This window comes from Salvelinus fontinalis, chromosome 32, assembly GCF_029448725.1.
Source record: "Salvelinus fontinalis isolate EN_2023a chromosome 32, ASM2944872v1, whole genome shotgun sequence".
In the NCBI taxonomy this organism is placed as follows: domain Eukaryota; kingdom Metazoa; phylum Chordata; class Actinopteri; order Salmoniformes; family Salmonidae; genus Salvelinus; species Salvelinus fontinalis.
The window spans coordinates 34800114-34930710 of NC_074696.1; the positions used below are offsets into that span (position 1 = coordinate 34800114).

A 130597-nucleotide genomic window follows, 5' to 3' on the forward strand; every position below is an offset into this window, starting at 1 on the left:
TAACTAAGTATGTCATGCCTATGAAGGATGCTATATTCTGAATCAGGGGTGGATGGAGAAAAATCCACGCTTTTTGTTGTTGTGTGTGTATATATATATATTTTTTGTGTGAGTTTCAATCTTCAATAGCTCTTACACAAAGCATGCCATGACTATGATAGTTATGTATTCTGAATCAGGGGAGGATGGAGAATTTTTGTTGTTTTTGTTCCATAACATTTTTCATTGTATTTTTTTTTGGGGGGGGGGGGTAATTTCCTCCATCTTCCCCTGATTCAGAATATATCATTGTTCTAATCATGGCATGTTTTGTGTAAGAGCTACTGACTGAATAGTCACAGATTTTTCAATATACGGTGCATTCGGAAATCTATTATTATTATTAGTAGGAGTATTTCTTTTTAAGGTGTGAATTGTTCTCCATCCACCCCTGTTTCAGAATATACCATACTCATAGTCATGGCATGCTTGGTTCAAAAGCTATTGACTGAATAGTCACAGAATTTCCAATATACAGTGCATTCGGAAAGTATTCGTACTGCTTCATCTTTTCCGTATTGTGTTACATTACAGCCTTATTCTAAAATTGATTAAATGTGTTTTTCTCATCAATCTACACATATTACCCCATAATGACAAAGCAAAAACAGGTTTTTAGAATTTTTTGCACATTTCTTTTTCTTTCATAAATAAAAACAGAAATAAAAACAGAAATATCTTATTTACAGTACATAGGTATCCAGACCCCAGTACATAGGTATCCAAAATCACTGTGGTGCCGATGCCTAAGTAGATCGGCTGGCTATACAGTGCATTCAGAAATTATTGGGACCCCTTCCCTTTTTCCACATTTTGTTACATTACAGCCTTATTCTAAAATGGATAAAATACAAATTCTCATCAATCTACACACAATACCCCTTAATAATGACAAAGCGAAAACAGGTTTTTCAGAATGTTTGCAAATTTATTAAACAAATATAAAAAGTAATACCTTTACATAACTATTCAGACCCTTTGCTATGAGACTCGAAATTGAGCTTCGGTGCATCCTGTTTCCATTGATCAGCCTTGAGATGTTTCTACAACTTGATTTGAGTCCACCTGTGGTAAATTCAATTGATTGGACATGATTTGGAAAGGCACACACCTGTCTAAATGAGGTCCCACACTTAACAGTGCATGTCAGAGCAAAAACCAAGCCATGAGGTCGAAGGAATTGTCCGTAGAGCTCTGAGATAGAATTGTGTCGAGGCAAAGATCTGGGGAAGGGTAGCAAAACAATTCTGCCGCATTGAAGGTCTCCAAGATACAGTGGCCTCCATCATTCTTAATTGGAAGAAGTTTGGACCACCAAGACTTCCTAGAGTTTGCCGCCCGGCCAAACTGAGCAATTGGGGGAGAAGGGCTTTGGTGAGGAAGGTAACCAAGAACCCAATGGTCACTCTGACAGAGCTCCAGCGTTCCTCTGTGGAGATGGGAGAACCTTCCAGAAGGACAACCATCTCTGCAACACTCCACCAATCAGGCCTTTATGGTAAAGTGGCCAGACAGAAGCCACTCCTCAGTAAAAGGCACATGACAGCCCACTCAGGAAACAAGATTCTCTGATCTGATGAAAACAACTCTTTGGCCTGAATGAGCGTAACGTCTGGAGGAAACCTGGCACCATCCCTACAGTGAAGCATGGTGGTGGCAGCATCATGCTGTGGGGATATTTTTCAGCAGCAGGGACTGGAAGACTAGTCAGGATCGAGGGATAGATGAACAGAGCAAAGTACAGAGAGATCCTTGGTGAAAACCTGCTCCAGAGCGCTTAGGTCCTCCGCCTGGGGGCGAAGGTTCACCTTCCAACAGGACAACAGACAAAACAACGCAGGAGTGGTTTCGGGACAAGTCTCTGAATGTCCTTGTGGCCCAGCCAGAGCCCGGACTTGAACATCTCTGGAGAGACCTGAAAATAGCTGTGCAGCAACGCTCCCCATCCAACCTGACAGAGCTTGAGAGGATCTGCGGAGAATCATGGGAGAAACTCCCCAAATACAGGTGGGAAAATCAGATTTTAGGCTCAGCAGCTACCTCGGAACAGCCCTTTGTGTGCATGGCAATGTTTCAAACTTTTGCAGGTCTTTGCACCTTTTCTAAATATGCAAAATTGAGGGGTACGTGTATTGACAGCTCCTGCAGATATTGGTCCATAGCCTACACTTTATCTGACATGGTAAATAAACGGTACATGTTGCCATAACACATTATTCAATAGGCCTGCAAATCCAAACAATTGTTACAATCTTAAAGTAAATACCTTCAAGTAAATACCCTGTTATTAATGTAGCTGAGTAGGCTGTTGATTTATACGTTTATAATTTGTCTTTGATAGGATATAAGCCATGGTAGTGTCTTCCGACTGTCTGCGACTCGAGAGACCAGGTAAATGGTGGCCTAACCACAGTGCGTAAATGTTTAGCAAAAGAGGGCGCGCGGGCATTGGCATTTGAACGCGCTTGTTTGTGCCAATTGTGGGTCTATAATGCATTAGATCCATACACCAGGCTGTATCACACCCAGCTGTGATTTGGAGTACCATAGGGCAGCGCACAAGTGGGCCAGCGTCATTGTAAATAAGAATTTGCTCTTAACTGACTTGCCTAGTTAAATAAAGGTAAAAAACATGTATTTTTAAATAGATTGAAATATCTTCAAGTTCACCCCCAATCATTGTAAGTCCAAATGTTTTTTATTTTAATCTAATTCCTAACAACTAGAAGCATCTATGTGAATGTTATGGGGAAATTATTGGAGTTTACAGTTCAGCATCAGATTTAGTTTAGTTTATTCATTTGACCATAATTTCTTTCTTTTTTAAACAAGCACGAGGATAACACAAAGTCTGGGACTTATTTCCTTTGTGGTCCTCTTGATCATTCATTCATCCGTCCAACACACTGCATTAAAGACTTGATGCAAAATATTAACTCTTGAAAGCCACAAACTCATAGCATAGTTGTGTTGTAAATGCTGACATTTTTCACCAAGACTGAGAACGTTTTTTTTACGCATGATTGCAGCATCAACGCATTTAGCTCCATCGCCATGCCGTCTTTGCCTTTACCGTGAAGACAACATTCTCCGTTAGACATATTTTCAGTTTTACTTAGGTAATTTCCATTAATCTCTTATGTTTAAGCCTAAAACATTTTATTGTAATTTCATCAAACTCCTTTGGCGATTTCCGGACATATGTTCAGACTGACATGTTCAGCAATGAAAGCATTGTCATGCACACTCAGAGTTTCCATGAGCTTGGTGGTCTAGAAACCACAATGGTAAACAGGTAGTTTGTGTAGGCGCCGCGACAAGCAATTTTTCCTCGCTGGGTTGCAACATCCCTTGCGCCCTTTGTGGTTAGATCAAGGCAAGCAACGTTAGAAATAAATGGCAGGAGTTTACGAACATAAGCATAAACACGGCTGAATATAATGTCACTCCGGCCATTCGATCTGTATGTAGCTCTTCGTTTTTTTGAATGATAGGCAAGGCCTATTCAATACAATGTTGTTTTTCCCCACTTGAATATGAACTATAGCCGATTTAGTGTGTTCAAATTAAACATTGCAACTGTTGTTTTGTTATATAAGACAAAAATAAGCATTATGAAGAACGTAACTGTCTGTATTTGAATGTAGGCTATGTAATGTTTCTCTTAAACTTTTTTTGTTCTACTTTTTTCTCTATTCCCGTCTGGAAATAAAACAGCCTGTAATGCAAGTTTGTAAATTGGATTTGGCTTGGAATCATCATTAGTTGCATGCAGAGCCATGAATAAAGCTAATTATATTAAGTTCAGATAATTAGGCAATGTTAACAATTATAATAACTATATTATTATTATGTAACAATACTATATAGGCATACAGGCCTATACTAACGTTTTTAGTGATGCACTAACGTTTTTAGTGATGCATTGTTTAAAAACGAGGATCATTGATAAGATAAAATATAATGATGATGAAATAGCCTAATATTAATATTGAATTAAGACCATATCAAATAAAATTCACAAAAGGTAGTTCCCGGCCTGTACTACTTTACAGAAAACTAGGCCTATAATATGTTCTTAGAGTGAGAAAAAAAGGTAGGTCGGTGCAATCTTCTCAATCTTCTCGCATTCATTCGAAAAACATGTTTTGTTGTTGTCTTTGCTGCAATCTGACCTATCTTTTCTTGCTCACAGTTTGAGTTATAACGCAGGACTTTTCATGTGTTCATTTCCGGTGAGATGTTGTCACGGCGGTCTCGCTGTTTGAGATGTAGGCTAGGACTAGGGGCAAGACATCTTCATCTCGTAAAGGTTGCTCAACGGACTCAAAGTGATGATGCCCTTCAAATTTAGTGAACCTAAAATGCCAGGCCCCCTGCTACTTCTGCTGTGCTGGAGCTATGTCTTGAAAGGCAAGTATGACACTATATTCTGCACACATTGACAATGTGTCGATAATTAATGTAGAAAAGGTACATTCAGCTAGGCTAACGCTAACTCATGATGACAGTGAGGACTTTAGACTGTTTCATCATTACTCTGAATAGGCCTACATTCATTTATTTCAAGAAATATCCACAGTATTCTAGTCGGCCTAGGTTATAACATTTTCATGAACTTACTTACCTGTATGTGAGATGAAACAGTGATCTGAAATACAGTATGTCATTAAATCTATAACCTGTTTATAATGTAGTTTTGTTCATGTTATAATCAAGCAATTTCAACATAATTAACATATTAGGTTAGACAAAGCAGGCCTATAAGATTCAATTTCGAAATATTTTTACAAGTGGACAGTGATTTAAGCTTTTTTTCTGTTCAGCATCCATGCTTGGTATATTCATGAAAAAAAGTTAACAAAGTTATGAAAACGCACCAAACATGCTAAACAGTAATTAGATTAAATATATGTTATATTCTTGTTATTCCTAATTCTGTTTTTAGCTACACACACATCAGTTATAACCCAGACACCTGGAGTGGTGATGGTGAACGCTGGTGATACAGTGACCTTGAAATGCCATTTGAGTGAGATTATCACCTACTGCTTCTATGTGAGTTGGATGAAAGTGGACCCCAGGACTGGAACACACAGCATGAGTACAGACTTAAAGGTTGATAACATTTCAAAGGACCAGGAACAGGACAACCTATGTTCTGTTACATTCACCAATGCAAAAGTGAGCGACTCTGGCATGTACTACTGTTCGGCTGTTCACTCCAAAATGGTGTACTCTGGCAATGGTTCTAAGGTTATTGTTTTGACAGGTAATTTAATGTCTTGTATGTTCATATTTATTTACAAAGTTTACTAAACTAGAAAAAGATATTGTGCTAAAAAACTAAAATGTATATAATGATATAAACCTTTAAAAAATAAACACAAAACGGAATGTTAAATCTAAATTAAACAATATATATATAGTAGCAGACAAAAGTTTAGACACCTACTCTTTCCAGGGTTTTTCTTTATTTTGTGAAGATATCAAAACTATGAAGTAACACCTATGGAATCACGTATTAACCAAAAAAGTGTTAAACAAATCAAAATATATATTTGAGATTCTTCAAAGTAGCCACCCTTTGCCTTGATGACAGCTTTGCACACTCTTGGCATTCTCTCAGCCAGCTTAATGAGGTAGTCACCTGGAATGCACTTCAATTAACAGGTGTGCCTTGTTAAAAGTTTATTTGTGGAATTTCTTTCCTTTATGCGTTTGAGCCAATCAGTTGTCTTGAGACAAGGTAGGGGTGATATACAGAAGATAGCCCTATTTGGTAAAAGATCAAGTCCATATTATGGCAAGAACAGCTCAAATAAGCAAACAGAAACGATACACCATTACTTTAAGACATGAAGAACTTTGAAAGTTTCTTCAATTGCAGTCACAAAAACCATCAAGCGCTATGATGAAACTGGCTGTCATGAGGACCGCCACAGGAAAGGAAGACCCAGAGTTACCTCTGCTGCAGAGGATAAGTTCATTAGAGTTAACTGCACCTTAGATTGCAGCCCAAATAAATGCTTTGCAGAGTTCAAGGAAGAGACCCATCTCAACATCAATTGTTCAGAGGAGACTGCATGAATCAGCGATACGCCATCCCATCTGGTTAGCGCCATTTGTTTTTCAACAGGACAATGACCCAAAACACACCTCTCGGCTGTGTAAGTGCAATTTGACCAAGAAGGAGAGGGATGGTGCTGTATCAGATGACCTGGCCTCCACAATCACCTGCCCTCAACCCAATTGAGATGGTTTGGGATGAGTTGGACCGCAGAGTGAAGGAAAAGCAGCCAACAAGTGCTCAGCATGTGTGGGAACTCCTTCAAGACTGTTTGAAAAGCATTCCTCATGAAACTAGTTGAGAGATGCCAAGAGTGTACAAAGCTGTCATCAAGGCAAAGGGTGGCTACTTTGAAGAATTTCAAATATAAAATATATTTTGATTTGTTTAACACTTTTTTGGTTACTACTTGATTCCATATGTGTAATTTCACAGTTGATTTCTTCTCTATTATTATAGATGTAGAAGGAAAAAAGAAAGAAAGAAAAACACTTGAATGAGTAGCTGTGTCCAAACTTTTGATTGATGCTATATACACTGCTCAAAAAAATAAAGGGAACACTAAAATAACACATCCTAGATCTGAATGAATGAAATATTCTTATTAAATACTTTTTTCATTACATAGTTGAATGTGCTGACAACAAAATCACACAAAAATTATCAATGGAAATCAAATTTATCAACCCATGGAGGTCTGGATTTGGAGTCACACTCAAAATTAAAGTGGAAAACCACACTACAGGCTGATCCAACTTTGATGTAATGTCCTTAAAACAAGTCAAAATGAGGCTCAGTAGTGTGTGTGGCCTCCACGTGCCTGTATGACCTCCCTACAACGCCTGGGCTTGCTCCTGATGAGGTGGCGGATGGTCTCCTGAGGCATCTCCTCCCAGACCTGGACTAAAGCATACACCAACTCCTGGACAGTCTGTGGTGCAACGTGGGGTTGGTGGATGGAGCGAGACATGATGTTCCAGATGTGCACAATTGGATTCAGGTCTGGGGAACGGGCGGGCCAGTCCATAGCATCAATGCCTTCCTCTTGCAGGAACTGCTGACACACTCCAGCCGCATGAGGTCTAGCATTGACTTGCATTAGGAGGAACCCAGGGCCAACCACAACAGCATATGGTCTCACAAGGGGTCTGAGGATCTCATCTCGGTACCTAATGGCAGACAGGCTACCTCTGGCGAGCACATGGAGGGCTGTGCGGCCCCCCAAAGAAATGCCACCCCACACCATGACTGACCCACCACCAAACCGGTCATGCTGGAGGATGTTGCAGGCAGCAGAACGTTCTCCACGGCGTCTCCAGACTCTGTCACGTCTGCCACGTGCTCAGTGTGAACCTGCTTTCATCTGTGAAGAGCACAGGGCGCCAGTGGCGAATTTGCCAATCTTGGTGTTCTCTGGCAAATGCGTTCTCTGGCAAACCCCCACCTGTGGACGTCGGGCCCTCATACCACCCTCATGGAGTCTGTTTCTGACCGTTTGAGCAGACACATGCACATTTGTGGCCTGCTGGAGGTCATTTTGCAGGGGTCTGGCAGTGCTCCTCCTTGCACAAAGGCGGAGGTAGCGGTCCTGCTGCTGGGTTGTTGCCCTCCTACGGCCTCCTCCACGTCTCCTGATGTACTGGCCTGTCTCCTGGTAGCGCCTCCATGCTCTGGACACTACGCTGACAGACACAGCAAACCTTCTTACCACAGCTTGCATTGATGTGCCATCCTGGATGAGCTGCACTACCTGAGCCACTTGTGTGGGTTGTAGACTCCGTCTCATGCTACCACTAGAGTGAAAGCACCGCCAGCATTCAAAAGTGACCAAACATCAGCCAGGAAGCATAGGAACTGAGAAGTGGTCTGTGGTCACCACCTGCAGAACCACTCCTTTATTGGGGGTGTCTTGCTAATTGCCTATAATTTCCACCTGTTGTCTATTCCATTTGCACAACAGCATGTGCAATTTATTGTCAATCAGTGTTGCTTCCTAAGTGGACAATTTGATTTCACAGAAGTGTGATTGACTTGGAGTTACATCGTGTTGTTTAAGTGTTCCCTTTATTTTTTTGAGCAGTGTATATCAGTTTTTCACCATTCTTGACATTTAATCCAAGTAAAAATTCCCTGTCTTAGGTCAATTAGGGTCACCACTTTATTTTAAGAATGTGAAATGTCAGAATAATAGTTGAAAATTATTTATTTCAGCTTTTATTTCTTTCATCACATTCCCAGTGGGTCAGAAGTTTACATACACTCAATTAGTATTTGGTAGTATTGCCTTTAAATTGTTTAACGTTTCGGGTAGCCTGCCACAAGCTTCCCACAATAAGTTGGGTTAATTTTGGCCCATTCCTCCTGACAGAGCTGGTGTAACTGAGTCAGGTTTGTAGGCCTCTTTGCTTGCACACGCTTTTTCAGTTCTGCTCACAAATGTTCTATAGGGTTGAGGTCAGGGCTTTGTGATGGCCACTCCAATACTTTAACTTTATTGTCCTTGTGCCATTTTGCCACAATTTTGGAAATATGTTTGATGTCATTGTCTCTGCAGACGACTTCGTCAACCATTTTGAAAAGAAGGTCGACGACATCCGATCCTCGTTTGCTAAGTCAAACGACACCGCTGGTTCTGCTCACACTGCCCTACCCTGTGCTTTGACCTCTTTCTCCCCTCTCTCTCCAGATGAAATCTCGCGTCTTGTGATGGCCGGCCGCCCAACAACCTGCCCGCTTGACCCTATCCCCTCCTCTCTTCTCCAGACCATTTCCGGAGACCTTCTCCCTTACCTCACCTCGCTCATCAACTCATCCCTGACCGCTGGCTACGTCCCTTCCGTCTTCAAGAGAGCGAGAGTTGCACCCCTTCTGAAAAAACCTACACTCGATCCCTCCGATGTCAACAACTACAGACCAGTATCCCTTCTTTCTTTTCTCTCCAAAACTCTTGAACGTGCCGTCCTTGGCCAGCTCTCCTGCTATCTCTCTCAGAATGACCTTCTTGATCCAAATCAGTCAGGTTTCAAGACTAGTCACTCAACTGAGACTGCTCTTCTCTGTATCACGGAGACGCTCCGCACTGCTAAAGCTAACTCTCTCTCCTCTGCTCTCATCCTTCTAGACCTATCGGCTGCCTTCGATACTGTGAACCATCAGATCCTCCTCTCCACCCTCTCCGAGTTGGGCATCTCCGGCGCGGCCCACGCTTGGATTGCGTCCTACCTGACAGGTCGCTCCTACCAGGTGGCGTGGCGAGAATCTGTCTCCTCACCACGCGCTCTCACCACTGGTGTCCCCCAGGGCTCTGTTCTAGGCCCTCTCCTATTCTCGCTATACACCAAGTCACTTGGCTCTGTCATAACCTCACATGGTCTCTCCTATCATTGCTATGCAGACGACACACAATTAATCTTCTCCTTTCCCCCTTCTGATGACCAGGTGGCGAATCGCATCTCTGCATGTCTGGCAGACATATCAGTGTGGATGACGGATCACCACCTCAAGCTGAACCTCGGCAAGACGGAGCTGCTCTTCCTCCCGGGGAAGGACTGCCCGTTCCATGATCTCGCCATCACGGTTGACAACTCCATTGTGTCCTCCTCTCAGAGCGCTAAGAACCTTAGCGTGATCCTGGACAACACCCTGTCGTTCTCAACTAACATCAAGGCGGTGGCCCGTTCCTGTAGGTTCATGCTCTACAACATCCGCAGAGTACGACCCTGCCTCACACAGGAAGCGGCGCAGGTCCTAATCCAGGCACTTGTCATCTCCCGTCTGGATTACTGCAACTCGCTGTTGGCTGGGCTCCCTGCCTGTGCCATCAAACCCCTACAACTCATCCAGAACGCCGCAGCCCGTCTGGTGTTCAACCTTCCCAAGTTCTCTCACGTCACCCCGCTCCTCCGCTCTCTCCACTGGCTTCCAGTTGAAGCTCGCATCCGCTACAAGACCATGGTGCTTGCCTACGGAGCTGTGAGGGGAACGGCACCTCAGTACCTTCAGGCTCTGATCAGGCCCTACACCCAAACAAGGGCACTGCGTTCATCCACCTCTGGCCTGCTCGCCTCCCTACCACTGAGGAAGTACAGTTCCCGCTCAGCCCAGTCAAAACTGTTCGCTGCTCTGGCACCCCAATGGTGGAACAAACTCCCTCACGACGCCAGGACAGCGGAGTCAATCACCACCTTCCGGAGACACCTGAAACCCCACCTCTTCAAGGAATACCTAGGATAGGATAAAGCAATCCTTCTGCCCCCCCCCCCCCTTAAAAGATTTAGATGCACTATTGTAAAGTGGCTGTTCCACTGGATGTCATTAGGTGAATGCACCAATTTGTAAGTCGCTCTGGATAAGAGCGTCTGCTAAATGACTTAAATGTAATGTAAATGTAAAATTGTCCATTTGGATGACCCATTTGCGACCACGCTTTAACTTCCTGACTGATGTCTTGATGATGTCAATATATCCACATAATTTTCCTACCTCATGATGCCATCTATTTTGTGAAGTGCACCAGTCCCTCCTGCAGCAAAGCACCCCCAAAACATGATGCTGCCACCCCCGTGCTTCACGGTTGGGATGGTGTTCTTCGGGCCTGCAAGCCTCCCCCTTGTCCTCCAAACATAACGATGGTCATTCTGGCCAAACAGTTCTATTTTTGTTTCATCAGACCAAAGGACATTTCTCCAAAAAGTACGATCTTTGTCCCCATGTGCAGTTGCAAACCGTAGTGTGGCTTTTTTATGGAGGTTTTGGAGCAGTTGCTTCTTCCTTGCTGAGCGGCCTTTCAGGTTATGTCGATATAGGACTCATTTTACAGTGGATGTAGATACTTTTGTACCTGTTTCCTCCAGCATCTTCACAAGGTCCTTTGCTGTTGTTCTGGGATTGATTTGCACTTTTCGCACCAAAGTACGTTCATCTCTAGGAGACAGAACGCAACTCCTTTCTGAGCGATATGACGGCTGTGTGGTCCCATGGTGTTTATACTTGCGTACTATTGTTTGTTTCTGATGAACGTGGTACCTTCAGGCATTTGGAAATTGCCCAAGGATGAACCAGATTCCTGGAGGTCTTGACTGATTTTCTTTAGATTCTCCCAGGATATCAAGCAAAGAGGCACTGAGTTTGAAGGTAGGCCTTGAAATACATCCACAGGTACACCTCCAATTGACTCAAATGATGTCAATTAGCCTATCAGAAGCTTCTAAAGCCATGACATCACTTTCTGGAATTTTCCAAGCTGTTTAAAGGCACAGTCAATTTAGTGTATGTAAACTTCTGACCCACTGGAATTGTGATTAAGTGAAATAATCTGTCTGTAAACAATTGTTGGAAATATTACTTGTGTCATGCACAAAGTATGAACACAACAAATGTGTTGTTTTTGAAAGAAAACCACTTTTCTGTCCTTTAAAATAACATCAAATTGATCAGAAATACAGTGTAGACACGTCAACAGTGAAGAGGCGTCTCCGGGGATGCTAGCCTTCTAGGCAGAGTTCCTCTGTCCAGAGTCTGTGTTTTTTTGCCCATCTTAACTTTTATTTTTATTGGCCAGTCTGAGATATGGCTTTTTCTTTGCAACTCTGCCTAGAAGGCCAACATCCCTGAGTTGCCTCTTCACTGTTGACGTTGAGACTGGTGTTTTGCGGGTACTATTTAATGAAGCTGCCAATTGAGGAGTTGTGAGTTGTCTGTTTCTCAAACTAGATACTCTAATGTACTTGTCCTCTTGATCAGTTGTGCACCGGGGCCTCCCACTCCTGTTTCTATTCTGGTTAGCGCCAGTTTGCGCTGTTCTGTGAAGGGACTAATACACAGCGTTATACGAAATCTTCAGTTTCTTGGCAATTTCTCACGTGGAACAGTCTTCATTTCTCAGAACAAGAATAGACTGACGAGTTTCAGAAGGAAGTACTTTGTTTCTGGGCATTTTGAGCCTGTAATCAAACCCACAAATGCTGATGCTCTAGATACTCAACTAGTCTAAAGAAGGCCAATTTTTTTTCTTCTTCTTTTCTTTCTACAACAGTTTTCAACTGTGCTAACATAATTGCAAAAGTGTTTTCTGATGATCAATTAGCCTTTTTAAAATGATAAACTTGTATTAGCTAACACAACGTGCCATTGGAACACAGGAGTGATGGTTGCTGATTGTGGGCCTCTGTACGCCATGTAGATATTCCATTTAAAAAATCAGCCCTTTCCAGCTACAAAAGTCATTTACAACATTAACAATGTCTACACTGTATTTCTGATCAATTTGATGTTATTTTAATGGACTAAACATATGCTTTTCTTTTAAAAAACAAGACATTTCGAAGTGACCCCAAACTTTTGAACTGTAGTGTACTGTATGTTCTTTGATAATAAATCCCGTCATAGTTTTATTTTAAATAACCAGTTTACCAGGAGGAAAACCAAGTTGGTATTTCTTAATAATGTAATCATTTAAAATGATGACCATTTTGTCCTTAGAGAGAGAAAGGGTAGGGAACAGCACTAAAGCCCCAACCCTCCAAATCGTCTCTTCGCCAGAGGGTGACAGCTCCTTCATCCCTCTGCTGTGTTTGGTGTTGGAAGTGGTCCCGTCTCAGGTCCGTGTGTTCTGGCTCATAGACGGGAGAGAAGAGAGTGGACTCACTGACTCCACCTGGACAGACAACAGTGAATCAGCCACAGAGTTCACTAGGAACCAGATTCTTGTCCAGGCAGAGGAGTGGAACAGACGAACAGAGTTTACATGTGTGGTGGAGTTTGAGGGGAAAAATCTCACCAAAACACTGCTGCAACACAATGGTAATTGCATGAGACCCAGATTTACTAAGCTTTTGCACCCGTTCTTTCAGTAAGGGATTTAACACTGAAAACAAAGATGAAACTATCTGTATTTAAACTTCTTTGTCTTTATTTTCACCATAGATTCCAATGCCATGTGCACAATGCTGATGTATGGGGCCTCTGCAGCTGCTCTCCTCGCCATAATAGTTGCTGTCACTACTGCTGTGTGTCTGCACCGTGGTAAGATCAAATCAATGAATAATGGGCCAATACTGTATGAAACAAATACCAAATGATCTTGCGCAAGACAATTTATACCATAGTACTCAGCAAAGGATGTTATGACCATTGTAATTTAGGGGACACACGCCCCATCAATTGGATACATTTGAAGGATATAAATGTACAAAGTGTAGTTTTTTTTATAACTTACTAGTGCCCACTGAAAAACACTAAGGGCATGTTGTGATGCCTATGGTCATGGGTAGTCATGTAGGTAAGCCAGTTCAGTGGTCAGACCTATATGGGTCAAGTTTTTTTGTTTTGTTACACCATAGAATACGTGGCTAAACATGGGAGAAATATTTTATTCCATTAGGCCATTTTGTGTGCAAATGGAATAAAAACGGATTTCGTAGGCCTGTATTTTCTCTTGCACAGGAACGTTGAGAATGAAAATCTGTTGCTAATTCTTGCCGTTGTCCCTCTTTCACACAAGTCAGGCTCTCTGTAGTGGTTACAGTGACCTTTATGGCAAGTGTCTGCTACATTTAGACCGTTCTTTTGCAGTCTGCTCCACCTGCTTTTGAGATCAGAGAGTCAATATTAACAAATGGCCATGGACAAAGAACATTATCACTGAATCATGAGGCTTTCTTCAACCTGGATATTAAATGTGTTATTTTTTATTGTTTTTTCCTATAGGGCATCCTGTGGTTATCGATGCAGATACAAGGTTTGTGTCTGACATTCAATCCAAAATTGGATTATAGAAAAGCCTGTGACTGCTTGAGTGTGAAATCCTCTGTTTTAATTTCAGACAAAGAGGCACAGACACTGAGAACAGACAGGATCAATCTGGTAATTATTATCCTTTTTTTCAATTTTAGGATTGATCAATTACAACAGCCAACTACTTTAGAAGGATTTCAAGATGGCTTTTATCAACTTGGAGTTATTTAGTGACGGAAATGTTTTAGCGTTTTCATGATCTTTTGAACTATTCAGTTGAAATAGATTGAACGAATGAGCTTTAATTAAATATGATTTGTTCCCCAAATTGCTCAAAAGAAATGATAGAGAAACACATTGTGTACCATTGTAGCACTTTGAGACACCCTTAGTTTTCACAGCGTCTCTTGATGGAGTATGCAGGATTGGTTGATTCCAAGTCTTTTTGAAGTAGTTTGTCGGTGGATGTCATGGCTGCATTGGTGTTTATGTTCTGAGTTTTGACATTTGCAGGGAGACGCGGAGAAGCAAGAAGGGCAGTTAGATCATCGTTCTCGGTAAAGTAGCTTGTATTTGGTTTCAACTATCATTTTTGGTCGTGCTAAAAAAAATATGTTGCATCATTTTATAATCCATTGTCATGCTATCAGATTCTCTCACATAGTAAAGGTGGTGGAACTCATTTTTCATCTCCATTTCGGCCCAATTTAACTCTTGGGGCCGGTTTACTGGGAATAGATTAAGCCAATAGTCCTTGACTAAAAAAAAACATGTTATATGGACATTTTCCATTGAAAATGGTTTTTAGTTCATATTTTAATATTTTTTCAGGAAACGGACCCATAGTGTATTCATGTTGAAAACACACGAATGCTATGATCCAAACATACTGCTCTGAAATGTCTCGTACTGGTGTATTACTTGTTAAGTATAGTGTAATTACAGTACTTATAGGTGATATACCTGGTTGTGTAAATACACACTGACATTTGTACATGGATTATATTTGTATACAAACTCAAATGAATTGAGGCTAAACCTACCTTCACCCCTAGAATGATTGTTTTAGATTACTCCGTTATCTCAATTGTGAATGTATTGATTGACTGACGTAATATCACTTCTATAGTATGAATACTCACATATGAGAGCCTGGTTTACATTTGCAGTATTGCTGCCCCAATTCAGTCCACATAAAGTATTAAAGCAGTTTTGTATACTTGAATATAAAGCATCAACTATACTGTACCTATTTCTGAACCCTTGAATTAACTCCCTGGTGTTGATCGTTCCACAGGAGGTCCAGTATGCGACTTTGGACCATATCAATTTTGGGAGACGCACAAATACAGTTCTCCAATCAGATTTTGACAAAGAAATTGCATAAAAGTTCCATGTATTTTTTCATGATGTAGATGCTTATGAACTGCCACTGAAAACATGTTCAGATTATTATGTATGTATTTGTGTATAAAGCAAGAGCCAGTGTCCGCAATCGCAAAGTGCCCAGAGCCAACGATGCGACACAGAGCTCTTTCTTTTATATTGGAATTCAACTGTGGAATAGACTCCCAGTAGTCATTAAGCTGTCCCAGTCCAGAAAGGTTTTCAGAGGTCAGGTTAGATCCCTTCCGTCAGAAAAAGTGTACAGGTCTAAATAGGAAAAGAACTGAAATAGTCTTGAATGTTGTATTGATTGTGTATTTATTATGGTGTAGGCTAGTTAGCTACTTATCATAGGCCCATGTCACAGGAGGTTGGTGGCACCTTAATTGGGGAGGATAGGCTCGTGGTATTGGCTGGAGTGGAATAGTATCAAATACATCAAACACATGGATTGATGCCATTCTATTTGCTCCGTTCCAGACAATATTATCAGCCGTTCTCCCCTCAGCAGCCTCCACGGCCCATGTATTTTCTTGTGTTGTGTCCTGTTTTTGTCTTACAAAGAAAACCACATTAGAAATAAGTGTTCTTACACTATTGTGTGTCATCCTCTGGGATTCTTTGTACTTTTAAAATTGTAAGAGTTGTATTATCCAAAATCAATCAATCAATATGGCTTGTAAATTAATGCTTTTGTTTTTCTTTGATTTCATTTTATTACCTCTTTCATTACCTCTTATCTAATTTACTATTTCCCTGGAACTCTTAGTGCCAACCATGCCTCTGTTTTTAAACAGATATCTAAAACATATGTTTAAAAACTTTGCTTGAATACAAAAAAAATATGATGTTAAAATTCTCAATCTCAAACGCCATTTGACAAACTGTACGTCTTATTTCTCTGACCAAAATGAGAAGGCTCGCTGTTTTTGAAACATGAGTTGTTTGATCCTGCACAAACTGCAGATTGTGTAACATGAGAAAGTGTCACAGGTGTAGGACTGTAGCCTTCGCAACAGAAGCTGACCACAGATCACAGTAGTTTAAGCTTTAGCTGCCGATCTCTCTCTCTCTCTCTCTCTCTCTCTCTCTCTCTCTCTCTCTCTCTCTCTCTCTCTCTCTCTCTCTCTCTCTCTCTCTCTCTCTCTGTCTCTGTCTCTGTCTCTGTCTCTGTCTCTGTCTCTGTCTCTGTCTCTGTCTCTCTCTCTGTCTCTGTCTCTCTGTGTGTGTGGTGTGGTATTCTGAGCATGATATGCTTTTGGACAGACACCGCTTTGCTTCACAAACCACGAGCAGATTCTATATTCAGGCTTTTTCACCCAATAGTGCATGATGCTAGATAGCATATCACGAAAGTAAAAAGGTTATCAGCTCCCATCCTATCACCTAACCTCAGCAGCTTTCACCATATGAATTCAAACTCAGACAATAGATGGAATGTGCTGTTATTATTGTAACAGTTCATTTTCTACAACAACAGTATTTTAAAGGATTGGAAAATAGTTATGCTCCCACTTAGATCTGAATGGGAAATAAAGCACCCTGGCTGATGAGTGACAAGGATGTGTATTCCATCCAATTCACACATGATTTAATAAAAGGTTTAGTAGTTTTCAATTAAGTGTAGCTGGATTCAGTCATGGTGAAATCTAGTAAGTAATGGCAAGACAGAACAAAAGTATTACAACGAAATGTTAATGTACTCTTAATACAAAGGACAGTAGTCATTTTTGGTAAGTAAAAAGTTCAGACTTTAGTGAACTGAAAACCCCCCACAATTAGACACTTCTACAGTATGATACAAAATGAGGCAATGTAGACCCATCACAAAAATAATCATTTTGTAAAATATGACGGCTACTTTTTAAAACGTCGATACAGATAACTTGGTTAATGGAGTTTCCTACCTCATGTGTTTGAATAGTTAACTCCAGCCTACCTGATGTTTGAATAGTAAAAAAAACGACAGACTATCTGAGTGACAGGACAGGTAGATTTGAAGTAAACACTCACATCTACTGGATGTTTGGAGACAGTGACACAAGATGACTGCCACTAGATGAGAAAGAAGAGCATTTCATCATGACAGTACTGGAAGGATAGATAGCACTGTATGGAAGCACTAGGCTCCTCTAACACATTGTATGTGTTATGCATAAAATGTAATGAAATCAAAAAGTTAATGAATAAGAAGATTAGTCACACTAAGATATCCTATAGCCTTTCAACACCCAGTTGGCCAGCCGCAAGAGAGAAAATGTACTACATACTTAACATCGTCCTAGTTGGTATGAAGCACTCCGGTTCTCTCAAAGCACTTTTATTCTGAATGTTGGTTTACTGCAGTTTTCACAATGAAAGCCTCCTTTTCTGTTTCTTTAGTTTGGGGATTTTCTGTTGCTTTTCAAAAAAATTGGTTTTACATTTTTCTTTTGACTATGATTCAAGTACACACGTAACTACAGTGAACAAAAATATAAACGCTACATGCAATTGTTTAAAAGATTTTACTGAGTTATAGTTCATATGTATAAGGAAATCAGTCAATTTCAATAAATTAATCGGCCCTGACCTATGGATTTCACATGACTGGGAATACAGATATGCATCTGTTGGTCACAGATACGTTATGGATCAGAAAACCAGTCAGTATCTGGTGTGACCACCATTTGCCTCCTGCAGCGCGACACATCTCCTTCACATAGAGTTGATCTGTAGAATGTTGTCCCACTCCTCTTCAATGGTTGTGCGAAGTAGCTGGATATTGGCGGGAACTGAAACATGCTGTCGTACACGTTGATCCAGAGCATCTCAGAAATTCTCAATGGGTGACATGTCTGGTGAGTATTCAGGCCATGGGGACATTTTCAGCTTCTAGGAATTGTGTACAGATCCTTGCGAGAAGTTGCCATGCAATATCATGCTGAAACATGAGATGATGGCGGCGGATGAATGGCATGACAATGGGCCTCAGGATCTCATCATGGTGTCTCTGTGCATTCAAATTGCAATCGATAAAATTTAATTGTGTTCGTTGTCCGTAGCTTATGCCTGCCCATACCATAACCCCACTGCCACCATGGGTCACTCTGTTTACAATGTTGACATCAACAAACTGCTATCCCACACGACACCATCTGCTCGGTACAGCCAAACTGCAGTTAGGTCAAGACCCTGGTGAGGACGACAAGGACGCAGATGAGCTTCCCTGAGATGGTTTCTGTCAGTTTGTGCAGAAATTCTTCAGTTGTGCAAACCCACAGTTTCATCAGCTGTCTGGGTGGCTGGTTTCAGATGTGGAGGTCCTGGGCTGGCATGGTTTCACGTGGTCTGCGGTTGTGAGGCCGTTTGAAAGTACTGCCAAATTCTCTAAAACGACGTTGGAAGTGGCTTATGGTATACAAATTAACATTAAATGCTCTGGCAACACCTCTGACATTCCTGCAGTCAGCATGCCAAAATGCACTCTCCCTCAAAACTTGAGACATCTGTGGCATTGTGTTGTGTGACAAAACTGCACATTTTAGAGTGGCCAGCACAAAGTGCACCTGTGTAATGATCCTGCTGTTTAATCAGCTTCTTGATAAGCCACACCTGTCAGGTGGATGGATTATCTTGGCAAAGGAGAAATGCTCACTAGCAGAGATGTAAACAAATTTGTGCAAAACATTTGAGATAAATAAAAAATTACCCGCATTAGAGCCATGCGTCCTCCGAAACACAACCCTACCAAGCCGCACTGCTTCTTAACACAGCGTGCATCCAACCCGGAAGCCAGCCGCACCAATGTGTCAGAGGAACCACTGTACAACTAGCAACCTGGTCGGTGTGCACTGCGCCCGGCCCGACACAGGAGTCCCTAGTGCGCGAAGAGACAAGGATATCCCTACCGGCCAAACCCTCACTAACCCAGACGGCGCTATGCCAATTGTGCGTTGCCCCATGGACCTCCCGATCCTGGGCTCGAACCTAGAGTCTCTGGTGGCACAGCTAGCACTGCGAGTGCCTTAGACCACTGCACCACCCGGGAGGCCAGAAATTAACTTTTTGTGCATTTGTAACATTTCTGAGATCTTTTATTTCAACTCATGAAACATGGGACCAACACTGTACATGTTGCGTTTATATTTTTGTTCAGTGTTTAATGAACTACAATATCATACAGAAATACATCTTACCTGAATTGTTGCTCTTGACTGATAGTTGTGCCCATGCAGTCAGTGTAATGAGAAGAAGAAGAGCGGAGACAATTCCCAGCACCCTGTAGAGACTCACTATGGTGTAACACTGTGGACAAGTCTGACAGGGCACACAATAACATCTCATCAAATGGAATAGTACAGTTTAATACAAAAGTTTTTCAATATCTTCATATTCACTGAATTTATTGTCAAATTAACACGACTACTTACTACATTAACATACTGTCAATATTATTACAGTAGTACAAACTATGATATTAAGGGAAGAGGAGTTCCCTTTTTGTTGCAGGGTTTTGGTGAAGGAAATTAAAATGCTATTAGATCATTTGGAAACTGATTATGTAATTATTATTATTTATTTTTTTACAAATACATGCCTGTGACTATTACTGAATAGAAGTTCAAGTAAAACTTGAGATACAACAAAACAATATAATGCAAAATCAGGTTACATTAATGTTTCAATCGTTAAAATGCTATAGGACTAACCTTTAAAAAATCACTGTGGTGCCGATGCCTAAGTAGATCGGCTGGCTATACAGTGCATTCAGAAATTATTGGGACCCCTTCCCTTTTTCCACATTTTGTTACATTACAGCCTTATTCTAAAATGGATAAAATACAAATTCTCATCAATCTACACACAATACCCCTTAATAATGACAAAGCGAAAACAGGTTTTTCAGAATGTTTGCAAATTTATTAAACAAATATAAAAAGTAATACCTTTACATAAGTATTCAGACCCTTTGCTATGAGACTCGAAATTGAGCTCAGGTGCATCCTGTTTCCATTGATCAGCCTTGAGATGTTTCTACAACTTGATTTGAGTCCACCTGTGGTAAATTCAATTGATTGGACATGATTTGGAATGGCACATCCCTGTCTATATAAGGTCCCACACTTGACTGTGCGTGTCAGAGCAAAAACCAAGCCATGAGGTCAAAGGAATTGTCTGTAGAGCTTCGAGACAGGATTGTGTCCAGGCACAGATCTGGGGAAGGGTACCAAATAATGTCTGAAGCACCCGAGAAGACAGTGGCCTCCATTATTCTTAAATGAAAGAGGTTTGGAACTACCAAGACTCATCCTAGAGGTTGCCGCCCGGCCAAACTGAGCAATCGGGGGAGAAGGGCCTTGCTCAGAGAGGTGACCAAGAACCCAATGGTCACTCTGACAGAGCTTCAGAGTTCCTCTGTGGAGATGGGAGAACCTTCCAGAACAATAACCATCTCTGCAACCCTCCACCAATCAGGCCTTTATGGTAGAGTGGCCAGAGGGGAGCCACTCCTCAGTAAAAGGCACATGACAGCCCGCATGGAGTTTGCCAAAAGGCACTTAAAGGTCTCTGACCATGAGAAACAAGATTTTCTGATCTGATGAAACGTAGATTGAACTCGTTGGCCTGACTGCCAAGTGTCACGTCTGGAAGAAACCTGGCACCATCCCTACGGTGAAGCATGGTGGTGGCAGCATCATGCTGTGGGGATGTTTTTCAGTGGTAGGCACTGGGAGACTAGTCAGGATCGAGGGAAAGATGAACAGAGCAAAGTACAGAGAGATCCTTGATGAAAACCTGCTCCAGAGCGCTCAGGACCTTAGACTGGTGCGAAAGTTCACCTTCCAACAGGACAATGCCCCTAAGCACATAGCCAAGAAGATCCAGGAGTAGCTTCGGGACAATTCTTTGAATGTCCTTGAGTAGCCCAGCCATAGCCCGGACTTGAACCCGATCGAACATCTCTAGAGAAACCTGAACAAAGCTGTGCAATGACGCTCCACATCCAACCTGATAGTGCTTGAGAGGATCTGCAGAGAAGAATGGGAGAAATTCCCCAGATACAGGTGTGCCAAGATTGTAGCGTCATACCCAAGAAGACTTGATGCTGTAATCGCTGCCAAAGGTGCTTCAACAAAGTACTGAGTAAAGGGTCTGAATACTTATGTAAATGTGATATTTCAGTTTTTCTTTTATTTTGTAAATTTGCAAAGATTTCAAAAAACTGTTTTTACTTTGTCATTATGCGGTATTGTGTGAAAATTGATGAGGGGGAAAAAACTATTGAATCAATTTTAGATTAAGGCTGTAACAAAATGTGGAAAAAGTCAAAGGGTCTGAGTAATTCCCGAATGACGGCGCCTGTATATGACAGCACAGTAGTAAATCCCAGAGACGGTGACAGCTGCGATGTAGATGAACACAGGGCACATCTTCTTGAAGATGTCATACTGAGACCTGATGTTGATAATGGTGTTCTTGGGGACTCACAGCACCCCGGGTTGTGTGGGCAGTCTCATCCAGGCAACAGTATAGCAGTAAGATGTCAACCCCTCCAGAACGCAGTTCATGGTGATGTTGCTGCCGACCACGTCCTCAACAAAAGATCGAAACTGGGTCACTGTTGAGTCCTCCAACATGATGGACCCTGCAACTGAATATAGAAACATGGTAATTAACCAAATGCTTTGCATAGATTGATATGGGGTTAAAGTGATAGTTCACTTTTATTGAAGTGATACTGAAAATGTTTTTATTTTATAGCTCAATGGGGAATCACTATGATAAAAGAGCTGTAGTGAAACACATATCATTACGTATCTCACGCCATCTTGAATTGTGTAGAATCAAAGAATGAATGACAATAAAGGCGCTTTTAATTTCAAAACAATTTCTGCAACATATTACAGTGACATTTATGTCGTTTTTTAGAGAACTGTCTCTCGATGCAGTCCGTGGCAGATTCAGGAGAATGTTCTATTTTGAGTCATGTGAGTACATTTTTCAGTCCAAGTAATTATAAGTTATATATGGTCTGTTCACATCAGTTTATCTTTACAAGACACATCTTTACATGTTATGCAAGCCACTCTTCTTGAGCTAATTCAAAAGTAGCCTTATTCATGTGGCATGTCAGCAAGGGTTGAATCAAACTTGGACACAGACTGAAATGTTTTCCAACCTAAATGTGCAATATGGTGGTCTTGTCTTTCATCTGGTTAAGGTTGTGAGGCCATGTCAGTGAGTAAAAATAGACTGCAGACAATTGATGCTACCATTCTGGTTAGCAACCTCAGACAAACTAACATCTTTTAAAGAGAAGAAGTAATTGCACAACATAGTGGACTCCGTTATGTTTCAATGGGAGTCAGCGAAGCATGCAAAGTTACATTTGTTTTATTGAATTGGAATAGAATTTACACATATGATGATGTTGATGATGATCAGTATGACAATATGTTTATCATAATTAATAAAAGGTTTATAAAACACCATTAGTGACAAATTATTCAGAAAGACACAGAAGGTCACAACAGTTGCAATGGGGAGTTTTTTGTCATGAGTGCATTCTTCAGAAGTCAACCTATGAGCTTTACCTTGAAAGCCCACCGCAGTTGATGCCTCCTCTTCAAACCACACGACAAAGAGGTAGAGGTGGGAAAAGCACTCAATTGTCATACTTGAGTAAAAGTAAAGATGCCTAAATATAAATGACTCAAGTAAAAGTTAAAGTAACCCAGTAAAATATTACTTGAGTAAAAGTATAAAAGTATAACATTTTAAATGTACTTAAGTACAGTGGTGGAAAAAGTCCTCAATTGTCATACTTGAGTAAAAGTAAAAGTAAATATTATACATCAAATTCATTATATTCATCAAACTAGACTGCACAATTTCCCTTTTATAACTTTTGACAGCCAGGGGCATACTCCAACACTCAGACATAATTTACAAAGGAAGCATTTATGTTTAGTGAGTCCACCAGATCAGAGGCAGTAAGGATGACCAGGGACGTTCTCTTGATAAGTGTGTGAATTGGACCTTTTTCATGTACTGCTAAGCGTTCAAATTGTAACAAGTACTTTTGGGTGTCAGGGAAAATGTATGGAGTAAAAAGTACATCATTTTCTTTAGGAATGTAGTGAAGTAAAAGTAGTCAAAAATATAAATAGTAAAGTACAGACCACCAAAAACTACTTAAGTAGTACTTTAAATATTTTTACTTAAGTACTTTACACCAGTGCAAAGAGGACTCAAGAATGGTCCAACACCCAAATGACGTCCTGCCAACTTGACACAACTGTGAGAAGCATTGGAGTCAACATGGGCCAGCTTCCCTTTGGAACCGTTTGACACCTTGTAGAGTCCATGCCCCGACGAATTGAGGTTATACTGAGGGCTAAAGGGGGCTGGGGGTTCTTGATGTTTTTTTACAATTCTTGTATGTTTGTTGTTGTCAATATTTGCTCATATTGACCAGTCTTACTTTAACCCGCTTTTCATTAAGACATTGTGAGCAACTAAAACAAGACAAGAGCTGCCATTTAATAGTAGCTTGTTGTAGCTGAAATGTGAGATGAGATGATTCTACAGAGGTGTTTCCTTGTATTGTTATAGTCCGTGTTTACGCTGCTTTAAACAGACAAGTGGACAGGGAACACAGGCCCATGCAGAGAACACAGCAATGTTTTTGATGAGACGTCGTGTGGTTAGAGGTGGAGAGAGACTCTGTGCTAACACTGTGAGCGCCTCGGTATACGGCTGTATGGTTTTACAAACACATACAAAATATGTGATGATTATCAAAATATCCATGACTAAACATTATACCATATTTTGATGAATGTGTATACTGTACTTTACGTCCCTTCTTTGAATTGTAAGGCCTTGCTGTGTCCTTTAGGGGTGTATGATGTTGAATGTTGAGCATTTTAATCATTTTGGAGTTATGCCAACTACAGGAAATTGCATTATTTTGGTGTATTGTATTGTATATTCTATTGGGCCGAACAATTAATGCATTTATATCCAACTGCAATAAACAACCACTATGCATGTTTGTTTTTATTCGTAGTATTGCAGTGCTTCTAAGTCCATTGCTCTCTAAACCCCAAGGTGCGCACATTTTGGTTCTGTCCCAGCACTATTATCACATCCGATTCAACTCATTAAGAGTTGGGTGACTAGCAAAAGACAAGCACGCTTCTTGACACGTCAGAGGATAAACTGAATAAAAGCTTTTCAACAGTGCATCTACAGCTAACCTATGGTCTAGGTGTCCCGGAAATGTTTTTTATTTTAGATCCTCAAGAGTTATTGACAAGACAAGAGAGGAAACTTTACACCAAGGCTAAAAATGTACATAGAACATACAAGATCACAATCATTTTTTCAATATTTGAACATTCTTCCTATTCTTTATTTTAGAAACCTTTTAGGGCCAGACTAGTCCAATTGTTGGGAATATTTTGACAGAGAGTCCAAAGTGTGCACATTAGTCATGGTAGATAATCCTCAACACTTGCCTAATTAAACTATGGTACTGGGGTAAACGGGTATTTCAGTGATTTACATTTGTCTGCATGTTCAGTAGGTAATGGTTGACCTGTTTGTGTATTACATATACAGTAAAATGTTACAGTACTTTTCATTTTTCTTCTCACATGTCATATTATGATGAATTAACTCTTTAGCAGTTCCTGGTTGGAACAGGACTGATGATTGCCTCGATGCCATCAATAATGACTACTGGTACTCTTTCTTAAAGGCAGTTTAATGTTGACTTGCCTGGTGTTTGGTAGTATATACCTCATTACTGTGCCACTTGTCTATTGAGGGCCTCATAGTGTTTGTGAGAACAGACTCCGTCTCTCTCCACTTCTAACCACACAACCTCACTTCAAAAACACTGCTCAGCTCTCTGCAAAGGCCTGTGTTTCCTGTCCACTAGTTTGTTTGACTATTACAACATTAAGAAATACCTCAACAGAACCATTTTGTAGTGTCTTTGCTCTTATTACGTATTTATATAATAAGAAAGACTCTGAATACAAGAAATGGAACTGGAGCTTCACATTTACTGGAATCAGTTAGTACCAGAATAACATAGAACAACACTGCGCATGACCAAGGGTGCTCCATTCTTAAAGGGGACATCAGTAATTAACAGAACATAACATTCCATCACTTAATTACAGTTACAACTACTAATATTTGACAGCTCTTTTCTTGGAAATGTAGCTGATCATTACATGTATAGCAGAAGAGCTAGTTATTGATGTGTGGTCAATGTGGAATGTTATTATATTATTATATAATATTCAACTAAAATATGACTCACTTTTGCAGATCTACAGTAATTAACCAATTTGTTAATACTATTTACGGCGTTGAAAATGCAATTGTAAGGACCGCAGTGTCTGACAGGTTTTGTTAATTTCTTTGAATCATTCTCTGGGGAATGAATGACATGAATCAATGAATAGCAAGGGGAAAATGAAAAACAGCAGGATTGCAGCCCCTGGGGATTGGAGTTGATCACATTTAGATTACAGTGATAATGCTGCTGGTTTCACATTTAAGTTGTACTACCTACTATACCCTGTAGGGTGCGTGATGTTTCTTCAAGGGTAGAGGTCTAGAGCAGTGGTTCCCAAACTTTTTATAGTCCCGTACTCTTTCAAACATTCAACTTCCAGCTGTGTACCCCATCTAGAACCAGGGTCAGTTCACTCTCGAATGTTGTTTTTTGCCATCATTGTAAGCATGCCACACACACAATATACCATACATTTATTAAATATAAGAATGAGTGTCAGTTTATGTCACAACCCGGCTCGTGGGAAGTGACAAAGAGCACAAATAATAATAATCAATAAGTGGCCGAGAATCCACTCTCACATAGGTACGTGGTTGCAAAGGGCATCAGTGTCTTAACAGCGTGATTTTCCAAGGCAGGATACTCTGAGCGCAGCCCAATCCAGAAATCTGGCAGTGGCTTCTGATTAAATTCAATTGCTTTAACAAAGTTAACCATTTTCACTGTAGTGTCCAAAACATCTTTCAAGCTGTCAGGCATTCCCTTGGGAGAAAGAGCCTCTCGGTGGATGCTGCAGTGTACCCAAGTGGTGTTGGGAGCAACTGCTTGCACACGCGTTACCACTCCACTATGTCTCCCTGTCATGGCTTTTGCGCCATCAACACATCTTGACCACCAAAGTCCATTTGATATCACAAAGCTGTCCAGTACTTTAAAAATATCCTCTCCTGCTGTCCTGGTTTCCAGTCGTTTGCAGAAGAGAATGTCTTCCTTAATTGACCCCCCATAAATGTAACGGACATATACCAGGAGCTGTGCCAGGCCCACCACGTCTGTTGACTCATCCAGCTGTAACGCATAGAATTCACTGGCTTGTATGCAAAGCAGTAATTGTTTCAAAACATCTCCTGCCATGTCACTGATGCATCGTGAAATAGTGTTGTTTGATGAAGGCATTGGCTGTATAGTTTTTTTGGCCTTTACCCCCAGCATTGTGCCAGCCATATCCGTGGCAGCAGGAAGAATTAAGTCCTCCACAATAGTATTGAGCTTGCCTGTCCTAGCCACTCGGTAGCTCACCATATAAGACGCTTCTAGCACCTTCTTATTAAATCAAGTCAAATCAAACGCATGTCTTACTACTTGAAAGTAATCTTAATTCTCTCTCATAAAACTCCTGTGGGTTATTTTTCAATTTGCCATGTTTTGTTTCTAAATGTCTGCGCAAGAGTGAAGGTTTCATCGAGTTGTGAGATAGTACTTTTACACATATAACACACTGTGGCTGAGGAAAGGCACTACTCCCAATATAAGTGAACCCCAAATCAATGTAGTTCTCATCATATTTGCACCTCTTCGATGGTCCAACGTCCCTGTCTGTTGTTCGGTGCTTTCCCGGGTAAGAGGGCAGTAGCTCTTCGGCTGCATCAGATTCACAACTGTCAGTGTCCATGCTAGCTGGGCTAACAACAAATGTAGAGTTACTGATGCTAGCATTGGATGTGCTCGTGGAAGCAGAACAACTTGTGTTGTCGACAGGTGCAGGTGTAGTACTGCTGGTAGTAGCAGTACTACCAGTAGAGCTGGTATGTGTCTCTATGGACACAGGCCTTACTTTTGTTAACCATTTATCAATTTTCGAGCAAACGGAATAAGCAGCAGCAACGTTTGGCTACATACGGACCGTTAGTGGATTTCCCGTGAGAGAGTAAAGGTTAATGTGATTGGATGATAATTATTTGAATATGCTACCTGTATTTGACATTGTGTTGTTATTTCGCTGAACACTGGATATTTTTGGCAGTGAAACGAGGCTCCTCAGGAGAGAAAATATAAATGGACTGTTTGAAAATGTGAAGAGAAAACGGCATTGTGCGTACCTTTGGGGTATGCGTACCTCAGTTTGGAAATACCTGCTCTAGAGGATGAGGCTAGCAGGAAATCTATGAGTGAATCTCAATAATCTAAAGCACCCCTCTCTCCACACCTCCTTTCCTTCGTTTGCACTGATGAGAAAATAACTGGACAGGTGAAATTATACTTCCGGTCGGCATCCACCATGTTGCTTTCACTTATTCTGTGTTTTCAGACCAGTGCAGATGAAAGAGAGGAGACAAGGAGAGGAAGACCCTTTAGACTATTGAGAGGCACCCTTACACTGTACTCATCGATTTGACATTCCTGGGAAACGTGATCCTGCCAGGTTCTCATCAGCCCTATCAGCGCCTCACCTCATGACAGGGTGTTGAGCCACACATAAGTTGCAGCGATGTCTATGACCAAGTATGCAAACAAGACGAACATAGTCAATTCACTGTGCTGCAAGTTTTAACAGGTTCTGGCATTCCGTAATAATGAGGTGACTGAAGGGAGAGGAAGTTGTTTGGCTGGTTGTTTTTTGGGTTCACTTGAAAAGAATCTAACAGTATCTCTCTCTCTCATAGTGAAACATAATTCTGATTTAAAATATAAGTGATATGATGTCCTTGTGGAAGCAATCAAAATATTTACATATTTGAATAACCTGGTAAGCACATACCCAGAACTACCAAAAAAGTTACAAATACTGGAACTGTGGTCAGCCTGTTTGCCTTGAGCATGAGACCAGGAATTTGATAGAACGCCACTAAAATGCTGCACCATATCTCAACTATGAGACTCAGTCAGTTATTAAGGACTCAATACTATATGAGTACAGACAGATTTTATCAAAGAATTAAGAGTTATTTCTGAGACTTAAAGTCAAAACAGTTCAAGTCACTCTTTTCAGACTTGTCAAGTAAACGTATTTACATAAGGTGGCACAGACAAGAATTCTGTGACGTGACGTGACGTGACAGACAGACAGACAGACAGACAGACAGACAGACACACCAATGCATGCAGAGACAGTGGAATGAGACCACACATAATGACACTATTACAACACAAAGGGCATGACTGTCAAAGTGAATTATGTGGAAGACTGTAAGACTGCACTGAATTGCCTGTGCCAGTGTTTCCTTCCCAAAATCAAATCAAATCAAAAATCTAATCTAATTGTATTAGTCACATGCGCCGATATAACAGGTGTAGACCTTAGAGTGAAATGCTTACTTACGAGCCCAATGCAGTTTTAAAAAATACGGATAAGAATAAAAAATAAAAGTAACAAGTAATTAAAATAACAATTACGAGACTATATACGGGGGGTACCGGTACAGAGTCAATCTGCAGGGGCACCGGTTAGTTGATGTAATATGTACATGTAGGTATAGGAATTAAAGTGACTATGCATAGATGATAACAACAAAGAGTAGCAGCGGTGTAAAAGTGGTGGAGAGGGGGAGGGGGGCAATGCAAATAGTCTGGGTAGCCATTTGATTAGATGTTCAGGAGTCTTATGGCTTGGGGGTAGAAGCTGTTTAGAAGCCTCTTGGACCTAGACTTGGCGCTCCGGTACCGCTTGCCGTGCGGTAGCAGAGAGAACAGTCTATGACTAGGGTAGCTGGAGTCTTTGACAATTTTTAGGGCCTTCCTCTGACACCGCCTGGTATAGAGGTCCTGGATGGCAGGAAGCTTGGCTGGGCCGTTCGCACTACCCTCTGTAGTGCCTTGTGGATGGCGCAGCTGTAGAACCTTTTGAGGATCTGAGGTCCCATGCCACCTGGGGGCGGCCCGTCAGGAAGTCCAGGATCCAGTTGCAGAGGGAGGTGTTTAGTCCCAGGGTCCTTATGTTTTTGATGAGATTTGAGGGCACTATGGTGTTGAACGCTGAGCTTTTGTCCAGGTGGGAAAGGGCAGTGTGGAGTGCAATAGAGATTGCATCATCTGTTGATCTGTTGTGGCGGTATGCGAATTGGAGTGGGTCTAGGGTTTCTGGGATAATGTGTTGATGTGAGCCATGACCAGCCTTTCAAAGCACTTCTTGGGCACAGGCACTATGGTGGTCTGCTTAAAACCTGGCGGTATTACAGACTCGGACAGGGAGAGGTTAAATATGTCAGTGATGACACTTGCCAGTTGGTCAGCGCATGCTCGGAGTACACGTCCTGGTAATCTGTCTGGCCCTGCGGCCTTGGGAATGTTGAACTGTTTAAAGGTCTTACTCACATCTCCTGCGGAGAGGGTGATCACACAGTCTTCCGGAACAGCTGGTGCTCTTGTGCATGTTTCAGTGTTACTTGCCTCGAAGCGAGCATAGAAGTAGTTTAGTTTGTCTGGTAGGCTTGTGTCACTGCTGTGCTTCCCTTTGTAGTCTGTAATGGTTTACAAGCCCTGCCACATCCGACGAGCATCAGAGCCGGTGTAGCCGTGCTTCTACACCTGCATTGCTTGCTGTTTGGGGTTTTAGGCTGGGTTTCTGTACAGCACTTTGAGATATCAGCTGATGTAAGAAGTGTTATATAAATACATTTGATTTGATTTGATTTAGTACGATTCGATCTTAGTCCTGTATTGACGCTTTGACTGTTTGATGGTTCGTCGGGGGGCATAGGGGGATTTCTTATAAGCTTCCGGGTTGGAGTCTCGCTCCTTGAAACCGGCAGCTCTAGCCTTTCAGTGTGGATGTTGCCTGTGGCTTCTGGTTGGGGTATGTACGTACTTTCACTGTGGGAATGACATCATCAATGCACTTATTGATGAAGCCAATGACTGATGTGGTGTACTCCTCAATGCCATCGGAGGAATCCTGGAACATATTCCAGTCTGTCCTAGCAAAACAGTTCTGTAGCTTCTGCTTCATCTGACCACTTTTTTATTGATCTAGTCACTGGTGCTTCCTACTTTAATTTTTGCTTGTAAGCAGGAATCAGGAGGATAGAATTATGGTCAGATTTGCCAAATGGAGGGCGAGTGAGAGCTTTGTATGTGTCTCTGTGTGTGGAGTAAAGGTGGTCCAGAGTTTTTTTCTCTCTGGTTGCACATTTAACATGCTGATAGAAATTTGGTAAAACGGATTTAAGTTTCCCTGCATTAAAGTCCCTGGCTACTAGGAGCGCCGCCCTGGCTACTAGGAGTGCCATCTCTGAGTGAGCATTTTCTTGTTTGCTTATGGCGGAATACAGCTCATTCAATGCTGTCTTTGTGCCAGCCTCAGTTTGTGGTTGTACGTAAACAGCTATGAAAAATACAGATGAAAACTCTCTTGGTAGATACTGTGGTCTACAGCATATCATGAGATACTCTACCTCAGGCAAGCAATAGCTCGAGACTTCCTTATATATCGTGCACCAGCTGTTATTTACAAAAATACATAGTCCATCGCCCCTTGTCTTACCAGATGCCACTGTTCTATCCTACCGGTACAGCGTATAACCAGCCAAATATGTTGATAGTGTCGTCGTTCAGCCACGACTCCGTGAAGCATAAGATGTTACAGTTTTGAATGTCCCGTTGGTAGTTTAATCTTCCGTGTAGGTCATTGATTTTATTCTCCAAAGATTGCACATTTGCTAGCAGAATGGAGGGAAGTGGGGGTTTATGCGATCGCCTACAAATTCTCAAAAGGCACCCTCTGGCCCCTTTTTCTCCACCTGCTCTTCACGCAAATCACGGGGATCTGGGGCTGTTCCCGAGAAAGCAGTATATCATTCGCGTCAGGCTCGTCAGACTCGTTAAAGGAAAAAAATATTCTGCCAGTCCATGGTGAGTAATCGCAGTCCTGATGTCCAGAAGTTATTTTCGGTTATAAGAGCGGCAACATTATGTAATAAATAAGTTTTAAAAAAGTTACAAACAACGCAAATAAACGAAGAAAAAAACACAACCGGTTGGGGACACTCAAAGCGTCAGCCTTCTTCTCCAGCGCCATTGTTACAAAAAACATATATGTATATGAGTAATTGTGTGTGTGTTTGTTTGTCTTTTATGAAGTAGCTTCTATAAGTTATTTGCTCATGCTGTACTCTCGTTCATTCATGGGGAGTTTTTCGTCTTAAAATCATGAAAGATAATTTGATCATTAATGCCTAATTTGACTATTGTTTAAAATAGTAGGTACACTGTAGCGTGTAGGCCATCCCTTAGTCTCCCTTAGTCTCTTAGTCTCCTTTTCAACATAGGCCTAAACGTCTCAGCAATGAGACATTGCGTCTGAGACATTGACAGATCCCTGAGTTAGGGCTTGCCAGCCCTCTCAAATACACTTGATCCTGTGGCTTTACAAATTTGGGCGTGGTGTCTGTTTTTCTGGAAGACAGCGAGGAGGAGTGGCGAGAGAGCAGGACATCGAAAGCTCTGAATGCAGGACACACCCTTCTCCCCAGGGATACCAGTCGCTACTGAGCCCGCATGTGAAACCAAACAGCTGCGCATTCTAGAGACACATTAACTGTTTTACCGTGGTATTCGATTATGACATGAATTCGTTTTTACAAGCATATGTTTAACAGAGGTGGGTGGTAGTGCGAAGCAGAGGGTTTGGACCCCGAGTGTGCAGATCCAGTATCTAGCCTAGATTTAGGCCTGTCAAAACAGCCAATCTGGTCTCATAGCATTTCGTATGATTCTGTATGTAAATCCAAGACAAATCATTTAGGATGATACAGTATGTTATGTTTCGCATGGTATGTATTAATTCCTGGATGATATGTTCCGAATTACAATTTTGTTTTTGCATTAATAAGTAACTTTGTGTCTTATGTAACGATACCAAACGTAATATATCATGGTAATTTGAGTGTCCCGGATTTGCTTTACCTATGTTACGTATAGTCAATGAGACCAGGCTGCAACAGCCCATTTCTTTGTGGTAGCATAATGAAGGATCTGGTTGACTGGTTTTCATGTAAACACCCCAATCGGCCTATGACAATTTATGGACAGAAACAGTTTTATCGAGTCCCATGTCTCCCCACCACTCTGTTAATAGTTACAAGAATGTTGTCGTGACTGTTCATTGTGCACACATCACTTTGTAGTTCGCCAGCACGTCCTTATCAACCTCTGATAACTTTGTAAAAAAATGAATGTTGGCCTAATGGTAATTGGAATGGACAATGACAAACGACTTCAATTATAAACAACCTCGAAAAAAAAACTGCCCATAAGGACGGTCCATGTTTGCATGGTTCATAAAAGTTTCTTACAATAGACCTATTGAGAAAGGTATTATTTTGGGTGGATATTCAAAGCTTTACAGAAACTGCATAAAATAGGTAGGCTTATACGAGGGGTTAAAAATTGCAACAATAAAGAAGAAAAATTCCAGTCTAAACTTGCCGACTGTTTCAACTTTTGCTAAATGTTTCCAGATGTTGAGGAAAGCACCCTCAGGCTCTTATTGAATAACCTATATATTTTAAATGTGTAGGCTACTCTCTGCAAAACTTCTAAATTAAAGAGAACTTTGCAATAAAATAAGGGTGGTAGGCCTATATGACTGCATGTGGTACTGTCTGCCTCGTGAAGTTTACAGTCCCAATGCATCGGGTTACACTGAGTACACTGTACTTTCCCATAGCTTTCTCTGACTGACACGGAAGGTGGAATCCAGTTGCATTTTTTCTTTTCTTGAGTGGGATAATTTAGGAATCTTGCCAATATGTGACAGATGCAATTGAACGCTGACCGAGAAAAGTAGCAATTACTGAACGTCGCAGAGAGAAAACTTTACTTTGAAAAAGGACAGCACACAACGATCCAAATGGCTGAACAGGTAGGCCTACTATGCAATTTTAAAATCATACCTTTGGTTTCTTTTTCTGTATTTATTTATCTATGCGTGTATGTATGTGTATATATACAGTGTGTATGTATATTATTGTACTGCTCTAGGGATGTAATTATTGTTTGGATAACCTTATTTACTATTATGTAGTGATTTTTACCTTACATTTTTCCACTCTTCATGCGATGTGCAATGCAGAGAACACCGGAAGAAGAATTATCGTTTCACAGTGAATTATTGTAATGATTGTTTATGTGTCAATTCATCCCATTAGAGATGGGTTGCCAACTGGTGATTTGACATGAAAATAAAATGTCATTCATTCATTTTCATTCATCAGCACTTGTCAAAACGTTGCAGTTGAAGAGATAGTGGCTTTACACGTCCTAGAAGCAACGAATGGAGTTGTTCTTTTGGTGATAACTTCCCCCCCACTTCTACGCATCGCTCTGGTTACCGTTGGAAGTGGCACAGATGTAGTTTAACCAAAATTCCATTGACATATTATGCTATCCAATTTATATCATGACACAGTCCATGAGATCGTATTAAGTCCTATAGGCGTTTGCAAATAGCCAACTTCGCATGCACTCTTGCCAGCTTAACGTGAGTTTACCACGAATCATTTCAATGCACTGATCAGTGTGCATGCTGGACAGCAGCAAAGAATGTGGACAATAACAAATTAATCTAGGCCATATGTTGACGAGGGAGCAAGGAGCAATTCTCAATTGTGTCTATAGACAGACCATGTGTGGAAATGGAAAGCACGGGGAGGCAATCACTCCCTTCTTATTCCGACCCCATGGCCTATGCCACAGAGACCTTCTTTTGAGATTAGTGAGGGATGACAGCTAGACGAGCAGACAGACAGACGGACGGACTGACACACCGCCCCAGTTTTTTCCTCGAGGCCACCATTATTAGCCAGATAGTTATAACCTTGTGTGAAAAACCAAAGTTAGACAGGCCCAATGGGTAAAAAATCTAACAGCCCATCTGGCATTTGCCCAAAATGCCAGAAGGCCACTCCACCCCTGGCACACCCTGAAAATAAACAGTGAGGGGTTGAGCTGTCATACTGTAGCTACCCCAACCTGCAGGTATTTCAAGAACCTTCTACATGTAGACAAGTCCAATAGTCTCTCGTTACTTAAGCTTACTCCTCCCGCCCCACCCACAGATGCTCACATTTCAATAGCATATTCAAATATCTATTTGAATAAGGGTGAGTGACATAGCAAAGTTCCTTAACAGTTATTTAATGTTAGTGATTTAGGATAGAAATAAAAAGTAGTATGAACAAAACCCCAACAGTCACAATAGATTGGGTGTTTGGTTCTTGGTTTAAAGAGAGTATGGAATGATGCCCTTCACAATGACCAACATAACAAGTCGGTGTGACACAGTTTCATATGCCACCGCAAAACATAAGGTCTACTTTTCAAACAGGTGATTTGTAACCTGGAAGTATAACTAACTGTATAACTGTGGAGCAGTGCGTGATATGTGCAAAGAAGAATGCTGCAGTGTTGTTCGATGTTGTTGAGATGAAGTAATTCAAGGACAGGGTTAAACATCAAGAGTGGTATCTTTGCGTGGGGTTCAAACACGTGGAGGCATGCAAGATATGCACTTGAGGACGGATGTGAGTGTCTGACATTTTTGGGGTATTTGGGACTGAAGCGTGTGGAGGTCGGTACACTTTGGCACCAAAGGAGGTTGGTGGCACCTTAATTGGGGAGGACGGGTTCATGGAAACCATGTGTTTGAGTAGAATCTGAGGAAAAGTATCAAACACATGATTTCCATGATGCCATTCCATTCGCTCCGTTCCAGTCATTATCATGAGCCGTCCTCCCCTCAGCAGCCTCCACTGTTTGACACACACCTCGGGAGTCTGTCTCGAGAATATGTTAACTTTCTTTCTTTTGATCTATGATCTATTATAATAATAAACGTCACATAATAAACTTCAACGGACGCTTTTCTTATTGTTATATTATTTGATCCCCCCACCCTAACACGTTTATTTCTCCTCCTCTGGCGCAGCACTCCGAACTGGAAAAGGCCATCAACACTTTGGTCACAAAGTTCCATGCCGCTGCGGCCAATAACGGTCCCACGCTCCAAACCAAAGAGTTCAAAAACCTCCTCGCCTCCCAGCTGCCCAACTTAGTCAAGGTACATAAGCTGCAATGGTCGGCTACATTGCCCTCGCCCTCCCCGGCCACACCTGCCATTTATTCTACCAGTAGGGCGTGGCTCTGACTCTTACTACTCCCCCCCTCCCCACTCAAACACACACATACAGTACACACCACATCCTATGACTCCCAAACAAACACTCAAAAGCCTGTAGGCATTGGTTGCCAGGCTGGATGCAAAATAAACTTGGCTGTAATCTACTTGGCACTCAGTAACCAATTGAGTTTTAAACATGTTAGCACATATCATGAGCACCTACGCTGGATTGTAAACCATCTGGATGTCCATGGTTTAAAGGCCCAATCCAGCCATATTTTCTCTCAATATCAAATCAATTCTGGGTAACAATTAAGTACTTTACTGTTATGTTTTTCAATTAAAATGGTAAAAAAATAAACAAATATAATTTAACTAGGACTGTCTGGGAGTGGTCTGAGTGAGGGGCCTAATTGGACGAGCCTAATAAGAGGGATATAAAACCTGAAAACTAGATGTTATTGGCAGAGAGGTTTAAAACTCGTTGTTATTCGTCTATTAACTTATACCGCCTGGTGAGGTCACCAGTTAGGCCAAAACTCCATCCCACCAAAACAGGCAGACATTTCAGCCAGTCTTTATAAACAGCTCTTCACAATTTCACAGTATTATTCCAACCTCATAGTATGTAAATATACACTGAGTATACAAAACATGAACACTTGGTCTTTCCATGACATGGACTGATCAGTCGAATCCAGGTGAAAGCTATGATCCCTTATTGATGTAACTTGTTAAATCCACTTCAATCAGTGTAGATGAAAGGGAGGAGACAGGTTAAAGAAGGATTTTTAAGCCTTGAGACAATTGAGACATGGATTGTGGATGTGTGCCATGGGCATCCTCATTGTGTCAAGAACTGCAACGCTGCTGGGTTTTTCACGCTCAACAGTTTCCCGTATGTATCAAGAATGGTCCACTACCCAAAGGAATCCAGCCAACTTCACACAACTTTGGGAAGCACTGGAGTCAACATGGGCCAGCATCACAGTGGAATACTTTCGACACCTTATAGAGTACATGCCCTGACGAATTGAGGCGGTTCTGAGTGCAAAAGAGGTGGGGTGCAACTCAATATAAGGCAGGTGTTCTTAATGTTTTGTACACTCATTGTATATAAAACACAATAAATTGGACTGCACTGGCCCTTTAAAGTTAAACGTCTCGCTAGGAACTGAATCTGACACATGCTTTATTTGAAACATTAAAAAGGCCAAAGTATCTTCATTTTGGAACTCGCTGCTTAGTTGTCTGAGGCCTAAGGCGGTTTTCCAGGACGAGTCTGAATCTGCCAGTGGGTGACAAAGATAGCTATGCTTCTGGAAAACAGGAAAAGGTCCGTTCAAATATATGAACACGTGATGAAGGTTTAAGGTTGTTCTCTCATCTGGAGGGGGATTAAACGTTCTGACAGAGAAGTAAATAACCGTTTTCCTTATGAACAGAGCAGAACAACCGTAAGCCTAATTGTAATATGACTCATTGCACCAAGTCGACTTCATCCACCACTTGACATCCAGGTAGAGTATTTCTGCTACACAATAGTTAGCCACAACAGCTAGGACATACAGTACATTCAGATCGAGTGGCCAAAGAGCTCTATTTTCATGTCATCCAACAAATGTAAACGACTGGAGTTTGTTGAGCAGTATTGGCACTTGGATTAGAACCGGTGCCATGGTCAGATGACATCATAATAGAGCTCTTTGGCCACGCACACCAGTGGTGGGTTTGGCGTCGAAAGGTTGTATAAGCAGAAAATCAGTGGTGGAAAAGTACTCAAATGTCATACTTGAGTAAAGTTTAAGATACCTTAATAGAAAATGACTCAAGTAAAAGTCACCCAGTAAAATAATACTTGAGTAAAAGTATAAAAGTATTTGGTTTTATACATACTTTAGTATCAAAAGTAAATGTAATTGCAAAAATATACTTCAGTATACAAAAGTAAAAGTAAAAGTATACATAATTTCAAACTCAGTAGGGATGACCAGGGATGTTCTCGTGACAAGTGCGTGAATTGGACCATTTTCCTGTCAAAATGTAATGAGTACTTTTGGGTGTCAGGAAAAATGTATGGAGTAAAAAGTACATCATTTTTTTTAGGAATGTAGTGAAGTAAAGATACCCCAAAAAACTACTTAAGTATTACTTTAAAGTATTTTTACTTAAGTACTTTACACCACTGCAGAAAATAACCCCATACCTATTGTAAAATATGGTGGCGATTCCTAGAAAAAGAGCCATGGATCTTGAAACAAAGCCTGAAACGTATGACACAGTTCACAAAGTACACACTTTGGCTGAATACCAAATCACTCCATTCCCCTCGCCCCTCCATTTGAGCGTTCACCCACGCTTCCGCCATTTGCACATACTAAATGGAGGGAGAAAAATGTACATTTACTATGTTACGTCTACCCCTGAGTCCAGGTTGATACAGCTGCATACAGTACAGTTGAAGATTGGCCAATATTGGATTATGAAGTCAAACATAATTACTACGCTGAGGCTATCAGTAGTACTGTTGTGAATATAGCCTACCGAGTAATGTAGGCAACAATGTTATACTCTCAAAAGTGCAATAGACTAATTGCTAACTTGCTTCTAATACATGTCTATGCATGATTACTTTATTTCTTATTACATGTCCATAAGTGCTTATTAAGTGTTCAATACCGTGCCTATATAATGAAGAGTTGTTTTTGTGCTCCCTCCCTCCCCCAGACTGGAGGCTCAGAGCAGGGCATGGGCGAGGTGATGAGACAGATGGGTGTGTCGGACGGCGAGGGAATCACCTTCAAACACTTCTGGGGCTTGATCCAGTCACTGGCCACCACGCAGCATGGTCTCATTAGTAAGAAAGTGTCCAAGAGCAGCTGTGTGCTCCTGTAAGGTCCATGCCTTCTGACGGTGGTGTGAGCCGGGGGGAACCAGACAGCCTCATAGTATCCCACCCAGTGTCAGTACCCCTTCTCACCGCACTGCGCCCATCCAGATCTGGACACTCACATAGTACTCACCCCCCCCCCCCCCCCCCCCCCCCCACTACAGGCATGTTATTCCCCATGCTTGGTAGTGCCAGCAGTGCTCATCTCCTAGCTCTATGCTGCTTGGTTTACAATCATTTTTTGTACTCCCTCCCTTACAAAAATGTCCTGTGGTAATTTTACCACACACAGTCAAGTATTCTTGTGGTACTTCTCCTGTGGTAGTGTTGTCCCACTGGGCACCGACATCAGGTCAACATCTAGTTTTGATTAACATTTGGTTGATTTGTCAACTAACCATGAATGCAACGTGAAATCAACAACAAATGTAACCATGTCATTGAATTTAGGTTAAAAGTTGGGTTAAAAAAAAGTCTAAATGCCCTAATTGGATTTTTTTTGCATATCCAATCAGTTTTCCACTTTGATTTAACATCATCAAATTTGTTTTTGGGGTTGACATGACGTGGAAACGATGTTGATTCAACCAGTTTTTGCCTATTGGGGTGGAACTCCGGGCTATTCCCGTGGTACCTGACCTGTGGTATCCAGACATTGTGGGGTATTTTGGAACATTTTACTGCATGAATTTGTTATTGCTGGGGTACAAATCTTGTGGTTTTGTATGGTAATTTTGTTTTCTTTTTATGTGGTAATTCAATGTTTTTTGTTTGTGGTTATTTGCTGTAACCACATGGTATGGTAATTGTTGTAATTGTAAATTGTGTGGTAGCTGTATACCACAGGAATTCAGGTTTATGTGGTAATCGGGATCCTAGCTGTACCACAAGGTTTTTTATGGGATCTATATGGTCCTGTGGAACTTTTTGGTTAACAACTGGTCCTGTGGTAACTGAAACCTATTGACATACTGTTATTAAAAATACAATAAAAAGAAACATGACTTAATTACAATGACAATAAAGGACTTAACTCCTAAAATCATATAATTTATTAAAATGTGTTTTTTCCCCAGCCAAGCAGTTATTTTGGTTCAACGTTTGCTTCTGGCAGCCCCCCTTGAGGTCTTCACTTTCATCCCATGATGCATAAGAACAGAACTCAGAATACAGAATGCAAAAACAGTAATACTGAAAGCTAAAACTTCATAACAATAGCAAACACATTCACAAATTGTCAAATAAAAATGGCAGTGTCTTCATAAATCACGAAAGATGTGCAAAACCACTAAATATACACCCAAACGTTACACAACGCCTGTTCTATGACGTTTTTCTCTTCGCCTTCTGGAAATACCTCTAATATTTTGTGACTGAATTGAAACATGTAAATGATCTATCTACAAGTCTGATAATAAATTATCTACAAGTCCGAATCTAATATTCGTACATCTGAGCGACACCTTCAGCATTCAAAAGTTGTTAGAGCCAAGTGTAATACTGCATTGAAAATCAGACCAGTTCAAATCAGGCACTGTCCGGCATACAAAAAAGATAAGACATGCTGTTATTAGAAATGGGTGTAATTGGCTAATCTCTTCCTCTTCTCTGCAACTGCGCACGTGTGAGATTGAGTGAGCGACAACTAGAGCAAGCAAGAGAAAAAGGGGAGAAACTTTACATGACTCACCCAGAGGTCTGTTGAATCAGGACACAAGGGTTTTGACCCCCCCCCCCCCCACACACACAAAAAAAGAGAAGAGACCAAAAGAGACTGCATAAAATATTACAAATACTGAGCTATATTCCATTCTCAAATTTTTTTATAATTGCTTTTTTATACAATTGCTCAAAGAAAGAGATTTTGTTAAATTGGTAATATATATTTATTTTGACACCCCTGTTTTCAGTACTCCAGCACCCTTGTGAGGATAACGACACTGAGACTTAAAAAAAAATGTTTTATGAGATTACACTCTGTCACGCCCTGACCATTGAGAGCCCTTGGTTCTCTATGGTGTTGTAGGTCAGGGCGTGACTAGGGGGTGTTCTAGTCAATTCCTCGCACTCGCCCTAAAGAGCTGGTCATCAGTCCGGTGCCATCTGTGCCAGCTCTCCGTACTCGCCCTGAAGAGCCAGAGACCGTCAGGAAGGCGATGGAGAAGTTGGGAGAGAGAGAGGAGAGAGATGTTGGTCAGGTGTGTTCTGCACAACATTCGACCTGAAGAGCCTCTCAGCAATCTGGTGAAACCTGTGTCGGCTCCACGCATCAGGCCTCCAGTTCGCCTCCCCAGCCCGGTACGTCCTGTGTCGGCTCCACGCATCAGGCCTCCAGTTCGCCTCCCCAGCCCGGTACGTCCTGTGCCGGCTCCACGCACCAGGCCTCCAGTGCGCCTCCCCAGTCCGGTACGTCCTGTGCCGGCTCCCCGCACTCGCCCTGAAGTGCGTGTCAACAGTCCGGTGCCACCAGTGCCGGCGCCACGCACCAGGCCTCCAGTGTGCCTCCCCAGCCCGGTACGTCCTGTGCCGGCTCCCTGCACTCGCCCTGAAGTACGTGTCAACAGTCCGGTGCCACCTGTGCCGGCTCCACGCACTCGACCTGAGGAGCGTGCCATCAGTCCGGTGCAACCTGCGCCGGTGCCCAGTCCAGGCACGGCGTCCAGGCACGGCGTCCAGGCACAGCGTCCAGGCACGGTGTCCAGTCCCACTCCAAGGCCAGAGCCTTCCTCTGCGCCGGTGCCCAGTCCGGGCACGGTGTCCAACCCAGCTCCCTGATCGGATCCGGGGTCTGGGTGGGGGCTACGACCCGCACCGAAGCTGCAACCGACACTAGGCACCCCCCCATTTGGTTTCAGGTTTACGGCCGGAGTCCGCACCTTTGGGGGGTGGGGTACTGTCACGCCCTCAATTATTTCTATGTTTGGGATTGAGTATGGTTCCCAATTAGAGGCAGCTGATTATTGTTGTCTCTAATTGGGGATCATACTTAACGTGTTCCTGTTCCCACCTGAATTTGTTGGGATATTGTTTGTGTTAGTGTTTTGTGCACTGCGTTGCTTCACGTTTGTTATTTGTTTATTGTTTTTGTTGAAGTTTCACTTAAATAAAGATGTGGAACTCAAATCACGCTGCGCCTTGGTTCGTCCATTTCAACAACCGTGACACACTCTTTATTAGAGTGTTCACAACATTAAGAACACCTTCTTTAATATTAAGTTGCACCTACCCCCTTTGCCCCCAGAACAGCCTCAATTTGTCAGGTCATCGACACCACACAAGGTGTCGAAAGCGTTCCACTGGGATGCTGGCCCATGTTGACTCCAATGCTTCCTAGAGTTGTGCCAAGTTGACTGGATGCCCTTGGGTGGTGGACCATTCTTGATACACACAGAAACTGTTGAGCGTTAAAAAAACATCAGTGTTGCAGTTCTTGACAACAAACCGGCACGTCTGGCATTTACTACCATACCCCGTGCAAAGGCACTTTAATATTTTGTCCTGCTCATTCACCCTCTGAATGGAACATCTCAATTGTCTCAAGGCTTACAAATCCTTCTTTGACTTGTCTCCTACACTGATTGAAGTGGATTTAACATCAATAAGCGATCAAAGCTTTCACCTGGATTCACCTGGTCGGTCTATGTCGTGGAAAGAGCAGGTGTTCATGATGTTTGTACACTCAATGTATGCAACGGCAGATTTCCTCCTCTTCATCTGAAGAGGAGGTGTAGCAGGGATCGAACCAAGACGCAGCGTAGTTAGTGTCCATGTTTTAATAATAAACAACTGACCAAGACACCATACTGGTGCAATGAACACAAAGACAGAAGACAACCACACACAAACCCCAACACAAAACAAGCTACCTAAATATGGTTCCCAATCAGAGACAATGACTAACACCTGCCTCTGATTGAGAACCATATCAGGTCATACATAGAAACGGACAAACTAGACACACAACATAGAATGCCCACCCAGCTCACGTCCTGACCAACACTAAAACAAAGAAAACACAAAAGAACTATGGTCAGAACGTGACAATGTATTTATTTTTGGGGGGAAAAAATTGGACTACAGATTATTGTATGGGACAATATTCAAAAGTTTTTGAGAAAGATAATTTGAAAAATTGAATGTTATTGAGTAAATGTATTAATTTGTTTCTTTTCATTTTGATAAGAGATGAAAATGTAATGGATTGAAGATTATTTGTTGATGTAAAAATGTAAATGAATAGATTTTAAGGTTGTGTCATTAGATTTGAGGTGGGGTTGTGAGAAATTCTTGAGAAAAAAACGTGGTCCCCGCTGAAAAAGTTTGAATACCACTGCACTAGCGGAATCCGTTCAGTCGATAAACACTGCCTTGTATTCACACCCCTTGACTTTTTCCACATTGTGTTGTGTTACAGCCTGAATGTTTTATTAATTACATTTAGATTTTGTGTCACTGGCCTACACGCAATACCCCATAATATCAAAGTGGAATTATGTTCTGAGATTTTTTGTTGTTGAAATTAATAAAAAATGTAAAGCTGAAATGTACTGAGTCAATCATTATTCAATCCCTTTGTTATTGCAAGCATAAATAAGTTCAGCAGTAAACATTTGCTTAGTCACATAATAAGTTGCATGGTTTTTGAATGACTATCTAATCTCTCATATCAATTATCAGTTGAGCTGTAACGGTCCTGACCTGTTTTATGTTGTTTTTGTATGTGTTTATGGTCAGGGCGTGTGTTTTGGGTGGGCAGTCTATGTTTTGTATTTCTAGGTTGGGTTTTTGTGTTCGGCCTGGTATGATTCTCAATTAGAGACAGGTGTGTATCGTTTGTCTCTAATTGAGAGTCATACTAAGGCAGCCAGGGTTTCACTGGGGTTTTGTGGGTGTTTGTTCCTGTGTCCACACATGGACGGTTGAAGGTTAGTCACGTTTGTTGTTTTGTAGTTTTGTAGTGTCTTGTTTTCATTAAAAGATGGCTTATTTCCCTCAATCCGCATCTTGGTCCTATCCATGCTCCTCCTCGTTTGAGGAGGAGAACAACATTGACTGCCTTTACAGAAACACCCACCATAACAGGACCAAGCGGATTGAGGAGAGCGAAAAGGAACTAAAGCACTGGACACAGGAGGAATGGTCTTGGGAGATCATGGACGGAAAGGGACCCTGGGGAAGGGTTGGAGAGAATCGCCGCTCTCGGGAGGAGAGGAAGGCAGCCACAGCCCAGGAGCGCTGGTATGAGGAGGCAGCACATAGGAGAGGCTGGAAGCCCGAGAGGCTCACCCAAAAATTTCTTGGGGGGGGGGGCTAAAGGGGAGTGTGGCGAAGCCGGGTTGGATACCTGAGCCAACTCCCCGGGCTTGCCGTGGAGTAAGAGGGCGTCGTACTGGTCAGACACCGTGTTATGCGGTAAAGCGCACGGTGTCCCCAGTACGCGTGCTTAGCCCAGTGCGGGCTATTCCACCTTGCCGCACTGGGAGGGCTAGGTTGGGCATCGAGCCGAGTGCCATGAAGCCGGCCCAACGTATCTGGTCTCCAGTACGTCTCCTCGGGCCGGCGTACATGGCACCAGCCTTACAGGTGGTGTCCCCGGTTCGCCTGCATAGCCCAGTGCGGGCTATTCCACCTCGCCGCACTGGCAGGGCTACAGGGACCATTCAACCTGGTAAGGTTGGGGAGGCTCGGTGCTCAAGAGCACGTGTCCTCCTTCACGGTCCGGTATATCCGGCGCCACCTTCCCACCCCAGCTCAGTACCACCAGTGCCTACACCACGCACCAGGCTTCCAGTGCATCTCCAGAGCCCTGTTCCTCTTCCACGCACTCTCCCTATGGTGCGTGTCTCCAGCCCGGTACCTCCAGTTCCGGTACCACGCACCAGGCCTAGAGTGCGCCACGAGAGTCCAGTGTGCCCAGTTCCTGTTCCCCGCACTCGCCCTGAGGTGCGTGCCCTCAGCCCGGTACCTCCAGTTCCGGTACCACGCACCAGGCCTATAGTGCGTCTCAGTCAGCCAGAGCCGTCCTGCCATGACCAGCCAGAGCCGTCCTGCCATGACCAGCCAGAGCCGTCCAGCCAGGACCTGCCAGAGCCGTCCAGCCAGGACCTGCCAGAGCCGTCCAGCCAGGACCTGCCAGAGCCGTCCAGCCAGGACCTGCCAGAGCCGTCCAGCCAGGACCTGCCGGAGTCCCTACGCCCGGACCGGTCGGAGTCCCTCGGCCAGGACCTGCCGGAGTCCCTACGCCCGGACCTGCCGGAGTCCCTCGGCCCGGACCTGCCGGAGTCCCTCGGCCCGGACCTGCCGGAGTCCCTCGGCCCGGACCTGCCGGAGTCCCTCGGCCCGGACCTGCCGGAGTCCCTCGGCCCGGACCTGCCGGAGTCCCTCGGCCAGGACCTGCCGGAGTCCCTCGGCCAGGACCTGCCGGAGTCCCTCGGCCAGGACCTGCCGGAGTCCCTCGGCCAGGACCTGCCGGAGTCCCTCGGCCAGGACCTGCCGGAGTCCCTCGGCCAGGACCTGCCGGAGTCCCTCGGCCAGGACCTGCCGGAGTCCCTCGGCCAGGACCTGCCGGAGTCCCTCGGCCAGGACCTGCCGGAGTCCCTCGGCCAGGACCTGCCGGAGTCCCTCAGCCAGGACCTGCCGCCCCTTATCCCGGTGCTGGTCCTTGTCCCGGTGCTGCCCCTTGTCCCGGTGCTGCCCCTTGTCCCGGTGCTGCCCCTTGTCCCGGTGCTGCCCCTTGTCCCGGTGCTGCCCCTTGTCCCAGTGCTGCCCCTTGTCCCGGTGCTGGCCGCTCATTTAGGGGATGTTAGTTTTAGGGTGGTCATTGGGAGGGGAAGACAGAAGCGGGGAGTGACTATGGTGGTGTGGGGACAGCGTCCAGAGCCTGAGCCACCACCGTGGTCAACTGCCCACCCAGACCCTCCCCTGGACTTTGTGCTGGTGCGCCCGGCGTTCGCACCTTGAGGGGGGGGTTCTGTAACGGTCCTGACCTGTTTTATGTTGTTTTTGTATGTGTTTATGGTCAGGGCGTGTGTTTTGGGTGGGCAGTCTATGTTTTGTATTTCTAGGTTGGGTTTTTGTGTTCGGCCTGGTATGATTCTCAATTAGAGACAGGTGTGTATCGTTTGTCTCTAATTGAGAGTCATACTAAGGCAGCCAGGGTTTCACTGGGGTTTTGTGGGTGTTTGTTCCTGTGTCCACACATGGACGGTTGAAGGTTAGTCACGTTTGTTGTTTTGTAGTTTTGTAGTGTCTTGTTTTCATTAAAAGATGGCTTATTTCCCTCAATCCGCATCTTGGTCCTATCCATGCTCCTCCTCGTTTGAGGAGGAGAACAACATTGACTGCCTTTACATGAGCAGTGAATTTCAAACACAGATTCAACCACAAAGACCAGGGAAGTTTTCCAATTCCAAAGAAGGGAACCTATTTCTAGATAGGTTAAAAAAAGAGGAAAAAGAAGGAAGCCTGTACAGAATACAAATATTCCAAAACATGCATCCTGTTTGCAACAAGGCACTAAAGTAAAACTGCAAAAAATGTGACAAAGAAATACACTTTGGGCCGGTTTCACAGACTGGGCTTAGATTAAGCCAGAAGTAGGCCTTAATGTGTACTAGTTAAACTAGGACATGTAAGTAGCTTTCATGAACGTGGCTTAAATTTGGCTTAGTTAGTCAGAGACTGTAGAGTCCTGGAGTAAGGTAAGTAAGCCTAAATGAGAACACCTGGGTTAAGCCTGATTAGGTTAAGTATGAGCACATGCTGTTGGTCTAATGGTGCTCACAAAAAACCTAGAATGGAATTGAAAACACCATTACTGGTGTGAATCTTGAGACAAAACAATGGCAGAGGCAAAAATGATTTGTTCCAAAAACTTTAGTGAGTATATAAAAACGCTACTAAAACAAATTTTGTCAAACCATCCAGTTGTTGAAAGTAAAAACCATACTTCTGCTACTGAGCAAAAGAAAAAGAGTGGTTGGGCTGCAATTTGCAGTGAATTCAATGCAAATGAAAATGTAACCAGAAGAATAGTACAACAACTTCAGGTGAGATATCTTCATTATCAGGATTTCTCATATTCATATTATTGTGACATCACTTATATTGAATGATGTCTGCCTTTATAGACTCTGTGGAAGAACCTTAAACTGGCTTTAAAGAGAGAGACTGCAGAGATCAGAAGAGAGCGATTTACTCCTGGTGGTGGACCACCAAGACATGACAAGACTGATCAATTGAGTTACTTGCTGTCTGGAATAATAGAGCACTAGCAACCTCTGGATTGTATACCAGACGAGGACCATTTGGAAAGTTCAGATGAAGAACTGAGCACAAACGGTACATATACCAAAGAAAGTACATGTACCATGAAATGAAAATGAGAATTCTACATGTTGATTTGGATATGACGTTGGAAGAGAGGGGTATGATCCAAAAAAGATACAGTAATGAGAGACAATTGTGATTACCAGCCATGGTGAACAATATATGTAAAAAAAAATTGTCATTTGGATATTCATGAGTGAGTATTTAAATCACCATAAACTACATTTTAAACCAGCCTTGGTTTAGTCACTCATTTAATTTTGCTGCAAACTATTTGAAATTTGTACAGAACAAACATTATCAAAGCAGAAATAAGCCATAATGAATACATGTCATATTTAAATGCATCTCATCTAGTTGAAGTGCTGCAATGTGAAAGCAACTCTTTGTGCAAGTCCTCGTTGGTCATTGCCTGCCTCAGCCATGTGCACATCTGCTTGATCATGATCTTCCATTGGAGGACAAGGTACTTGTGCAGCACAGCTGTAGCAATGATCACCTTGCAGCATCTTCTTGGCTTGAAACGAAGTGTATTGCGTAAACACTGGAATCGATTTTTCCATACTACAAATATACGCTCGACCATCCATCTCGTGCGAATATGAGCTATGTTGTATCTTTGCTGCTCAGCTGTTGTGGGATTTATGTATGGAGTGAATAAAAAGTTACTCTGACCATATCCACTGTCACCAAGTAGTAGTCCACTATGTTGTCCTCTCCGAAACTGAGCACACAATGAAGAGTTGAGAAAAATCCTTGAATCGTGAGTTGCACCTTTCCAACGGGCAACAATGTTTGAGACCTCTAAATTAGGAGTGCATACACCCTGAACATTGATAGAAAACCAGTTCTTACGGTTCCTGTACTCAGCATCTGCATCTGGAGCATCTGGAGTTGATGGGAACATGACATCCATCTATACAGCCAATCACTCCTGGGAAGTGGCCATATTCATAGAATTGCACTTTATAGTTGGCTTGGTCAGCAGCATCAGGAAACTTGATGTAAAGACTCCTCAGTTCACAAATGGCCCTGCAGACTTTGAACTATTCTACACACAGTTACTTCACTGGCACCACAAAAATCACAAAAATCACAAGATTCCAGATGCCAAAACCTCAAAGTGATCAGAACTTGGAGAGAATTGGGTAATGGCCTTCCTCTTTGAGACAGAGAGGAAAGTCTAGGCTCAAGCAAAGATATACACTGCTCAAAAAAATAAAGGGAACACTTAAACAACACAATGTAACTCCAAATCAATCACACTTCTGTGAAATCAAACTGTCCACTTAGGAAGCAACACTGATTGACAATAAATTTCACATGCTGTTGTGCAAATGGAATAGACAAAAGGTGGAAATTATAGGCAATTAGCAAGACTACCTGGCTCAGGTAGTGCAGTTCATCCAGGATGGCACATCAATGCGAGCTGTGGCAAAAAGGTTTGCTGTGTCTGTCAGCGTAGTGTCCAGAGCATGAAGGAGCTACCAGGAGACAGGCCAGTACATCAGGAGACGTGGAGGATGCCGTAGGAGGGTAACAACCCAGCAGCAGGACCGCTACCTCCGCCTTTGTGCAAGGAGGTGCACTGCCAGCGCCCTGCAAAATGACCTCCAGCATTAACCTAAAACATTCTTCCTCACCACAAGTTGAACTATCAGAGTCGTTTGGAGTGCCGGTGCACAATGCCTTCATAGGCCTGCATTAGCAATATTAAAAAGTTGTCCCCGAGGACATTCCCCTTGTCGGCTACTTTTCACTATACTCTTTCTCCTCTAACTTTCCTTTTACTTCAATGAAAAAGGACTCAGTGTAACGTCCTGACCAGAGTTCTTATGTGTTTTGCTTGTTTAGTGTTGGTCAGGGCGTGAGCTGGGTGGGAATTCTATGTTGTGTGTCTAGTTCGTCTGTTTCTGTTTTCAGCCTAATATGGTTCTCAATCAGAGACAGCTGTCAATCGTTGTCCCTGATTGAGAATCATATATAGGTGGCTTGTTTTGTGTTGGGGATTGTGGGTGGTTGTTTCCTGTCTTTGTTTTGTCTACACCAGCTAGGACTGTGACGGTTAGTTTGTTTTGTCATTTTGTATAGTGTCTTGTTTTGTGTTAATTAAATAATGGAAAATTACCACGCTGCACATTGGTCCTCAGATCCTTCTCGCCTCTCCTCGTCTGAGGAGGAGGACGACTTAGACTGCCGTTACAGAACCACCCACCAAACTCGGACCAAGCAGTGTGAGTACGGGCAGTGACAGCAGCAGCAGCGGCCAACTACATAGGACTCCTGGACATGGGAGGAAATTTGAGGGTAAAGGACCCTGGGTTAAGGTTGGAGAGAATCGCCGCTCTCGGTAGGAGATGGAGGCAGCTAAAGCCCAGGAGCGGTGGTATGAGGAGGCAGCACGGAAGCGTGGCTGGAAGCCCGTGAAGAAACCCCAAAAACCCCAGCCTTACGCATGGTGTCCCCGGTTCGCCTATACAGCCCAGTGCGGGTTATTCCACCTCCCTGCACTGGACGGGCTACAGGGAGCATTCAACCAGGTAAGGTTGGGCAGGCTTGGTGCTCAAGGGAGCCAGTAAGCCTGCACGGTCCGGTATATCCGGCGCCATCTTCCCGCCCCAGCCCAGTACCACCAGTGCCTACACCACGCACCAGGCTTCCAGTGCGTCTCCAGAGCCCTGTTCCTGCTCCCCGCACTAGCCTTGAGGTGCGTGTCTCCAGCCCAGTGCCTCCAGTTCCGGCACCACGCACCAAGCGTCCTGTGCGTCTCCAGAGCCCTGTACGCACTGTTCCTTCTCCCCGCACTCGCCCTGAGGTGCGTGCCCTCAGCCGGGTACCACCAGTGCCGGTACCACGCACCAGGCCTATAGTGCGCTTTGAGAATTCAGTGTGCCCTGTGCCTGCTCCCCGCACTCTCCCTGAGGTGCGTGTCTCCAGTCCGGTACCACCAGTTCCGGCACCACGCACCAGGCCTACTGTGCGCCTCAGCAGGTCAGAGTCGGCCGTCTGCCCAACGCCGCCTGCACTGCTCGTCTGCCCAGCGCCGTCTGAGCTGCCTGCACTGCTCGTCTGCCCAGCGCCATCTGAGCCGCCCGCCTGCCCAGCGCCATCTGAGCCGTCCGTCTGCCCAGCGCCATCTGAGCCGTCCGTCTGCCCAGCGCCATCTGAGCCGTTCGTCTGCCCAGCGCCATCTGAGCCGTCCGTCTGCCCAGCGCCATCTGAGCCGTCCGTCTGCCACGAGCCTTCAGAGGCGCCCGTCTGCCCCGAGCCATTAGAGCCGCCCGCCAGTCAGGAGCCGCCAGAGCCGCCCGCCAGTCAGGAGTTGCCAGAGCCGCCCGCCAGTCAGGAGCCGCCAGAGGCGCCCGCCAGTCAGGAGCCGCCAGAGCCGCCCGCCAGTCAGGAGCCGCCCGCCAGTCAGGAGCCGCCCGCCAGTCAGGAGCCGCCCGCCAGTCAGGAGCCACCCGCCAGTCAGGAGCCGCCAGAGCCGCCCGCCAGTCAGGAGCCGCCAGAGCAGCCCGCCAGTCAGGAGCCGCCAGAGCCGCCCGCCAGTCAGGAGCCGCCAGAGCCGCCCACCAGTCAGGAGCCGCCCGCCAGTCAGGAGCCGCCCGCCAGTCAGGAGCCGCCCGCCAGTCAGGAGCCGCCCGCCAGTCAGGAGCCGCCAGAGCCGCCCGCCAGTCAGGAGCCGCCAGAGCAGCCCGCCAGTCAGGAGCCGCCAGAGCCGCCCGCCAGTCAGGAGCCGCCAGAGCCGCCCGCCAGTCAGGAGCCGCCAGAGCCGCCCGCCAGTCAGGAGCCGCCAGAGCCGCTCGCCAGTCAGGAGCCGCCAGAGCCGCTCGCCAGTCAGGAGCCGCCAGAGCCGCCCGCCAGTCAGGAGCCGCCCGCCAATCAGGAGCCACCCGCCAGTCAGGAGCCGCCAGCCAGTCAGGAGCCGCCAGCCAGTCAGGAGCCGCCAGCCAGTCAGGAGCCGCCAGAGCCGCCAGCCAGTCAGGATCCGCCAGCCAGTCAGGAGCCGCCAGCCAGTCAGGAGCCGCCAGAGCCGCCAGCCAGTCAGGAGCCGCCAGAGCCGCCAGCCAGTCAGGAGCCGCCAGCCTGTCAGGAGCCGCCAGCCTGTCAGGAGCCGCCAGCCAGTCAAGGGCCGCCAGCCAGTCAGGAGCCGCCAGCCAGTCAGGAGCCGCCAGCCAGTCAGGAGCCGCCAGCCAGTCAGGAGCCGCCAGCCAGTCAGGAGCCGCCAGCCAGTCAGGAGCCGCCAGCCAGTCAGGAGCCGTCAGAGCCGCCAGTCAGTCAGGAGCCGCCAGAGCCGCCAGCCAGTCAGGAGCCGCCAGAGCCGCCAGCCAGTCAGGAGCCGCCAAAGCCGCCAGCCAGTCAGGAGCCGCCAGAGCCGCCAGCCAGTCAGGAGCCGCCAGAGCCGCCAGCCAGTCAGGAGCCGCCAGCCAGTCAGGAGCCGCCAGCCAGTCAGGAGCCGCCAGCCAGTCAGGAGCCGCCAGCCAGTCAGGAGCCGCCAGCCAGTCAGGAGCCGCCAGCCAGTCAGGAGCCGCCAGTCAGTCAGGAGCCGCCAGAGCCGCCAGCCAGTCAGGAGCCGCCAGAGCCGCCAGCCAGTCAGGAGCCGCCAGAGCCGCCAGCCAGTCAGGAGCCGCCAGAGCCGCCAGCCAGTCAGGAGCTGCCAGAGCCGCCAGCCAGTCAGGAGCCGCCAGAGACGCCAGCCAGTCAGGAGCCGCCAGCCAGTCAGCCAGTCAGGAGCCGCCAGAGCCGCCAGCCAGTCAGGAGCCGCCAGAGCCGCCAGCCAGTCAGGAGCCGCCAGAGCCGCCAGCCAGTCAGGAGCCGCCAGAGCCGCCAGTCAGTCAGGAGCCGCCAGAGCCGCCAGCCAGTCAGGAGCCGCCAGAGCCGCCAGCCAGTCATGAGCCGCCAGAGCCGCCAGCCAGTCAGGAACCGCCAGAGCCGCCAGCCAGTCAGGAGCCGCCAGAGCCGCCAGCCAGTCAGGAGCCGCCAGCCAGGCAGGAGCCGCCAGCCAGTCAGGAGCCGCCAGCCAGTCAGGAGCCGCCAGAGCCGCCAGCCAGTCAGGAGCCGCCAGCCAGTCAGGAACCGCCAGCCAGTCAGGAGCCGTCAGCCGTCAGTCAGTCAGGAGCCGCCAGAGCCGCCAGCCAGTCAGGAGCCGCCAGAGCCGCCAGCCAGTCAGGAGCCGCCAGAGCCGCCAGCCAGTCAGGAGCCGCCAGCCAGTCAGGACCCGCCAGCCAGTCAGGAGCCGCCAGCCAGTCAGGAGCCGTCAGAGCCGCCAGTCAGTCAGGAGCCGCCAGAGCCGCCAGCCAGTCAGGAGCCGCCAGAGCCGCCAGCCAGTCAGGAGCCGCCAGAGCCGCCAGTCAGTCAGGAGCCGCCCGCCAGTCAGGAGCCGCCAGCCAGTCAGGAGCCGCCAGCCAGTCAGGAGCCGCCAGCCAGTCAGGAGCCGCCAGAGCCGCCAGCCAGTCAGGATCCGCCAGCCAGTCAGGAGCCGCCAGCCAGTCAGGAGCCGCAAGAGCCGCCAGCCAGTCAGGAGCCGCCAGAGCCGCCAGCCAGTCAGGAGCCGCCAGCCTGTCAGGAGCCGCCAGCCTGTCAGGAGCCGCCAGCCAGTCAAGGGCCGCCAGCCAGTCAGGAGCCGCCAGCCAGTCAGGAGCCGCCAGCCAGTCAGGAGCCGCCAGCCAGTCAGGAGCCGCCAGCCAGTCAGGAGCCGCCAGCCAGTCAGGAGCCGCCAGCCAGTCAGGAGCCGTCAGAGCCGCCAGTCAGTCAGGAGCCGCCAGAGCCGCCAGCCAGTCAGGAGCCGCCAGAGCCGCCAGCCAGTCAGGAGCCGCCAGAGCCGCCAGCCAGTCAGGAGCCGCCAGAGCCGCCAGCCAGTCAGGAGCCGCCAGAGCCGCCAGCCAGTCAGGAGCCGCCAGCCAGTCAGGAGCCGCCAGCCAGTCAGGAGCCGCCAGCCAGTCAGGAGCCGCCAGCCAGTCAGGAGCCGCCAGCCAGTCAGGAGCCGCCAGTCAGTCAGGAGCCGCCAGAGCCGCCAGCCAGTCAGGAGCCGCCAGAGCCGCCAGCCAGTCAGGAGCCGCCAGAGCCGCCAGCCAGTCAGGAGCCGCCAGAGCCGCCAGCCAGTCAGGAGCTGCCAGAGCCGCCAGCCAGTCAGGAGCCGCCAGAGACGCCAGCCAGTCAGGAGCCGCCAGCCAGTCAGCCAGTCAGGAGCCGCCAGAGCCGCCAGCCAGTCAGGAGCCGCCAGAGCCGCCAGCCAGTCAGGAGCCGCCAGAGCCGCCAGCCAGTCAGGAGCCGCCAGAGCCGCCAGTCAGTCAGGAGCCGCCAGAGCCGCCAGCCAGTCAGGAGCCGCCAGAGCCGCCAGCCAGTCATGAGCCGCCAGAGCCGCCAGCCAGTCAGGAACCGCCAGAGCCGCCAGCCAGTCAGGAGCCGCCAGAGCCGCCAGCCAGTCAGGAGCCGCCAGCCAGGCAGGAGCCGCCAGCCAGTCAGGAGCCGCCAGCCAGTCAGGAGCCGCCAGAGCCGCCAGCCAGTCAGGAGCCGCCAGCCAGTCAGGAACCGCCAGCCAGTCAGGAGCCGTCAGCCGTCAGTCAGTCAGGAGCCGCCAGAGCCGCCAGCCAGTCAGGAGCCGCCAGAGCCGCCAGCCAGTCAGGAGCCGCCAGAGCCGCCAGCCAGTCAGGAGCCGCCAGCCAGTCAGGACCCGCCAGCCAGTCAGGAGCCGCCAGCCAGTCAGGAGCCGTCAGAGCCGCCAGTCAGTCAGGAGCCGCCAGAGCCGCCAGCCAGTCAGGAGCCGCCAGAGCCGCCAGCCAGTCAGGAGCCGCCAGAGCCGCCAGTCAGTCAGGAGCCGCCAGAGCCGCCAGCCAGTCAGGAGCCGCCAGAGCCGCCAGCCAGTCAGGAGCCGCCAGAGCCGCCAGCCAGTCAGGAGCCGCCAGAGCCGCCAGCCAGTCAGGAGCCGCCAGAGCCGCCAGCCAGTCAGGAGCCGCCAGAGCCGCCAGCCAGTCAGGAGCCGCCAGCCAGTCAGGAGCCGCCAGCCAGTCAGGAGCCGCCAGCCAGTCAGGAGCCGCCAGCCAGTCAGGAGCCGTCAGAGCCGCCAGTCAGTCAGGAGCCGCCAGAGCCGCCAGCCAGTCAGGAGCCGCCAGAGCCGCCAGCCAGTCAGGAGCCGCCAGAGCCGCCAGTCAGTCAGGAGCCGCCAGAGCCGCCAGCCATTCAGGAGCCGCCAGAGCCGCCAGCCAGTCAGGAGCCGCCAGAGCCGCCAGCCAGTCAGGAGCCGCCAGAGCCGCCAGCCAGTCAGGAGCCGCCAGAGCCGCCAGCCAGTCAGGAGCCGCCAGAGCCGCCAGCCAGTCAGGAGCCGCCAGAGCCGCCAGCCAGTCAGGAGCCGCCCTACAGTCAGGAGCCGCCCTACAGTCAGGAGCGGCCCTACAGTCAGGAGCGGCCCTACAGTCAGGAGCGGCCCTACAGTCAGGAGCGGCCCTACAGTCAGGAGCGGCCCTACAGTCATGAGCAGCCTCTCTGTCATGAGCGGCCTCTCTGTCATGAGCGGCCTCTCTGTCCGGAGCTGCCTCTCTGTCCGGAGCTGCCTCTCTGTCCGGAGTTGCCATTAGTCCGGAGTTGCCCCTCTGTCTTGAGCTACCTCTCTGTCTTGAGCTACCTCTCTGTCCTGAGCTACCTCTCTGTCCTGAGCTACCTCTCTGTCCTGAGCTACCTCCTAAATCATGTGGGGGCCTTGGGGATGATTCTTAGGCCGAGGTCGTGGGCGAGGGTCGCCACTCAAAGGACGCTAAGGAGGGGGACAAAGACAGTGGTGGAGTGGTGTCCTCGTCCTGCGCCGGAGCCGCCACCGCGGACAGATGCCCACCCAGGCCTTCCTCTTGAGTTTTAGGGGTGCGTTCGGAGTCCGCACCTCAGGAGGTAACGTCCTGACCAGAGTTATTATGTGTTTTGCTTGTTTAGTGTTGGTCAGGACGTGAGCTGGGTGGGAATTCTATGTTGTATGTCTAGTTCGTCTGTTTCTCTGTTCAGTCTAATATGGTTCTCAATCAGAGACAGCTGTCAATCGTTGTCCCTGATTGAGAATCATATATAGGTGGCTTGTTTTGTGTTGGGGATTGTGGGTGGTTGTTTCCTGTCTTTGTGTTTTGTCTGCACCAGCTAGGACTGTGACGGTTAGTTTGTTTTGTCATTTTGTATAGTGTCTTGTTTTGTGTTAATTAAATAATGGAAAATTACCACGCTGCACATTGGTCCTCAGATCCTTCTCGCCTCCTCGTCTGAGGAGGAGTACAACTTAGACTGCCGTTACCCTCAGTCTTCGCAATCAAAAGTAAGCTAAGCCAATTCGCTCTCTCCAATTCAATTTGCTTTATTGGCACGACCTAACAATGTACATATTGCCAAAGCTTATTTTGTATATTTACAATCTAAAAATGAGAATCAAAATTGTCAACGGGACAACAGTAACAACAATAACCAAGTGTAAAATAACTATACATATAACAATAAGCATACAGTAGAGTACATGTGCAGGTTGATTGGTTTGTCAGACACTGTCCCTCAACTTATGGCAGGTAGCAATGTAGTGCGCTGCCAACCCACAGCTCTCTGCGTCCTCCCCCAACAGGACGGGTAGCCTACTCTCATCAGAGAGGTCTTTCAAACCTTGAATAAGGGTTTCAAATTTGGGGAAATGACACACTCTAATTGTTTTATATTTTTTTTAATTTTGTCAGGAAATGCAGCTCCGTCTCAGATTCTGCTATTGTGCAGTGGTTACACAGCCTTTCCTCTACAGGGAGCCAGGTTTTCCTGTCTACCCTTCTCAATGGCAAGGCTGTGCTCACTGAGCCTGTACTTTGTCAAGGTTTTTCAAAGGTTTTGATCAGTAACCATGGTCAAATATTTAGCCACAGTGTACTGTCGATTTAGGGCCAGATAGCACTGCATTTTGCTTTGTGTTTGCGCTTGTTTCCCAATAAGCAATATAGTTTTGTTTTGACTGTTGTAATTTGGTTTATCCTGAGTGATTGGATGTACTGGTCCTGAGGCTTCAGTGTGTTAGTAGAACAGGTTTGTGAACTCAGCCCCAGGACCAGCTGGATGAGGGGACTCTTTTCTTTGCTCAGCTCTTGGCATGGCAGGGCTTGGTATTGATATGAGAGGGGGTCACTGTATTTTAGATGTTTCTGAAACTTAATTGCTCTTTTTTTTAGTTTTTATTATTAGTGGATATTTGCCTAACTCTGCCCTGCATGCATTGTTTGTAGTTTTCCTCTGGACATGTAGGAGAATCTTACAGAACTCTGCATGCAGAGTTTCAATAGGGTGTTTGTCCCATTTGATGAAATCTTGTTTTGCAAGTGGACCCCACACCTCGATGCCATAAAGTGCAATTGGTTCAATGACATATTCAATTAGTTTTAGCCAAATTTGAATAGGTACTTCAATTTGAATTTGCTTTTTAATGGTATAGAATGCCCTGTGTGCTTTCTCTCTCAGTTCATTCAATGCCTCATTAAGGTGTCCAGTTGAGCTTATTTTTAAACCTAAGTAATTGTAGTGTGTGCAGTACTCTATATACACTGCTCAAAAAAATAAAGGGAACACTTAAACAACACAATGTAACTCCAAGTCAATCACACTTCTGTGAAATCAAACTGTCCACTTAGGAAGCAACACTGATTGACAATAAATTTCACATGCTGTTGTGCAAATGGAATAGACAAAAGGTGGAAATTATAGGCAATTAGCAAGACACCCCCAATAAAGGAGTAGCCTGCTGGAGGTCATTTTGCAGGGCTCTGGCAGTGCTCCTCCTTGCACAAAGGCGGAGGTAGCGGTCCTGCTGCTGGGTTGTTGCCCTCCTACGGCCTCCTCCACGTCTCCTGATATACTGGCCTGTCTCCTGGTAGCGCATCCATGGTCTGGACACTACGCTGACAGACACAGCAAACCTTCTTGCCACAGCTCGCATTGATGTGCCACCCTGGATGAGCTGCACTACCTGAGCCACTTGTGTGGGTTGTAGACTCCGTCTCATGCTACCACTAGAGTGAAAGCACCGCCAGCATTCAAAAGTGACCAAACATCAGCCAGGAAGCATAGGAACTGAGAAGTGGTCTGTGGTCACCACCTGCAGAACCACTCCTTTATTGGGGGTGTCTTGCTAATTGCCTATAATTTCCACCTTTTGTCGATTCCATTTGCACAACAGCATGTGAAATGTATTGTCAATCAGTGTTGCTTCCTAAGTGGACAGTTTGATTTCACAGAAGTGTGATTGACTTGGAGTTACATTGTGTTTAAGTGTTCCCTTTATTTTTTTGAGCAGTGTATTTTGTACCAATTGAGAAATGTACTCTAATTCCCTGAGATCTGGATCTTCTCTGGAAAATCATTATTTTAGTCTTTTTGGGGTTTACTGCCAGGGCCCAGGTCTGGCAGTACTGCTCTAGCAGGTCCAGGCTCTGCTGTAGGCCTTGTGCTGTGGGTTTTATTGTTTTACTATTTTCTTTTGATCTTTTTGCTAATTTTCTTACTTTTTAAATGCTTTGTTGGGAAAGGGCTTGTAAGTAAGCATTTCACTGTAAAGTCTACACTTGTATTCGGTGCATGTGGCAAATAAAATGTTATTTGACTTGATTTATAATAGCAATAAGGCACTTCGGGGGTTTGTTGTGTATGGCCAATATACCATGGCTAAGGGATGTATCCAGGCACTCCGGCTGATGTTCTGCCTAAAAAAAACGTGGTATATTGGCCAATATACCACACCCCCTCGGGACAGTTATTGCTTAATCCATCAGGTGCAGGGGGAAATGAAAACCAGACGGAATGCAGCACCTGAGGATTGATAGTGATAATGCTGCTCGTTCTGTATTTAAATTGTGCTACCTTCTATGCCCTGTAGGGTGCCTGATGTTTCCTCAAGGGTAGAGGATGAGGGTAGCAGACTGCACCAAAGCCTTCGTCTCCAAATACAAGCTGCTACGGTAACAGTCCAAGCGCCCGTTATCTTCTAGTAGGCCATTCTGTATTCATCTATGTACAACTCTTGCTTTAATATGTAGTTGTTATCTATGAGTGCATCTCAATAATCTAAAACGCCTTCCTGTCAACGTCTTCTTTGTTTACACTGAAAAACAGGTGAAAGTATACTCCGGTTGGAGAGGAAGCCACTTCAGACTATTGAAACGCACCCTTACACTGTACTCATCCATTTGACTGCCTGCGAAACGTGATCCTGCCAGGTTCTCATCAGCCCTATCAGCGTCTCACCTCATGACAGGGTGTTGAGCCACACATAAGTTGCAGCGATGTCTATGACCAAGCATTCAAACAAGACTGGAACATAGTCAATTCACTGTGCTGCAAGTTTTAACAGGTTCTGGCATTCCGTAATAATGAGGTGACTGAAGGGAGAGGAAGTTGTTTGGCTGGTTGTTTTTTGGGTTCACTTGAAAAGAATCTAACAGTATCTCTCTCTCTCATAGTGAAACATAATTCTGATTTAAAATATAAGTGATATGATGTCCTTGTGGAAGCAATCAAAATATTTACATATTGAATAACTTGGTAAGCACATACCCAGAACTACCAAAAAAGTTACAAATACTGGGACTGTGGTCAGCCTGTTTGCCTTGAGCATGAGACCAGGAATTTGATAGAACGCCACTAAAATGCTGCACCATATCTCAACTATGAGACTCAGTCGGTTAAGGACTCAAGACTATACAAGCACAGACAGACTTTGTCAAAGAACTGAAAGGTAGTCCAAACAGTTCAAATCGCTCTTTTCAGACTTATCAAGTAACAGACAGACAGGCTGACAGACCAATGCATGCAGAGACATTGGAATGAGACATCACATAATGACACTATTACAACACAAAGGGCATGACTGTCTGAAAGTGAATTATGTGGAAGACTGTAAGACTGCACTGAATTGCCTGTTCCAGAGTGTGTGCCTGTTTCCTACCCAAAATCATATCTGTATATGAGTAATTTTGTGTGTGTGTGCGTCTTGTATGAAGTTGCTTGTATGAGTTATTTACTCATACTGTACTTTCCTTCTTTCTTAGGGAGTTTTTAATCTTAAGGTCCTTAAAGATAATTTTATCTCCTAGTATGTTTGTACAAAATATTACGACCCCCTTCCTGAATGCTTCGACTCCCAGGAACACATCTATGTGCCTTCTGTTTGCCTCTCTCATGCTCACAATGACTCTTTAGAAGGAATTGTGACAAAAAAACACACATAATGACTGAAGGAAATTAATTCAAAGCATTCTTCCTTCAGATTGGATTTTGTCATTTCCTGATTTGACACAACGTTGCATTATTTATTGAGATGCTTCGTTTTCAAATGATTTTTCAAATGACCTAATTCGTTTTAATAAGCTTGTAATTGTTGTTTAAATTACATTTTAAAAACAGTGAGAGCATTTGTGCCTTTTCAATGATTATCAAATGTTTTGGGTGCACCTCGAGTCACGTTGGTTGAGAGGCTTCCACTTCTTTCCTAAACTTTTAGCAATATTTCATGTTAATAAAAGTGCTTTATTGGTGTGTGCGCGTTGCTTTTTTTAAGCAGTTCTTCCAAAGAATAATCGCATGTGGATGATGGATAATGTCAAGCCCCCTTGCAATGAACCTTTTTTACATCTGGCCCCTGTAAGAATTTAGTTGAATAGCCCTGGTGTAGACCATCCCTTAGTTTCCTGAACAGTGTCATCTCAACATAGGCCTAAACGTCTCTGCAATGAGACATCGTACCAGAGACATTGACAGATACCTCAGTTAGGGCCAATCGGGCTCTTAAATGCCCTTGATCCGGTGTCTTCGCAAATTTGGGCGTGGTGTCTGTTTTTCTGGAAGACAGCGAGGAGGAATGGCGAGAAAGCTCTGAAGGGAGGACACACCCTTCTCCCTAGGGATACCAGTCGCTATTGAATCCGCATGTGAAACCAAACAGCTGCGCATTCTAGAGACACATTATGCGTTTTACTGTGGTCTTCGATTATGACATGAATTCGTTTTTACAAGCATATGTTTAGCAGAGGTGGGTGGTAGTGCGAAGCAACGGGATTGGACAATGATGTATATAAACCCTGGATTGACTATTCTATGTATTGGCCATTGAGAGGCTTTGAAGCCACCGGTCAGCCACATTGGCGCTCCCCAGCTGGGGCAGTCCTCCATAGGAATTTAATGTTATTCTACAGGATTTCAATTAAATGTTTCGAGGACAAAATTAAATGGTTTTAAGCATTTTGGGGGTTGTAATGGGGACAGCAATACTAGTAATCTCAATAGTTTAATAAGGGTATTTTCTTAAAATGTATTTTAATTTTTTTATGTTTAGCTCACATAATAAAATTAAAAAGTATGCATTAAAGTATATGTAATAGAATAAATGTGGCAAGAATTAATGTAGACATGCATTTCTAGAGCTTCCAAAATATATATTTTTTTTACAAAGTGGGGGAGTGCAAAGATGGCGGTATGGTGTCTTCAACACAGCGCCCCGTATCAGTCATCTATTATAAATCATTGGCATGGACCCGACTGTGCAGATCCAGTATTTAGGCTAGATTTAGGCCTCTCCATTCTATGGTCAAAACAGCCCACGGCTTTGTGGTAGCATAATGAAGATCCTGGTTAACTGGTTTTCATGTAAACACCTCAGTAGGCCTACGACAATTTATGCACAGATCCGTAGCCACTGGAAGTATACAGAATAAATATCTAAATGCAACATGCAACAATTTACTGAGTTACAGTTCATATCAGCCAATTGAAATAAATGAATTATGCCCTAATCTATGGATTTCACATGACTTACAATACAGATTTGAATCTGTTGGTCACAGATACCTTTTTTTTAAAGGTAGGGGCGTGGATCAGAACCAGTCAGTATCTGGTGTGACCACCATTCACCTCATGCAGGGCGACACACCTCCTTCGCATAAAGTTGACCAGGCTGTTGATTGTGGCCTGTGGAATATTGTCGCACTCCTCTTCAATGGTAGTGCGAAGCTGCTGGATATTGGAGGGAACTGGAACACAATGTCATACACGTTGATCCAGAGTATCCCAAACATGCTCAATGGGTGATATGTCTGAGTATGCATTATCATGCTGAAATGATGGCGGATTAATGGCACGACAATGGGCCTCAGGATCTCGTCACGGGATCTTTGCATTCAAATTGCCATAGATAAAATGCAATTGTGTTCGTTGTCCGTAGCTTATGCCTGCCCATACCATAACCCCACTGCCACCATGGGGCACTCTGTTCACAACCTTGACATAAGCAAACGACTCGCCCACACAACACCATACACGTGGTCTGAGGTTGTAAGGCTGGTTGGAAGTACTGCCAAATTCTCTAAAATGACGTTGGAAGTGGCTTATGGCACTAAAATTAACATTAAATTATCTGGCAAGAGCTCTGGTGGACATTCCTGCAGTCAGCATGCCAATAGCACACTCCCTCAACTTGAGACATCTGTGGCATTGTGCTGTGTACCAAAACTGCACATTTTAGGGTGGCCTTGTATTGTCCCAGCACAAAGTGCACCTGTGTAATAATCATGCTGTTTAATCAGCTTCTTGATATGCCACACCTGTCAGGTGGATGGATTAACTTGTCAAAGGGGAAATGCTCAATTAAAGGGATGTATCATTTCAACAATGGCCTAAAAACAAAGGCAATGGACAGATCCAGTTGTATCTAGTCCCATGTCTGCCCACCCCTCTGTCTCTATAGTCATGAAACCGGCTTTCAAGAATGTGGTCGCGCCTGTTCATTGTGAGCGCATCGCTTTTTCCAGCATTTCCTTCTCAACCTCTAATGACCTATCAAAGTGAATGTAGGGCTAATGGAAATTGGAACGGACAGTGACAAACTACTTTTATTATAAACGACCTCGGGAAAAAAATGCCAATGGGGACTGTCCATGCATGGTTCATAAAGGTTTCTTACAATATTGAGAAATGTATTATTTTGGTGAATATTCAAAGCTTTACAGAAACTGCATAAAATAGGTAGGCTTATATGAGGGGTTAAATTTTGCAACAAAGAAAAACTCCAGCCTAAGCTTGCAGAATGTTTCAACTTTTGCTAAATGTTTCCAGATGTTGAGTGACGCACTCGCAGGCTCTATTCTTGAATAGCCTACATTTTAAATGCACAAATCTGTAGGCTACTCTCTGCAAAACGTGGAATACTTCGAAACAAAAGAGAACTTCACAATAATAGTTAAAAGAAGGGTGGTAGGCCTATATGACTACATGTAGACTTTTTGCCTCGTGAAGTTTACAGTCCCAATGCATCGAGTTACACTGAGCGCACTATAATTTTCCCCATATCTATCTCGACTGACACGGAAGGTGGAATCGAGTTGCAGTTGTATTTTTTTGGGGGGGGGGGGGAGTGGGAGGATTTAGGAAGCAATGGAACACTGAGCGAGAAAAGTAACAATTAGCATACCGAACGTCGCAGAGAGAAAACTTTACTTTGAAAAAGGACAGCACACAACGATCCAAATGGCGGAACAGGTAGGCCTACTATACAATTTTAAAATCAGCACTTGTCAAAACGTTGCAGTTGAAGAGATAGTGGCTTATCTCGTCCTAGAAGCAAGGAATGGAGTTGTTGCATTCTTTTGGTGATAACTTCCCCCAACTTCTACGCATCGTTCTGATTACCGTTGGAAGTGGCACAGATGTAGTTTAACCACAATTCCATTGACATATTATGCTATCCAATTTATATCATGACACAGTCCATGAGATCGTATTATTTTTATAGGCGCGTTTGCATATAGCCTACTTTATATGCACTTTTAACGCGAGTTTACAAGTTATCATTTGAATGCACTGATCAGTGTGCATGCTAGAACAGCATCAAAGAATATGGCCAATAACAAATTAATCTAGGCCATATGTTGACGAGGGAGCAATGAGTTATTCTCAGTTGTGTCTATAGACAGAGACCGTGTATGGAAATGTAAAGCACGGGGAGTCAATCAGTCCATTCCGATTCTGTCCCCGTGGCCTAGGACACAGCAACGTTCTTTAAATATAGGCTAGTGTGTGAGGGATGACAGCTAGACGAACAGAAATACAGACATTCATACAATGAGATACTTACTGTCGGTTAGCAAGCGCCGTACCATGGTTACGTACTGTATCAATGTTATGCCTTTTGTTGGCTGCGTTGAGCTATCTGTGGAAACGTAATAAAATTAACCCTGTAGTAGGATTAGGCCTACCACGAGATTTTTATGGTGGCCTAGTGAGTCAGGCTTTTTATTCTACATTATTTCCTACCCTGACAACTGAAACAACAACTTTGTTTTTGGATGTGTCAACGAATTTGGTTTAGTGTTTAGGAGAATACAGTTTGAAGTCACCACTGATTCCTCACCCTGTTGCCTAAGCCTCTTATGCACGAATCGGTTACGGACCATAAATTGGCCCTGGCATTTCTAAGACACTGGCCAAGTTTTTCCTCGAGGCCCCCACATTGGCTCATTTCCCCCGTTAGGCCCCCATTATTAGCCAGTTCATTTTGCGTGAAAAATCTAAATTAGACAGGCCCAATGGGCTACAAATTGAACAGCAATTGAACGGCCACTCCACCCATGGCACACCCTGAAAATAAACAGTGAGGGGTTGAGCTGTCATACTGTAGCTACCCCAACCTGCAGGTATTTCAAGAACCTTCTACATGTAGACAAGTTGTCTGAATTTGCCTTCCAATAGTCTCTCGTTACTTAAGCTTACTCCTCCCGCCCAACCCACAGATGCTCACATTTCAATAGCATATTCAAATATCTATTTGAATAAGGGTGAGTGACATAGCAAAGTTCCTTAGCAGTTATTTAATGTTAGTGATTTAGGATAGAAATAAAAAGTAGTATGAACAAAAACCCAACGGTCACAATAGATTGGGTGTTTGGTTCTTGGTTTAAAGAGAGTATGGAATGATGCCCTTCACAATGGCCAACATAACGAGTCTGTGTGACAGTTTCATATGCCACCGCAAAACATAAGGTCTACTTTTCAAACAGGTGATTTGTAACCTGGAAGTTTAACTGATCTTGTTGGAGTATAACTGTTCTCGTATTCTTTCTCACAATTTTTTGGTTAACCACTAAGCTTTCAGTGACACTGATAGTGTGAAAGGAGCAATACAAACACACGTTATTTAACTGAATGGAGCAGTGCGTGATATGTGCGGAGAATAAAGCTGCAGTGTTGTTCGAACAGTCACTCAAGGACAGGGTTAAACATCGGAGTGCCGTCTTTGCGTAAACTTCCGACGCATGGAGGCATGCAGGATATGCACTTGAGGACGGATGTGAGTGTGTCTGATTGTTTTGGTATTTGTGACTAAATTGAGTGGAGGTCGGTACACTTCGACACGCACCTGGGGAGTCTGTCTGATGAATATGTTAACTTTCTTTCTTTCTTAATGATCTATTATAATAATAAACTTCAACGGACGCTTTTCTTATTGTTATATTATTTGATCCCCCCACCCTAACACGTTTATTTCTCCTCCTCTGGCGCAGCACTCCGACCTGGAAAAGGCCATCAACACTTTGGTCACAAAGTTCCATGCCGCTGCGGCCAATAAAGGTCCCACGCTCCAAACCAAAGAGTTCAAAGACCTCCTCGCCTCCCAGCTGCCCAACTTAGTCAAGGTACATAAGCTGCAACGGTCGGCTACATTGCCCTCGCCCTCCCCGGCCACACCTGCCATTGAGTCTACCAGTAGGGCGTGGCTCTGACTCTTACTACCCCCCCACTCAACCACACACATACAGTACACACCACATCCTATGACTCCCAAGCAAACACTCAGGAACGGCCTGTAGGCGTCAGTTGCCAGGTTCAATACAAATCCAAGATGTCTGTGATCTACTGTGCTTCAGTCACCAATTTAGTTTTCAACATGCTTTATTTCAATCACTGAAAAGGCCAATGTATCTTGCCATGTATTCATGTTGGAACTGGCTGCTTAGTTGTCTCAGGCCCAAGGCGGTTTTCCAGGATGAGTCTGAATCTACCAGAGGGTGACAAAGATAGCTATGCTTTTGAAAAACAGGAAATGGACGGTTCAAATACATGATGAGCGAGTGAGGAAGGCTCAAGGTTGATCTTTCATCTAGAGGGGGTGAAACAAACTGACAGATAAATAAATAACTGTTTTCCTAATGAACCGAGCAGAATCTTTTAAAATTGTAATATGACTCCTTGCACCAAGTCGACTTCATCCACCATAAACGAGACAGCCAAGTAGAGTATTTCTGCTACACAATAGTTAGCCACAACAGCTAGCACATATTTGTTGTGAAAGGCAATTGAGGTCAAGGGGAGGGGGCAGTATACACAACTGTTGAAGTGAATATTATGTTTAATTACCAAGTCCATATGTTTTTCATTATGCCCAGTCTTAGACTTATCCAAAACCAGAGTCTATTTCAAAGGAAAAGTAATGATCACATCATTTAAATGGGATTCCTGGAAACAGCTCTTTATATTGTCTCAGCTGTGGTGCAGCGTTCAGGACAGGAAATATTTTCCCAAATCAATTTCCTATTGTTTCCAGCAGACAGAAATATCCACTGTGTTTGCATGTGCCTGGCTGGCAGCTTTATCACATTTCAGAATTAAAATCTATTCCACATTTTGTTGTGTTACAGCCTGAATTCAAAATGGATTAATTTGTTTTTGATTCTTGATCATTGCTAGACAACCATTTTCAGGTCTTGCCATAGATTTTCAAGCCGATTTAAGTCAAAACTTTAACTAGGCCACTCAAGAACATTCAATGTCATATTTTGTAGTATTACTTAAGTGCCTTGTTGCAAACAGGATGCATATTTTGTACAGGCATCCTTCTTTTCAATCTGTAATTTAGGTTAGTATTGTGGAGTAACTACAATGGTTTTTCTTTATTTTTACTATTTTCTACATTGTAGAATAATAGTGAAGACATCAAAACTATGAAATAACACATGTGGAATCATGTAGTAACCAGAAAAGTGTTAAACAAATCAAAAATATATTTTATATTTGAGTTTCTTCAAAGTAGTCACCCTTTGTCTTGATGACAGCTTTGCACACTCTTGGCATTCTCTCAACCAGCTTCAAGAGGTAGTCAGTTGGAATGCTTTTCATCATTACTTTAAGACATATAAACTCAGCAAAAAAAGAAACGTCCTCTCACTGTCAACTGCGTTTATTTTCAGCAAACTTAACATGTGTAAATATTTGTATGAACATAACAAGATTCAACAACTGAGACATAAACTGAACAAGTTCCACAGACATGTGACTAACAGAAATGGAATAATGTGTCCCTGAACAAAGGGGGGTGGGTCAAAATCAAAAGTAACAGTCAGTATCCGGTGTTGCCACCAGCTGCATTAAGTACTGCAGTGCATCTTCTCCTCATGGACTGAACCAGATTTGCCAGTTCTTGCTGTGAGATGTTACCCCACTCTTCCTCCAAGGCACCTGGACCTTTCTGGAGGAATGGCCCTAACCCTCACCCTCTGATCCAACAGGTCCCAGACGTGCTCAATGGGTTTGAGATCTGGGTTCTTCGTTGGCCATGTCAGAACACTGTCAGACATTCCTGTCTTGCAGGAAATCACGCACAGAACGAGCAGTATAGCTGGTGGCATTGTCATGCTGGAGGGTCATGTCAGAATGAGCCTGCAGGAAGGGTACCACATGAGGGAGGAGGATGTCTTCCCTGTAACGCACAGCTTTGAGATTGCCTGCAATGACAAGAAGCTCAGTCCGATGATGCTGTGACACACCGCCCCAGACCATGACGGACCCTCCACCTCCAAATCGATCCCGTTCCAGAGTACAGGCCTCCGTGTAGCGCTCATTCCTTCGACGATAAAAGCGAATCCGACCATCACCCCTGGTGAGACAAAACCGCGACTCATCAGTGAAGAGCACTTTTTGCTGGTCCTGCGACGGGGGGTTTGTGCCCATAGGCGACGTTGTTGCCGGTGATGTCTGGTGAGGACCTGCCTTACAACAGGCCTTCAAGCCCTCAGTCCAGGTGTTGTTACACGTGGTCTGCCACTGCGAGGACGATCAGCTGTCCATCCTGTCTCCCTGTAGCGCTGTCTTAGGGGTCTCACAGTACGGACATTGCAATTTATTGCCCTGGCCACATCTGCAGTCCTCATGCCTCCTTGCAGCATGCCTAAGGCACGTTCACGCAGATGAGCAGGGACCCTGGGCATCTTTCTTTTGGTGTTTTTCAGAATCAGTAGAAAGGCCTCTTTAGTGTCCTATGTTTTCATAACTGTGACCTTAATTGCCTACTGTCTGTAAGCTGTTAGTGTCTTAACGACCGTTCCACAGGTGCATGTTCATTAATTGTTTATGGTTCATTGAACAAGCATGGGAAACAGTGTTTAAACCCTTTACAATGAAGATCTGTGAAGTTATTTGGATTTTTACGAATTATCTTTGAAAGACAGGGTCCTGAAAAGGGGATGTTTCTTTTTTTGCTGAGTTTATAACCACTAGAGGGTAACAATGCCTGAAACGTGACACAGTTAGTTGACAAAGTACTCACATGCTGTATTTATAGAACTGCATACAGTTGAAGAGATGCTAATAGTAGATTATGAAGTCAAACATGTTGACAGTAGTTATTCAGTTTAATTATTGATACAATAATTACTGCTGGGAATAGCAGTACTGTTATGAATGTAGCCTACTGAGTAACGTAGGCAACAATGTTATACGCTCAAAAGTGCAATAGACTAATTGCTAACTTGCTTCTAATACATGTCTATGCATGATTACTTTATTTCTTATTACATGTCAATAAGTAAAATACTGTGTCCATATAATGAAGAGTTGTTTTTGTGCTCCCTCCCTCCCCCAGACTGGAGGCTCAGAGCAGGGCATGGGCGAGGTGATGAGACAGATGGGTGTGTCGGACGGCGAGGGAATCACCTTCAAACACTTCTGGGGCTTGATCCAGTCACTGGCCACCACGCAGCATGGTCTTCTCAGCAGCGAGAAGGTGTCCAAGTGCAGCTGTGTGCTCCTGTGAGGTCCATGCCTTCTGACGGTGGTGTGAGCCGGGGGGAACCAGACAGCCTCATAGTATCCCACCCAGTGTCAGTACCCCTTCTCACCGCACTGCACCCATCCAGACCTGGACACTCACATAGTACTCACCCCCTCCACTACAGGCCTTTTTATGTACATCTCCCATGCTTGGTAGTGCTAGCAGTGCTCATCTCTTAGCTCTATACCACTTGGTTTACAGGAATTTTGTTGTACTCCCTGAGTGTTATAAGTGGTGGTCTTTCCATCGAAATATCCCTTCTATTCAAATATCCCCATTCTCAAACCCTGAACGGCTTTCCTAAAGGCCTACTACCAGTGTAACCACTACAAAGAATCCTTAGATGACATATGACCCAAAATGAAATCAGAAAACCATGAGCCAGCTTTAGGTGCTTTGCAAGAAATAAATATGAATTTCCATATGCCAGTACACATTAGTGGAAAGCACCTTTGAGCCACCAGTAGTCTCATACATACAGTACTGGTGATGCAGTGTCCCCATAGCATGTTTCCTTAAACAATGTTTTCCCCACTGTGCTATTGCAGTTTTGTATTTATACTTTGTAATTCTCTTTATTCTGGCCATTGTAATAACATCTTAAAACGTGACCATAAATGTTCTCATAAAATATTCCAACAATGGTGACCTCCATTATTCTGATTTATTTTGGTTGAATTAGCATTTTAATCATTAAATCGACATATTACCCACTGGCAGACAAGCATTTCACAAAACACATTTTGTGATCAAACAAAAACAAATCATCATATACATATTTCAGTGTATGAACTAGAAGGTGTATGGTTGTCACAACTATACATATCACATTCAGTGTGGAATTGTTACACTTTTACTACAGTATTATAATTTAGTCAAAATAAGTCTATTGGGCAAATGGCATTTATTACACATTTTCATACAACCTCTGAACATCACATTGTCTAATTCATCAGCTCATTTTGAATTGTTCAGTGGGAATGTCTTATCTAAACGTTCACAGTTTGTAGATTTGCATTCATCCATGACAGCTACTAGAAGCATTATTTTTGCATGAGTGCTACCAGGTCCAGTGAATCCCTGTATGGAGAATGCCATTCTAAAATTCTGAACTACAATCCCCAATGCTAAAAGCAACGGTATCTTCCTTAGTCAGCAGTACAGTTTTTTAAAGTCACATTATGCTTCGCAATTATTCAAATAACCGAGCCAACCCAGCAACTTACTTACTTAATTAGGCCTTTGTATTCCTTACAGAACCTAGCCAACACACCAACCCAGAACTGTACTCAAAGGATAAATCCCCGGATGTATGAATATTTAATAGATAGTACAGAAATTACCCTCAGAAATTATTATACATTTTTGTGTCAATTAGCTTGTACCAATACTAGCTAGAACCATATTCTGATGTATATAGTTTTGTGCTAAATGAAAGCAATTGGTGCTAAATCTAACAACATTCCTTACAGGTTTGAAAACTTGATGGCCTAAACGTTAATGAATGTTTCATTATTTGGATAATTGCCCATAACTGATGACCACACACCACACCAATCACAACTAGGCCTACTTCGTGAAATAAGTGGAGATGGATTTAAATGCCACACACAAATCTTTCTTGAAACAGCATTTTGCCAATAGAGATTAACATAGACTTGAGACATTCATTATAAACCAGGTAGTTTGGGTCCTGGATGATGATTGGCTGAAACAGCATTTTAGCTGTGTGTGTGTGTATATCAGACAATATACCACGGCTATGATGCAAAAATACTTGTTTACTATTCTATTTATGTTGGTAACCAGTTTATAAGAGCCATAAGGCACCTCCGGGGTTTGTGTTATATGGCCAATATACTGTACCACGGCCAAGAGCTGTATCCAGGCACTCCTCTTCGCGTCGTGCTGAAGAACAGCCCTTAGTCGTGAAATATTGGTCAATATACCACACCCCCTTCACCCATATTGCTTAATTAGACATTAATTAAACTATAATTTTGCCTCCCATATTTAACGGATATTAGCCAGTAACAATGATTACAATTTTGCAATCTCGTTGAATAGGGTTTAGGTCACCTAGCAGCCATGTACTATCCTCATGCTCTGCATCCTCTTGCCAGCTTCTTCCCCTCTGGCGTTCCTCGAAAGAATTCAAGGTAAGATGAAAACACGTATTTATTCATGACCTTGACCCTCCCGAAGATATCGAGCTCTGTCTCCTGGTCGTGGTCGACGCCACTCATCATCTGCTTGGACTTGGAAAAGAGGGCGTTCTCCTTGGAAACAACCTGATCCAGCCAGTCGAGTGTCTCTCGTTTGGTCATCATCTCCTCAGCTTTGCCCACTGTGCAGCCATAAAACCCGCGTCTACTGCGTTCAAGCCAAGGGTCGTCCCCTACCATAGGGTGGTCATCCCCAACAAAGGCTGTGCAGAGCGAGCTGTCAGAGCCTTGGGATCGGCCCACCTCGCAAGCGATAACACTCATAAGGAAGAGTGAGAATGTGCGGAAGTTTCGGACAGATGCAGAGAACACAGCAGCCATGAAGTAGTGGCCCCAGCGTTCACAGTCCTGGACACATCGTTGCAGCTGGAACGTCTGGCGGCAGAAGTTGTTGAATTCGGACGCCTTGAGGCCCTGTCTAAGCTCTTGGAGGGAGTAGTCCTCCTTCTGGTGCCGGAAAGCATCAGTGAATTTCTCAATTTCTTCCAGATGGTTAGAATGAATGTACTTCCCCACCAGGGAGGCGTAGAAGGTTCTCCTCTGCACCTTAAAGATGCAGTCGTTCAGAACGTAATACAAGTCAAAGTCGGCGTCTTCCCTGGCGTTGTACCTGATCTCTACCAGCAGATCGAGAATGGTGGTGAGGTGCTTGATGGGAATGTCTTCCATGGGTTTGTGGTCAGCCAGCCACACGGACGTGAGGTTCCCCTGGTCGAGCACTGGGATGTAATCTGGAGCGCGCCTTCTTTCATTTTCCTCAAAAAACAGGCTCCATGTAAGCCCCTCTAAACAGTCAATTGAGGTGTACTTCTTACGCAAGTTTGCTGAGACAAACATTTGAGGGTGGGTCGGCCATTCTAAAGTCTGTATGTATAGGGCGTGCCCCTGGTAGTTGGGAATGACCTGTCCTCTGTCGCCCCCCTCCACTCTGGTCAGCAGGTTACCGTTCTGGTCCAGCTGGGCAATGACTTTCTTACTGCCGTCTTTGTGCCTCCAGACCCCCTCCTCTCTGGTCACCTTCTCTCCGTTGGGCCTGACGGATAGTGCTGAGCTCCTCAGGTGCAGTTTGGTCTCCACGTTGAGTGAGATGAGCACTCGTAGCAGCCGCTCTGCAAACAGGAGGTCCTTTCCTAGTGCACAGCCCACCAGGCTGAGAGTGTGCAGATGCCCATCTTCTATCTTCATGGCCACCACGACTTTGGCAAGCTCCTCTGGCCCATAACCTCCTAGTCTGGCCACACCATCACTGCCCTTGCTGCCATGACCCACCAGTACGACACGACTGTCTCTGGTCAAAATGGTCTGAGAGCCCCTGAGGACTTTCAGCGCCCCCTTGTGGTACCTCAGTAGAGTCGACACAGAGGGGCGCTTCTCAAAGAGGAAGGAGGCTGACTCCATAACTACAGGGTCATCCTCCAGGATCACTATATTCTGGTGGTCAGAATAAATCAAAATGTCCCTCACATTTACATTATGACCATAGGACACATTTCCCTCAGATACAGTATCGTGTTGATCAATTCTATCAGAGTCAATCTGGATTAATGATTTTGGTGTAACTGTCTTAAAAAGACTAGAGAACACGTGTAAAGACATTGTGACAACCTCTAATAAACCTGTTGTTACTTTCACCACCAAACGACTGGCTTCTGATTGAACTAGGGACCAAATAATTTTCAAACCCCTTTCACAGTACCTTCTTAGTATAATATGGCTAACACTGACATTTCCAAACAGCCTACAATGTGACTCAGATGTGATAAGGGCTTTCACGGGCCACAACTTGGCACTATTGGGCACTGCACAGGCTTTCTGTGGCTTGGCATGCTCATGTAAATCAGCACTGGATAATGCAGTATCTGAGTATGTTAGTGAGGAGACAAGATCCTGGGGAGTCTTTTCAGTTGGTGGCAGTATGTACCTGACAAAACCAAAACTTGGTTAGAAAAAAAAGAACAATATCTTCATAGTTCCTTATTTTCAACAAGGTGATTTAGGCATGTTATTTGGATTATGCTACAAAGGTCCTAAAAGGTCATAGGTTTTGCACCCTATGATGCTTATCAAACCTGGATCATTGAAATACTACATACTACAAAAAATCTATAATGCACGTTACACAATTCAAATAACTGCATTCAAAACACATTTGGAAATAAATGCTGGTGAACAGAAGTTTTGAAAAGGTTGTTGATACCTTACCTATCAGTTGTATTGGACTCAAATGCCACATTCTGAGTTTCCCAGTCCACTCCTTTGCAAACAGACATTACAAGCATTTTAAACCAAAAACTCACATGGTACCACTTGTTGTGAGTATAAGGCATGTAGGCTCTGTCTAGTGTGCTGTCGCTTTGCTGGAGCTAGGTCAGACATAAAGAACCCTGGTACTGTATACTTTTATTTGGTCAAAGTCCCATTAGCAGCTGCAAATTAATGCAATGAACTTCAGGTCAAATTTACTTTAGCTGAATGAAATTTAGCGAGCCGTATCCCATTTTGACATAATAGCATATAATATGATCCCATTGTAATTTCCTTATTTTTAATCACGGCTTTAAGCCTATGCAATATAACTTTATATATTTTCAGGTAAAGCAAGGTTGTCAGCAATACCCTCACCCTTTTTGATGCTTGTGTTTTGCTCAGTGTGTACTGTTACAGTATATCTGACTCTCTGACGCAGAATATACTGAAATATGTCTCTTCAACCGACCACTGCCTAATATTTTGGGGATGGTACTATTGGGACTATATACAACTGACATGGTCAGGTCATTTCTATTGTAAAAATAAATAAATATACATTTCTGAAAAAAAGTATAATTCTAGACTAGATCAAAACAACATACACACCCAATGAATATCCCAAACAAATAAATGCATGTTGTCGAAGAGGAAATGTATTTATCTCACCTGCAACATAAGGCTTTGGGGTCAAAGACGACTGAAGGATGAAGGTAAGGTAAAAGCTTAGGGTCCTCATTGTAACGCTCGAAGGGTTTCAGAGACTTTCTGCTGCATTCATCATCGCCAACAAATAGGCAAATAGGGTTCCTGGGGTGTGGTTGCTATATACAAAGACGGTTAAGTTTGGCTCTTGGACACACGTGACTGTTTGACTCTAACTCTAGGCAAATTTAACCAAATAAGGAAGAAGGTAAAGCTAACCATGACATAGTATAGCAGAGAACGTGGGGATTGCACTAGAAGAATATACTTAACCTTAATAAAGACAACAACGAATATTTGGTATTCTAGGGAGTGTGTCTAGGAATTTATAAGAAATTGAATTCATGAGTTAAATGGGCATCAATGGTTAACGTTCTGGAAAAGTGGGGTAGTACTGAGAAATGTATTATTTCTTCCAACAAGTGTATTCTAACATTACAGTGCACAGCTATAGTGCACAGTTGTTCATATTAACAACATTTCTGGAGAGGATAGAGTCGTGGATTCAAATGTCTCTGCTGTGACCCATGTGACGGTAGCCTAAGGAACGGGTGGAGTAAAACAGGTGCTACATGCAGTAAAATACTGGCCTCTTAGAGGCAATTGAGACGTGTCCTTATGAAGAAAAAGCAGTCATTCAAAAGAGATAGTGTAGGCCTAATTGCGATCATTGTGCCTCTAATAAATAGTGCTGTGCGATTATTGATTGACATTGGTTCAATTACTTGAATTCCATTTAATTCTGTATTTTTGTGAGCCCAACGTGCCAATTCTCTAGAGAGAAATCAAATCATTCACGAGAGAAATCAACTCAAGAACTATGGTATCCTGGACTGAAGGGAGTTCTATTTAAGAAAATATTCAACCTAGTTTAGCGCAGAAACGTCATAATTAGCAGTTGTGGAAAAAGTACCCAATTGTCATACTTGAGTAAAAGTATAGATACCTTAATAGAAAGTTACTCAAGTAAAAGTAAAAGTCACCCAGTAAAATAGTACTTGAGTAAAAGTCTAAAAGTATTTGGTTTTAAATATACTTAAACACAAACTTGGACCACACTTCCACTCCACTGAATAGCAGGCTAGTGATTGCTTTGCAACTATTGCAGTTAGCCACTGATTTCTTCCAAACCACTCATTGCTGAATTTGCAATTTCCAACTTGTTGTGTAGTGTTTATGTCCAATGGCCGATGAGCACCGATACTTTTTATCTATAATTTATCTTCATATGACTCGGATTGAAAAGTATTTGCCAGTAGATTGTCGACGTGATTCATGATGATGACTGCTTGTCTAGCTTGCTAGCTCCAATTTTGAAAGTATGTTGTTGACATGATCAGTCCAATCAAAGCTACGGTAGATATAAAACTCTATCCTCCTGATTCCTGCTTACAAGCAACAATTAAAGCAGGGGGCACCAGTGACTCGATCTATAAAAAAGTGGTCAGATGAAGCAGATGCTAAACTACAGGACTGTTTTGCTAGCACAGACTGGAATATGTTCCGGGATTCTTCCGATGGCATTGAGGAGCACACCACATCAGTCACTGGCTTTATCAATAAGTGCATTGAGGACTTCGTCCCCACAGTGACTGTACGTACATACCCCAACCAGAAGCCATGGATTATAGGCAACATTCGCTTTCAAGGAGCGGGACTTTAACCTAGAAGCTTATATGAAATCCCGCTATGCCCTCCGGCAAACCATTAAACAGGCAAAGCATCAATACAGGACTAAGATCGAATTGTACTACACCGGCTCCGACGCTCCTCGGATGTGGCAGGGCTTGCAAACTATTACAGACCACAAAGGGAAGCACAGCCAAGAGCTGCCCAGTGACACAAGCCTACCAGATGAGCTAAATAACTTCTATGCTCGCTTCGAGGCATGTAACACTGAAACATGCATAAGAGCATCAGCTGTTCCGGGTGACTGTGTGATCAAGCTCTCCGCAGCCGATATCAGTAAGACCTTTAAACAGGCCAACATTCACAAGGCCGCAGGGCCAGATGGATTACCAGGACGTGTGCGTGCTCAGTCCCCTGCTGTACTCCCTGTTCACTCATGACTGCACAGCCAGGCACAACTCCAACACCATCATTAAGTTTGCTGATGACACATCAGTGGTAGGCCTGATCACCGACAACGATGAGACAGACTATAGGGAGGAGGTCAGAGACCTGACTGTGTGGTGCAAGGACAACAACCTCTCCCTCAACGTGATCAAGTCAAAGGAGATGATTGTACAGGAAAAGGATGACTGAGCACACCCCCATTCTCATCGACGAGGCTGTAGTGGAGCAGGTTGAGAGCTTCAAGTTCCTTGGCGTCCACATCACCAACAAACTAACATGGTCCAAGCACACCAAGACAGTCGTCAAGAGGGCACGACAAAACCTATTCCCCCTCAGGAGACTGAAAAGATTTGGAATGGGTCCTCAGATCCTCAAAAGATTTTACAGCTGCAACATCGAGAGCATCCTGATGGGTTGCATCACTGCCTGGTATGGCAACTGCTTGGCCTCCGACCGCAAGGCACTACAGAGGTTGTGCGTACGGCCCAGTACACCTCTATACCAGGCGGTGTCAGAGGAAGGCCCTAAAAATGGTCAAAGACTCCAGCCAGACTATTCTCTCTGCTACCGCACGGCAAGCGGTACCGGAGTGCCAAGCCTAGGTCCAAGAGGCTTCTAAACAGCTTCTACCCCCAAGTCATAAGACTCCTGAACATCTAATCAAATGGCTACCCAGACTATTTGCAACCCCCCCCCCCCCCACGCTGCTGCTACTCTCTGTCATCATCAATGCATAACCACTTCAATAACCCTACCTGCATGTACATAATTACCTCAACTACCTCGACACCGGTGCCCCCGCACATTGACATATTGACTCTGAACCGGTACCCCTGTATATAGCCCCACTATTGTTATTTACTGCTGCTCTTTAATACTTTTTTTATGGGGGGGTATTTTCTTAAAACTGCATTATTGGTTAATTAAGGGCTTGTAAGTCAGCATTTCACTGTGAGGTCTACTACACCTGTTGGATTCGGCGCATGTGACAAACCAAATTGGATTTCATTTTATAACGTGATTTGACATATTTTTATCTGTGGCCAATGACGTTGAGCCTTCTTAGATGGGCACTTCTAATGTAACTCTATGGCAGCACCCAAGGGGTTTGAATTTTCGAGCTCTACCTGCAGATTTTGCGGTGACATTGTGTCCCTGTGAGTGACAGAACACTGAGCCAATCACGGCGCAACTAGAGAACATTACCAACCCCTACGCTCCGTATTTTCTGCTGGCTGCCCAACCACCACAGAAAGCACTGAGCTAGGCTTAAACACCTGTATTCGGGAGCTGCCTTACTCAAGAAACCATGTTTGTATAGGGCTTTATTAACTCAATAAAATCTTTGTTTTTTTTACATTGTTTGAAAACTGATATGTGACAGGTACTAATGCCAAAATAACATGCAAAACAGTCCCCATCTGCCCTGAATGACAGGTCGCCACTGCAATACATATAGGCCTAGGGTTACATATAGACAGTACATATAGGCCTAAGGTTACATATAGACAGTACATATAGACCTAGGGTTACACATAGACACTACTTATAGGCATAGGGTTTATTCCACATCTCCATTTCAACCAGTCCATTTAATGTTTGGATTTGATTTTGTCCTATTATTTAACCACGATTCTTGGTTGAGATGGAGACGTGAATTCAACATATCAATTATTAATTTGTAGACAAACTGGAATTAAAAAGTCAGACAAAGTCACTAAGTCATCTCCTTCAAATTATGATATTTGGTTGCATTGTCAACACAATTCCATATGATTTTTGTAACACAGTAAGTACCCTAAAGTTAAAGCTATCTTACAAATGAATGTAACAGTTTGTATTCAACCTTAAAATGACTAACTCATCCATAGCCACATTTTGAGGTTACTGTAACTATAAAAGTATTATTATGTAATCTTAGAAAACGTGCATGTTCAAGGTAGCATGCAAAGGTCGCAGGTCTGTGGAGACCTTCACAATATAAATATCTTTGCAGAATCTCGAACAGCATTGATCAAACTTGCACTATAATGTAATCTCAACTACAATCCAGGTCGTTTAGTTATGCTATTCGATGAAGCTTTCGTAAAATTATTTCTCGTTGATATGAAAGACCAGGTCTTTATGCTTCCAATACCGTACCGCAGGAGACAAGTGTTAACGTTCAGATTGCGTGTCGGGGATCTTGACAAAACTCCCTCCCTAAAGACAACCTGGTCTCAGAGCATTTTTCAGGATGCTCATTTAGTATAAAATGTTATGTTTCGTATGGTATGTATTAATTAGTTTATGTCATCACCCATTTCGTATGATATGTTATGAATTACAATTGGTCTTTGGTCGAATTTGCTAAACTTACAATATGTTAAGAATTTGCTAAACGTATGATATGTTATGAATTCTAGCTAGGTGATTACTAACGTTATCTAGGCTAGGGGTTAGGGTTAAGGTTAGGTGTTAGGTTAAAGGGTTCAGTTTAGGGCTAGGGGAAGGGTGAGCTAAAAGGGTTTAGGTTAGGGTTAGCTAACATACAGCTAAGTAGTTGCAAAGTAGCAAAAAGTAGTAAGTAGTTGAAAAGTTGATAATTAGCTACAATGCTAAAGTTGTCCATGCTGAGACTCAAACACACAACATTTGGGTTGCTAAACGTTCGCGTTATACAACCAACCATCCTACTTTCAACCATCTGTCCTATGTAACCATATCAAACAAAACATACAGTATCATAATAATTTGAGTATCCCGGATTTACATTTACTATGTTACGTCTGCTACATGAAACACCTTGAAATGCTTACTTACAAGCCCTTAAAACAACGCAATTTTGTGTTCATTAAAAACAAAATCTAAAAAATTTGACGAGTAGGCGGCCAGTATGTTGTAATAAACTTTTGTGAAATATATACGGAATATATTTACAAAATAATACATATAGCAGCAGTCAGCATTATACATCAGGACGAATAACTGCACGCATTTCGACTACTAGAGTCTTCCTCAGGCAGCTGACGTGGCGGGGGCAAGTAAATGTCGCATGTCAGGAAAATAAACTATATACAAAACATAAATACAACATGATCACGTCAATGCATAGAGGCAACGAGAAAAATAAATGCAACATGAAAATTAACGCACAGGGATGTATACAACGGAAGTGCGTAAAGGATAATCTATCACAGTTTTGCGCGTTAAAGACAATACATGCACTTGTGCATCAAACACGTTCTATAAAAAACAATACGCACACCATGGCGATTATCAAAAACTCAGAGGAACAAGGGAAATACAGAGTTCATATACTAGTCAGTTTAAGAAGGTCTACTGCAGTCTAATTGTCATTTAATCCGTGGGGAGTGACAGTATCTAGGAGGCGCAGGAGGCTGCTGAGGGGAGAACGGCTCATAATAATGACCGGAAATGAGCAAATGGAATGGCATCAAACACCTGGAAACCATATGTTTGATGTATTTGATACCATTCCACCGATTCCACTCCAGTCATTAACACAAGCCAGTTCTCCCCAAGTAAGGTGCCACCAACCTCCTGTGCTAGGAGGTGGATCCATTTAGCCTCTTTTTGTAGCAGGAAACGGTCTATATGTATTATTTTGTAAATATATTATGTTAATAGTTTACTAAAGTTTATTGCAACATACTGGCCGCATACTTGTTTTCTTTCTCCTATTAATGTTTTTCTAAAGTCTTTTTTGCTCATCTTTATCAAGGGTGCCAATAATTCTGGACCTGACTGTATGTTTTGATTATAAATTAACTAAACCATAGCCCGACAGAGCAGTTGTATTGATACATTCTAAATTGAATCAAATAAAAACCTCCCCTCCTAATTTCATTAGAATCTATAGAGATTTTCCACTTTGTATTCCCCTGACTCAGAGGAGCTAGCTGTGTTTTCTCTGTGTGCAAACAATCAATCACAGGAGATGGCGAGTGGATTACAGTCGACTGTCTGTGTACATGTGCTCTTAGGCCACAGAGGAAATAGAATTCCTGGGCATATTGAAACGGACACCACACCGGATTGCTCAATGACAGGCCTTATGATGACTGGTATGTGTAATGTAATGGAACTGAGAGTCATTATCAAGGGCGCAACCCATGTGGTGACACTGCATCTAGTAGGTGGTGAATGTCTTGTTTGTGTAAGGTCAATGCATTTTGATAGTCTATACATGAGAGCTTTCCTTTGCCATACCTTTCAATCTTGATATGCCGATAGAACTACATGCTGTTCATTTGTGCTTGAGGTTTGCTCATTCTGTTCAAATGTGATTGAAAGGAAAACAGGAATTTACAGGGATGATATAAGTTGAATGGTGTTGTTGGAGCTAAGAGAATTTACTTACATTTGTAGACAGGTGAAAACTCATTGAAGATAAACTTGTGTTTGGCATTAGTGCCACAATGGTTTAAATTAAAGGGAAAGAGTCATGTACTCTGAAAGACTAATTGGCCATTCTTGGCTGCAATGAAATACAAACAAAATAGATTCTGTGCTCTTATCTTGTTTTCACTATGTGACTTAGATCATCGTAAATAAACATTTAATAAAGCATTTTGGGGGATAATTATGAGTTCTTGTGTTTTCAGAACATCGAAATCAGTAGAGTGTTTTTAATAAATATTTTCATTTCTGGAAAATAAAATACAGAGAAACAGATGATGATGATACTGTAATGTGGAGAATTTACACTGCATGTATAATGGTCTGGTTAGGTAACATTTACCATGAAGAGCAATGTATCAGCAATGCTATGTTACTGTACTGTCATCGTGACTTAACGTTTCAACTAGTAGTACTACTGGCAGTAGTTTATCCTGTAGGAGAATGTGAATGTCCCAGAACTGTGGTAAAGCAAATTGACTAGTTGATTTAAAAATGTGGATAGACCTTCAATCATTTTGAATTGTAATAGGAGATGTGTAGTAGCTACACTACCGTATTCTTCATGCACACAAGCTGTACTCACTGCACCTGTGCTCTGACTGAACAAATAATGGAACCACTTAGCTACACTGCTAACCTCATGTGATGATGATATGTCAACTTTTACATTATGGACATGTGCTCCTGTAACATAAAACACACAGATGGGACATCATCAAATGTAAGCGGCTGCATATATTTTCAAAACATTGCATATTTCTAAATGCTGGACGTGGCCTGGCCAGGCTAGACTATAGGCCTACAGTATCATCACACCATTCGCTAATCATCAGTCGAGCCCTACGATAAACATATTTTTGACCCCTCAGTTTTGAAGCTTGCTCTCCCCCACCTTCCCCTCAGCAACCAGTTCAGTTTCCATCTCTGCCCTTTTGGCTACAGTGGTTTATTTTGCAACATCCATGCATTCTGAAGTCACTGACACCCACAGGGTTACACTGCTGTCCAAGCTGTGTCACGAAAGCGCTCTGTACCAGTAATGGTGGCTGTGGTGAGGTTAAAGTGTGTGAATGACTCACATAAAGATTTTTTAGATTTAAAAAACAACTGAAAAATTATCATTCAAGATATTACTAGTAAAATGAAACTATGTTTTTCATCCATATGAAATCCACCTCATATTTGAACTCGAAACATATTCATATGTTTGGTCTCCCATCCAGTGTTTTAACCAAGTCCTTCTTAGCTAAGATATTTGTCACTGACTACTGCCAATGTGCTATCGTGAGAATGAATGTTGAAAGATCTCGACTTAACACTAAATTGATTCACCATTGCTATCGAAGTCATTCCATAGGGTAGGCTTAACAGAGCAAATTAAATGTGACAGTACTTTATCCCTCAAATTCATCAATGATGCTATTTAGGCCTATATAGCATTTGAAAAGTCATCAATAGCTATTGTTTCCATTCAAACAATAATTCAACTAAAAATAGACAATACAATAGGCCTCGGGCTTCAAGCTCTGATTGATTTCAAATGTAATGATATTTAGTGATATTGAATTGTGTTTTGGTTGACAACCAAACATCAACATTTGAAGGAGATGTATCTACTGCTTGGATAGTTCCATCTGTGCCACTGACTTAGTCTGGCTTTAATTCTAGTTTGTCTACAAATTAATAATTACTATGTTGAATTCACGTCTCCATCTCATCTAAAAATCTAAGTTAAAGAATAGTACTAAATCAAATCCAACTTTATTTAAAGTGCATTCAAAGTTTGATTTGATTTAGTCCTATTCTTTAACTTAGATTTTTGGTGTAACTAACCCTGATTCAGATGACCATCCTACCCATGCTAGATTACGGAGACGTAATTTATAGATCGACAGGTAAGGGTGCTCTCGAGCGGCTAGATGTTCTTTACCATTCGGCCATCAGATTTGCCACCAATGCTCCTTATAGGATACATCATTGCACTCTATACTCCTGTAAACTGGTCATCTCTGTATACTCGTCGCAAGACCCACTGGTTGATGCTTATTTATATATCCCTCTTAGGCCTCACTCCCCGCTATCTGAGATATCTACTGCAGCTCTCCTCCTCCACATACAAAACCCATTCTGCCAGTCACATTCTGTTAAAGGTCTCCAAAGCACACACATCCCTGGATCGCTCCTCTTTTCAGTTCGCTGCAGCTAGCGACTGGAACGAACTGCAACAAACACTCAAACTGGACAGTTTTATCTCCATCTCTTCATTCAAAGACTCAATCATGGACACTCTTACTGACAGTTGTGGCTGCTTTATGTGATGTATTGTTGTCTCTACCTTGTTGCCCTTTGTGCTGTTGTCTGTGCCCAATAATGTGTGTACCATGTTTTGTGCTGCTACCATGTTGTGGAGCTATCATGTTGCTGTTATGTTGTGTTGCTACCATGCTGTGTTGTCATGTGTTGCTGCCTTGCTATGTTGTTGTCTTAGGTCTCTCTTTATGTAGTGTTGTCTCTCTTGTCGTGATGTGTGTTTTGTCCTATATTTATACTTGATTTATTTTTTCATTTCTAATCCAAGCCTGTTATGCTGATGAAGGAGGACCCAAAAGCGACGTAATAGAAACAGAGTCTTTATTCCAGTCTTAAACAAACAATGATGTTCCTGGATATAATCCAAAGGTAATCCAAAACAGGAAACTGAAAACCTCTTGTCAGTAGAGAGGAACGACTGGAGACGCGACCACCGACTGCAGGTCGCTTCAGGAAGGCACAGACCGTAGCTGACATAGACACCTGCTCACACGCAACATCTGACAAATGCAAAAACAACAACAGGGCGGAACAAGGACACAGAGCAGCTAACCTCAAACAAGAATCCGACAAAGACAGAAGCGGAAAACAGAGGGAGAAATAGGGACTCTAATCAGAGGGCAAAATAGGAGACAGGTGTGAAAGAGTAAATGAGGTCGTTAGGAGAAAGAGAAACAGCTGGAAGCAGGAACGGAACGATAGAGAGAGAGAGCGGGGGAGGGAGAGAGGAAGGAGGAGAGAGAGGAATAGAAAGAGGGAAAGAACCTAATAAGACCAGCAGAGGGAAGCACAGGGACAAGACATGATGATCAAAGCCAAAACATGACAAAGCCCCTGTTCCCGCAGGAGGCCTTTTGCCTTTTGGTAGGCCGTCATTATAATAAGATTTTTTACTTAACTGACTTGCCTAGTTAAATAAAGGTAAAATATTGTTTTTTAAATAAACATGTAAAATGGGACATAAACCTAACAACTTCAATGACTTAATTCTCCGATCATGGGGTAAAAAAAACATCACAAAATTCACTGGGAATACATTAAATAGGATGAAGAAACAATACTCCAAGCCACAGCTCCATACTACTTGTCAGACATGGTGGGAGTGGCGTGGGGTGTGGAGGGTCCATGGGTGGCTTTTGACCATTTCTTTGGATTCCTCATATCTAACTCATTGTTAGAAAAAAGTTTGGGCCAAATCGGATGTTAGGTACTATATTTATTGAATATTATATGAATCATATTCATTTAAATGACCAATTTGGGTGCAATCAATTAGCCTAACTTCTCAGAGATCAAATGATATTGCAACAAAATAATGTTGCAGGAATGCTAATTGTATCCGTTTCTAACAACAGAAACAATTTCAGAACAATTTGAGATGGTGAGTGTCAAAATTCTCTTGTGCTTTTTGAGGTGGAACGACCCTAATGTAACATTCAACTTTAAAATGAGTAACACATCCATTGCCACATGTTTAGGTTACTGTAACCATACATGTATTCTTATGTAATCATATAAAGCTTGCATGTTCAAGATAGCATGCCATAGGTTGTCGCAGGTCTGTGGAGATCTTCACAACTGCTGTAATATTCTGCGCAGAATCTCAAACGGGATTGATCACTTGCACTATGTACCTTTTTATGTAATTTTAACTGAAATCCAGGTCATTTGGTTATGGTGTTAGATGAAGCACAGTGATAACACATTAATCTGTTGAATAAAAAAACAAATTCCCATTTGAACTTTGCTGTTCTTTTAAATTGTTAAAAGCGTAGTGATAGACACTTGGGTGACAACTAAGCCAACATTTTCAACCAGCAACTATCAGGAAATAAAATCACACTTTTACACTGTTAGTTTCATAAGCTGTTGTGCAATAGGACACAAAACACAATTGTTTATTTTTATTTTGAATGCACTGGGCCTTTAAAGTAAAGTCTTAAAATGTTACTTCATATGCACTGTATTGTAATTGATCTTGTTCTCACTATGTTAAAGACTTAGATCATCGTAAATAGACATTTAATAAAGCATTTTGGGGGATAATTATGAGTTCTTGTGTTTTCATAACATCGAAATCAGTAGAGTGTTTTTAATAAATATTTTCATTTCTGGAAAATAAAATACAGAGAAACAGATGATGATGATACTGTAATGTGGAGAATTTACACTGCATGTATAATGGTTTGGTTAGGTAACATTTACCATGAAGAGCAATGTATCAGCAATGCTATGTTACTGTACTGTCATCGTGACTTAACGTTTCAACTAGTAGTACTACTGGCAGTAGTTTATCCTGTAGGAGAATGTGAATGTCCCAGTACTTTTTCCCCCTCAGTTTTTAAGCTTGCCCTCCCCCACTTCCCCTCAGCAACCAGTTCAGTTTCCATCTCTGCCCTTTTATAGCTGCAGTGGTTTATTTTGCAACATTAAGGAGAACCCAGTGCAACATCCATGCATTCTGAAGTCACTGACACCCACAGGGTTACACTGCTGTCCAAGCTGTCTCACGAAGCGCTCTGTACCAGTAATGGTGGCTGTGGTGAGGTTAAAGTGTGAGAAGAGTGTGTGTGAATGACTCACATAAAGATTTTTTAGATAAAAAAATTACAGAGCAAGAACATCATTGAAGATATTACTGTCCAAGTGAAATGAAACTACGTCTTTCAAGCATATGAAATCATCCTTAAATATTTTTACTTGAAACAGAACCATATCTTGCATAACCAAACTCCTAAAACTCTTAGTTGTTGCATTCTAATGCTAAAGCCACCAACTGACTTGTCACCCAATTACAACAGAGGAGAATGTGCTTTTTTTTTTTTTTGCATTGAAATTTGGGGTTTGCCACTAAATATTCTGTGAAAATGACCAGCAAAAAAACTTCAAGCCACCTAGCAGTGTATTTAAAGGCTCTTCTCTCTCATCCAATATAGAATCAAGAAACAACTGTCTTCGTTTTACATCTCCAAGAGAAAGAGCACATGGTATGATATGAAGTCTCAAACTTTAGACATGTTGTCTTTTGATCTCTAGTCATAAAACCTGAAGGACAACAATTATTCATACAGATCTTAAGGTATATTGTCCTATTTCTTAAAACTTTATTTCATGTGCACTGTACTGTAATTGATAAGTACTTAGTGCTTGGAACAGTACATTTAGTACAACACATTAGTACAACACATTTACTCATAAATTACCATTACAAGCTCACTACAGTGTGTCACTACAGTGTGTGGTGGCAGGTAGCCTAGCAGTTAAGAGCATTGAGCCAGTGACCGAAAGGTTGCTGTTTTAAATCCCAGAGCTGACGCTGACTAGGTGAAAAATCTGTTGATGTGCTCTTGAGCAAGGCACTTAATCCTAATTGCTCTGGATAAAAATGTCTGCTAAATGATTTTGACTAATTCTACTTTTTTCTTTTAAGAGGGTGATGAAGGAGCTGTGTCTACTTTTACTGATCTGCTGGGCAGGCACACTCCAGTGCCTGGCAGGGAGTTTGAGGGGAAAGATTCCTGGCAAGCCACAGGAATGTAAGCAGGCCGAGTTTGTCCCTGGTTACAACCTGGCAGGGGAAGGTTTCGACATTGTGAAGATGCAGCGAAAAGGTTCTTATGTGATCGACATGGAAAATTGGGAGAGGGAGGGAGACACTTGCGAGTTAGGTGTCAATTTCTATTTGGGTGGAGTAAAACAGAAGCTTCCCGCAGCCATGGCAAACTGGAGAGCCCTCACCGACTGCAAGCGGGAGGTCTCAAGCAGCATCTATGAATCCAGTGAGTCCCTCATCAATACCACAACTTCAGCCGTGACCAACAACTGGAAACTTGGCCTGGACCTTGAGATGAAGGGAGTAAAGTTCAATACAATCATTGGAGGGACAGATTCCAGAGAAGCAACATATGTCATTGCAAAGTCGAAGCAGGACAGATACAGTTTCACCAGGCATGAAGTCCATTGTAGCATCTACAGGTAATGCACTCAACTTCAGCGACTAAACTAAAAGATTCTTAAAGAGACTGTAATATGAGGCTAATATGATGCTTTTCATGAATATTGTGTATCCATTGCATGATAAGTTCACATACAATACCATCACATGCTTACCAATTGCGTTCAACTTAACTGCTATTAATGACTAAAATACAACCGATTATTGTTAAATGTTAACCAAACCATTGTCACTTTTTTTCTCAGATATAGCCTGGTCGAAGATCCTCCTCTTCACAAACAATTTCTGAATTCAGTGAAGAAGCTCCCCACTGTTTATGACCTCATTTCTAAGCCGGCCTATAGAAACCTGATAGACACATACGGCACTCATTTCACCTCTCAAGTCAACCTGGGAGGGAAAGTGAGCGCTGTAACTTCCATCAAGTCTTGTCAGGCGACTATGAACGGACTGACAATCACTGCAGTGAAGGACTGTCTCGATGTCGAGGCCTCCTTGTCATATAAATTCAGTGCTAGTTTGACCGCCGAGCTTCACTACTGTAATGAACTAAAGAAGAAACTTGGCACCAACCAAAGTTTCAACAGCATGTTCAGTGACCGCCACTCAGAAATTAAAGGAGGGGTAGTAAATGGAGGCGACCTGCTGTTCACAGGTGCGTTGAACGCAAAGGCCTACAAAGAGTGGCTGGAGTCCTTGAAAACAATCCCTGACGTGGTTCACTACTCCCTTAAGCCCCTTCACTTCCTGTTGAAAAGTGAACATCCTGCTCAACCTGGGCTGAAGAAAGCAGTGGAGGAGTACATCCTTGAAAACGCCCTGATAAAGAAATGCTCAGAGTCCTGTCAGATAGGTACGAGGACCAGCAAAAGGGATCACTGTGCCTGTGTCTGCAACAGTGATCAGAGCATCAAGTCCAATTGTTGCCCTGCTGGGAAAGGCCTGGCCAGGCTGCAAGTCTATCGTTTGAGAGCAAAGGGCCTATACGGGGACATCTTAACCGAAACGGATAGTTTTGTTGAGATCTCATATGATAAACAAGTCAAACTCACTGAGGTGATCAAAGACGACAACAATCCCGTTTGGCCAGAGAGCTTTGAATTCGGACCCATCCATATCAACTTTGCCACCAAACTCACTTTCACGGTGTATGACACAGACGGGGCTGTTTGGAACAAAGATGTCCTGGGTGAATGTTCCTTTGATCTGCGTAGAGGAAATGTGAATGACGTCTGTGTGTTCAAATATGGCACATTCTTCTTCTCCTACACGGTGCAATGTGCTCCCAGCCTTGGAGGCTCACGCTGTGAAGAGTACATCCCCTCTCCTATGAGCGCCTCCCTGGCAAAAGTCTTCCACTCCAGAAATGGCATGCTGGCTGGGGAGAAGTGGCGACTTGAGTTGGGCAGGAATACCACCAATGATGCGGTTGACAAGTTTGGCTTAAAGAGATGTCATGGTGAATAAGGTATGAGGTGAGCAACGAGTTGGTGACTGCTTCGCATAGCATAGTTCAGCATTTCAGATGGTCCCTTTGGCCACAGGCAGGATCATGGTTAGATGATTCATGTGAAATTAAGTGAAATGTGTCATGTGTTTCTGTTCGATCTGTAACATTGATAGTATGAGGAATTGCTTTGCACTGGCTTCTTTTTTGCATTAAAGCACTGAGAAAGACAAAATATGTTTTCGTTTTTTCTTTGTATCTTTCGTCTCTCTGTGTTTCATAATTGTCCTTCAATTTACATGAGGCTGAATGTATCGAACAGGAGAAAGCATCTGAGCGAGTGAAACAGCGCCCCTCTGTCTCTCTATGTGTAGGCCATCTATCTGATGCTGTCTGGTCCAAAAAGGTATGACCATGTTTGCCGCCTGTAGCGTTGAAGGGCAAGGGAAGCCAGCGAGCATCTGACCGCACTTGACAAAAAAAAGTATAAAACGTGCTAATTTTACTCATCTCATATGTATATACTATATTATATTCCACTGTATTTTAGTCAATGCCACTCCGACATCCTAACATTGATATATTTCTTAATTCCATTCTTTTACTTTTAGATATGTGAGTATTGTTGTGAATTGTTAGATACTAGTGCACTGTTTGAGCTAAGAACACAACCATTTAGCTACACCCCCAATAAGATCTGCTAAAAATGTGTATGTGACCAATACAATTTCATTTGATTTGATATCACGGTCGCAAGGCATATGAATTAACAGGTTATAGAGCAAACAACGCAATTATCCAGGCACATAGATAGTAACAATGGCTTTTTGGGGGAAGGGGGGGGGGATTGGCTTACCCAGTGATTTTACCTGACATACCGCTACTGATGGGCCTAGTAGTAAATATGTAATTTCACAGATTTTTTAAAATGACATTTTCATTTGGCATGAACACATCCAGGGAACCGTGTCTCAGTTCATTTTCTTCAAGCTTGGGAATGTACAGCACACCTGAGCTGTTATTGGGTTAGGACACACAAGTCAGAGAAAGAATTTTTGTCTTTGATAATAAAGTTTACTTTTGTTCACTTGTAGTGGCTTCAAGTGGCTACACTAGGTAAAGATAGAAAATACACAGTAGCCTATAGTCCACAATGATGTGTATAAGTTAATACGTACAGTACCAGTTAAAAGTTTGGACACACCTACTCATTCAAGGGTTTTTCTTTATTTTTACTATTTTTTTACTTTGTAGAATAATAGTGAAGACATCAAAGCTATGAAATAAAACATATGGAATCATGTATTAACCAAAAAAGTGTGAAACAAATAAAAATATATTTTAGTTTTTAGATTCTTCAAAGTAGCCACCCTTTGCCTTGATGACAGCTTTGCACACTCTTTTTTACATTTTGTTTTAGGTTTTTAGGTTGTTCCTAACCTAGCATTTGTATGTTTGATATATATACACACATATATATATATATATATATATATATATATATATATATATATATATATATATATATATAGAAGATTTTGAAATGAACACTGACCTTCTACTTAATCTAATAACCATGTGCATGCTATGTATTACTTTGGAAAGGAAAGAGAAAGGGGGATACCTCGTGTGTTGTACAACTGAATGCATTAACTGAAATGTGTCTTCTGCATTTAACCCAACCCCTCTAAATCTATTGTAAGTCTTCATTAAGCTTGTTTGGTTCACCCCAGAGAATTTTGAACTCTCAGGAGTCAGGTATGTAGTGCCTCTTCCAACTGATAGAGGGCAGTGTTTACTCGGAATTCCATAGGTCAGGTGATAATGTACACTACATACCCTTCAAATTTGTGGATTTGGCTGTTTCAGCCACAACCGTTGCTGATAGGTGTATAAAATCAAGCACATAGACATGCAATCTCCATAGATAAACATTGGCAGGAGAGTGGCCCGTACTGCAGAGCACAGTGACTTTCAACGTGGCACCAACATAGGATTCCACAATTCCAACAAATCAGTTAATCAAATGTATTGCTGCCCCGGTCAACTCTAAATGCTGTTATTGTGCAGTGGAAACGTTTAGGAGCAACAACGGCTCAGCCGCAGAGCCACAAGCTCACAGAATGGGACCGCAGAGTGCTGAAGCGAGTATCGTGTAAAAAAAAATCGCCTGTCCTCGGTTGCAACATTCCCTACCGAGTTCCAAACTGCCTCTGGAAGCAATGTCAGCACAAGTACTGTTCGTCGGGAGCTTCATGAAATGGGTTTCCATGGCCGAGCAGCCGCACATAAGTTTTAGATCACCATGTGCAATGCCAAGCGTCGGCTGGAGTGGTGGTAAGCTCACCGCAATTGGACTCTGGATCATGCTTCACCCTCTGGCAGTCCGACGGACGGATCTGGGTTTGGCATATGCCAGGAGAACGCTACCTGCCCCAATGCATAGTGCCAACTGTAAAATTTGGTGGAGGAGGAATAATTGTCTGGGGCTTTTTTTCATGGTTCGGGCCCCTTAGTTCCAGTGAAAGTAAATCTTAACTCTACAGCATACGATGATTCTGTGCTTCCAACTTTGTGGCAACAGTTTGGGGAAGGCCTTTTCTGTTTCAGCATGACAATGCCCAGGTGGACAAAGCAAGGTCCATACAGAAATGGTTTGTCGAGATCGGTGTGGAAGAACTTGACTGGCCTGCACAGAGCCCTGACCTCAACCCAATCGAATACCTTTGGGATGAATTGTAACACCGACTGTGAGCAAGGCCTAATCGCCCAACATCAGTGCCTGACCTCACTAATGCTCTTGTGGCTGAACGGAAGCAAGTCCCCGCAGCAATGTTCCAACATCTAGTGGAAAGCCTTCCCAGAGGAGTGGAGGCTGTTATAGCAGCTAAGGTGGGAACAACTCCATATTAATGCCCATGATTTTGGGATGAGATTTTCAACGACCAGGTGTCCACATACTTTTGACCATGTAGTGTATCTCTAGTGCCTAGTTGCCACTGGAAAAATGTCAGCCTTAGTAGCGGGGTGGTTAGGACTAGCCACTAGTTCACCTTTTGAGCTATTTATGTATTGATGGTTAGAGTTGCAGTCTGACCCCTTAATCCTAATTTTGAAATGAAGCTACTACTGTCACTGTGGCGCATCTGAGAGTGGTGGAGATGTGCTGGTAGTCAAGGTAGCGCTGCCACCTGAGAAAGGGGTGAAAGCTGGCATGGAACTTCACTGCAACCCTCAGCTGTCCATCCCCCTGTTGCAAACACAATCACAGGTGGACCTGCAGCAGATACAGGCACAGCCCTCGGGCAGAACAGCACTGCAGGATACCCACAGCCGGGTTCAGTTTCTGCAGCCTGGCCCAGCCTCCCAGCAGGGGCTACTCCTGAACAGACCTGAACTGCATAGAAGCAGAGCCAGCGGACAGCCAGCAGCAGGAGGAGCAACTGTTCTTAGTGCCTGTTCCCCCCCGAAGACTGGCTAAAGAGCACAGTTGGGATGGAGGGAGTGGCAGAAGAGGTGGGAGCACAAACCATATTAGTGTCAGAGGTGTGATTTCCCAGAGACTTGTTGGAGGACAAGGGTCTGTGCTTAGAGGGTAAGGGTAGAGGACTGAGGCTTATATTACCCACTGATGGACAGCGAGGCCATCGCTTCAGACATCAGGACTACTGTGGTGACCAGTGATGTGAGGGAGAGCTGAAAAGAACACTTTGAAGGGTTTCAGCTCCAGCTTAGCAGTGCGTTTGTTGACTGAAGGCTGTATTACATTAACGGGCCAAAGGGTGGAAGCCTTTATGTAGAGAGTGCAAAGACGTCCGCATACTGTTGTGTTTTATGTACTAAGATGATGGTATGCTAACTTATAACTTAATCAGATGAAAAAGGAGCCATTTAGCAGGACAAATAAGTCAGTCATATTCTTACCATGCAACACAAAATGCTTCATAAAATGTTTAACAATTTGCATTCCATGTGCTCACTTCACTTAGATTGAATTTAATTGAAAACATGACAGTATTAATCAAATAAATCATGCTCAATTACACATTTCATTGCCTGTACTTACAATTATTACAGTATTAATCGAAAAATGTATAATAATTTCACCATCCGTAGGCCAAAGACTTTGTTCATGCTTACACATTTTGGTTGCGTGTCCACTCGCACCTCATCAGGCAAATGACATTTATATGGGTGGATCCCAAAATAAATGCATAAATGAAGTTTGTTGTGAAAAAACATGGTAGATAAAACGATAAGTTGCATAATGTTTTTAAATGTGTGCATGCTTATCTCCTCCGACAGAAAAAAGCTGATACAAAGTGTCTGTGGCAGATTCATCCTCGAAATGTGGCTATCGAAGGAATAGACACATCCGTTTGCCTACTAACGCATTGACCTTTTATCGGTTTAAGGGTCATGGAGGAGAGAGGATGGAGGAGAGAGGATGGAAAAAGTCCCTAGATGTAGCCTGCCTGGTGCCTTTCCACACAACCCTCTCATGTTGTTGCTCTGTCTTTAAAGGGGAAATTTGTGATTGCTATGTATATTTATGGACTTTTAATTTCATGATATTGTAGCGACCCGCACAGACAGCTGTGTGTTATGTGTTAGGCTAGTAGGTGGTTGTGTTGTACTGACCAGTACCCAGTGTTCGCGGGGTCCGACATGTCAATCAACCTGCTATCTGCCAATCACGGGAATTCCTGGAATGTTCTGATGCCGGGCATCCTGGCGGTTGGCGGAGTGGCGTGGAGGGGGGTTGGGCAGGGGGATGGAGCATTGGAAGTTAAGACCAGGTTCAGCCTTTGTTCTCTATCTTACGTCTGGGCTTCACAAGAGAAGGTCATGATTGGCTTGTGGGTTATATTCCATTTATTTGGCGTGTGCTACGGCCCAAACAGTAGCCTGTGTAAAGTTGGTTTAATAAACCGTCAATTCGCAAACTCAAGCCTCTGTCTGGACAATTGTTCATTTATGATCTAGTCAGGTCATTACAATATATAGCCATTGTTCCTCATGATCTTAGTTCAACTGTCCAACCCCATCAGAACCCAAAGTATACACTTGTTGTACTCCTTTGTAATTGTAAACTAACACTGTATAGACTCAAAACATGGTTTAAAATAAAATTGTATATAATAGATGGTCAGGCCTTGCATACACAGTTCTGTCTATGAATTTTGTTCAGCCCCATCCCGCAGTTGTTTACCGAAATAGTGGCGGGGTTGATTCGTTATTGTTTGAACTGCAGATTGCCCCTTCGATTTGGGATTCGGTAATTGAGAGTCTCAATAACGCCACAGAAAGAACAGACGTTTTTATTTTTCTGCCTTTGCGCCACATAACATGTTTGTTGGAGTCTGAGGCAAGCTGGTTACCGCTGGCTAATTTTAATACAATCGTTTTAATGTAAGTTAAAGCCGAATGACTAGACTTTAAGTGGCTCGTCATTAACTAGCCAAGTGTCGCGTGGAAATTGATTTGACGTCCTTGCTACAAACGTTACTAGCTAGTCTCACTATCTCAAGTCATAAAACGTGGCCATAAACCATTTAACGTTACCTCAATATGCTAAAAATAAACGAACTGTGCCAGTGTGACCCCAGGTGAATGCTTAGTGTCATTGTACGCATTTCACTTTTAATAACCCACCTTTTTGTTTCATGGTGATTACCCGGGTAGACGGTTTATAATCGTTTGGTGAAATGGTATCTCCGAGAGCTGACAGGGGGACAACCGCGCCTGTAACCGTGCGACCACTGTGGCCCCTCGATGTTTGTGGTTTGTGTTGTATGGAATTGAAGCCTGACAGAAATCCTCAACTCCTACCATGCCTACATTCTGTGTGTCGGGAGTGTGTTCCCCTAAGTGATTTCAAGACAGGTGAGCCATGTTGAAAGATGTCACACTATTTAGAAACTATTAAGAATTTGAGTGATTAGGTTGCATTTAGTATAACTAGGCTGAAGAGACTTGACCACGGATCAGATTCAGTCTCTGACCAGTCTGATTCACAGTCTGTCCAATAATTAAAATATGCCACACATGGACTAATCAAACCATTTCTGTGGTAAACGTGTAAGTCTGTTCAAGACATGACAAAGTGATTGCAGATAAGCATTCCTGTCCATCCTGTGAATTGAATATCACTTCCATTTTCTCCTAGAATGTCCGGTCTGTGGAAGGCAATACACTTCTTCCGAAATCATTGACAATCCTTTCCTCCCTAGCTTCACCACTGATTCAAAACCCTGGGTAGGTAATGGATGGGTGCTGCTGTGAATGACAGTTGCTGCTGTGAATGACAGTGAACAAAATAATATGTATCACTCAATGTATTGTTGGCTATGAATGGAATGAAAGCTGATATGATACCCCTCTCTTTCAGTGTGGGGGTTGTGATGAGCCTGTGGTCTGTGGCTGGTGTGTAGAATGTGGCGAACCGTTCTGTTCTGACTGTGTGGCAGCCCACAAGAGGGTGAAGTTAACACGCAACCATAATGTCCTACCCCAATTACCTCCAGGTACAACCTTCTGCCATTATGTCAGACCAGGCTATGACCACAAACATTTAGCACTGGCCAATTAAACTTTTTAATCCAATGGAACACCTTATTCAAGGCAGTGTTAACGCCCGCAGTTGGATATTTCTTAGCTGTCAGTGATGGCGTGAAATGTTCGATCTCCAGGTTTCAGCAGGACGGCATTGTGTCCCATCCATAAGAGAGAGCAGATGAAGCTTTTCTGTGTGACTTGTGATCAGCTGACTTGCCGTGATTGTCAGCTAACCTTCCACAAGGAGCACAAGTAAGATTTCCCTCAAGCACCTCCAAATAAAATTGTGTTTGTCACATGCGCCGAATACAACAGGTGTAGACTTTATCATGAAATGCTTGCTTACGAGCCCTTCCCAACAGTATAATACACAGGAATGGAGCTATATACAGGGAATGGAGCTACAGTGCATTCACAATGTATTCAGACCCCCTGACCTTTTCCTAATTTTGTTACGTTACAGCCTTATTCTAAAATGGATAATGTATTTTTTCCCCCCTCAATCTACTCACAATACCCCATAATGACAAAGCAAAAACAGGTTTAGAAATTTTTGCAAATGTAATAAAAATTAAACTAATCACATTTACATAAGTATTCAGACCCTTTAGTCAGTACTTTGTTGTAGCACCTTTGGCAGCGATTACAACCTCGTCTTCTTGGGTATGACGCTACAAGCTTGGCACACCTGTATTTGGGGAGTTTCTCACAATCTTCTCTGCAGATCCTCTCACGCTCTTTCAGGTTGAAGGGGGAGCATCGCTGCACAGCTATTTTCAGGTGATGAGATGTTTGAGATTTTTGATTGGGTTCAAGTCCGGGCTCTGGCTAGGCCACTCAAGGACATTATCCCGAAGCCACTCCTGCGTTGTCTTGGCTGTGTGTTTAGGGTTGTTGTCCTGTTGGAAGGTGAACCTTCGCCCCAGTCTGATGTCCTGAGCGCTCTGGCGCAGGTTTTCATCAAGGATCTCTCTGTACTTTGCTCTGTTCATCTTTCCCTCGATCCTGACTAGTTTCCCAGTCCCTGCTGCTGAAAAACATCCCCACAGCATGATGCTACCACTGCCATGCTTCACCGAAGGGATGGTGCCAGGTTTCCTCCAGACAACGCTGACAACGCCTGTTATAGAGGTCCTGGATGCCAGGAAGCTTGGCCCCAGTGATGTACTGGGCTGTACGCACTACTCTCTAGTGCCTTGCGGTCGAAGGCCGAGCAGTTGCCGAGCAGTTGCCATGCAGCTATAGAACTTTTTGAGGATCTGAAGAACCATGCCAAATCTTTTCAGTCTCCTGAGGGGGAATAGGTGTTGTCGTGCCATGTCTTGGTGTGTTTGGACCATGATAGTTCGTTGGTGATGTGGACACCAAGGAACTTGAAGCTCTCAACCTGCTCCACTACAGCCCCGTCGATGAGAATGGGGACGTACTCGGCCCTCCTTTTCCTGTAGTCCATGATCATCTCCTTTGTCTTGATAACAGGAGAGGTTATTATCCTGGAACCACACTGCCAGGTCTCTGACCTCCTCCCTATAGGCTGTCTCATCAGTGTCGATGATCAGGCCTAACACTGTTGTATCGTCGGCAAACTTAATGATGGTGTTGGAGTCGTGCTTTGCCATGCAGTCATATGTGAACAGGGAGTACAGGAGGGGACTGAGCACGCACCCCTGAGTGGCCCCTGTGTTGAGGATCAGCGTGGCAGATTTGTTGTTACCTACTCTTACCACCTGGAGGCGGCCCATCAAAGTCCAGGATCCAGTTGCAGAGGGAGGTGTTTAGTCCCAGGGTCCTTAGCATAGTGTTTAGCTTTGAAGGCACTATAGTGTTGAACGCTGAGCTGTAGTCAATGAATAGCATACTCACGTAGGTGTTCCTTTTGTCCAGGTGAGAAAGGGCAGTATGGAATGCAATAGAGATTGCGTAATGTGTGGATCTGTTGGGGTGGTATGCAAATTGGAGTGCGTCTAGGGTTTTTGGGATAATGGTGTTGTGAGCCATGACCAGCCTTTCAAAGCACTTCATCGCTACAGACGTGAGTGCTACGGGTCGGAAGTAATTTAGGCAGGTTACCTTAGTGTTCTTGGGCACAGGCACTATGGCGGTCTGCTTGAAACATGGTGGTATTACAGACTTCGTCAGGGACAGGTTGAAAATGTCTGAAGACACTTGCCAGGTGGTTAGCGCATGCTCGGAGTACACGTCCTGGTAATCCGTCTGTCCCTGCGGCCTTGTGAATGTTGACCTGTTTAAAGGTCTTACTCACATCAGCTACGGAGAGCGTGATCACACATTTGTCCGGAACAGCTGGGGCTCTCATCCATGCTTCAATGTTGCTTGCCTCGAAGCGAGCATAGAAGTAATTTAGCTCATCTGGTAGTCTCGTGTCACTGGGCAGCTTGCAGCTGTGCTTCCCTTTGTAGCACATAATAGTTTGGAAGCCCTGCCACATGATCATCGGAGCCTGTGTGGTACGATTCAATGTAAGTCCTGTATTGACACTTTGCCTGTTTGATGGTTCATCGGAGGGCATAGCAGGAAGCTCTAGCCTTTAGCTCAGTGCGGATGTTACCTGTAATCCATGGCTTCTGGTTGGGGTATGTACGTACGGTCACTGTGAGGACGACGTCATCGATGCACTTATTGTTGAAGCCAGTGACTGATGTAGTGTACTCCTCAAAGCCATCGGAAGAATCCCGGAACATATTCCAGTCTGCTAGCGAAACAGTACTGTAGCTTAGCATCTGCGTTATCTAATCAGTTCAGTATTGATTGAGTCACTGGTACTTCCTGCTTTAGTTTTTACTTGTAAGCAGGAATCAGGAGGATAGAAATATGAATTAATTTTCCAAATTGGGAGTGAGGGAGAGCTTTGTATGTCTCTGTGTGGAGTAAAGGTGGTCAAGAGTTTTTATTTTTTTATCCCCCCTCTGGTTGCACATGCTGGTAGAAATGGATTAAAGTCCCCGGCCACTAGGAGCGCCGCCTCTAGATGAGCATTTTCTTGTTTGCTTATGGCCTTAAGGTTGATTGAGTGCGGTCTTAGTGCTAGCATCGGTTTGTGGTGGTAAATAGAGGGCTACGAAAAATATAGATAAACTCTCTTGGTAGATAGTGTGGTCTACAGTTTATCATAAGGTACTCTACCTCAGGCAAGCAAAACCTTGAAACTTCCTTAATATTAGATTTCGTGCACCGGCTGCTGTTTACAAATATACACAGACCGCCACCCCTTGTCTTACCAGAGGTGGCTGTTCTATCTTGCCGATGCACAGAAAACCCTGCCAGCTGTATGTTATCCATGTCGTCGTTCAGCCACGACTCGGTGAAACATAAGATATTACAGTTTTGAATGACCGTTTGATAGGATAGTCTTGATCGGAGCTCATCCAGTTTGTTATTCAATGATTTCACGTTGCCTAATAGGACTGATGATATAGGCAGATTACCCACTCACCGTCGGATCCTTACAAGGCACCCCGACCGACGTCCCCGTTATCTCTGTCTCTTCTTCATGCGATTGACGGGGATTTGGTCCTTGTCAGAATTAAATTATTTGCGCCTGACTCATTAAAGAAAAAATCTTCCAGTGTGAGGTGAGTAATCGCTGTCCTTCTATCCAGAAGCTCTTTTCGGTCATAAGAGACGGTGGCAAAAACATTATGTACAAAACAAGTCGCACAATTGGTTAGGAGCCCGTAAAACGTCAGCCATCTCTTCCTGCGGCATTCTAAATATACATATGGAGACCATAGATGCCATCAGTTCCCTCATGCCTTACCTTGCTACTTACTACTTGATGTTCTCTCTTTCTGTCATTTCTGTTTATTTCCTCTAGGTACCAGTTTGCCCAGGACGCTTTACAAGAGCAGAGGAAATGCTTACAGTATCTAATCGAGACTGCGAGGATGCAGAGAGGGACTGTGCAACAGAACCTACAGGACCTGGATGGACGGTCAGTTAACGCGTTTGTGTCTGGGTGTGCGTGAATGAAAATGATGATGGCGGCACACCAATTGTTCAGGAGTCTGCTGTATCAAAGACAGTATCCAAGTCTCACTGGGTCTGTCATTGTTGATCGGTTCATTTGTGGTCATTTAGTCTCATGAAAGAATGAATAAATGTCATAGCTAGCTGTGTCAACTTTGCCCCCAGGCTGTCTGACTTGGAGGATCTGCAGGAGAGTGTGAGGACAGAGGTCAAGGATATCCTCAAGGGCATCTGGAGTGTCCTAGTGAAGAGGGCCATGCAGCTTTCCAGGGAAATGCAGGTAACATTTCACACACATCAGATTGGCGGAATCTGGTCTCTTGGCCCTTCCACCCATACGGAAGGGTGGTTCACGCTCAGCCCAGTCAAAACTCTTCTGTCCTCATACTCCAATAGTGGAACCAGCTTCTCCCTGAAGCTAGGACAGCAGATTCCCTGCCCATCTTCCGAAAACATCTGAAACCCTACATTTTCAAAGAGTATCTTAAATAATCCCACAGCACCTCCCAGCATGACTAAAATGTAAATGTTATGTAAATCACAGATGTCAAAAATGCAATGCATTGTGATGGACCATTTGCTTTGCTAATTGCTCTTGAGGGGCCTCACCATGTTAGGCTGTGCATTGGACATAATTTCTCTTGTCAGTAGGCATGTTTCCATTGATGCAGGTTAATTCGACAAAAGCAACGTTGCCCCCAAAAAAAGACGTGTAATGGAAACGGCAGCTATAGGAGAAATATTCTAAACATTTTTGTTCATTCGACAACAATTCAGAATTAGGTGTTAATTATAAACCTCAAAGCCGAATTAGCTTTAGTATGGAGATAGCAACCCTACCCACATGCTTTACCAGTAAAGCACTTTTCTTTTACCAGTTTGTATTTTGTTCATACTTTCTCACTGCTGAACCAACCAAGTTGAAGACCAAATTAGTCTGAGGGACTGAAGATGATGTTTAGACTGCTGAGCTAAAGCCCAGGTATCTTCAGGTCTCAGATGAGGTTACTGCTCATGCAACTTGCAAGTCAACTTAATTCCCTGAGTCAACCCAGTCCTGCCAATGAAAAATCGCTGTTTTGTCCACAGAGTCCAGCCAGCTGTGTAGATAACTTGATGCTGCACTCTATATTTGAATGATTGGGAATTGTCTCATTGTTTGTTGCCTAGGATCACTGTTGGAAGGAGAGTGAGTGTGTCACAGAGAGACAGGCCCATCTTAGGAAGCTGGGAGAGAGGCAGACATATGTGCTGGCCTTCACGGAGAAAGCCCTGAAGAGTGAGGATCGCACCTCCCTGCTATCCTGCAAAAGATGGGTAGATAAAAAGTCCAATCTAAGATCAAATGTAACTTAGAATTACACTGAAGAAACAATCTGTAAATATATAGGTAACATTAGAGCGAATACATGCTACTGCCCTGATCTGTTACCGTAAAACTTCAATTAATAGCCCAGCATTTATTTGCTTCACTGAACATTATTCGATTATTAAAGACGGGCATCTTCAGTATTTGAGCCAGGCGTCTATTTCCTTAATGCACACAGCTTTTGCTCAATAAAATATGGAAAAGACAACCATACTGTCTATTGTGACCAGTATAAACATTCTAATTACAAATCCATCGCGAATCAGACTTGCAAAGACTAGGCTGCCTATCATACACCCTCAGTTTTGGGCTTCATGGCGCCATGGCTAGCAACGATGACAGAAATAAAACAACAAGTTTTAATGCACATTACTGGGAATATCAGCTGTGTCCGTGGCAACCTTGTTAAAAATAAAAAATAAAGTGTTTATTTGAAACAGGTGTTTATTTGCCGAAATATGTGCCGATGCCAGCTATTAAAAGGGAGACTGCGTTTAGTTGAAGTTTTTACGGTACATAAAAATGAATCTTGCCTTTCTTGACCCACCAGTGCTCAAGTTGTCTCACCATCTTGTTTCCTACCATCCTCTTCTTTCCCCTTTTAGATCCACTCTGAGCTGCAAGGCGTTCTAGGCAAAAACCCCAGCACAGTGTCTACAATGAAGGAGCTGAAGCTCCACTGTGGCCAGGACATCCACCAAACCCTTGGATGTTTTGGTACGTATCAAAGCAGTGTGATTTTTGATGCGTCTAGATTTGTCGGACTTATGAATAATGACATCTCTATGCAGTGATATTACTTTTTTGTTGGCTTGATGCTGCCAGAAAGATTTTGTTACAGCTTAGAGAAAAATAGTAGAAGATGGTGGAAGTTGCACTCTTAGTTAATGTGTATGTCATTCTGTTTTCGTTCAGGGGAAATTGTGACTAAGGAGGTTCCGTTTGCTCGACTAAACCTGAGAAAGACTCTGGTTTGTCCCATTCAAATCAAGCCTCCCAAATGTTCTCTGGAACAGCAGAGAAACAGCAGAGCATCCTCAACATTGTCACCTTCATCCCAGGAAACCTCCAGTATGTCAGCGGGAAATGCTCCCCTCTCCCAATGTCAACCAACACTAATGCGCTCGCTTTCTTGCCCCCGGTCCTCCCCCTATCCACATGAACCAGAGAGACTGTCATTTTACCACTTTTCCCCTGACTCTCGCGGACCCTCTTTACAGGCACTATCCTCTTCCCGCTCTGACAGCCCTCTGTCCTTGTTCTCTACGTCTGCTGTGAATGCAACAGGTCCCCAGCGATGTGCTGTAAACACGGAAAACAATGACTGCTCGTCATTATCAGGGATTGCACTGGACACCCTTGTCCCATATCACGGGTATCAGGGTGGCTCCTCAAAGTCTGACCTGATGGGGGAACTTGTTTCCCGGGCCTTTCATGTCAAAAGGAAAGCAGGGGATGAAAATGTGGGTTCTCAAATTAAACGAAGTTGTTTGCAGCCCTTGAAGGTACCAGCGGACTCCTCCTGTGAGAGGGTTCCCCCTATAGGTGCTGAAAAGCAGGCTGGGGACGTGGCTGCTACCGTTGTCATAGAAAGAGAAGCTACACCCAACATTACGGACCAGAATGCAACGGCTCCAGTGTACAGACAAGAAGCTACTAAGGCTTCAGGCAGCCGCCAATCACATTTGGTTGTTGGCAGGAGTGTCAAGACGGCCAATCAGGTGGTTTTAGCTCCCTTCACACTCCCTGTCACCGGGAACTCTGTCACTTGGGGCATGTCACCAGCTAATGCCACTCTTTTTCCTGGTACTGTGAACACTCCCCCCAGCTTTGGATGTGTAAGGGCTGTCCCCCCATACTTGGTTTTGCCTGACACACTACCTACTGAGACTGACCCTGTCCACACAAAAAGTGTTAATGTGACTGAAATTGTGCAAAGGGATTTTTCCCGGACTGGAAACCAGCCTGAAACGGTGCAGACGGACTCTGCCTTCATTGGAACGGTGCAGACGGACTCTGCCTTCATTGGAACGGTGCAGACGGACTCTGCCTTCATTGGAACGGTGCAGACGGACTCTGCCTTCATTGGAACGGTGCAGACGGACTCTGCCTTCATTGGAACGGTGCAGACGGACTCTGCCTTCATTGGAACGGTGCAGACGGACTCTGCCTTCATTGGAACGGTGCAGACGGACTCTGCCTTCATTGGAACGGTGCAGACGGACTCTGCCTTCATTGGAACGGTGCAGACGGACTCTGCCTTCATTGGAACGGTGCAGACGGACTCTGCCAGGGCAGAAACCCTGCAGAATGAAATTGTCCAGTCAAACTTCAATGAGACTGAAACCGTGCAGACAGACCCTGTCCTGACTGAACCAGTTTATGCAGTCCAGACAGACACTGTGCAGATGGAACCAGTCCACAGTGAAACTGTCCTTACCGGCATTGTGCAGACTGCGACTCTGCAGAGGGACCAAGCCCTAACTGACAGCGCAGAGATTATTCAGACAGACATGTCAACCACCAATGAGGTATCCCCAAATGACACTGTCAATGTGGTCAGTGTCCCCAGCTGCACTCAGGAAGTTGAACTTGACCTCACCCTTGACCTCAGCAATGATTTCTGCTCTCCGATAGTGGTAAGTGTTTTGCTTTTAGTCCAGATCTATCTAGTTAATGCCCTGAATCATAACTAACTCCAGCCTGTACAGTCTTTCTGCAGTCTCTTGCCCTTCATACCAAACAAAATTGGAAATATTTTTTATCCATTTATTTTCGTATAAACTCTTGTTGGTGTAGAGTGTAATGGTGTCGGAGTGTATTTAAACAATTTCATTTGAAGCATTTTAATGGCTAATATGATTTATTTTTATTTCATCTGAGCGCTATGGCTGTCTCAGTCTTTCCCAACACAACAGTAAAATGTAAACCATTTCTCTTGCTGTCATACAGGAGGAAGATGACAATATGGCTGATTTTGATGTCAGTGCTGCTGACAGTATTGAAGAGACTGGGTGCCAGGCGTCTGTTGGGCTTAATAGCAGGTGACAATCTTTCTATCCTTATTATAACATTTGTCAACCAGAAAAACAGCACAGATCATTATTTTGGGCATGAATTACTTCAGTGTGATGGTGTGTAGCTTAATTGAGTTTGTACATGCATGCATATATCATATTGTGGGTTTAACCTCAGTGCATGGCTCTCTGTAGATTTCCGCAGGTGTCTTTGCTTTGGATGCCCATCCTTGACGCCCATGTTAGCGTCCCTCCAGCCCGCTTCCGCCTCGTCCCAGGGGTCAAAGGGCAGCAAACGGTCGTTCAGGTGATCCAGACGGATGCGCCGGTAAGGCCAACTTTCCCAGTGTTGGTTTGAATGTGTGTTAATATCACATTTTCTTGCTGACACTGGTTTACACATCTTCCAGCAACCAGAGTCTCCTTGCTCCTCCATGTCGAGCCCAGACAGTCTGAGGAGCACCCACCAGCTACGCCCCCTCCTGGCCAGGAGGAAACATTGCACAGCATGTAGGATGTCAGGGAATCTCACCCTGTGTGTCGTGTGTGGACGGCGCTTCCACAGGGAGTGTCACATTCCACCCATCTATTCCTTATCAACGTAAGCTTGTTTAATTAAACAACTTAATTGCATTCTGAATGAGCAGTGATTTAAAAACCAGTCAAGTTTGGATACCTACTCATTCAAGCGTTTTTCTTTATTTTTACTATTTTATACATTGTAGAATAATGGTGAACACATTGAAGCTATGCAATAACACATGGAATCATATCGTAACCAAAAAAGTGTTAAACAAATCAAAAAAATATTTTACATTTGACTTTCTTCAAAGTAGCCACCCTTTGCCTTTGACGGCTTTACACACTCTTGGCATTCTCTCAACCAGCTTCACGAGGAATGCTTTTCCAACCGTCTTGGAGTTCCCACATATGCTGAGCACGTGTTGGCTGCTTTTCCTTCACTCTGCGGTCCAACTCATCCCTAACCATCTCAATTGGGTTGAGGTTGTGTGATTGTGGAGGCCAGGTCATGTGATGCAGCACTCCATCACTCTCCTTTGTCAAATAGCCCTTACACAGCCTGGAGGTGTGTTTTGGGTCATTGTCCTGTTGAAAAACAAATGATAGTCCCACTAAGCCCAAACCAGATGGGATGGCGTATCGCTGCAGAATGTTGTGGTAGCCATGCTGGTTGTGTGCCTTAAATTCTAAATAAATCAGACAGTGTCACCAGCAAAGTACCCCACACCATCTAACCACCTCCATGCTTCATGTTGGGAACCACACATGCGGAGATCATCCGTTCACCTACTGTGTTTCACAAAGACACGGCAGTTGGAACCAAAAATGTCACATTTGGATTCATCAGACCAAAGGACAGATTTCCACCGGTCTAATGTCTATTGCTCGTGTTTCTTGGCCCAAACAAGTCTCTTCTTCTTATTGGTGTCCTTAAGTAGTTAGTTATTTGCAGCAATTCGACCATGAAGGCCTGATTTACGCAGTCTCCTCTGAACAGTTGTTGAGATGTGTCTGTTACTTGAACTCTGTGAAGCATTTATTTGGGCTGCAATTTCTGAGGCTGGTAACTCTAGTGAACTTATCCTCTGCAGCAGAGGTAACTCTGGGTCTTCCTTTCCTGTGGCGGTCCTCATGAGAACCAGTTTCATCATCATACTTGATTGTTTGTGCGGCTGCACTTCAAAGTTCTGGACAATTTCTGGATTGACTGACCTTCATGTCTTAAAGTAATGCTTATTTGCTTATTTGAGCTATTCTTGCCATAATATGGACTTGGTCTTTTACCAAATAGGGCTATCTTCTATATACCACAACTGATTGGCTCAAATGCATTAAGAGGGAAAGAAATTCCACAAATTGACTTTGAACAAGGCACACCTGTTAATTGAATTGCATTCAAGGTGACTACCTCATGAAGCTGGTTGAGAGAATGCCAAGAGTATGCAAAGCTGTCAAAGGCAAAGAGTGGTTACTTTGAAGAATCTCAAACAAATCAATATATATTTTATATTTAATACTTTTCTTTGGATGCCATAACCCCACCGCCACCATGGGGCACTGTTCACACTGTTGACATCAGCAAACTGCTTGCCCACATGATGCTGTCTGCCATCTGGCCGGTACAGTTGAAACCAGGATTTATTCGTAAAGAGCATACTTCTCCAGCGTGTCAATGGCCATCGAAAGTGAGCATTTGCCCAGTGAAGTCGGTTACGACTCCAAACTGCAGTCAGTTCAAGACCTTGGTGAGGATGACGTGCATACAGATTAGCTTCCTGCGATAGTTTCTGTGCAGAAATTCTTCAGTTGTGCAAACCCGTTTCATCAGATTATACATGGTCTGCATTTGTGAGACCGGTTGGACCTACTGCCAATTTCTCTAAAACGGAGGCGGCTTATGGTAGAAAAATGAACATTATGAGAAAAAGAAAGAAACCCGCACACTGCTCTTGCTAGTATCACTGCTCTTTATTAAGTTTACGTATTGGCCTCATAAACATTAAATTATCTGGCAACAGCTCTGGTGGACATTCCTGCAGCCAGCATGCCAATTGCATGCTCCATCAACTTGAGACATCGGTAGCATTGTGTTCTGACACAACTGCACATTTTAGTGGCCTTTTGTCCCCAGCACAAGGTGCACCTGTGTAATGACCATGCTGTTTAATCAGCTTCTTGATATGCCACACCTGGCAGGTGGATGGATTATCTTGGTAATGGAGAAATGCTCACTAAACGGGATGTTAAACAAATTTGTGCCCATCATTTGAGAGAAATAAGCTTATTGACTTTATGGAACATTTCTGGGATCTTTTTTAAAATTTCAGCTCATGAAACATGGAACCAACACTTTACATGTTGTGTTTTTTAAATATTTTTGTTCAGTGTATATTTATATATTTTTACTTCTTTATTACTTCAATAATTGGTTTCTTATTAGAATCTGTATTAGAGGTTTCACTGTGGGGCCCAAATAAAGCATTGAGATTTCTCTCTCTGTATTGGCCTGATGTATGTGATGCTGCTCTCCCAGTGAGAGCTGGCAGTGTATGCTGTGCCGGGACCTCTCTGATCTGGTGTTGCTGCAGGACTACAGTGGGACCGACGGGGAACTGTGTATGAGCCCTTCTGACCAAATGGTGAGCCTTTTTACTTTGTAGAGCATGTCTGGGCACGTCTGCTATCTTTCACTTGAATATGTGCATCTGTGTACACACATGACTGTGCATGCCCAGTTCTTTGTTTCAGCATGTCTACGCAGGTCTGGTATTGTTTACTGTGTCTGCTTCTAATACTTATTGACCGTGACCCTATTTTAATGGAAATGATCTGATTTTTAGATCCAGGAAATAATTTTTCATTGAAAGAAACAAGGGTAGAGTAAAAATGTCAGCCATGTATTTCTGATATGACTAGGTCTTAGTTGTTTATTTTAACCCAGACTCCTCCAACCCAGCTTTTTTTAGTCTGGCTGTTTTTAGATCACTATTGTTTCTGTTAGTTTGCCCACTCAAGGTGTTTTGTCTATTGTACTGTAAAGCAGTGTTACCCAACAGTACATATTTTTGTTGTGGCCCCAGACAAACTCACCTGATTCAACTCATTGAGGGCTTGATGATTAGTTGACAAGTTGAATCCGGTTTGCTTGTCTGGGGCTACAGCAACAAAATGTGTGTTGTTGGGGCTACAGGAGGACTGGAGTTGGGGTAACACTGGTCTACAGTGTGGATTTGCTGGACCGTGTGTGTAAACCATCTCTTACCCTTTGGGGTTAACCCTACAGAGATGTGAGCGCTTACTACTCATCCTTTTATGCAGACAGTGCAGGGTTGTCCTCTACAGACCAGCCAAGGTAATCGACAAGTGCAACTTACTGCATTTACCTTCACATCCTCAACATCCCTCTTAGTATTGTCCTGGTGTTATCTATTAAAATGTCACAACACAGACTTTTCATGTTTATTACCATGTAAGTTGCTGACAAATGAGTCCTTTTAATGAAGTATGAATGTTTTTCAACTGTGTGTTGAATATACTGTATACAATTGCAGTTTCATGTTAGTCAGTTGTATTGCTTTGACTCTAGAGAAAAATAGTATTGATTTATCTTCCTCTCCTTAGCTCTCTTCCCGGTCTTCTCACTACATTGACATCACCATGATACGGGGACGGTTGCTACGGAAACTGGTCCCCCCTTACTGCACCCCGTCGGAATTTGTGTCCGATATCTGGCTTCTCCTCCACACACTGTTGAAGAGCGTGAAGGTGAGGAGACTCACAATGGCTGTGTCCATGTCTCAGCTCACCCTGATTTCCTATAGAGAAATGCATATGATGGCTAGAGTTCCATATGTAGGCCCTCATTTCCAAATGACGACTGTTTTCTTTGTCAATCCCTTAACTCCTACCTTTTACTTTACATTATGAGACAATTTGTCAGAGCTTTGCATTTGGAAAGCCGTACTCTATTGCTCTCTTTAGTCCTCAATAGTGATCTGGTTCTGTTGCTCTTTCCCCTCTCTCTCGCACACTATTCCAAGTCAGTGGACCGACTTCAGGCATTTTTTGGGAAGGAGCTGGGCAAAACGTTTGAGGGGACCCTGCACCCTTCGCTGCTCGTCAATCCCCACCAAGGGGAGGCGGGGAGGAATGCGGAACAAGAGGGGGACAAGGAGAAAGTGACCATGAGGAAGAATCCGAGACCTCTCGAGGTAGAGCATGCAGGCGAAGACATTTCACGCGGGACTTAATGAAAGGGAAAAGAAGCCTGTATTTATATGTATTGATTTGAATTGCTTGCTGAACATGTTTGTACATACAGTTGCCTCCAAATATAATGGAACCACACTCGTCTTTAAAAATTCGGTTTCTAAAATAACATTTCATTTTTTGAAAATGTGTTTATTTGACCGCAACTGTAGTTGGTTACAAACACTGGGGATAAAGTGTTTTTGTGTGTGTGTGCATCTTTATATTTCGTATCTATTTACAATAAACATTTTTGTGTGCATCTTTTGTATACGTCTAAACTCAGTGAAAATCTTACTGGGCGCTATTCAAACAGGACCATGGTAAGTTAAAATGTCCATAATATTACCACCACTGGGTGGCATTGGTCATCAGTAAATTGACTGAATGCTAAACATTGGTCACCAGTAAATTGACTGAATGCTAAACATTGGTCATCAGTAAATTGACTGAATGCTAAACATTGGTTACCCATCATATAAGGTCCTCCTGTCTTTGATCTTATGACTGTACAGAGTGGGATAACTTAATTGCAAGTTATTTTAGCGTTTGCTTGTTTTTTTTTGTGTAGACTATAAATTGTGTTCTGTTACTTCCAAGATGATAGTTTCATATGAATCTGTGTCCATTTAACTGAACTCCAACATCTGTGAATATCAAACTGATACATTTGAAGGTTTAGAGAATTATGCTATTCTGTACATAGCAGCGGAGTGTAGTGGGGCTGCAGTACACCTGAAAAAACTGAATTTGTATTTATCACAAATAGTGCACTGGGCCTTTAATAGTGCTGTATTAGCGGATCAATATAGCGTATGTAGTGCAGGCAAACACTTTTTTTCAGCACCCCTCCCCCCCACACACACACACACACACACATATACAATCAAAAATAAAAACGCAGCAAACTACTTACCGCAGCTATAATTCTGTATTGTTAATCGCTGGGCACGAAATTCTATATTAAGCGCATTGGTCTCTGACAAGCGCACAGTCCTCTCATTGGCCCGTAGGTTTTATCCATCAGAGAACCGGGCCCGCCTACTCCTTATAAATTGACAGACGGCACAATCCAATATATATTTTACACTTAGTGTATCCTCCACGTTGAACAGATACGGAAAACGTTGCACCCTTTTAACAAATGGTTGTCTAACTAAATCCGCACACGCCACTACAACAAAACAATGGAAGGAAGTCAGCAAAAAGTTGAGGCTAATTTCTTACTACTTGGAGCTGAAAGCGTCGGTAAATCTGGTGAGAATAATTTGAATGAATCCTTGAAATGTTTTTGCAGTTTTATTCACGACATTGACAGTCTTTGTGCACCATGAAGAGCATATATGTGATCATTGAAAGTAGACGAGTTATGATGGCCAAATGCAACGTAGAATGTCTTTCCTTGTGTAGGGATAATACATTTACTGATCAACATGTCTCATCAATTGCGCTATTTTCTATTTTCTGCCCTCAGCTCTCACGGTGCGGTTTCTCACTAGAAGGTTTATTGGCGAATACGGCGATATTGGTAAGTGCTGGTCTTTTGACTTGATCCATTGGTAATGATATAATTGCATTCAAATCAAAAGGTTACAGTCGGTCAAACCAAGTATCTAAATGGTCCGTTATTTTTTGCCTTTACAGAATCCATCTACAGTCATACTGACAGAATAGACGGACGGGATATCTGCTTTAATATCTGGGACTCACTTTGCCCTCAGGTGAGGCAAAACATTGTATATCATTTGGGCTACATTATAATAACGTTATAATGGTAACAAAGACTTTGACTAGTGGATACTCCAGCAGTCAGGGCATTCTTGAGGTTTTTTATTAAACAAGGAGGTTAAAGGGTTTACTAAAGGAATGTATTATGTCTTCATGTGTTTTAGAATGATGAGGGCGCGGGACACATCAGCGACAGACAACTCCAGTGGGCTGACGGTTTCATCCTGGTTTACAGCATATGTGACCGTGCCAGCTTCAACGTGGTGCGGCAACAGGTGAAGCGCATCCGGCAAGCCAAAAGCAAATTCCCCGGCTCACCTCCCATCGTCATCGTAGGGAATAAACGCGACCTCCAGCACCGCCGCACCGTCTCCAGCGAGGAAGGACGCCTCCTCACTCTTTCCACCAACTGTGGCTTTTTCGAGATCTCTGCAGCGGAGACATACCACGGGGTACAGCTGGTATTTCACGAACTGCTCGACCTTATCCGAGAGGCGAGGGCGCTCAAGAAGGGGGCAGCTGGGATCAAAGGTATCGTGAGAAGCATGTCCGCCGTTTTCGGGCGGAAGAGAACTGAGTAGTTCCAATAGCCTAATATGAGAGACACTGAGATGATAGTTCTGCATCTAAACGGTCCGGGACTTGTCCGTGCGTGAAGTGGATTGTTACGTTTCCATATTGGAATAGGTCAGTGCGGCCTAACTGAATTCACGCTGCTTGGATTCTTACTCAAATGAGAAGATTGACAATCAAATCCTGTCGAACGGGCCTTTGGACAGTCTACTTACTGCAAAATAAATACTCTTGAGTGTCTGAGGTCAGCTGGACTAAAGTAGCATTACATGCCCTTAAATGTCCAATTTATATTACATTGCCGTACAATGAATTGCCAACTGTAAAGCAAAGGGTATCGTGTTTAAATGCCTGGAAGAAGTATTGTGGAAAAATGATGCGCAATAGACAATTTCTTTCTCTTTACTAAACTGTATCAGTATGCAGAACGTTCTAAGGGTCAGGCCAGCTTGGCCTTGTCATTGGCACAATCCTTTTTTGGACTGTTGACAATCTATGCAAGAAACATGAGAATGTGTAGCTGTTTCACTCATTATAATGGTCTGATCATTAAACTTGCTGCCTCAGTTAGTATACATGTAGCTTTGTTGTGTTTCCATATATGCCACCAACATCACACGTCAAGGCATCTTGAAAGGCCAGGTATTGGGGGACCATTCTCTGTTCATCTTTATGATGTTCAATAATGTCAATACCGTCCATTTGTGTACTGTACATTTGATGTGTTCTAAGAATGCAGAGGCTTTACTTTTTCATAGGGTTGTTCATGCACTGGACAAACGTCTTGTCTATTTCATTTAGTACTGATTCTATGAAAAATGTTTGGGAACTTTTCATGAATGAGAACTGAAGTCATGTTTGTTATACAAGTCATTAGACTTTAAGTGAACAAAGTGTACACACTACAGAACTTTGTCCTACGATTTCCTAATAAAATGTCAAACAAATGCTTAAGTGCAATCTATATTTTTTCACGCTCTATTTGTCAAGCCATGATGGAGATAAAAAAAAAAAATCACTTTAAGGGAACATCTTCTCACCCATTCTAGCTAGAGGTAAAGATGAACCAAACCACATCTCACTCCTCTCCCCAGATACTTCACGAATGACCTGAAAATGGATTGTCATTGAGCTGTCAACAGATCATCTCAACTAAGGTTTCCAAGGTTATTTGGACAGAAATCCATTCAATTCCATTATGTGAAGGGTGAAACACACGATACGTAATGCAAAACCATTTTGAAAACACAAACATTTGACATTCCAAAAAGTTATCCCTTATCGTGCCCTCTCACAAATCAGAAATCTCTCAAAGAATTCTGTCAATGCAGCTCCAAGATCGCTGAACTGAGATTTCCAAGCCTAATCCCATAGAATCCCTATGGCGAAAGTAGCCAATCTAGCTCCCATCAATGTTGATTTCCTAACCAAGGTAAACTACAAAGGAAATGCAGTCAATCACCCTGAAGTCTGTGCTCTTAAACTCTGCACTTCAAAGCCATTTCCTCCACTGCATTCGATTTCACAGACCAAATGAAACCGATAAAAACTAACATCCTCGTTAACAAAAGAGGGGAGCTCGTGCCACCTCATTGCCCCCTTGTTAACTCACAGGTTCACTCACACACTTTACCTGACAGGATCTATGTGTGGGATACTGACTGCAGCATGATGACCGTTGTGGCCAAGCGTGGGAGTTCTCCAGTCATAACACCTGAGCATCAGATCGCGCCCCAACAGAAACCACGTCTCAAGGGGCAGATTGGCTTAAGGAGGCTATGTGCGGTACTTTGCTAATGCTGCGAGTTTGCACATACAAACATCCAGCAGGAAGGATATGTAAGCAAGGTCCTGATGAGCAGTTGATTAGTGGAATCAGGTGTTAGTGTTTAGCAGGGCTGGAGCAGTAACCTGAAAAGTTCTCCAGGAGGAGGGTTAGCCACCCCTGCGGTGACAAGCAGTGGGGGATTCGATATTGTGGGGGATTCGACAGACACCATGCTTCAGGCAGTCCCCACAGGTACTTCATCTTTATCACTTACTGCTCAAAAGCTTTGTTTAAACATGGTCCTGTGTCCTGATTTTGTCCACATTCTGATTGTGCGTGGTGTTAAAATGTGACTTTTATATGTCCACTGTATACTCATTGTGACCAGATTTCCTGGTACCTCCCTCGATGCAAATGATTTGACAGATATTCTTATTTTTTTTTAAATCTATATTTATTTACTTTAAGAAATATTGGTGCCATAAGTCAATGGTGCCAGCTGTCAAGGATTTTAGAATGTGGGATAAGGATAATTTAAATTTGGTTTTACTTTCCAGATCCGTCTACATATCCAGTGACAATGAGTGCCTGACTACCTCTGGAGGTGGGCATGAAGATCTGATCACATTCAGATCACAATGTGTCTTTTAATCGTCTACACCCGTCGTAAAATTTGGACTCAATCAGAATGTGGATCAGGATAAAGGATGCATGTTTCTACCAGGTGTAAACGTGGCTGAAGAAGCAAAACGTCTATGCCCACCTTACACAACAACACTCTCATGCTTCTCCATGTGTTCTCGTCTTTATCACCGCTGTTTGCCACAGGTTCACAGGGTATCGCTGCTTGTCTGTCCCCTGCCAAGAGGCCTATTCTTCACTGACAATCCTTGTTCAGGTCCCACTCCTTAGGCGTAACCACATTGGGATCACCGGGTCTCCTCCAGGCTCTCCTTAACCTTTCCAATAAATGTATTTAAAAGAGAGAAGGAAGGGGGACAACTGTCTAAATGAGCGTCCTTCTCTCCTTGTGGACACACAATAATGCTGTATGAAAATACTATAGATACACTATATATACAAAAGTATGTGGACGCTATTTCAGCCTCACCTGTTGCTTAAAGGTGTATACAATCGAGCACACAACCATGCAATCTCCATAGACAAACATTGGCAGTAGAATGGACTTACTGAAGACCTCAGTGAATTTCAAAGTGGCACCGTCATAGGATGCCACCTTATACAACAAGTCATTTTGTCAAATTTCTGCCCTGCTAGAGCTGCACCGGTCAACTGTAAGTGCTGTTATTGTGAAGTGGAAACTTCTAAGAGCAACAACGGCTCGGCCGTGAAGTGGTAGACTACAGAAGCTCACAGAATGGGACCTCCGAGTGCTGAAGTACGTAGCACATAAAAATAATCTGTCCTCATTTGCAAAACTCACTACCGATGTTCCAAACTGCCTCTGGAAGCAAAGTAAACATAATTAACTGTTAGTTGAGAGCTTCATGAAATGGGTTTCAATGGCTGAGCAGCCGCACACAAGCCTAAGATCGCTTAGTGTAAAGCTCGCCGCCATTGGACTCTGGAGCTGTGGAAACGCGTTCTCTGGAGTGATGAATCACGCTTCACCATCTGGCAGTCCTACAGACAAATCTGGGTTTGGTGGATGCCAGCAGAACTCAACCTGCCCGAATGCAAGTGTCAACTGTAAAGTTTGGTGGAGGAGGGATAATGGTCTGTGGCTGTTTTTCATGGTTCGAGCTAGGCCCCTTAGTTCCAGTGAAAGAAAAGCTTAACTCTACAGCAAACAACAACATTCTAGATGACTCTGTGCTTCCAACTTTGTGGCAACAGTTTGGGGAAGGCCCTTTGCTGTTTCAGCATGACAATGCCCCTGTGCACAAAGCAAGGTCAATACAGAAATGGTTTGTCGAGATCGGTGTGGAAGAACTTGACTGGCCTGCACAGAGCCCTGACCTCAACTCAATCGAATACCTTTGGGATGAATTGTAACACCGACTGCGAGCGAGGCCTAATCGCCCAACATCAGTGCCTGACCTCACTAATGCTCTTGTGGCTGAATGGAAGCAAGTCCCCGCAGCAATGTTCCAACATCTAGTGGAAAGCCTTCCCAGAAGAGTGGAGGCTGTTATAGCAGCAAAGGGGAACCCAACTCTATATTAATGCCAATGATTTTGGAATGAGATGTTCGACGAGCAGCTGTCCACATACTGTACATGACCAAAAGTATCATACACATCTCAACCACATCCCATGCAAATAATACTGTAATACATTAGGAATACATGTCAATGGAGATAAGGATTAACTACAGGGATACTTCACCCAAATTACAAAAAGGCATATTGGTTTCCTTACCCTGTAAGAAGTCTATGGACAAGGTATGACAGCGATCCATGCATTGGTTTAGTTTCCCTGCCACAAATATTATTGCATTTGTGGCACGAATCACATTCAAGTCATGTGACCGATATTAGTGTGTGACCGATATTTGGATTGCAGTCATATGTTGTCCATAGACTCTCACAGGGTAAGGAAACCAATGTGTCATTTTGTAACTATCCCAGGAGGGAGGACCACACTTGTATAATGCACGTCATATACAGTACACTGAGTTTACCAAACAGTAGGAACACCTTCTTGATACACACAGGAAACTGTTGAGCGTGAGAAACTCAGCAGCGTTGCTGTACTTGACAAACTGGTGCGCCTGGCACCTACTACCATACTCCTTTCAATGGCACCTAAATATTTTGTCTTGCCCATTCACCCTCTGAATGGCACACATACACAATCCATGTCTCAATTGTCTCAAGGCTTAAAAATCCTTCTTTATCCTGTCTCCTCCCCTCCATCTACACTGATTGAAGTGGATTTAACAAGTGACATCAATAAGGGATCATAGCTTTCACCTGGATAGTCTATGTCATGGAAAGAGCAGGTGTTCTTAATGTTTTGTATATTCAGTGTACCGCTCAAGTACTTGTATTTGTGCAACCTACACCAGGGTTATAGTGGGTGTCTCTCGCCTGAACAAATAGGTCTGTATGTAGAATGAAGTACTATGAGTATGTCATACTGCATGTCGCTACCACAGCTTCTGCCATCCCATTAACATTGTCCATGGAGACCAACAGTGATTTTTATTTTATTTTTACCTTTATTTAACTAAGCAAGTCAGTTAAGAACAGATTCTTATTTTCAATGACGGCCTAGGAACAGTGAGTTAACTGCCTTGTTCAGGGGCAGAATGATAGATTTCTACCTTGTCAGCTCGGGGATTCGATCTTGCAACCTTTCGGTTACTAGTACAACGCTAGTACAATGCTCTAACCACTAGGCTACCTGCCGTGATTCGGGGGAATATACAGCCCTGGCAGGGTGGGATTGCGGGATTTCCTTTTTTATTATTTTTATTATTCTTTTCCTGAGGCGTTTGCCTGTTGCATACAAACGTGATAATACTTACATGTACAGTTTATCCATACAGTATGTGAGGTAATGTATCTGGGGGAGGGGGGAGGGCAAATGTGGCTATTGGGTTAGGGGTTCTGAGCCGATGCGCAAATTACGTTTTGTGAGGAATATTAGTTTAGAGCATTATCTCCTGTTATGAAATCCAATCCGTGCCACCCCCGGACACGTGACGCAAGCAACAACAAATATTTGTCTGTTCAGTGCTTCCATCAGTACTAATGAGTATGAACGTAGAGGCTCATGGCAACAACAACACCATCGTTGACACTTATCTGTAATGAGTGGGAGGGATCGTGTCGGTTGGAGTACAGGTTGGTGTGCCACACAGAGTGAGAGCTGCCACGATGTCATCGTTGTGGGACGGAATGGCAAAGGGAAACTCAGTGTCCATGGCAACCAGGGCCGTCACTGTTGCCAACGGTCTCTCGCCCACGCAAAAGCGCCCACGCCATCGAGAAAGCAAACACCGCCGGGAAGATCCCACAGAATGAACTCTACTTCCGATCAACAGTGGGGGGTTGGGAGGTTAGGGGCACGTTGACGAGAGATAGTGGGCGTCTTTTTTTCTGAAACACAGCAAGGATTCTCCGGAAGCTCCGGGGGTTTGACCTATGCCAACGAACAAGGAGCACAGAATCACACCTCGCAGCTTCTTTCAGGCACGTCGTTAACACACAGACACAGAGGACCCCCCCCCCCTCACACACACACACACACACACCACGGCCTCCTCTCAGTCAATGACGCTGGCACACAAGGCCGGAGAGACCAGTTTGTCTGTAGTAGACATTGCTTTTCATTCACAGACAGGATGTGGAGTACCAGCTGCCTGAGTCATGCACGTGTCCAGGACCAGCCAGAGGCTTACATCCCCAGCTACTGGGGGGTGGAGGAGGGCGAGGGGTCTTGGATATGTCTGGGATTGAGGGGCAGCAGATGTTCACATTACCAGTAGACCTCCGGTTGGATGGAGAGAAAGTGGGATTTAGAGAGCACAGAAATTTGATTACTGGCTGTTATCTAATAAGGCCCTAGGGATGAGGAGGCTAACACAGAAGATATTGGCCTGTCTTGACCATCACCGGTGACCCTGGAGAGAGAGTGAGTGTGTGGGTTAGGGAAAGCAAAGGAAAACCTAAATTATTGTTTCTTATTGGACCAGCCCAGGTAGTCCCTCCCAGTTTCATTTTTGATTGTTCCCGTTGGTGCCCAATGAACATGACCCAGGCCAACTGCATTGTGCAACTGGGACCAATCAATAATGACCAGACAGCAGGCAGGCATCAACAACATGGATGACATCCATGTCAGTACCATTGGACACGTAGTAAAACAGAGCAATGTCCAGTCATGCCCCTCACATGTCAATGGGTGAAATCCATTTAGAAAGTTCTTGCAATCACACAAAATAAACCGTTTTAGGGATGCATAAGAATGGCCATCCGCACTCTGAACTTCTACCCAGACAGCCGAGGAGGATAGCTTCCTTCCAAAGGAGATTTTCCTTCCCACTGGGCACAGATGTCAATTCAACGTCAATTCCACGTTGGTTCAACTGAATTGAATTGAAATGTGGAAACAACTGTAACGGTCCTGACCTGTTTTATGTTGTTTTTTATGTGTTTATGGTCAGGGCATGTGTTTTGGGTGGGCAGTCTATGTTATCTGTTTCTATGTTGGTTTTGGGTTGCCTGGTATGGCTCTTGATTAGAGGCAGGTGGTTTGCGTTTTCCTCTAATTAAGAGTCATATTTAGGTAGGGCGTTCTCACTGTTTGTTTGTGGGTGATTGTCTCCTGTCTTCTGTGTCTATGTTACACCATACGGGATTGTTTCGGTTTGTTCGTGCGTGTTTGTAGTAAGTACTTGTTCGTTCGTTCTGCGTGTGTTAGTTCAGTTCGTCGTGCTAAGTCTGTCTACTTTCGTTTTGTTATTTTGTTAGTTTAATCAAGTATAGTTTGTTTCGTTTCGTCTTGTAAATAAAATTCATCATGTATTCACAACCCGCTGCGCCTTGGCTCGATCACTACACCTCCTCTTCTTATGAAGAGAGAGAGGAACGCCGTTACAACAACGTTGATTCAACCAGTGTGTGCCCAGTGGGAAGGGAGAAACAACGTTGATTCAACCAGTGTGTGCCCAGTGGGAAGGGAGAAACAACGTTGATTCAACCAGTGTGTGCCCAGTGGGAAGGGAGAAACAACGTTGATTCAACCAGTGTGTGCCCAGTGGGAAGGGAGAAACAACGTTGATTCAACCAGTGTGTGCCCAGTGGGAAGGGAGAAACAACGTTGATTCAACCAGTGTGTGGGAAGGGAGAAACAACGTTGATTCAACCAGTGTGTGCCCAGTGGGAAGGGAGAAACCATGTTGATTCAACCAGTGTGTGCTCAGTGGGAAGGGAGAAACAACGTTGATTCAACCAGTGTGTGCCCAGTGGGAAGGGAGAAACAACGTTGATTTAACCAGTGTGTGCCAAGTGGGCAGGGAGAAACAACGTTGATTCAACCAGTGTGTGCCCAGTGGGAAGGGAGAAACAACGTTGATTTAACCAGTGTGTGCCCAGTGGGCAGGGAGAAACAACGTTGATTCAACCAGTGTGTGCCCAGTGGGAAGGGAGAAACAACGTTGATTCAACCAGTGTGTGCCCAGTGGGAAGGGAGAAACAACGTTGATTCAACCAGTGTGTGCCCAGTGGGAAGGGAGAAACAACGTTGATTCAACCAGTGTGTGCCCAGTGGGATGTCACTGCTTGTTCGTTGGTGCTTTAAGTCTGGGTTGCTGTTTTAAACATGTAACAAATGTGTTTGCAAACAGTGCTATAGAGATGGGTGGGGTGTTTACCAACAAAACCAATGTGTGTACAACTACGAAGCTAAAACAGACGGGGTTGGCTTACCATCTAAGGATTATTCACAACATGTACTGTAAGCAATAGTTCATCTTCAAATGTTTATTGAAAGCGTACATTTGCCCAATAAGCACTTGTTGTCTCTCAAATACATGGTTACAGTTGTTGGTTTGCTAGCTAGCTAATTTTAGCCATTTTAGCATAGATGTGACAACAGTCAAACACTTCAAAACAAAAGATGGTAGCAAGAACAAGATGAAACAAGCCATCTACCGCACAGCCTTTTACCTCTGAGTTGTGCATGTAGTATTGTTGTGACCTTGTCAACCCTGCTGTCTATATTACATTTGACATTTTAGTCCTTTAGCAGACGCTCTTATCCAGAGCAACTTACAGTAGAGTGCATACATTTTTTATTACATTTTACATACTGAGACAAGGATATCCCTACCTCCCTAACCCAGACAACGCTATGCCAATTGTGCGTCGCCCCACGGACCTCCCGGTTGCGGCCGGCTGCGACAGAGCCTGGGCGCGAACCCAGAGACTCTGGTGGCGCAGCTAGCACTGCGATGCAGTGCCCTAGACCACTGCGCCACCCGGGAGGCTAGGGGTGAATAGACAATACAGATTGATTGATCGATATGTACGGGCTGTTTGGTAACTTGTGTCCCTAAACCTTGGTCAGTTAGTATCCCTTTAATAGACAGGCCAAATTCCCACTATTTTACTATGCTTGCTTCTTTATACCTGCTTTGTTGTACATCTGAAAGGGGTAGGGGGGTAAAAAACATGGCTGCAATGGAATAAATGGAACGGAGTCAAATGTGGTTTCCATATGTTTGATGTGTTTGATACCATTCCATTACTTCCATTCTAGTTTTTACAACTAACCCATCCTCCTATAGCTCCTCCCACCAGCCTCCTCTGTTCTGGGATGACCCTTGACCTGTGACCTACACAGGAACTTTGTTACATGTAGCCTGAGTCAACCAGGGGACAGTGTACATTGTATGATACTGACTCTATTGACTAGCTGAGGGCAGGTGACAGTACCAAAATGTCAGAGGTCATCATTTCAGAAAATGTTCTGTCCCTATCAAATGCTAAAGAAGTCCCGTGTTGGAGGCCGGTCTAGTGGTAGTGCTGCATTTTACAAATACATAAGTAAACCATGATCCATTGGATTGCCGGTCATATAGGCCATAATGTCTAAATGTGCATTTCAGCAGCGTGTAGTGTAGCTCTGTATACGTAACCTCAGCGCAGTTATTTTTTGAAACTTTTGTCAAGCGGGAGTGATTTTTATTGTGAAGCAAAGCTGAATGTGTAAAACCCATAATCGTAAGTAAGTGGTTTCAGGTCGCAAGCATCTGCATTATCTGGTAAGATTGGCCTTCAAGTTTGCTGATCTCACTTTCTTCAATGAAGGAGCGCACTCCAGTGTAAACTCTGAACCCAACCCCCAGACTACACCTTGGCATCCGTTGTGCCTACGTCAAGATATCGACTGTCAAAATGTACATTTGTACTCCGCAAACCGCCATTTTACATGCGTTCTTTTATGCTGTGAATCCAGATTATTGAGTGTTAGAATGTACATTTCAGCAGTAAGGTGCCTTGTTTCAGTGCTCCCTGGCTGAGATATTAGAAAGCTCTTGTGTTTGGTAGACGATGACTCAGCCCAATAGCTATCCTCCCATGGAGAGTGGTGGACCCCAAGCAGAGTCAGCTAATCATTAAACTCCATATTAAATACCCTGGAATGTGCTTGGTACCACTCGCACCCTGCCAAAAGCTCCATGCACTACTCAGCGAGAAACAAACAAATGTAACTACTGTATGTACGTTCTCGCTGGAAGGATATGCAGGCCCAAAAAACAGGCACTTTGTAGACAGATCTGTACATTTTTACTGCCATAGTCCGTTAAGTATGGACATTCAGTGCACACGTGAAGGCAGAGATGTACTGTACCTACGAAACCTATAAAACTCTTATTTGAGTACTACTGCTGAATACAGGTATCTTTTTTAATCTTCCCCCCATTAGAGAAGACTACAGGGATCGCAGGATGTGCACAATTACCACATACTTACCTATACAACACACACACACACACACACACACACACACACACACACACACACACACACACACACACACACACACACACACACACACACACACACACACACACACACACACACACACACACACACACACACACACACACACACACACACACACACACACACAGACAGTAGCTGTGTTCGAATATCCATAATAACATACTGTATACTACATACTTAATGAGTATATACTACATACTATATAATATTAGTTCATTTAAGTATACTGTAAACGAATGGTATCCTTTCAGTTGAGTGTACTAGCGCTTCGCCTGTCTACCAGAAATTGATGCTGTTGCTATGCAACTTCTTGCTAGTTTGTTAGCATAACAAATTACTAGCTAGACATCTTACGACTTAATTAACAATGTCCATTGAGAACGCACAATGACTATACCACTTAGCTAAGCTAAGAATGACGTGAATAATCAAGTCAATGCATGTTGGGTAGTTAGTTAGATAGCATATAGTTGATATACTAGCAAGTTCGATTCATTAGTAGCCAACTAACGTTAGGTAGCTAGCTAACATACCTGTACATACAAGCAACTGGTGTAATGATATGCAATGTGGCTAGCGTAGTTAACAAATTGTCAGCCAAAATAACGTGTAACGTAACTTATTTGAAAAGCCATTACTTTATTACTTTGCTCAACATTTTCTTAACATTTGTCATAAGTAGATAAAGTGATGAATTTGTATCCGCTCTCGTCAGACTTCGGCTGTATATTTTCTGCCATTTTCTTCAAATCTGAAAATGCTGTGGAGCCACGCCCATTTTCTGAAGAATTACATTATGTGCCCTAAAAGCACGAAAATAGTGTCCACTGCTTGTATACTTCGTATTTTGGCAAATGTAGTATGACTTTTGGCATACTAACTATATCCACACTATGACCAATAAACATACTACACACTCAATTTACAACACAAATAGTAGGTTAGTGCCGCCAGTATGAGTATTCGAACACAACTAGTGTCTTATTGGCATGTGAGTATGTGTCACGTGTGTGTTACGGCTCTGTTTAGTCCTTTTACTTTATTCCCTCGTGTGCTTTATTTTGAATGTATTAACCTAGAGGTGCTTTAAATATTTATTCTATTGTGTGCTGAGTTTTGGTAAATGTCTTATTAACTGATTTGAGGGACTTCCTTTACTTTGAATTGGTTAACCTCATTTTGAGTGTTTGTAACAGAATGACGCTGGAGGAGATGGCTGCCGTTTTACGGACTCCTAACCAGTTGTGCTTTTGTCTGTGATTTTTCGCGTTATTTGTAACTTATTTTGTAAATAATGTTTCTGTCACCGTCTCTTCTGACCGAAACGAGCTTCTAGATATCAGGACAGCGAGTACTCACCTCGTACTGGATGAAGATTTTTTTCTTTAATGAGTCGGATGCAAAGGATTTACTTCAGACACTCGACAAGGCCCAAATCCCTGGGATTTGCATGAGACGGAGACGGAGATATCAGGGATGTAGGTCGGGGTGCCTTGTAAGGATCCGACGGTGAGCGGGTAATCTGCCTCTACCATCAGTCCTTTTAGCCAACATATAATCATTGGATAACAAAATTGATGAGCTACGTTCACGAATATCCTACCAACAGTGCATTAAAAACTGAGTCATGGCTGAACGACGACTGAATAACATACAGCTGGCGGGGTTTACGCTGCATCGGCAAGATAGAACAGCCGCCTCTGGTAAGACAAGGGGTTGCAGTCTGTGTATATTTGTCAACAACAGCTGGTGCACAAAATCTAATATTAAGGAAGTCTCAAGGTTTTTCTCGCCTGAGGTAGAGTATCTCACGATAAGCTGTAGACCACACTATTTACCAAGAGAGTTTTCATCTATACTTTTCATAGCTGTCTATTTACCATCACAAACCAATGCTGGCACTAAGACCACGGCGGCACTCCTAGTGGCCAGGGACTTTAAAGCAGGGAAACTTAAATCCGTTTTACCTCATTTTTACCAGCATGTTAAATGTGCAACCAGAGCACCACCGTTACTCCACACACATAATCGCATACAAAGTTCTCCCTCGCCCTCCATTTGGCAAATCTGACCATAATTCTATCCTCCTGATTCATGCTTACAAGCAAAAACTAAAGCAGGAAGCACCAGTTCCTCGGTCAATAAAGAATTGGTCAGATGACGCAGATGCTAAGCTACAGGACTGTTTTGCTAGCAGACTGGAATATGTTCCGGGATTCTTCCGATGGCATTGAGGAGTACACCACATCAGTCACTGGCTTTATCAAAAAGTGCATCGATGACATCGTCCCCACAGTGATGGTACGTGCATACCCAAACCAGAAGCAATGGATTACAGGCAACAGCCGCATTGAGCTGCCGCTTTCAAGGAGCGGGACTCTAACATGGACACCTATAAGAAATCCCGCTATGCCCTCCGACAAATCATCAAACAGGCAAAGTGTCAATGCAGGACTTAGATTAAATCATACCACACTGCCTCCGACGCTCATCAGATGTGGCAGGGCTTGCAAACTATTACAGACTACAAAGGGAAGCACAGCTGTGAACTGCCCAGTGACACGAGCCTACCAGACAAGCTAAATTACTTCTATGCTCGCTTCGAGGCAAGCAACACTGAAGCATGTATGAGAGCATCAGCTGTTCCAGACGACTGTGTGATCACGCTCTCCGTAGCTAATGTGAGTAAGACCTTTAAACAGGTCAACATTCACAAGGCCGCAGGGCCAGATGGATTACCAGGACGTGTACTCAGAGCATGCGCTGACCAACTTGTAAGTATCTTCACTGACATTTTCAACCTGTCCCTGACTGAGTCTGTAATACCAACATGTTTCAAGCAGACCACCATAGTCCCTGTGCCCAATGAACACTAAGGTAACCAGCCTGAATGAATACTGACTAAAGCACTCACGTCTGTAGCTGTTCATGGCTCACATCAACGCATTATCCCAGAAACCCTAGACCCACTCCAATTTGCATACTGCCCCAACAGGTCCACAGATGATGCAATCTCCATTGCACTCCGCACTGCCCTTTCCCACCGGGACAAAAGGAACAGCTACGTGAGAATGCTTTTCATTGACTACAGCTCAACGTTCAACACTCATCAGTAAGCTCATCACTAAGCTAAGGACCCTGGGACTAAACAACTAGGTAGCAGCATATCTGCCACGCTGATCCTCAACACGGGGGCCCCTCAGAGGTGCGTTCTAAGTCCCCTCTTGTACTCCCTGTTCACTCATGACTGCTTGGCCAGGCACAACTCCAACACCATCATTTAGTTTGCCTACTACAACACGATGAACAGCCTATAGAGAGGCGGTCAGAGACCTGGCCGTGTGGTGCCAGGATAACAACATCTCCCTCAACGTAATCAAGACAAAGGAGATGATTGTGGACTACAGGAAAAGGAGGACCAAGCATGCCCCCATTCTCATCGACAGGGCTGTAGTGGAGCAGGTTGAGAGCTTCAAGTTCCTTGGTGTCCATATCACCAACGAACTAACATGGTCCAAATACACCAAGACAGTCGTGAAGAGGGCACGACAAAACTTATTCCCCATCAAGAGACTGAAAAGATTTGGCATGGGTCCTCAGATCTTCAATAGGTTCTGCAGCTGCACCATCGAGAGCATCCTGACTGGTTGCATCACTGACTGGTATGGCAACTGCTTGGCCTCCGACCGCAAAGCACTACAGAGGGTAGTGCGTACAGCCCAGTACATCACTGGGGCCAAGCTTCCTGGCATCCAGGACCTCTATAACAGGTGATGTCAGAGGAAGGCCTTAAAAATTGTCAAAGACTCCAGCCAACCTACTTATAGACTGTTCTCTCTGGCTACCCAGACTATTTGCATTTCTTTTGCGCTGCTGCTACTCTGTTTATTATCTATGCATAGTCACTTTAACTCTACCTATATGTACATCTTACCTCAATTACCTTGATTAACCTGTGTTATAGGTAGCCTCGCTACTGTTATTTTACTGTTGCTCTTGAATTATTTGTTATTTTTCTTTTTACTTAACACTTTTTTAAACTGCATTGTTGGTTAAGGTCTTGTAAATAAGCATTTCACTATAAGGTTGTATTCGGCTCATATGACAAATACAATTTGATTTGATTTGACTTGTCTCACGGCAATGAGTGTGTTAATTAGGGACCATAGCCACGTCACCCACACCTGAGGAGCATTTGGGCTAACGAGCTGTCCCTGCACAAAGGTAGCTCTCAGATATTGTTCAGGTGATTCAAGCCAGCAACGGTAGAGGATACAGTGCCTTCGGAAAGTATTCAGACCCCTTGAATTTTTCCAAATTTTGTGAGGTTACAGACTTATTCTAAAATTGATAAAATATTTTTTTTCACAAACAATCTACATACAATACCCGATAATGACAAAACAAAAACAGTTTTTTACAATTTTTGGAATATCACATGTACATTAGTTTTCAGACCCATTACTCAGTACTTTGTTGAAGAACCTTGGCAGCGATTACAGCCTTGAGTCTTCTTGGGTATGACGCTACAAGCTTGGCACATCTGTGTTTGGGGAGTTTCTCCCATTCTTCTCTGCAGACCCTCTCAAGCACTGTCAGGTTGAATGGGGAGCGTCGCTGCACAGCTATTTTCAGGCCTCTCCAGAGATGTTCGATCGGGTTGAAGTCCGGGCCAATCAAGGACATTCAGAGACTTGTCCCGAAGCCACTCCTGCGTTGACTTGGCTGAATGCTTAGGGTCGTTGCCCTGTTAGAAGGTGAACCTTCGCCCCAGTCTGAGGTCCGAGCGCTCTGGAACAGGTTTTCATCTAGGATCTCTCTGTACTTTGCGCCGTTCACCTTTGTCTCGATCCTGACTAGTCTTCCAGTCCCTGCCGCTGAAAAACACAGCATGATGCTACCACCACCATGCTTCACCGTAGGGATGGTGCCAGGTGTCCTCCAGATGTGAAGCTTGGCATTCAGGCCAAATAGTTGAATCTGTGTTTTATCAAACCAGAAAATCTTGTTTCTCATGGTCTGAGAGTCTGTAGGTGCCTTTTGGCAAACTCCAAGCGGGATGTCGTGTGCCTTTTACTGAGGAGTGGCTTCTGTCTAGCAACTCTACCATAAAGGCCTGATTGGTGGAGTGCTGCAGAGATGGTTGTCCTTCTGGAAGGTTCTCCCATCTCCACAGAGGAACTCTAGAGCTCTGTCAGAGTAACCATCAGGTTCTTGGTCACCTCCCTGACCAAATCTGTGCCTCGACACAATCCTGTCTCGGAACCCTACGGACATTTCCTTCGACCTCGTTCCTTGGTTTTTGCTCTGTCAACTGTGGGACTGTCACGGATCCCTCTGGAACTTTCATTGCGCACACCTGGCCCCTATTCCCATTGATTAGTACTTGTATCAGTGTGCCCTTTGGTTTCCATTGGGTGGTCCATTGGTGTGTGTGAGTACCTGTGCTGTGTGTTTTGGCTTTCATGCCCTTGTGGATTGCCAGATGATTACGGGTCTCGTCCCGTGTGTTAATCATTGTGCGCGTGTGTTATTTATTCGAGGTACTCCTCGCTCTTTTGTTTGGGTTTCAACCCTGTGTTTTTGTTTAGTGTTTGTTTGGTCTTCATCCCCGTGCCTTTACATGATGATCAATGGAAACAGGATGCACCTGAGCTCAATTTCGAGTCTCATAGCAAAGGGTCTGAATACTTATGTAAAGAAGCAATTTCTGTTTGTGTTTTTTTCATACATTTGCAAAAATTCTAAAAAACAGTTTTCGTTTTGTCATTATGGGGTATTGCGTATAGATTGCTGAGGATTTTGATTAATTTCATCCATTTTAGAATAAGGCTGTAGCGTAACAAAATGTGGAAAAAGTCAAGGGGTCTGAATACTTTGGTGCCACAGGCTGTGTTCAGCCACACGCACACAATTTCTCTCTATAGACCGACCGGCGTCTGGGGAGAGGGGACCAGATGAGTGTGACCCTGCTCGGGAAGAGCCGAACGGAACAATCCTGCTTTGGGATGAAGAGCCAAACGACGTGTGAGTGAGTACCAATAGTTTCCAGTGTGATGACGTTACTGATGAGGCTTTCTCCGCCCTCCAGACGTGGCCTGCTACGACGAGACTGCCGAGGCCACGACTACCACATCGGAAACCCATGAGGTGAGATGAGATGCTAAACGACAATGGACTCTAGCGTGTATGTCGTGGGAGTCTGCTGTCCTTGTGTTTTGTTCTGTGTGGCTTTTATCCTGTAACCCTCTTTTAATACCAACTCTAGAGACTGACTGTCTGCCTCATGCCTGTGTTATTGGCTTGAAAGAACCTTGGTTTTTGACATGCTGTTGATATTTGTCACATAGTATTTGTCACATGCGTCATAAACAGCGAGTCTAGACTAACTGTGAAATGCTTACATATGGGTCTTACCCAACAATGCAGAGAATAATAAATACACAATGTGTAATGATAGCTTGGCTATATACCCGGGGTACCGAGTTGATGTGCAGGAGTATGTGGTAATTAAGGTAGATATGTACATACAGGCAGGGGTAAAGTAGGCAACAGGATAGATAAACAGTAGCAGCAGTGTGTGTGATGAGTCAAAGTTGGTGCAAAAAGGGTCAATGCAGGGTCAACCAAATCGCTACCCAGACTAACTATTTACCAGTCTTATGGCTTGGGGGTAGTTACTGATCAGGGTCCTGTTAATTCCAGACTTGGTGCATCGATACCTCTTGCCATGCGGTATCAGAGAGAACAGTATGACTAGGGTGGCTGGAGCCTTTGACAATTTTTAGGGCCTTCCTCTGACTCCGCCTTGTATAGAGGTCCTGGGTGGCCTGGAGCTCAGCCCCAGCGATGTACTAGGCCGTATGCACTACCCTCTGTAGCGCCTCCTTCACGACTGTTGGTGTGTGGGGACCATGTTAATTCCTTAGTGATGTGGACACCGAGGAACTTCAAGCTCTCAACCCACTCCACTACAGCCCCATCGATGTGGATGGGGGAGGCTGTTACCTGTAGACCACGATCCGCTCCTTTGTCTCGCTAATGTTGAGAGAGAGAGGTTGTTATCCTGGCACCACACGGCCAGGTCACTGACCTCCCTATAGGCTGTCTCATCGTCGTCGGTGATCAGGCCTACCACCGTCATGTCTTCAGCAAACTTAATGATGTTGGAGGGGAGAACAGTCAATCCGTTGATCACTCTATAGTTAAACCATTCACAACAAGCCTGGCTACGCCCACCATAGAGGCATTCACCATACTGAAATGACACATTTACACTTTGAACCTTTAAGTTTAAATACACACACACACAAAGGACAGAGTTATTTGGTTGAGAGCATTTAAAGAGAAAGGTCAAAGTCATCTACCAGGATGAACAGGACCCCCCCACCTGTCTGTGTCACCACAGACAGACCCACCCTCCTCTTAACCCCCTGCGGAGTGTGGCCTCTCATGCATGACTTGCTCTCTCCCCCTATCTCTCTCTTTATTAGTCCAAAACAGATCATAAAAGGGGTCCAAAAAGGGGGTGGGGGGCACAATAAATTACTGTGTTATGGAGAAACTTAAGTCTTACTATATCTTCTCCTTTTAAAACAACCCTTTCGGACATGATAGGAACAGCTGGGAACTTGCGTGTTGTGAAAAGTTCTTCGTGAACTGCCTCGTAATATGGAAGGTGATTCAACCATTGGATTCAAAAATGTTACAATTGTTTGTACATTTATGTTCTTGGCTCAATGTAAACATAAATTCCATCAGTTGGTTACATAATTTAACTGCATACGATTTGTTGTTTTATCACTATGGAGGGCCAGTTAAACGAGGAACAACCTATTAAACGAGGGATAAAATAAAACATTTAGTCATGCACATTCCATCCATTCCCCTTCCTGTTGCGCAATACTGAGTGACAAAATTCTCATCACTCCTTTTCGTTATAACGCAGGTATAGCAGACTACATGCTTCAGCGGTTCTGCTCAGTTAAGACTTTGCTCCCCTGCCTTAGCTAGTAGGGGATAAAAACATCCATTGCTTTGACCCAGCACTTAATGCCAAACTCCAGCCTGCATATCTGTCCTGGTTGAACTCTGAAGTTATCACCTATTGGCTCCAGGCCACTGAAAGCCAACAGTTTAAAAATGTATCATCATAAGTAGTTCAACTTCACAATCAACTTGAACCTTGCTCCAAGTCGCCCCCCTGGACAGCAGCAGAAGACAACCAAGGAGCAGATTGGCTAAAGATTAACCCAAGTGACCTCTTGGCAGAGACTCTAAGTGGGAGAAGGACTCTTAGAAAACAACTTGGTTGAAACGGACCACTTCACGCTGTTTGCAAATAAACAGCCCTGAGGTCAGGTCACTCCTCTGAATGTCTCCGGAATGATGGAGAAGGACAGCCATTCCTGGCATTCCAGTGGGCAGCTCGGCCCCCTCCGGTCCTGCATTCCACACATAGCAGGTTCCTCATGCCACACAGGGGAACACAGAGCCCTCCTCTCACTCCCAGCACACCTGGGCTGCCAAAGGGTGAGCGGCTCAATCGGCTTCGCCCACATCTGTGCCGCAGATCGACTGATCGTTAACGCTGGAAACTAAATTAAAACCACGTGCCATTTCTTATGAGGGGCTTGACAGTTTCTCACCTTTAGACCTTGTCTGAGGTGTATTTTCTGTGTGATGGCCAGAGTGACAGTCAAGCCAGCTACAGCACAGATGAAGTTATTTGCGATAGCAGGACAGGAGCAAACCCATTTAGAGTTCAGTTATTGTGGACTGTTATTGGATTTACTAAATCCATATTTGATGGCCCAGACATTTTTCAGCTGCGCTGATGATTTAGGGGAAACATTGAAGATGGCATGGGGATGCCGAAAACGTTGTTAAACACCCAATAAATCACTGGGAGTTTATATATGGAGTGTGCGACTCAGTTTATAGTTTATTCACCGTTAGTCAGCACCTCCACACAAAATCTTTTTTCTGGGTGTGCGCCAGCTCATGTTTTTTAATAGGGCCTGCCTGAGACGCCTCTCAAGAAGAGATAAGGAAAAAGACAACACAAATTGGAGATGCAGACATTCGTAGGAATGAGAGTGGCACACCAGGGAAGCTATAGTAATGCATCATCAGCCCTGCTGGGGCTGAGTGGGTGGACTGCTTCGCCTGCTGAGATGGGGTGGCAGAGGTCATCTGGGAGGGGGAACAGCAGCGACAGATCTGGCCACAGCTGAGGCACATCAACCACATCACCCCAGTGGGACTCTGAGGCACATCAACCACATCACCCCAGCGGGACTCTGAGGCACATCAACCACATCACCCCAGTGGGACTCTGAGGCACATCAACCACATCACCCCAGCGGGACTCTGAGGCACATCAACCACATCACCCCAGCGGGACTCTGAGGCGCATCAACCACATCACCCCAGCGGGACTCTGAGGCACATCAACCACATCACCCCAGCGGGACTCTGAGGCACATCAACCACATCACCCCAGCGGGACTCTGAGGCACATCAACCACATCACCCCAGCGGGACTCTGAGGCACATCAAACACATCACCCCAGCGGGACTCTGAGGCACATGCAGGGAGACGTAGAGACGCAGCCCTCCTGGCCGTTAGCTGGAGACAACAGGACATGTGCTGGTGGAGCCGGCAACACCAAACAGAGCGCATCCACGCACATGCATACAGTATGTACTCAGACGCATTGTGAACAAAAATACAGTGCATTCAGAACGTATTCAGACCCCTTAACTTTTTCCACATTTTGTTATGTTACAGCCTTATTATAAAATGGATAAATAGTTTTTTCCCCTCATCAATATACACACACACAATACCCCATAATGACAAATCAGAAACATGTTTTTTGAAATGTTTGCAAATGTATTAAAAATAAAAAATAAAAATATCACATTTACATAAGAATTCAGACCTTTTACTTAGTACTTTGTTGAAGCACCTTTGACAGTGATTACAGCCTCGAGTCTTCTTGGGAATGATGCTACAAGCTTGGCACAGCTGTATTTGGGGAGTTTTTCCCATTCTTCTCTGCAGATCCTCTCAAGCTCTGTCAGGTTGGATGGGGAGCATCGCTGCACAGCTATTTTCAGGTCTCTCCAGAAATGTTTGATTGGGTTGAAGTCCGGGCTCTGGCTGGGCCACAAGGAAATTCAAAGACTTGTCCCGAAGCCACTCCTGCCGTTGACTTGGCTGTGGGTCGTTGTCCTGAAGGTGAACCTTCGCCCCAGTCTGAGGTCCTGAGCGCTTTGGAGTAGGTTTTCATCAAGGATCTCTCTGTACTTTGCTCCGTTCATCTTTTCCTCAATCCCGACTAGTCTCCCAGTCCCTGCCGCTGTAAAACATCCCCACAGCATGATGCTGCCACCATCATACTTCACCATAGGAATGGTGCCAGGCTTCCTCCAGACGTGATGCTTAGCATTTAGTCCAATGTGTTCAAGCTTGGTTTAATCAGACCAGTGAATCTTGTTTCTCATGGTCTGAGAGTCTGTAGGTGCCTCTCCAAGAGGGATGTCATGTGCCTTTTACTGAGGAGTGGCTTCCATTTGGTTATTTTACCATAAAGGCCTGATTGGTGGAGTGCTGCAGAGATGGTTGTTCTTCTGGGAGGTTCTCCCATCTCCCCAGAGGATCTCTGGAGCTCTGTCAGAGTGACCATCCCCAGATCTGTGCCTCGACACAATCCTGTCTCGGAGATCTATGCACACTTCTTTCGACCTCATCGCTTGGTTTTTGCTCTGACAAGCACTGTCAATTGTGGGACTGTCAGAAGTGTAGAGAGGAGTAGGCAGGAAGCTGTCGCAGGTTTAGAACTACTGAATTTATTAAAGCACTAATATATATAAATAAATAAAAGCGGGACGAAACCCAAATTGCTAAAAATAATAAAGTACTCAGGAAACTGTAGGAGAGATTCCTCTCAGGAAAACAAGCAACATTTACAATGACCGACAAAGACAAATGACAGAGGGAGTATATATACAGTGATAG

At 44.0% G+C, this 130597-nt stretch overlaps 6 protein-coding genes and 1 long non-coding RNA gene across 8 annotated transcripts; 6 read left to right on the forward strand and 1 right to left on the reverse strand.

Moving 5' to 3' along the window:
- The first annotated feature begins 4403 nt into the window (after positions 1 to 4403).
- Positions 4404 to 16104, forward strand: LOC129830590 (immunoglobulin kappa light chain-like). Its single transcript, XM_055893152.1, has 8 exons — positions 4404 to 4452; positions 4988 to 5311; positions 12590 to 12910; positions 13034 to 13132; positions 13817 to 13847; positions 13932 to 13972; positions 14357 to 14400; positions 15141 to 16104. The coding sequence occupies exons 1-8, from the start codon at positions 4404 to 4406 to the stop codon at positions 15228 to 15230; spliced, it is 999 nt and encodes a 332-aa protein (XP_055749127.1). The 3' UTR covers positions 15231 to 16104.
- Positions 16105 to 33159: 17055 nt separating this feature from the next.
- LOC129830556 (protein S100-A9-like) lies at positions 33160 to 38683 on the forward strand. Its single transcript, XM_055893127.1, has 3 exons — positions 33160 to 33387; positions 35452 to 35583; positions 38371 to 38683. The coding sequence occupies exons 1-3, from the start codon at positions 33376 to 33378 to the stop codon at positions 38536 to 38538; spliced, it is 312 nt and encodes a 103-aa protein (XP_055749102.1). The 5' UTR covers positions 33160 to 33375; the 3' UTR covers positions 38539 to 38683.
- Positions 38684 to 62251: 23568 nt separating this feature from the next.
- On the forward strand, positions 62252 to 68594 carry LOC129831150 (protein S100-A13-like). The gene is made up of 3 exons (XM_055894231.1): positions 62252 to 62389; positions 64411 to 64542; positions 67764 to 68594. Exons 1-3 carry the CDS (start codon positions 62378 to 62380, stop codon positions 67932 to 67934), a joined length of 315 nt encoding a protein of 104 aa, XP_055750206.1. The 5' UTR covers positions 62252 to 62377; the 3' UTR covers positions 67935 to 68594.
- Positions 68595 to 72004: 3410 nt separating this feature from the next.
- Positions 72005 to 73202, reverse strand: LOC129831151 (uncharacterized). The gene is made up of 3 exons (XR_008755676.1): positions 73094 to 73202; positions 72380 to 72431; positions 72005 to 72098 (listed from the first exon to the last, which is right to left on the reverse strand). It is a non-coding gene; the product is annotated as an uncharacterized LOC129831151 (long non-coding RNA).
- An 11622-nt stretch (positions 73203 to 84824) lies between these two features.
- On the forward strand, positions 84825 to 87541 carry prf1.8 (perforin 1.8). The gene is made up of 3 exons (XM_055893128.1): positions 84825 to 84906; positions 85350 to 85894; positions 86120 to 87541. The coding sequence occupies exons 1-3, from the start codon at positions 84904 to 84906 to the stop codon at positions 87339 to 87341; spliced, it is 1770 nt and encodes a 589-aa protein (XP_055749103.1). The 5' UTR covers positions 84825 to 84903; the 3' UTR covers positions 87342 to 87541.
- Positions 87542 to 92614: 5073 nt separating this feature from the next.
- Positions 92615 to 107277, forward strand: LOC129831153 (uncharacterized). 2 transcript variants are annotated; one of them, XM_055894232.1, is made up of 17 exons: positions 92616 to 92733; positions 93007 to 93207; positions 93491 to 93579; positions 93713 to 93848; positions 94014 to 94131; positions 97715 to 97831; positions 98032 to 98146; positions 99037 to 99183; positions 99841 to 99952; positions 100151 to 101874; positions 102188 to 102279; positions 102448 to 102580; positions 102663 to 102853; positions 105308 to 105413; positions 106058 to 106126; positions 106396 to 106539; positions 106815 to 107277. In XM_055894232.1, exons 2-17 carry the CDS (start codon positions 93030 to 93032, stop codon positions 107022 to 107024), a joined length of 3681 nt encoding a protein of 1226 aa, XP_055750207.1. In that variant the 5' UTR covers positions 92616 to 92733; positions 93007 to 93029; the 3' UTR covers positions 107025 to 107277. The 2 variants fall into 2 exon arrangements, with proteins under 2 accessions (XP_055750208.1, XP_055750207.1); XM_055894233.1 differs by lacking the exon at positions 106058 to 106126 and having other exon boundaries at positions 92615 to 92733.
- An 840-nt stretch (positions 107278 to 108117) lies between these two features.
- LOC129830558 (ras-related and estrogen-regulated growth inhibitor-like protein) lies at positions 108118 to 110270 on the forward strand. The gene is made up of 4 exons (XM_055893129.1): positions 108118 to 108279; positions 108497 to 108550; positions 108667 to 108743; positions 108915 to 110270. The coding sequence occupies exons 1-4, from the start codon at positions 108210 to 108212 to the stop codon at positions 109329 to 109331; spliced, it is 618 nt and encodes a 205-aa protein (XP_055749104.1). The 5' UTR covers positions 108118 to 108209; the 3' UTR covers positions 109332 to 110270.
- Positions 110271 to 130597: the final 20327 nt, after the last annotated feature.

What these genes read in the sequence shown, in the direction of transcription:
- prf1.8 (XM_055893128.1), top strand. An exon ending in GTCCATTGTAGCATCTACAG is followed by an intron (nt 85,895 to 86,119) that starts GTAATGCACTCA and finishes TTTTTTTCTCAG; the next exon opens with ATATAGCCTGGTCGAAGATC.
- LOC129830558 (XM_055893129.1), top strand. Translation starts at nt 108,210, where the DNA reads ATGGAAGGAAGTCAGCAAAAAGTTGAGGCTAATTTCTTACTACTTGGA. An exon ending in TGAAAGCGTCGGTAAATCTG is followed by an intron (nt 108,280 to 108,496) that starts GTGAGAATAATT and finishes TTCTGCCCTCAG; the next exon opens with CTCTCACGGTGCGGTTTCTC. An exon ending in TGGCGAATACGGCGATATTG is followed by an intron (nt 108,551 to 108,666) that starts GTAAGTGCTGGT and finishes TTGCCTTTACAG; the next exon opens with AATCCATCTACAGTCATACT.
- LOC129830590 (XM_055893152.1), top strand. Translation starts at nt 4,404, where the DNA reads ATGCCAGGCCCCCTGCTACTTCTGCTGTGCTGGAGCTATGTCTTGAAA. An exon ending in TAAGGTTATTGTTTTGACAG is followed by an intron (nt 5,312 to 12,589) that starts GTAATTTAATGT and finishes TTTTGTCCTTAG; the next exon opens with AGAGAGAAAGGGTAGGGAAC. An exon ending in CAGTTAGATCATCGTTCTCG is followed by an intron (nt 14,401 to 15,140) that starts GTAAAGTAGCTT and finishes ATCGTTCCACAG; the next exon opens with GAGGTCCAGTATGCGACTTT.
- LOC129831153 (XM_055894232.1), top strand. Translation starts at nt 93,030, where the DNA reads ATGGTATCTCCGAGAGCTGACAGGGGGACAACCGCGCCTGTAACCGTG. An exon ending in TGCTATCCTGCAAAAGATGG is followed by an intron (nt 99,184 to 99,840) that starts GTAGATAAAAAG and finishes TTCCCCTTTTAG; the next exon opens with ATCCACTCTGAGCTGCAAGG. An exon ending in CACTGTTGAAGAGCGTGAAG is followed by an intron (nt 106,540 to 106,814) that starts GTGAGGAGACTC and finishes CACTATTCCAAG; the next exon opens with TCAGTGGACCGACTTCAGGC.
- LOC129830556 (XM_055893127.1), top strand. An exon ending in AGCTGCCCAACTTAGTCAAG is followed by an intron (nt 35,584 to 38,370) that starts GTACATAAGCTG and finishes TCCCTCCCCCAG; the next exon opens with ACTGGAGGCTCAGAGCAGGG.
- LOC129831150 (XM_055894231.1), top strand. An exon ending in AGCTGCCCAACTTAGTCAAG is followed by an intron (nt 64,543 to 67,763) that starts GTACATAAGCTG and finishes TCCCTCCCCCAG; the next exon opens with ACTGGAGGCTCAGAGCAGGG.